Genomic DNA, 141732 nt, shown 5'->3' on the forward strand with positions numbered 1-141732 from the left:
CCCCAGAAGACCATTAGAATGAAGCAGCTTGCAGGAGAGTGAGATATCCTTTAAGTAGAATGCAGCCATCGTTAATGTTGTTGGGCTTTCCCTACTGGAACCATTCAGAATGTTTGCTTGTAAAAGGTCTATTGAAGTGTTTGATTATGAAGAGGAAATTATCGAACAAGACATCGCAAAACATCATGTTCCGTATTGAATTATCTGTGCTGCCATCTAGTGGAACTGCTTCAGAATGCTGCTTCGTTTATAAAAACATCATTATATCAGTGGACTATTCCTTACTTCTCCTTCCTCCAGTTTGGCTATTTTTAGCAAAATACACACAGGAAATATCTCTTTTTTCCCTGGGATTTAAAGAAATGTCTCCTCTCACGGTCATCTCATTAAAGTTAAGCCCAAAGCATTTGTGTAGTCCCCTGGAAGAACTAAAACAACCACCTTATTATGCCATGTTTAATCTTAATTTCCTCTAGAACAACCAATATTTTCAAAGTATTTACAATTGGAACATTCATTCACAAGATGTTGTATATATGAACTTATTCATCAAGATGTCTGGCACATTCTTTCTGTACAGCTTCAACGTGACATAACTGGATCAGAGAGGAAAAACAGCATAGAGTTCATGTCCTTAACTGGTATGTGTTAATCATCCATTTTAGTTGTCTTGGGTTCACATTCAAGATATAGCTTTTTTATTAACTAATTACATATGGTAATGGATACATTATATACACAATATACATGGTAGGTTATACAACAAAACCTGTAAAAAAATAAAAAAAACTGGTTAATATCGCCAGAATGCTACATGATTAAAAAATGTCATGTTCTTGTACAATAACTGCATCAATGCTAAGCTAAAGTGTAAGAAAAAGACAGTAAAGGTATAACCTCAATGCAAAAAACAAGTGAGCAACACGGCTCCAAATGGTTTAGAATTACCTGCTCAAGTAAGAAACTAAATTTTTAAGAGTGTAAGGAAGCGTAGGCTATTCAAAAGCTATTCAAAATGGACAAGTATGTACTTCTAATGTGGAACGCTGTGGATTGTGTTGTTTCAGTCAGTGGCTGCTTGGGCAGTGAGAAGAACATTACATAAAGTCAGCCCATGCAGACTGAGTCCAAAAGGAAAACAATTGCTCACTAAATAGTTCAAAACTGAAACATTGCCACAGGACATAAAAACAAACTTAAGTAATAATTTCATTTCCAGATGGCACCAATGAGGGCAAGTTTTGAATTTCTTACTATAGCCCTGATCCCAAACACACTTTGACAATCTATCTAAGGTTACGGAGACTCAAAACAAGCTGTGTTTAATGTGTAATTAAGGTTATGCTGCAACAAAAAACCATGTGCACATTCTCTCACTTTGAATACCAGTCAAGTTTGACAGCCAGTGGGAGAAAATATTCAACTGAAAATCTGAAAGGTTAAGATTTATCTAAAAGGATATGAATAGCAGAGTATCCTCTCATGTTGTGCCAGATTTGTGCCAGACAGATCTGTCATCTAAAAGCAGAATGAAACTTAACTCACTTTTGTTGCAATCAGATCTTAAAAATGATAAAAACCACTGATTATTTTTTTCATTTGTCAAACATTCGATTTGGCTTTATCCCTCATAGGCATGGCTGAAAATAGATAAATCAATAGGATTTCTCTTCCTTTAGTGTTTCTCAGGCGAATGTTTTGTCTTTTTACACAGAAAACTAAGACAAAACACTATGACTTCCAAGGAGCTGCATAGCTGTGAAAACATGTTTGTAAACCTATTCATTAAGCTGAGTAAAAATGTCCTGCATTTCCTATCAGCCAATCCATCCATCATCTCTACCAGCCTCATCCTCTGGGAGGGTCACAGGGTTATCGGAGCCAATCCCAGCTGACATTTGGAAAGAGACGGGGTATAACCCTGGATAGATCACAAGTCCTTCACGGGAATTACGCAAAGGGACACATAATCTATCTATCTATCTATCTATCTATCTATCTATCTATCTATCTATCTATCTCTCTCTCTCTCTCTCTCTCTCTCTCTCTCTCTCTCTCTCTCTCTCTCTCTCTCTCTCTCAAACAAACACACACATAATTTTTTATTCAGATTCAAATTAAGCTCTCTTTGGATTGCTGATGATAATGTGATGCAGATTTTTTCTCTCTGGCCAGCAGTGAGAAACATGTGCGAGCTCACCGATGAGAGTCTGGTGCCGTGCAAAACAAATATTTGATTTAAGAGCTGGCCAGATGTGAGCGTTTCTTTGTCACTGGCCAATCAACAGCTAATAATCAGTCATGAATGTCGTCATGTTGTGATATTAAAGGTCTGACGAGTGAAAGACGGACGACACATTGATTACAGCTAATCAAAGCTTCTCGGTCTATTTCAGGTTTTGTATTAAATGAAAAACTGCAGCGATAAACCATTTAGACATGATGCTTGACACATAGCTGAGTCTGCTGCAGGGGCTTGACTGTTCACCAAAACTTGTAAAGTATTACAAGCTGGCACTGTTTGATTGAGTGCTTCCAAATCTGCTGTTGTGAATGAGTCATTAGACTTATTTCATAATTCTGATAGTTTCAGGCTGTATTAATGCGGGCTTTGCTCTAATTCACTGAGGACAGAAGTAAACATCATATGACGGAAACCACTAATTGTTTACTGGAAGACCCCGCTGACTCTTGCACAGGCATTTTCCTTTTCTCTGTCTGATTAGACTTGTTTTTTGAATGTGCAGCAAAGTACAGACAATAGCTGATTAGTTAACTAGACACATGGGGGGGGACTTTGTGGGCTTGCAGGGTTTTTACATGAGGAAAATACTGTATTTTCTAAACAGAATTGCTCATTTGCGAAACGTCTTAATGCTTAATGCTCATTTGTGAAACGTCTTAATATAAATGTTTTAAATTAACTATGTTTTTTTAATGCTTGTCTAACCTGGATACTGAAGCACCAGTTTAATGGCCTCCTTACCTTTGACCAACAACATAATTAGTGCTTTCTAAATACTTATAAAAACCCAAAACCCATCCAAGGCTAATCTCAAGCAACAAAGCAAAGAAAAAACTTGCCAAAGATTATACATATGTACAAAAATGTTGTTATTGGAGACCCACAGACGGATGAAACAGATTCTTATGCCCAACTCTTCACAGACTGACACTCGGTCAAGAGCCCTTTGAGTTAGGTTTGAATGCAACAGCTGCAAATTGTCAAATATTCTTTTGCAGCAATAACAAAATCAACAAATACCACTTAAAGGTTGAAGTTGAAACTGTGTCACTGATTAGTTTCCAGAGCTATTCCTACTTTGTTGCAACAGTTTCGATGAACACTGCAGCAAGTCCAACATGACTAAACTGCTGGTACAAACAGGGTGGATTCACACTTGTGCTTTTCAGGCGTCAGTGGTCTCACTTCTCATTTACTTTGAATGAGTTGACGTCTTGCATAGCCAAACTTACTGCTGGGTCAGATGCTTTACTTTGCTAGCGTAGCTTGTGGTGGAAAGTTTAGAAGAGCTTACCTATTTCAAGCGACAGTGAAGGTGCCAGCCAATCAAACTGTCTGACTAATCATCCTGATCTCATAACTGATTGCTGCTACAATTCCAAAAGTCAGGCCAGCCCACTGTCAAGCGTCACATCCACATTAATCCTTCCTTATGGTGCTATCTGATGTCACAGTTTGCTCATGCAAACATTAGTGCATTCAGCATAATCACTGAGGGGAAAGAGGGGTGGTTACCCCACTCAAACCATGGCACTGCTGGTTATTACTTTTTTATTATTATTCGTTTAATCTTTGTTTTTGTTTCCTTTTCCTATCCTCTACTGTACTACTTTGCTTTGTAGGAGTTGACTTAGTTAAGATTACGAAGCATCATAGATAGAAGTTAAAATACACAATGAAACACATTTGATTGAGGGACAACAGTTTCTATGTTGCCATGGCAATGCTTCAGTGGAACCCTTTCCATTCAAACCAAAGCAGCAGGCTCCTGACAAAAGCCTCGTTTCCACTGTCAGTATGGTTCGGGTCACTTCGTATCGGTACGGGTCGGGTCGCTTTGGGGTCAGCTTTGCGTTCCCACTGTACAAAGGGGACCCTAAGGGGTGGGCGGAGTGCGTGCCAAAGCAAACCTGCTTATCCTCCCCAAGGGAACCGGTCCTGTGTGCTAGGTACCGCAAGCAGAAGGGTTACAAAAATGGTAACGGGTACCATGGGACCGGTACGCTTTCGTGGTAGTGGAAACACTGAAATAAGCGAGCCGTTCTGAACCGACCCGTACCGGACTGCATAGTGGAAACGGGGCTCAAGTGTCCAAATGTGGAACCATCCAAGCTTTCCAGCCATCCATGTTGCTGACAACATGAACAATATGAAGCGTGTGTGCCACTGTTTTTGTGGTTAACAGTTTTGTGACCCAGCATGTAACATCTCGGCTCTTTCCTTTCAGTATGGGTCTGTAATAAAAGCAACATCCCAACATCTGACATCATCACACAGATTTCCTCCTCTTGCCAAACACATTGTTGATCAGTTTGGCCATGGATTTGGAGCCACTGTAGCGTCTCCGGTCGGCACGGTACTTCAGGTGCTCCATCACCTGCCGAATGAGCTGTGTGAAGAGGTTGGCGATGTCCTGGTAGCTCTCAGCTGCTGAGACCTCCTGGAAGTGACAGCGGTTCTCCTGCGCCAGGCAGCGGCCTTCGTCCTCTCGCACCTGCCGGGCGTGGCACAGGTCTTGCTTGTTACCCACCAGGCACACGGGGACATCTATCTCCCTGAAACAGGAATTCGAGTTAGTGACTGGCAATGTTGCAGGCTAAATTACGCCTCTGCTGCAGAGTCATTAATATCCTGCTGCATGGATCATTGTGCTGTTTTACTCTTTTTTTCTTTTTTTCATTTTCAAAATATTTCGATTAGTTCTGCGTTACCATATCACCAAATCCAGTATCATCCAGGACAGACTCGTCCCACCCTTTCTACTTTGAAACATTTGGTCTTCTTATCTCCGCCATGGGTAACTGATCTTCATTTACTCCCAAATACCATGCAACACATCTCTTCCCTCCACATTACCAGTATGCCTTAGCACAGGCCAGACAGCCTGATAGATGTGAATGGCCCTTTTTTCCGCACATCAAATTCAGTTGGGTTGTTGTGAGCCCCTTATTCAACATCATGAATCATTGATGAGAGTGTGCAATGCGCAGTAAGGACTCCCAGCATTCCTCAAACTCAATCCTGCACGAACATCCCTGCGCAGCTTCAAAGGAACTGGGGCAGCTTTGTTTTGTTCTGTTTCGCTGCAGTGTTCGCAGTATGCCTGGGTTATACCACGGTGTGACTCATGCTTAGCATTGTGTTGTTTTTGTTTTATATTGTTCTCAAAGCATCATTTGGGGAATCTTGAAACCTATATTGATGTTTTGGTTTGTTTGGGGGTTTTTTTCCGTTTTTTGGCAGTCTACATTGAGCATTTAAGGAGAAGCATTTTTATCCATTTAGAGTCCCGCTTGAAGGTGCTCATTTGTAAGGTGGCAATGAGGTGTGAAAAATAAAGGTGCAACAAGAAATTTGGGACAAAAGACATTTCAGAAAAACACAACAGATAATGAAACACTTTTGAAAGACTATGTTTTGTGAAATGTTGCATTTTGTTGTTGACTTTTCTAATGTTATCTGTCTTTGTATTTTATGAAACTGATGTGTTTTGGTTTGTAATTTTGTTTTTTGTTTTTTGATTTTGCTGTCGAGTTTTTCTAAAATGTGCTTTGTGAAATGCTGTCTTAAAATTCATGACTTGTGAGATGCTTTTTATCAAATCAAATCAAATCAAAATCAAATCAAATTTATTTGTATAGCACATTTCATGTACAAACAGTTCAAAGTGCTTTTAGAAAGTCATTTTCTTTTGCCTGATGTGGTTGTACTGTCTACCTCTGGGACACCGTATATGGAGACATCACGCCTGGAAATCATTTTAAATCCACAGGCTAATCTCAAAATGCCATAAAAGTCCAGGTTGTGCCTATTCGTTCCTACTGCAGTCGGCATCAGGTGTAGTTTATTTATACATGGCTTTTAACAAAGATCTGTTTAATCTGACAATGACAGAAAAATCTGTAAATTTAGGGAGCAAATTCAAGAGTGATCTTGCCCCCGTATCATAGAGTTGTTATGCCTCTCCAATGTTAGAGCACCTCAAAAGTTAGTTGAAACAAATATTTTAGGCTGATTCACAATTATTTATCTCGACTTGCTACGATTTGTTGCCTCTGACCCTTTGCAGTTGTCCATGCGTGCCTCTCGTATCTGCCGCAAGATGTCATTGGCGTTGATGAAGGAAGTGCGGTCGTTGATGTTGTACACCACCACAAAGCCATCTGCCCAGTCCACTGGCTCCTCCATTATGCACCTGACCTCTGAGTTCTGCCAACAGGAACAACAATTTTCACTTTGGACTCACAGTGACCAAATGTCATTCAGATTCCACATCACATGTTCTATGGACTGTCTTTACAGTCAGAGGAATTTGTTGTTAGTTAGTACTATAAGTTACTCACAGTTTGGTGTTTGAATAACTACTTATATTCAACTTAGCCTCCCCTGATGGTAAAGTATTAAGTCATTTCCATCACTGACTCTCAGGAGATATTGCTACAAAACAAAATGTATCAATTACAGTTATTTGAAAATACCCCAGATGTACAACGAGACATGGCACATTGCACTATTTCACTATCTGTTTAAGAAAGAAAAAGAAATTACAGTTTTGCCTAAATTGAGAAGCTTAAGTGGTAGCCAGGTGCTGCTAATCAAATGTACTTGATTAATTGATCATCGGCAAGTGTGAGCACCTCTATGATAACAGAAGTTTGCTGGTCAGGAGCATTCAGGTGTTAACACAATGCCAGAAAGGAAAGACATCAGCAATGATCTTAGAGAAGCAACTGCTACTGCCCATCAATCTGGGAAGGGTTATAAGGTTATAAGGCCATTTCTAAACTATTTGTTGTCCGTCATTCTACAGTGAGAAAGATTAGTCGAATGTTTTAGTGGAAAACATTCACGACAGCTGCCAATCTTTCAAGGAGTGGACATCCCAACAAGTTTATTCCAAGGTGAGACCGTGGGTAGAGAAAAACTCAAGAGCTGCATCTCAGACTCTACAGGTATTAGTTAGCATCTTAAATTCTAAAGTTCATGATGTTACTATCAGAAATAGACTGAACATGTATGGCTTGTTTTGAATGGTTGCAGGAGAAAGCCTCTTCTCTCTAAAGAGAACACATCAGCGTAGGTTTGCAAAATTGCATCTGGAACACGAGACACCTGGAACAATGTGTGACAGACGAGAGCAAAGTGGAGATGTTTGGCCATAATGTACAGCACCACGTTTGGAGGAAGCCAAACACAGCATATTAGCACAAACACCTCATACCAACTGTGAAGCAGGGGGGTGGAGTGGTGATGATTTGGGTTTGTCAAAGTATACCAAAGTATTCTAAAGTCAAATATGAGGTCATCTGTCTGACAGCTGAAGCTTGGCTGATAGTGGGTCAAGTAACAGAACAGTAATACCAAGCAAATCTTCAACAGGATGGCTGTAAAAGAAAAAAATTCAAGGTGTTGCAATGGTCCAGTCAGACTCCAGACCTTAACCGAATTAAATACTATGGTGGGACCTTAAGAGGGGATCCACATTTTGGCTTAGTTTCTGGTTCATAAAGAAAAGGTGCAATATGTAAAGCGTTCTTAATCTGTTCTTATCATTTTTTATTAAGTCTTGATTCATCAGACTACACATCCACCTCTGCGGCAGCTTCCACCACCAGGCATCCTGAGCACAGCTGCATATCACACATCTGTGGCAGCTTCCACCACCAGGCATCCTGAGCACAGCTGCACCTTCACATCTGTGGCAGCTACCACCTCCAGGCCTCCAGGAGGTTGGAGCTAAGCTCAGCAGACTTAAATGAGGGAGGGCTTCAGGCCCAGATGGAGTTTGTCCAAGGCTTCTGAGGGACTGTGCTGGTCAACTAATAGTCCCTCTTCGGGGGCTCTTCAATATGAGCCTTCAGATGGAAAAAGTCCCGGTGCTGTGGAAAACTTCTTGTCTCATACCCGTGGAGGTGAATGACTACAGACCGGTGGCTTTGACATCTCATATCATGAAGACCTTGGAGAGACTCTTTGTTTGTCGCATGAGCCTGCAGGTTGCTCAGCTCTTGATCCCCTCCAGTTTGCCTACCAGAAACACATAGGAGTGGAAGACGCGATTCTGTACAGAATCATGTTCTTTGACTTCTCCAGTAACTTCAACACCATATGGCCTCCCATACTGAAAGACAAGCTTCTAGGTATGGGTGTGCCCCCCTCCCTGACATCATGGACTATAGACTGTTTGTCTGCCAGACCACAGTATGTCAGGATGGGGAGATGTTTCTGGAACACTGGAAAGCAGTACTGGGGCTCCGCAGGGTACTGTTTTGGCTACTTTTCTTTTCACCCTGTACACATCGGACTTCAGGTACAACTCAGAGTCCTGCCACATACAGAAGTATTCTGATGAACAGGAGAAGGAGTACAGGGACCTTGTGTAGTCCTTCTATGGCTGGACCAAAAATAATTATTTTCTCCTGAACAACACCAAGACCAAAGAGCTGGTGGTGGACTTCAGGAGATCTAAAACTCCATACCAGTCAGTCTACATTGATGAAGGGGAGATAGAGACTGTTCAGACCTGCAAATGCCTGGGGGTGGTGCTGGATAATAAACTGGAGTGGTCTGCCAACATAGAAGCAGAGTACAGGAGTCTCTTCTTCCTGAGATGGCTCAGGTCCTTCAATATCTGTAGTGTTATGATGTGCATGTTTCATCACACTATCATTGAGAGTGCACTGTTCTATGCTGTTGTCTGCTGGGGGAGTTGCACTACAGACAAAAAGGCGCCTGGACAAACTGGTGAAAAAGGCTGGTTCTGTTGTAGGCAGAAGGCTGGACCCTCTCAGTGCTGTGGTGGAGCAACGGATGAGGAGGAAATTATATTCTGTTTTGGAGAACAATAAACATCCTCTCCACAGCATCCTGGCAGGACAGAGGAGCAGCTGCAGTGAGAGGCTAATCTCTCTGTGCTGCAGGACTGAGAGGTTCAGAAGGTCCTTTGTTCCCACAGCCATAAGGCTTTATAACAGTGACTCCTGAGTTCTTCTCATATTTATTTATTTATTTATCTAGTCTATTAGTAGTAGTAGTAGTAGTAGTAGTAGTAATATTATTATTATTGATATCTAATATACAATCATTGTAAATATTTATAATTGTTTGAGCTACTTTACTAATTTGAATGAATCAAGTATTTTTCTATTCTATTCTACATAGAATTAAAAGCGGTTACACTTTCTGTTTCACATGACTGTATGATATCAGGAATATCGCACATGATGACATATGCAACAAGTTCCCCACATTTTGTACAACAAGAGGAATTTACAGCAGCCCGTTTGACCCTGTGTGAAGAACAAATGGACTGACCGTGTTCTCTGGCATATTAGGAGAAAAAGGGGCCTTAGACACCACCAAAGATAAGCAGAGATGGACTAAGACTGCACACAGCGTGACCCTAAGGACACATGCGCAGAATAAAACCATACAAGGCATGAACATGCCTGAGCACTGTAAATACCTCTTTTAAACCACATTCTCTTTATTAACTCCATCGTTTCATTACGCTGTCCAGGTCAGAAATGCAGGATATGAACTCATTGTTCCTCATAAGAGTGTGGCGTTACAGTGAGTCCAACTGGCAAAGACAATGACCGGTTCTTGTTCTGCGGAGCCTGGGGGCATTCCAGTGAAATACTAAGTCTGAGGTAATAGGCCTCTCCCTCTTGCTGAAAGAGTAGTGAGCAGTTTATGTGGCTTCTTTCTTCAAAGAAACAGCAGTCAGCACACATCTCCTCAGGATACTCTCGTAAAACCCTCTGGATTCCCAGAATAAGTGCAGTGGAGAATGAACATGTGTAGGTAAATAAATGACCACAGCTCACTAAAGGTCAAGGACATGTGCAGCTTCCCCTGCAGCCTGAAAACCAGCCAGTGTTTTATAGTTGTTATGTTCCACTCTTTTGTAGACTTTTTTTGGTAACAATGACAAAAAAAATAAATAAATATAAATAATTGTAAGTTATGTTCTGGTATTTACCCAATCTCCCTGAATAGCTAAAGAGAATGAATGTGGTTTTAGTGTCTTTTCACAAAAAGACGTCAGTCTCATGTGTCTCATATTCTCAGGGGCTTAACTTGCTTCTGGTTGCAGGCCACGCATGCATTAAGCATGGGACAAGAAAACATGAGGAATAGATTTTCAATCTGCATGATGAAATGAGGAAATAGTAGAATTCAAAACAGGAACTCCTCCTGCAGCAGCTCCACTTTTATAATATAGTACTGTTAGTTCTGAAAACAAGGAACAATGTTAGCCTTACTGGGTGAGATATACTGTACCTGAGAGCAGGGGTCAAAAACTTCCAGATTCAGCTGCCTGCCGTCGATTGACAGTCTTTTATTGTATAGTGAGTCTGTGATTAAGATTCAAAACACACAAAAATGATTAATGGATTGATTGATGTCAAAATAATTGTTTTTTTTTGTTTACTTTATATGTGCTGTAATTTTGTATCATCTTGAATTTTGACAATATTTCAGCAGCTAAAATATCAAATTTAAAAACCAAATCACAAATATATCTATCTTTTCAAAGTTGACAACAATTAGGAGATGGTTAGCTTAGCATTAATTCTGTAAACGGGGGTAAAACAGCCAACACGACCCAATCATCAATCATCTCATTAAACCTACAAAAAAAGCCCAAAAATGACAAACTGCACCTTTAAGCTGATGACAAGGCTACTTAGGTGAAAACTTCAAATCTCCAAGTGCCTGTGGGGCTGCATGGTGTCTGTGCATAAAGGCTTCTCTAGAGCCCAATTCAAATCCTCATCAAAGTATCATTTTTGCCAAATCTGGAAACACTTACTGGCATTGGAGGCATATTCACCGATGAAGCGTCTGGTCAGGAACCGCACAAGGACAGCTGGAAGAAACAGATGAAATGAGAAAAAACATTATCAATCATGGCATCATTACACTCTCATTCCTCACAGGTGGCAGCAGTGGGGAGAAAAAAAAAGACCCTTATTCACCCCCGCAGGCACAGCACAGTGCCAACAGTATTTAGGACCAGAGTGGTGAAACTTTAGCCTCACATGAAAGAGGCTGAACGGCTTTGCTGGAAGGACTGTGTGCATATTTGGCAAATGGAATGGTTATATTCGTCCCCCTTCTACACTACAAGTTACATATAAAACTGACTGGCTGGGCTAATTTAGGTCCCAGAGACAATCAGTCTCAATTGTGAGCTAGAGTTTCAAGTGCTGAGCTTTGCTTATGGTGGGCCTCTACAGGGGTTGAAAAGAGATTCAACTTCAGCGACGAGGGCACGCAAATATGGATACTGCGTGTACATAAATGTACTCATGCATGCATTTTGGAAAAGACAAAGACTTTCAGTACCACTTTGTTTCAATTGGAATTCTTGTGGCGCCATCTCTCACACAAAGGTCGCTACATTCAAAGAGCAAAACAACAAAACATGCACTGAAAGCAACAAGCAGAGCAGAAATCGTACTAAAAGGACGCAAGCATGCACAAATAGTTCCAGAGGCTACAGAATCTGCAAAACAGCTCCACTTCATTACTAGGCAGCGAGGATCAAGACATCCCATGGTTTTATGAAGCGAGAATGCAGTAAAGTCGGTCTAAAACATGTGCAACAAGAATCTCAAGTAGCGTCAAGAGTCCTATAACTCCTGCCCCCGCAGCTTAGACAGTGCTGAAAAAACTCAAACTAAATATTCAATGTTTGACCCAGAAAATTCAAGTTATCGCACAAATTATATACAAATGATTTTCTTTTGAGAATAAATCTATCTATCTACCTATCTATCTTTCTATGTCACAATTTCCAACTTTTGAGCCTTTATGATTAAAACTGCTTTGCTCTGGGGACAAAGCAATTACACATTCTGGTGTTAGACGTTCCAGCAACACAGCAAAGTCAGTGAAAAGATTCATTTACAACAGCAAAACAGCAGGTAAAGCATTAAGTAGAATAACTGATCATGCATCGGTGTTGTCCTTTTTCCAACTTCCACCCAGTGCTAGTGCACAGCTCAAAGATCCCACTGTTTGATCGCCGTTCAGTCCCGTGTTAAATGACTATGCAGTAGACACGGGTTTTAATTGGCTTCAGCTTAGCTCGGGCATCAATGGGAACACAACACATGGGTGTAAATGCAAAATTTTCACAGCGGTTGCCGCCGTTGCCAACAGAGATGGGAAAAGGCTCACATTTTCTTTACTGACTATAATGTCTCATGGAGGCTCTGAACCTAACAAGCAACAACTCTCAAACGTAAGGAAATGAGACTGAGTTTCTTTTTTAAATGTCTTTATTTCTTTTTAATTAGGTGGGGTTTAGGTATGATGTCCAGTCAAACTTAGTACAAGCCTGATTCAGGATCATGATTATCAGAAACACAGTCTGCACAATCCAGTGTAATACCATCCTTTCATGTTGTCATAGTGACATGTCTGGTTTAAGAACGGTATATATTTAAAGGATCAGTTTTATCCTTCAGCTTCTCAAAATGATGGTTTCAACGATGAGACTTGAAAGGAACATTTTTCAGCTGACTTAATATGTCACAAAAGAAAAAGGGTTTTCACTCAGTGACAGTATGGTTCAGCTCTGTGGTAAATGTATTAGTTTTTAAATTTTTCTCTTATTTAGGGGACAAGTTACAGTTTACATGGTCAAAAATCAACTTTCATGGTGCTTGGACAAGCAACTTCATTTAGCTAGTTTTCAAATTAGCCAGCACAAACCCTGCTGTTTGACATGTTTTAATCTAAAGATGAAACTCAGCTTTCTTTTCTGACAATGGCATGAGAAAAAGGACACATGTCTGATATCAAGTGGACGACATTATGAGGGCTGAAATTTATGATTTATTCTAAACATGGCCTCCTGAGTCAAATAGTGCCTTTTGGATAGTTCTCTGATTACATGCAAGTCTTCTGCCCATCAATTAATTGTTATGGATCTCCATGATCTCTGACATTTGGGGGAAACTTCTCCTTCTCCTTCTGTTTTTTTTTTTTTTTTTCTCAGTCTACAATTTGTATCAAGTCTTTTGAAGAATTATAACATTGCAGTGAGTTTTGGACTGACCATGTGTCAGCAAGTTGAAAAACAAATTAGAACAGAGATCCCCGTCATACATTATCAGTGGAAAGGTTCAAAGGCAAATTCATCCAAATAGTATTATATTGAGGGGCCACTGAGAAGTACAGAGGGTGTGCATAGCTGTCTTTTAGCAACAGATTTCATAAAACTGCCAAAAGACCTGGCAAGTGGACATCCTCATTTATTTCTCCGCTTGCATCATTGCTCCTGTTTTTGTCGCAGTAATATTCCATGCGTATATGCCATTAAAACTAAAAGGAGAAAAGCTGACTAAAGTACCAGCTTTCCAATGGTTAAAGTGAAGCTCCGTCGGTGAGAAAATGCATATTTCTTTACATTGAAAAAAAGTCCTTGTATCCGCAGATGCAGACAAAAGACTAAACTGTTTGGAAACAAGTTGTTAATTCTCTTGTGTTCTGGTTCAATCTGACACATTTTAGTTTAGAATTGTTCGTTGTATCTATTTTTTTTAGAAAACACTGTAACATTCACTAGAAACCCAGAGCCGGGGAGCATACATCAGGACCCTGGGATCAAAGGAATGACTTGTCAACAGAAATTTGATGTGACGGCTTCAAGAAAAAGAAAATATTTCAGTCAAATCTTACAATTTTTATGTTACACAGTATTATAAATTTAGATCGGGACACATGTGGAATCATCTCTCAAAAACATTCATGCAGTTTGTAGTTCAGCAGACTTACAGAGGAAGTTTTAAACAGACTAAAGCCTTTCAAATTCTATAGACCAAAATCCTTCTGTATGCAAACAGACGTCTGGATTAAACTGTATGTAAGTTATGTCATTTTATGCATGAGCGAGTTCACTGCAACAAATTATTATTAAAATACTGAGTGCACAGACCGGCAGACCTTAAAATCTGTATTGTTTATTTGAAGGTCTTCGGGGTTTGCACTGAAATAGTCATGTCAGGTGACCAGGATAATTTCTTAATTTGATAACTGATTGATGGAATATTCATCATCAGTGTTTTTCATAATGATCATACTGTCAGAGGGATTTTTAGATAAAAATGCCAACATTCTCTGGCTCCTGTTTCTCCAGCGTTGGCGACTTGCACCTTTCCTCTCATTACACATTATTGTAAAGTGAAAATTCTTGAGTTTTGACTGTTGGTCGAACAAAACAACAACTCAGCACACCTTCAATTTAAATTTAGAATTGCCTCTTTTTTTACATACATATATATATACTTTTGAGCTGAGGATAACTGAAGTGACCGCCTTATCAGAATACCTCGAAGGAAAACATGCAGGTTAGCTTTGCGTGATGCCATCCAGCTTCGGTCTTTTTCTACAGATGTCTGTAATACAATCCCCTTTCCATTGCTCACCTGATTTCCCAGCCCCCTGGCTTCCCAGAAGGGCCAGCTTGATGCCGTTCATGCCTGTGTCCTGTCAGGTCCTCAGCTGCCTGTTCGGCTGAAGCGCTGCCTTGTGTCTGGTATTTGGTTTTGCCTCGGCGCACAACATACTCCTTATAGTCCAGGCAGGGTGGCTGAGGTACAGGACTGCCCCCAACCCCTCACTGCCCCCTTCCTCTTCAAAGAGCTGTTTCACTTTTAAAAGCCAGAGAGAGGGGAGAGTGAGGTAAACAGGCACCCCCCTTTCTGTCTCTGTCTGTGTGCCTGGAGCTCTTTCTCTCTCTCTCTCTCTCGCACCTCTCTTGTGTCTGTTTTCTCTCTTTTCTGTAGCCCTTCTCTTTCTCCCACCCCTCTCTACCCCTCACTCTGTTTTCCTTTTTTCCTTTCTTTCTCTTTTTCTTTCCTCTCTTTGCGCCTATATATCTCTTCCCCGTCTCTGCCCCCTCCTACATAGAGGTCACTCGATGGTCAAGACTGACTGAACCTATTGTGCTAATCCTACTCTTAACACTGTAACTGTAGTCTTTCTGCCATCTGTGAACATTTGTGTCATTCCTCAAAGACCAATGATACAGCAGCTCTTTCCTTCCTTCCTCGAAAAGAACAGAGAACAAGTTTTAAGTTAAAGTCTCTCCTTTGTTCAAGAATTTATGTGTACCTCTGATTTGTTCCAGTTTTTTTTTTACAGAAATGGTATGACACTGGTTGTTATAATTGAGTTTTTTAAAGATAAATAGTCAAATCTAAACCAAACAAAGTGTTTAGTTTTTTATATTTTTTCATTTATCTTATCAAATTAAGTGTGATTATCATTTACCATTGTATTCTTTTAAATTAGATGTTTAAAACATATATTTTACCATTTTATTGCCAGGAATGTTTTCCTACAAATCACATTTACTTACAACGAATGTGCTGCTTGAGAGCCGCATCAACCCCTGTGAGTTTTCTTCAGCAAAAGGAAAATATTAACTCGGGACAATTATCTAATATTACATATCGGAGAGGTATAAATGTGTACCGTAGCTCTGAGGCAAAACAGCTTAAACTTTGGGATGTTGATGGATTTCCTCACATAACCTACTTGTTTTAAGATTTCTGTTGGATGAAGGTCAGGATTTTGTCCTGGCCACTTTTCCTCTTCCTTGTCCATAATATGATCGAGCGTTATGCATGCTTTGTGTCATTGTCTTGCTAGATGACTCTTTCTTTTAGGTTTCAGTTCTGAAACATCAATAAAGACGGACCATCCTGGCTGCAATGCAGCCAAATAAATCCAAAGTAACCATGATGCGACCACTAAAATGTTTCGTGTGAGATGCAGTTCTCACAGTGGGCTGGAATGCAGCGTTCATGAAAGAATAGTGTTTCTCAGTTATTAAGGTCTTCATAGCCCTCAGAGTAATATTGTATTGATAGGTTTGTGAATTCAAAAACAGACACAATAATTGATTGCAGGCTAGAGTCTGTTCATTACAGTGGGAGCTGACAGAACGGCTGAAGCTGAGTTGGGATCCGGGCTGACCGGTGTGCTGCAGGCTCCAGTAGCAGATGAGCAGAGAGGAATCTAAGTGAGCAGTTAAGAGCAGGGAGGTCTGAAGGGTAAACTGTCAGAAAATGAACTGTACAGCACCTAATCATTTTAAGTTTGACTTTAAGTGCAGCGTGTTCAGTGTGTCGAGTGTTCAGTCTGGCAGTGTGAAAGAAGCAGGGCAGAAAGTTTGGAGAGATCTTGATTAGAAAACAGGTTGCAGCTGGTGGGGCTCAGCTTCAACATGAGCACGGCTGGCTCCCCTCCTGCACAGTAATCAGGTGCATGGACACGCAAACAGGAGAGTCCGTCCCTTTTCCCAGTTTGTACGTCCTTGATTTCCTCTCCTTATTTAGAAATAACAGGCATTTATCAAAATGAGGCATCTCTGCCTCAGAGCCATCATTTTTAAACTAACCAAATATGATGTGTGGCAAAGCTGCATCGTGTAGTTTTGTTACAGCCAACCATCAGGGTTTCTGTCTCCAACCCCATGGGTTCTGTCATATGAATATAAAAAGCGTCATGACAACAATTAAATTTACTTTAAATTCAACTCACAACCCCAATTCCAAAAAAAAAGTGGGAATGAATGAATCATCTCATAAACCTATCAAAAGTGATTTACACTCTCAACATTTTACAATTTCATAAAAAATATGAACCTGCCTTGAATATGATGTCAGTAATACACATGCAAATCTCCGCACTCTGTACTTATTCACATTTTACAAAGCGTCCCAACTTTTTCGGAACAGGGGTTGTACAATGTGTCTTTAGACATCACCGATTCCAAAAAAACTTCCCAAAAAGGATACACCCGAGCATCACTGCATGTAACTCCTCCAGCAAGCCTCGTCTCTCCTCCCAGGTGAGATTTAAGAACTGAAACATCTTTGAAGGTGTTCAAAGGCAGGAGGACGGAGGAGAGAGGAGATGATGAGGCACATGTTAGAGAAATGAGATGAGCTTACAAGCTTAGCTGTTAAAGGTTTTTTAGAAGATTTCAGAATTGTGTCAGAAGATGTAACAGTGACTGCAGACTGGTGGCGGTTTCCTTTTGGTGACATACACATCACTGTTCAGTATTCTCCTGAACAGTCCTGCTGTTAAATCCCTCTAGCCTTTAGTTTTTTTTCATTTTTTTTTTTCAAGATCTGGAGTTGTTCTGTCCACATTGTGACAAGTTCAAAGAACCTATAACCGAGTCCCGCGTTAAAAGGCAGGCAGTGATGCCATAGGGGAAATGTTTGATGGCTTTGGCCAAATAATCCTTCAAACGCTCAGTCGTATCTCAGCAGACTGAAGCGGTATGGAAACGTCAAAGCTCTGAGGTAAGAACCATGAGAACACAAGCAATAAAGCAACCCTGCTTGCAGCATCAGTCATACTCCTGACTTCAAATGGAATCGATTTAGACAAGCAAATCCATCTCCTTCATCTTCAGCCTCTTCAAAAAGTGTGGCACTTACACCCAATAAATCATACTGCTTCAGCTTTGGCTTCACAGACGGTAATGTCAGCCAAACAAAATGAATATTCTTTAGACCCAAACCACATTTTTTCCTCCCCTGACCTCCTTGTGAGTTTGTTCTGGGTATTAAGGGTCCAAATTCAAACTAACTTTATTTGATTTAGTGTCGGCTTTGCTTGCAAAGTCCAAAATTCAGCAATTTTACGTTTGACTTTAGAGCGCCCTGTCATGATTTTGTCAGTTTTCGGTTTTCATACTTAATTTTGGGGTGTTTTTCATTGTATTTCCACAGCTTTTTATTCCATTCAAGACCATTTGATTAAAGACATCAAGTTATGGGATTAATGTTATCTTTCTAAACATCAGAACCGAGACCGGGTTTTTAGATTTAAAACAGCCGCTGTTCTTCATGTCAGTTAGGGATTGTGTCAATCCAATCCAAAGTGAGAAATATCTCTACATCTCCTTTTGTAAAGAAAGAGAGCACGGTACTAAAACAGTGACATGTAAACACTCTGACCACATCGTGCAAATCCAACTCCAGTCATAATGTACGACATGCAAACTGAATGTGCTTTCAAAATGTTTACCAAATTATCCTCTTTCCATTCAGGGGTGTTTACATATCATATACCCTAAAAATCAACTTGCGTGAGGCAAAAATAATTAGATCCAGAGAACTTTCAAATGTGGACTGAGATCACAAACAAGTCAGTTTAGATCATTTTAGTCTCTCATGAGAACAAATGGAAATGTTGGAAGAAAAATGCATGTTAATATCACAGATTAGGGAAAAATGTTTGCCTAAATCACATTTAATCACAAACCATTAAAGTGAGGACTTTAAAGAGCTTTGAATGCTGAAGGTCTTTAGCTTAATGAATCAGCTGCATGCACTTTGGATCAGAAAAACAATATGCTCCACGAATGAATAGGAAAACAAACACATCTCCGTCCATGTTTTACATTGTCATTGGACATTCCTGCACTGATCGTATAGAACCTGATTCCTTTTGCTTGCTTATAAGGTGAGCATGCAGTGGAAGGCCCAGCCATCCATAGTAGCTTTTGATCGGGAAGAGAAGTTGAAGCTATTTCCCCCGAGCTAATCAACACATGGCCACAGACAGGCTTTCACGTGGGACATTTTGTGCTAACAAAACTACACACACCAAGAGGCTCAACATATCCACATTGAAAAGCACCATAGAACATCTGCACTGTCGTTACATAATATGTTTGTGCCAGGAACTTGTCTGGAAGGTCTCTGTTTATTCTCTAAAATGAGATTATCTGCCATTCCTGACACAGGAAAAGTTAGGTTGTACTTAAATTATGATCTGGCTGTCAGCCAAATGTGAGAAGACATTTGAACACTAAGCAGCCACTGAGTGTTACTGCAGTCAGGCAGCCTGATCCTGAAAAATCATCAGCTGTCGTATTTATAGTGGGATTAAATGTTTTCTTTTCTTGTTGGGTTTATCTTGACTTTTCTTTTCAGTTTAGCTCGGTTATAGTTTATCTTGTTTTAGACAAGTAACAGATGTGAATAACAATCAAAAAGGCTCAGAATAGTTTTAAAAAAGACCTTTATATATAGTCTTTTGATCAGACTGTATTTAAAGATGGCTTTCTTAACCCCCAAGCCTAAAATAGAGGCATGTAAGGAACATGAATTATTTCCGATGGTCATCAGGTGGGGGCTCGTTTGGTTACATAAAGAAGTCATTGAGAAAATGACCCTTCTTCTTGCTTGATATTCTACCTTAGTAAACATTTCCCAGTCAGTTATTAGTGTCTCTTGTACGTTTTCTATTGAGTCTTCTTCAGTACGATGCTTTTTAAACTATGGTCAAGTGATGTAATGGTGCCTGGTGGAGTGGATATACTCCTCATTTCTCCATTTTTAAACAGCCTGTCCAGCACATAATTAACACCCTGTGTTATAAGCAGTAATATGTCATGTTTCTTTGGCTGATGACAAGCTGGATAATATGGCACATTGTCAAATGGCAGTGTTAAGTGACACCAAGATACAGATGTCAAGGTGGCATCAGTGACCTAAATCTTTTTGCCCCAACCTAACCGGCCCAACCAGTAAAGGTACCAGTGAGGAGCCAAATTTTTCTGTCTTACTTTTGTGGAAGACAAAAAAAGTTTGCTGCATACAGCCAAATGTGATACACATCAGACAAGATTTGCTAGAATCTATGATGTAAGACGACTGAAAAAGAAATGAGGCTTTTCTTGGCCGACGTGACCTACAAGCCCCTTTGTAGAGTGTATATATCAGATCTGTGGTGTTGTGATTGCAATCTAGAGTATATTTAATGTACAAGACGGAAATTCTAAATAAAACAAAGTAGTCATTCAAGCAGTGCTCATGAAAACAAAAAGAGCTAACGAAGCTAGAGCTCCTTTCTGGACGCACTTTGTGCAGGTGTAGAAGAGGACCGATGCTTCATTATTTGCATGGGAAAGGTGCAATGTAAGTCTTGTTTCTAATTTGATATTTCTTCTTTCATTTCTCTTTTGATTTACCTTTCTTCTCTCACTCCAACAACTCTTGCAATTTGTGATACAACAAATGATCAACTAGCTGATCCATGGGCCTGAAGCTCCGTTTCGTGTCATTTGCTAGATTCACTCCTTCTGATTGTTATGTGAGTGGTCGTTCTGAAAATAATCCAGTAATTATCTGTTTGGTCAGAAAGAAAACATTATCTCCAACTTCACAGTCGTGTCCAAAAATGGTTATTTCTGGCTTTAAAACTATGAAGACAGTGACAGTTGAAACCCCTTAAAGCAGCACTCCACAAACCATTTGGTGACATAACAGTGGCTGCGTCCACTTCTTATGTGGTAAAAATACAACGCATGCATTTAAGGATTTCCAGCAACCGCAGATGGTGGAAGGAGTGAGTGGACGGAAAAACATGATGAGTCGATTCATCTCTTTCAGGAAAGATAAACATTAAAGTCATATAAAACAAATAAATGGCCTAAGAAGTCAGTTATCAATCATTTTGCCACACAAGCTCATTTGCAATTGTTTCAAGATATCAAGAGTGACTCTGGTGATTAAAAATAGTTCTTAAAATAGCTTTTTTGTCCCATGATATTTGGCTCAAATGCGGCCATACATTCTTACAAATTCACGTAAACATCTTTGACATGTTATTGTACTGAGCCACCATCCTAAAAGTACCAGGTACAGGCTAGAGCCAACACAGAAAAATTGTATGACATCCTTCATCTTCTTTTCCTCCTCCTCCAGCCCAAAAATTTGTTTCCCAAATTTGGGCTTCAGTGAAGTTTCCCACATTTTCACATGAGAGACATATGTCTGTCTTGAAATCCAATATATCCTTAAAAAATTATCTCCTTTCTTTGTTATGTTCCAGAGCTTTGACGCAAAGATACAGCCAAAAATAGAGTGACATATGACACAACAGAGCAGCCCCCTGCCCCAAAAACATCAGCTGGGGGCACGTCTTTTCCCAAGAGGGTGTAATAAACTATCACCTCTGCTCTCAACAGTGTCCAAAGACAACATCGTGGACTCATTCCAGTCCCATACATGATAATTCAAGAGTTTTCAAGACAATAGTTTATCAACCATCTAAGAGTGGAAATTACTCTAAATGATACATAGAGCAGCGACAAATTTTGGCTGACCAACTTTTAAAAAAAAGAAGAATACGTCTTAAAGTGATGATGCTCCTGTGAGAAAAATGAAAAATACCAAGGGTGTAATCAGAGCTAATGGATGAGTTTGGTCTAAACATCAGAGGTAGCTCTTATCTGTGCAGCTGGAGGCATGCCCGCCTTTCCCTCCTCTTTGTGTGTATTAGTGATTTAAACAGACGGAGCGAGGGGGGCTTACATAGGGGCTTTGATGTCCTTTAATGAAACATCTGCACAATACAACACAGGGCGGGAGGTAGAAAGAAAAAGTGGAGCTACAGAGGAAAAAGGAAGCCTGACATGTGACCACGGTTTAATAGACTGAGTGAAGCGGGTTAAAACTCTTAATAACATTTCATGGTCAGTTTCCGCCATTTCATCTTAACATTTGGCACAAGACTGGTGGCTGGTAAATTTTAGATGCTGGAGTTACACACAATTAAAGACATGAGGTTTAGGGGTGGACAAGAGTGGGTTTCATCAGTGGATGCAACAGATTTTGTCCCTTTTAAAAGTCTTTTATTGGGTTCACAGAGTACAAACTCTTGGGCTGCGGCTTTCGGCACTGATTACATTACATGAAGCATATGGAAAACAGAATGAAAGTATCGCTTTGCTCCGCAAATGGCACAAATTACCTGGAGAGGTCTTTCCTTTTGTGTTTGACAAATTACACTGCACTGAATCGTGCAGGAACAAAATGTACCGAAATGAAACACTCGGAGACTGATAGCAACAAAACACACAGAGCCGACCACCAAGGACAGCAGGAGGTTCTAGGAGAGAGACAGGCAGATGATTTCAAAGAGTGATTGTAATACAAACACCAAAGGTCTGTCAGTAGATCTATTTACACGTACCTCCAAGAAAAACCCAAAAGAAAAGCACGCAGCATGTCCTTCCTTAGACTTATCTTCCAGGCTGCAAATTTTGACATCTAAAGTCACACAATGTTAGAATCCAGAAGGTATCTTGAGGAAGGTAAAATATATACAGGCTATATATACAGTTTACTGTGATACAGCATATTGTTATATATTAGTAGAGGCTCATGTTTCACTTCTACATGAGCCATTCTGCTTTTAATTTTTTGTCCATAATCCTCGAAATGAGTGTTTGTTTTCCCCCCCAAGGAATATAGTTTTGTACAAGTTGCATACGCCTACCACACTAGGCACCCATAATCCCATGCTAAAACAAATAGAATCAAAACTTAACTGAGAAGATAAGATGGTTTTATGTGTTACAAGACATAGCCTAACATGAGCAAAAATCCACCAACAGTGCTCTGGGAATTTCTGCTTTAAATCTACAGAGCAGTGCCTACAGTCTCAGAAACGTGAGGTCAGACAGCCCATATGTTCCATGTAGAAAATTGGAGGAATCAATCCTGGCTATTTACCAGGTGAAGTTGTACGGCTGTTTTGCATGTGCTGTGAAGAACTGATGAAACTAAAAGTTAGCACAGGCCAGGAGGAGAATTTCACATCTGAGTGAGCGCCTGCTAGCCGCTAGCCGTAACCGCTAGCACTAAGCCCAGTTGTGCAAACAGGTAGCTGGCATTATTCACTTTGGACTATGCAAAAAGCTACTAGCATGAAGGACTCTGCAGCAGTCAAAGGGAGTGCCTGCACAAAGCAGGGGCTTTGTCCCATGCAGGGATAGATTATCATATTTATTTATCTGCATTCACTAAAAGGAAAAAAAAAATATGTAGTTATACTCTATGGCCATTTTAAGGCCATGAGACTTTTTTTCATGGCAAAACCTATGTACAATTTAGTGGAATATATATTATAGCAGACTAACCACTGTTACACGATCATGATTGCTCTGGTGTTTGTTTCGGTTTCTGAGCCTTAGGTGGGGTGGAGCAGGTTCCAGGAAGTCCGGGGTGGAGTCTGGTCAGCTCCTGCTACACACCTGTTCTTCATCTGCCCTCATCAAGGCTTCCTCTTAAGGACCTGCAGGAGCAGCCAGACTTGGTCAGATTGTCTCACTATCATACCGTGGTAATTCGGCCGATTCCTATGCTCCCTTTGTGAAAGGATCTCCTTAGTATTGCCTAGTACCCTGCCTTGTTGTGTCTCCAGCCATCTTCTCCGTCGTTTTCCTTGCTCTGGCTTCCGAGACATCGCATTCCACGTGGACGCCACAACTATCCACCAGCCTCACCTACCTGCTTGCTCATTCCACTGTGGACTTAAGACCTCTGTACCACAGCCAGCTATAACGCCCCCCTCTGCTCGGACACCCACCTGGATTCAATAAGAGAAACTCAAACATTATCTGGATTTAGTCTGTCACTGGAACTTTCATTAATCATCTCCCTCTCTTCTCAGAGACTCCTGTGTTCCTGGATCATCCCTCTAGCTTCCCACATCACTTCCTATTTAATAAACCTCACTTACCTCAGCCTCTATTGTTGCAGCGTCTGCTCTTGGGTCCTTTTGTCAGTCGGCTAAGCATCAACCGTAACACAATGCTGCTAACTACAATGCTGTTTTCTCACTTATTCAAGTAGCAAGCCAGCCTCTACGTATGTATGAATATGGTAACAAGTGTCTTAATTTTTGCAACAAGTACATGACAGAGAAAATCGGCTGAAAATGAATCCGACCTTTGTGAATACCCCTGTGTTGTTGTTGTTTTTTTTGTTATCCATCATTGATATGGATCACAGGGATATAGTGTTGACTTCTGGTGATTTACTGATGATGGAAACATTATGATATTTTCCTTTAGTACAAGGAGCAATGCCAAGCTATATTGTATTTTCGGTTCAAATTAAAGTTTTTGTATTTGGGATTTTAAAACTGGGCTGCTACATAAACCTAAATTCTAAAAGTAAAAGTACACATTATGTCCAAAGCCCCCATGGAGTTGCTTCATTATATTATTGGTTTGCTGTTATTACTGCCTCGGTGATCAATCAGCATTTCAGTGGTTTAGCTGGCTATGTTGTATATCATCAAGAGACAAATTGTTGAATTGTTAAACAAGCTATATATTCATGAATATTAATCAGATAAACTGTAACTTTAATCTAAAGAGTAATAACTGCAGTTGGGAAAAAAAAGAGTTAAATGTGCGATAAGCAGTGTTTGGAAAAACCAAATTGATTCGGTAGTTTGTGGGACTACCCTTAGCAGCAACTTGAACTAATTGTTTTTCGTATGACGTTATCAGTCTTGCTTTGTTCTGGAGGAATTCTGATTGACTCATTAACAGCAAGGTGCACAGATCCCGTGGCCGCAAAATAAGCTCAAAATATCGTCTCTCCACTGCCATACTTGACAGTCGGTATGAGGTGTTTGTGGTAGTATGGTATAGAGGTAGCCTCAAATCAAGAATCAAGTGCATTTAATTAACAGCACCTGGCTGCTACTTGAATCAGTTTAAAAAGTTTCAGTCAGGATTCAGAGTGCATCATAGCACAGAAACAGCACTGGTGAAAGTCACCAATGATCTCCTCTTAGCCTCTGATAGCGGACTTGTGTCTGTGCTTGTCCTGTTGGATCTCAGTGCTGCATTTGATACAGTCGATTACATCATTCTATTACAAAGGCTTCAACATGTTATTGGGATTCAGCATTGGGCTGGTTTAAGTCATATTTATCTGATAGATACCAGTTTGTTCTTGTAAACGAAGAATCTTCCTCACAAACCAGAGTAAGTCATGGAGTTCCTCAGGGTTCTGTGCTTGGACCAATTCTTTTCACTTTATTCATGCATCCATTAGGTAACATCATTAGACAGCATGGGATAAATTTCCATTGATATGCTGATGATACTCAGCTGTACTTATCTATGAAACCAGATGAAACCAATCAGTTGGTCAGACTACAAGCATGTCTTAAAGACATAAAGACCTGGATGACTCAGAATTTTCTGCTCCTAAATTCAGACAAAACTGAAGTTGTTGCCTTTGAACCTGAGTGCTTCAAGGAGAAACTGTCTAGCTATTTAGTTACTCGGTATTTCCTTGGTTTCTGGTTCTACAGTGAGGAACCTTGAAGTTATTTTTGACCAGAATTTATCATTTGACGCACATATAAAACAGGTTTCTCCACCTTTGTAATATTGTTAAAATCAGGAACATCCTCTCTCAGAGTGATGCAGAAAAACTAGTCCATACATTTGTTACTGTAAGACTGGACTACTGTAATTCTTTATTATTGGGCTGTCCCACATATTCTCTGAATAGCCTTCAGCTGATCCAAAATACTGCAGCCAGACTTCTGATGAGAACTAACAGCAGAGATCATATTTCTCCCATTTTCAGAATGGAATTTAAGATTCTTCTCCTCACATATAAAGCTCTTAATGACCAAGCTCCATCATATCTTAAAGATGTCATTGTTAGATATTTTCCTAACAGAGCACTTTGCTCTCAAACTGCAGGTTTACTTGTGGTTTCCAGAGTTTCTAAAAGTAGAATGGGAGGCAGAGCCTTCAGTTATCAGGCCCCTCTCTTGTGGAATAAGCTGCCAGTGAATGTCCGGGAAGCAGACACCCTCCCTAACTTTAAGATTAGTTTTAAAAATTTCCTTTTTGATAAAGCTTATGTGTTCATATTCTGTATTTTACTAAATAATCTATGTTCCTAGTTTGTACTTTTCCACTCTGCTCATACAAACGCAATGTATGTCCAAGACTTTAAGATGACATAGCGGGACAAAATAACTGGGTCAGATAAATCGTCTCTATTAGGTCAGACAGGTCTGGTACATTAGATACACTCCTAAAACAACCCTCACACACACGTTGTTTATCTCATCCGAAGAACATGACGAAGACGGTGGATGGCCTGCTCATGTCACTGTCCAATTTTACTCTGTCGAGTGTAAGTACAACCTCTATGAGATAAAGCTGAACATGAATATAAAATGTTTCCGGATATCAGGGCTCGGGCTGACGGATTTCCTGCGGGAGCTCTGTCACTCCGAGTCCAGCGCTGCCGTGCTTTACATGTGACCAATAATAAATACTTTGTTTAGTTTAAGATTTCTCCAGCTTATTCTTGGGCTTCCAATGAAAGAATCGGGCTAACAAGCTTGTAGTTAGGGATGGCTCAGGTGACCCTGAAACATCCCATGGTTATACTGCTATAGGCCTAGACTGATGGGGGGCCTCATCTGTCACACCTTTCCTGACTTTGCTCTCTTTTTCCCCCGTTTAATTTCTCAAATGATATTATGTCCATTTGGCATTATTGTTGTCATTAACTTGTGTTTCCCTGTCTCAACAGGTATCCTTTGAACGGTGTTTGTTGTCCCTTCTTTTCTGTCATCTCAAACCCTGAGGCGGATGGCCACCCTTCCTGAGTCTGGTTCTGCCAGAGGTTTCTTCCTGTTCAAAGGGAGTCCTTCCTTTCCACAGTCGCCTCAGGCAGGCTCAGGACGGGAGATTGGACTAAAGAGAAGTCTCAGTGCAATCTGTTGGTTTTCTTGGCTCGGAAATAGTTTTTTTAATTGGCTTTGTGTGTATGAATAGGACTATTTTTTTAATTAAATTAATTGGATTTGATTGGCTCTCGCCCAATGACCGCCGGGATAGGCTCCACCCCCCCGCGACCTGACCGACGGATTAAACAGGTATAGAAAATGGATGGATGGACGGATTTGATTGGTTTTTATTACAATGAATTGGACTCAAATTGGCTTGAATTGGCCTATATCACTGAAGTGCCTTGAGATGACATTTGTTGTGATTTGGTGCTATATAAATAAATTGAATTGAATTGAATACTTGCCCTCTTAATTCATTTGGAAGCAATCAGAATGCACTTAATATTCTCGCTAACCACTTTTGCACAATGGGTGATTATTGTTGGGGAAGCACCCTACTGGGCTTGTGGGGATGATGTCTCCACACAGAGGATGATATAGTCTGTCACAATCTCAGTCATGGCATGAATGTTATTGATATTTGGGACCTCAAAGCAAAAATAAAATGTAATTTATTTTCTTTTGTCTGGAAAGAGAACTCAGACTGGTGATCTTAACGTCAGCGGCGAGAAAGATAGGTAGCAACCTCTACATAGTCCACATAGATAGGAAAAAAACTCAAACTCTTTATGTTTTAAAGATCTTATTGGATATTACATTAATTTCCACTGACAGTACCTTTCATTCACAAAACAAGTAGATGCAGCATGAAGAGTTATAAGCACGCCCCCTGGTGGGGAAATCATGGTAACAGCAGATAAACACAGGTCAGCAAATGTAGGTGTAGTTGGTGGTAGAAAATAAATGTTGATATTGGCAACGATTTATTAAAAGAGGAAAAGTCTTTTTCCTATATGACCACAGTTTCATTTGTTTTTCACACAATGACACTTTAGGCCTTGATTTAACCACAGAGGAGCTAAAGTTCAAACTCTCACATAGTACAGATCATTTGGTAAATTCACACAGTAGATGAACCTTTTCCGTTTAACAAAAGGAGAATGTTTGATGTTTATGACTGCCGTTCATCCTTATTATAAAGTCTTATATAATGACACACGAGGGATTTAATTCCAATGAAATGGTATCTGTTGCATTGTAATATGTTTACAACTGAGTTTGGGCAAAAAAATACCTTAAATGTGACATGTAATTAGTGCATAAAAAGGTAAAAGAACAAAGTTATTTCCACTAACAAAACTTCAACCACCAAAACTGTTTACATATAGCTTATAGGTAATATTTTTTGTCACGAAAAACGTGTCTTCTTTTTCTGTAGTTTTCCTTCCTCTTTCTCCGGAGCCACCGGAAGCGAGCTCTGTCCATTCTGTCCTGGGTGGCTGATGGGAATATCCGGTCGGGAAAAATCTCCTTCAGCTTACTCAAGAAAAACACCTCCACGTTTCGACCGGCGTGGGCCACCTCTGAGTCTGGCTGCATATCAAGGGGGAAAAAATGTACAAAATAAAAAACCTAGGGCAAGTTTTCCCTAAGAAGGACACTTTATTTCAATGCAATAAAATCTGACTGATGTTCTAGAATTTTTTTTGTTTTAAATGTTCACTTTTGAATACAAAAGCAAGGAGCAGATTTGGTAATATTAGAGGCACAACTTTGCTTTTGTCAGCCAACGTAAAAATGCTAAACTATGACAGCGAAGATGCATTAAATTAGCTAAACTGTTGATAATAAGAACTTGAATGAGGGCAACTGGAGTTCTCCTCTCATCCGAAAGGCTTCTTCAGTTCTGAATGATGTGGTGGGGCGTAACGACTTATAAGTAGAGAGGGTCATTACGGTCACATGTGTCACTGAAACTGACCAATAATGTGCATGTTGTTAGAGACATTATAACCTCTGAGTTGTCTACCTGCTGGGAAGGGTGAGTTGTGGTCACATGATCCAGGGTGTGAATGGTTGTGAAACTGCCCGAGGAGGAAGCTGATGCCTGAGATCACCTCCTCTGTTCAAAGATGTTTTTTTCCAGTTTAACAATAGATGGCTTCCTTGACTCCTCTCTCACACCATCTGTCTTCTCTGTCCAGAATTGTCCTCAGAAAAGTGTCCCTTTTCCTTGAGATGTAGGCGCACTGCTGAGTCTTGACCTGTAGAGGTGGCTCTTCTGTGTTGTGCCAAACCATCTTTGAACAGAGGAGGTGGTCTTGTGTATCACCTTCCCAGCACCTAAAATACAGCATTGTCTCTCCTCCCCAGGTAGTTTCACAACCATTCACACGTTGGATCTTGTGACTAATACTCACCCTTTTAGACAGGCAGACAACTCAGAGGTTATAATGTCTCCATCGACATGCACATCGGTCAGCGGGGTTCGGTGACACATGTGACTGTAACGACCCTCTCTGCTTATAAGATGATACTCCCCACTACCTCATTCAGAATTGAAGAAGCCTTTCGTACGATAGGTGAAATGTCCTCAAGATCCAAAAAGAAGTCCAGCTTCCCTTATTCAAGCTCTCATGATCACCATGACCTGGATGACTGAGGATCTTCATCAACATAGCTAAACTGTTAGAATGCTGAAGTTAGCAATTGTTATAATCTTCGAGTACTGCTGCATTTCAATCTAAATGTTCTATGTAAGGGCAAAAACAGTCGACTTGTGTTAGCCTGCAAAATCAAAGCCAATTTAAATTTAATATTTACTGCCACACAGAAACAACGCCAGTCAGGTTGTTTATAAGGATGTCGGCGTGGAAAGTAGGTCCTCTTGTTGTTAAATAAGGAATTTATCCCCACAGAATTCAGAATCCACCATCCTCATGAAAACTTACATAATTGAAAAGAGCGCAGTTCTTGAACATCAGCAGAACGTCATCGACAAACTGCTCGGCTGTGAAGTAATGGAGAGTGTTGCTCTTATCCAGTTTCCTGCGGATCACTGATAGGTCGATGGGCCTCTTGATGATCTGGTAGTAGTTTCGGGCCTGGAGCACATTCACAGTGTTTCTATTTTAACATAGGGTTTTATAATGAAAGTGAAGTAGAGCATTTTACAGACAAGCCCAGAGAGTAACCCACTCAGGTAGGTAGTGACAACAAGTACAACTGTGATGTTATGTTGTTTTTGCCCTGCAGAGTTTAAAAATCAATCAAATTTTTAGATAATTGACCCACAGCTAGGTTCTGTAATCATACTGTATACATGCGTTGTATTTCCCCACATTGTCATGCTGATATCTGTGTGTTACAATCCTGCCAAGGAGATTTATATCAGATATGATTATACAGATTGTTTTTCGATTCATCTGTTGGACTGACCAGAGGGCTGACAGGTTCATGGAACGGAGCGCTGAGTGCATGACAGTACAACAGTAGAGACAACTTCTCACACCTCTGCAGAGAACAAAACAAAGGGAAGTGAGTGAGCTGAACATGGTCAACTTCACGGCAAAACTTCTCACGAGAGGAGGTCAGAGTTAGAAAGAAGCTGGAGTTGTTATTCTCTTTAAACAGCTAAATAGAAGCACACTGCTGATTCTGCACCACAGCTCACCCTCTGGTCCTGGTTAGACAGCGTGTAAGGCACTTTGACTGCCCCACAGGAGTGCATGTTCTCACAGTCATAGCCCTCCACAGGCTCTCGATCAGTTCTGCACAGCGTACACACCCAATCACCTCTGTAACACAAACAAAACCTCTAGCGTTGTATACTCTGGATATGAGAAAAAGATAGATAGATATACTTATTTCAGATGCCTGCACCCACAATGACTTACTGTCACTGTAAAACACATTAACACATTGAAACTTGATAGAAATATGTCACTTCTGGGACAGACATTCATTGAGTTGACACACTGTTGACATCATAAAGGTGTCTGTACAGCTGCTAAAAGCACAAAGCCTACTTACAGTGGGAATCTGACCAGAGTAGGTACATGACAGGTCAGGTGGTAGACTTTAGGGCAGCGGTCACAGCAGAGCAGATCTCCTCCATTCAGACAAACAGCACAAAAATCCTCACTCTCCATGTTCTCAGTCTCTGCTCCAGCTTCAGGCTGCTGCTCCAGTGAGCAGCAAAGATCCGATCTTTGATCTTCACTGTGGTTCATTTGAAGAACATCGCCTTCACATTTAGCGCCAGAGTCGTCCTCCAGCTGCAGGCATCGATCCTGCTCTGCTTCTGCTTCTGCTTCTGCTTCTGCTTCTGCTTCTGCTTCTGCTTCTGCTTCTGCTTCTGCTTCTGCTTCTGCTTCTGCCTCTGCCTCTGCCTCTGCCTCTGCCTCTGCCTCTGCCTCTGCCTCTGCCTCTGCCTCTGGATCTGCTTCTGCTTCTGTCTCTGCTTCTGCTTCTGCTTCTGCTTCTGCTTCTGCTTCTGCTTCTGCTTCTGCTTCTGCCTCTGCCTCTGCCTCTGCTTCTGCTTCTGCTTCTGCTTCTGCTTCTGCTTCTGCTTCTGCTTCTGCTTCTGCTTCTGCTTCTGCTTCTGCTTCTGCTTCTGCTTCTGCCTCTGGATCTGATTCGATCACCACGGCCTGCTCTGGATCTGGATCCAAATAAAATGTTCCTGAATCGCTTTTCCCATCATCAGATCCAGAGTCACACAGGATAAATGGCTGATCTGGGTTAGATTCACAGTCAAAGCCTGAGTCCTGCTCTGGTTCTCCATGCGAGGAGCTGTCAGGACAGTAGGGTTCAGTCCAGGACGTTGGTGTTGTTTCTGTTTGATCAGCCCAATCTGCTGGCTCAGACTTGATAGATTCTTCTCTTATCTCTAAAATATCTTCCTCGTTTTGACTGAATCCATTCTGCAGGTGAAGAGAAGAGTAAAACAGTCACTAAAAAGCAGCTCAAGCTTTTCTTTGTCTCACACGACAGAATCCTGGCCTTCGTATCTGTACCTGTTGAGGACAACTTAGAGACGCATGGTGGAGCTCAGCTTCTGCTTGGCATGGCAGTCGTACCAGAGAGACTACAGGCTGCAGAGATGATAAGGACACAGACTGGAAGTTCAGACGCTCCAGGCTCACTATAGCTATGCAGGAATTACCCAGAATCCTCTGGGCCTCTGGGTGAATCCTGCAGAAATGAAACAAGGCTACATGGTCTTCCTGTCGGCTCTGCAGATCAACGGTGAGTTATGTAAAGATCAAATATTAGCACCATTTCTGATAAGTGGAAAATAGCTCAGGTTAGATACAAAATTTTAAAAAATTCACACAATGTCTAAAGATTCTAAAGGGATATTTCTGTGTTTTTTTAATTGGGGTTGTGTGGAGTACCTATGAGTGTCGAACCTGCAGTGGAAAGCAGTCAGAGCTCCAACTGTGTGGAGAATCTGAAGGTTTTTCTGAAGGGGTGAGCCAAACTAGTCTGTCTCGCCCATCAGGATTTGTTCCTGACCATCCAAACTGAGGCCACTTCCAAAACACCCCACTTAAAAAATATATATATATAGCCCTTTAAGTGATTTCAGACGAGGTAGAGCTAGCTGAAACAGGGAAAAGTGAGTCTGAAAGTTAAAAAATACACAGATATACAACAAATTTGGGGATTTTAAGCCACAGATGTGATGGAAATATAGGCACTCTGCTGCCATCTGTTGTCCATAGTTCACCCTTTTTTTTATCCTCTGTTACTGCAATGAACAGCTTGTCCAGCTCAAAAAGTGCCACAATCTGCAATTTATTGTGCAAAAAAAAGTATCTAAATATTCTGCCTTAATTAGTGACTGAAGCGAGTCGTCTCCTACAGCTTCTTGTGATTTCTAAGCTGAGCCAATCACCTTCTTGCTCCACATAACATGAACAGACATGACTGTGTACTCTTCTCATTTAACTCACAGCAGTAAAGAAAATACGCACATTTTCCAAAGTGTCAAAATGTTCCTTTACAAATGACGTCTTGTTATCAGAACAACTCACCAGTGTTGCTCCATATTTTACCTGATTCTCTTCAGAAGAGCTTTCACACTTCTGTCAGTGTGCCTTTCCCACTTCTGAGGGGGAGAGTCAGTTCGGGTTTTCCCGTCGCAAGACCAGTTTGCCTCCTTTTCCATCTTACAGAATTCAGGACTGCTGAGCTGGGGTTTCTAAAAATGAGATTTAGAACTGTTACTATCACTCCAGTCTACAGATTGTTTAGCACTAACTCGTCTCTCATTTTTTAGCTGTTGTGATAACCCTTCCTTTGACCAACAATGCTTTCTTCAACGCTGTACATGTGTATTACGTGTTCTGCTGGGGAAGTTGACTCCTCTGTTGTGGATGCCAGACTTGGACGAGTCTCAGGTGACATGGCCTCCAGTGCCAGCCGCACTCTACACTTGACTCCCAGTGGCAACAGGGTGGCTCGCCTTTGTGGAAAGTTGCCATGGTGTCTGTGAGTCAAGTCTGCCATCTCCAGGAGATTGGCCTCTTGGGATGACAAAACAAGAGAAAAAACACAGAAGATGCGGGTTTGAGATCCCCAATGTTCACTTTGTACTTTATGGTAAAATGGCTAAATCAAGACAAACAGAAAACCACCAGACACAGGAAGACTTAGTCCAATTCACATTTAAAAGCACATTTTCACCCAGAAACCTCAAATGAATGAAGATAAAACACATAGCTTGAAGGACAATTATCATCTAAACATTATGTTCTTTTAAGAATCTGATTAATCACCTGAGTGTGAACCAAACCAGTCGAAAACCAAGGTGTCAGCTTCAGAAGTCCTGTTGAACGTGTCCTCAGGTGGATGCGAGCTGAGGAGGAGAGGAACAGAAGTGCTGCATGTGTCCAGTATCAAGGGGGACACAAATGATTTGATTGGTGGAGAGCTGATTCAGCCTTCGCCCCTTGACATTTCACTGCTGTTCACTGAGTCACAACAAGCAAATGCTTGCATCTAACATGTTTCAAACATGATGCTTTACATATCAGTGGTGGAAGATTGTACTGGATAATCTAGCCGGACTTTTTAGCATTTTTTTTTAAAGTGGTCTTCAACAGTAGTTCTCCAGGCTTCCTGGTGGTCTTTCTTTGGACTTTGGCTGCTTTTTCACTAATATTCAGTCCCGTTTTTGGGCCTGACCATTTCCATCTTGTTCAGCCTCTTAACACTGACCTATGAAAGAGTCAAGGGATGAACTAGTGTAATAACTACACAGACAAATTAGCAAAGAAGCAGTTTTCAATTGTTACTAGCAGCCTGTTACAAAGGCACATAATTTGTTCCCGTTTCTTTAGTTGCATTTACATCAATTCCAAAGGTTGATAATATAAAGCTTTTTGCAGGGACAGGGGGACTCCCTAAGAGCTACTACCAGTAACTGAAAACGTCTCCTCAACAGTTTCACAAAACACCGTGATCAGATCGCATGGCGTTGTTACGGCTCAGACCCCAGGGGGTTAAGAAATGGAGAAAAAGATACAGTAAAGACCTGACACAGGACCTGAAAGATGCATCTGGCCCTTCAGTTGACCCATCTACTGTTCGCTGAAGCCTCATCAGAAATGGTCTCCATGGAAGGGTGGCTGTCAAGAAGCCGTTCTTAAGGAAGGGGAAACAAGGAGAAAAGGTTGAGGTATCCCAAATGACTCAAGAAATGGACTGAGAAGCACTGGCAACAGGTCTTATGGAGGGATTAATCCTCCCCAGAACCCAGACCTCAACATTACTGAAGCAGTGTGGGATCATCTATACAGAGAACAGAACAAATGGCAACCGACATCCAAAGAAGAGCTTCAAGAAGCCTGGAGAACCTTTCCTGGATACTACTTAAAGTAATGACAAGGAAGCTTGTTCAGGCTCATTAGAATTGCACAAATTCTGTTTTTTCCTCTACATACTAGATTTCCATTTATATTTCAGTACATTGCTGCACCTATACATATAGGGGTGCCTTGAGACTTGCTATGTTTTAATTATATCTGACTCGAGCTACTATTTTATTAACATTTTGTTAGTTACCCCAGAATTAATAAGGCTCAGTGACCTTTGCGATATCGGGAGAAAAACATTGTCTTATCTTTTTAAGTGTCTAACAATAATTGCACTCAACCCATCTGAGATGGAGGGGAAACGTCTCTTTGACAGATCAAGTTGTGAACCTCCGAAGCCTGACAAAGGCCCAATCTACACACAACTTTTTGAAAGAGACCAAAAGCCAAAAATCTGTGTGACAGCTGGTTTAATCTGTAACAATGCACCGCATTTAATCAGTGACTGAGAGAGAACTCTGATCTTCTACATAAAAGTAACAAAATAACACTTTAATACACTCTTACTAGGACAAGTCCTTTATTTAAAAGTACTTTAAAATGTGGCTGTTATACCCTGATACCATGTGGCTATATTTTTATTAACAGTACTTAAGCAGCATTTTGTTGTTGTGGCTGACTTTCCCCTCTAACATCAATAGTGTAACATTATTGACAGGTTATATTCACAAAACTGTGTCAAAATTTTAGGTTCATTGCGTTTCCTTCTTAATAAATCTTGAGGTACCAAGTAGTTTTAGCTCATAAACAAGCAAAATAAAAAAAGTTAAATGTCTAGAATTGTGGAAAAACAGGTAAACTATCATGAAATGAACATACCATAATTACCACAATCTTAAACATAAAAAATAATGTCCAAAATCCATGAGCGATGAATTTGAAAAGAAGTTTCCTTTACAAGTCTGATGCTGTTGAACACCAGTGAAGCTGCAACAACCTGCTGCTGATGTGGCAGTTGGAGGATGAAGAAGATTTGGGACAAAAAAAGTTCCCTCTCTTTAATCCCGACCAATCACAAGTTACACCCTGTAAATTCACTCTAACTTTGAATAACAGACCTACCTTATGTAAATGAACTCCTGCTGAAGTGCTATCGGAGCAGGCTGATAGTCTGACATATAAAACTACAGTGTAAACTAACCATAAAGTCTATGGACATGGATTAAACATCACTGTGTTTATGCTCACGTTTCATCTACAGCGTGGGAATGAAATGTTGATATTTTGCTGAAGGACTTTAGTGGGGGTTTTTTCGTCTGCCATCTCTAAAACACAGTGTAGTATTCCAATGTATTCAGCGATTTACTGCACAGAAATCGATGACGGGCTTCATGAAATAACTAAGTTTCAGGAAATCTTCACTGCTGCACCTACTCAGTGTGAAAGTGGAAATCTAAACAAACAATAAAAAAGATAGTATGCATCCTGATCACTGTAAACATGTTAAAACTGACGTGAATGGCTGGGAAAAAACGCTAAGCAATGATATGATGCAGAAAAGATATCATTTTCAAATGATTTTAACCACAGATGACCGGGTTTCTATTGTCAAATCTTGTGTGGCGGTGCGGTTGCCGTGTTTTTTATATCAAGCAGGCTGTTGATCATTTCAGTATAAATTATTGAATGAAAATTGCATTATTGTTTTAAGTTGTTCCATATTGTTCTATGCTGATAAAGCAGTAAGGATTATAGAAGACAATAAAGTAAAAAAAAAAAAAAAAAAAAAAAAAGAGTTAAGTAATCCAGCATGGGAACTAACACAAGAGTGTAACAGGTATACGATTATGAAATCATTTTATAAAGGTGCCTTTACAGCAAAAAGAAAAGAAAAGTCAGGTTTTGTGAGTTAAAGGCTAAACCATGACAGTTCAAATGTAGAAAAACTTGTTGATCCAGGTTAAACATCAAGACTGTTTAACTCTAAATAAGTTATAACCAATTGTAACATTTGTACAGTCAGAGAGATATTTGATTTTTTTTTTTTTTTTCAAACCCGTCAGTCACTAACGTAGAAATAGCCTTGATATGTCTGCCATTTTGATGTAAACGTGCAGGTAGCTGTTCAGTGTAAAATTCACTTTCTATCAATTTCCGTCATCTATCAGCAGGGGGCGCTGTGGGCATTTAGGCACATTGTAGTGAACCCAAATCTCGCACATAACCGCGTTGTTTCCAAGTCCCGTTCCTCTTTCAACTCGCCTCCAAGATGGTAAGTGACAATCGAATACCGGGGTATAAAAATCTACTCCCATCCTACTCTGTTGTGACCAAATGAATACTTATATCCTAGTATATTATTGCAGAGTGATCAATTACGAGCTATTGTAGAGTGTTATTGCCACGATTTATTTAAAATATGGATATTTCAAGCGGTTGACTTTGTGCTAGCTGGTTGTGTTGGACCTCGGCTGTAGTCGTGAACCAGAAGCTTGTCCATACTGTAGCTCATATTTGACAAAGCGAACTTCGTTTTTATTCGTCTGATTTCGGTTAGATTGAAAACTGTCCGGAACAGTCCTAATTAGAGGTGCTTTGTTAACGTTTGAAATCGCCTGCCTGGTAATGGGTTGAGTTTCCATTAGCTTCCGAAATGCTAGGTAGCGTGCAAGTATAGTGTGGTTCGGCTTAATCATAAAGACAAGTGTGTTTGTTTGTTTTTTTTTGCGTGTCCACTTTTCACCATTAGCATGGTTTACTTCTAATATTTAAACTGTTAAGCCCACTATCTTTGATAACAGATGCCATTTTGTTAGCTGGTTTCATTAGCTGTGATGGAGATGTAGAGAAAATTGTGATTAATTTGTAATCGTCACCAAACTTTTCACGACAGCCAACCAAGGGGTCAAAGACCAGGAAGCTCCGAGGGCACGTCAGCCACGGACACGGTCGTATTGGTGAGTAGAAACGCACAATGCTCCTGACCCGACGGTGGTTTTCATCAGCAGAGTTTTTAGTCGGTAAGATTATGCAGATGCCATCAATGGGAACTTGTGCACTCCACAGGCAAGCACAGAAAGCATCCTGGAGGTCGTGGTAATGCTGGTGGTCTGCATCACCACAGAATCAACTTCGACAAATAGTAAGTGCTTTGTAATAGTGCTGAGATGCTGGTGTTCTCCACACTGTAAGCCAGGGGGGGGCTTACATACTCCTGTGTTAAAGCAAGAACTGCTTATAAAGGGTATTTAGTATAGTAATGATTCTTTGATCACGTTACATTAGAAAATGCTGGTTGTCCATCTCCACTGTTATTTATGTTTAGACCAAGTACGTGTGGACATTTCTATTTGTATTGTCTTATCAACAACTAGATAATGTTGTTCCTTTTATGAGTAAATGCACAACTTTCTAACTAATGCTTGCCGTTTCTGTAGAGACTAGAGTCTCATCTTGACACGTATCATTGTCTCGGTGTGCTAGAGTCCTCTTAGAGTGAAGACTGATCCTATTCACCGACTGGTCTTGCACTGTAGTCCAGTCACCCACATGGGCAGTTACAAACTGTTTGGAAAGATGGAATCTGGGAGTCTTTGACTCTTTTTAAACGACATGTTCATTAATGTTAAAAGCTTGTGCTGATGCGTCACTTTCATTGAGTAGATTTAATTGTTCGGTCAGTTCGTTGTTGTTGTTTTTTCGCTTTCGCCCGGGTTACATTTTAATTTGGGTTTGTCCCCAGCCATCCAGGCTACTTCGGTAAGGTGGGTATGAGACATTACCACCTCAAGAAGAACACGTCCTACTGCCCCACCATCAACCTGGACAAGCTGTGGACGCTGGTGAGCGAGCAGACCCGGCTCAACTACAGCAAGAAGCCAGAAGGCCCTGCCCCCATCATCGATGCCGTGCGCGCTGTAAGTGCTAACTAATGTAGAAGTAATGTTTGCACCTTTAAAATCTTTACTACATCAGTCAGACGGAACATGATCATCACTCGATGCGTTTTTATATCCATCGTTGCGCTGAATAAGGGAACCGCTGCTTTCTTTTAAATGCATCAAGATGGACTGCTGCTGATCATTTTGCAGCAGACTTGTTATGACTTTGTAATTCACCAGCTTCAGACCCAGCACAGCTGAAAAGCTTAATATAGGGTTAGGTGTGTGATGAGATAAGACACCATTTAAGAGGTGGTAGACAAATAGTTTTATTTTTATTAATTGCTGCTCACTGATTGAGAGTAGCATCTCAGCCATCCACTTCAGTTCTCAAATAGGATTCCTACGCTCATTGACTGTAATAAATAAACCTTCACCTTAAAGTGTTTTTTTTTTTAGTTTGTTTTGTCTATTCAAATTGCACGTTTTAACGATCCCCTGCTAACTAGGTTGAACAAATTTTGATCTGCACGTGCTGCGTTGCTACGATAAATGTTAAAGTTTGGCACTATTTCTCAAGTATTTATTAGTGTGAAATGACATGAGGTCTGCACAGTTTGTCATGATTTGAGCTGGAGTGCTGCTGTGTAATAACTGAACTGGCATGGAGGCATGTGAATTCCTCATGTGGTCTATATGAAGCATTCCTAACAAATGTAGCCAGACTCAATGGGAGTGTTAACGAGCTGATTTACTTATTGGTTTGTAAATTGATCATGAAGTAACCTCTGTGCTAGATGAAATTTACTCCATGTGTTGTATTCAAACCTGTTATTTCCCATATTAATCCAAATAGTTATGAATTGTGATCACTTCTTTGATTTGATAAATAGTTCTTTGAATTTTTATTAGAGGAGTTCAACCATTTCAGTTCCACGCCCAGTTATTTCTGAGTTTCCTATTTTCAGTTCAGCAGCGTCGTTGCTTCAGCTGTTTTAATATTTCCTTTGATGTTTATGCATTGAAGGATTGAGTGTAGGTGTCCAGATTAATTCATACTCTCTTACCTTTTCCTGTGCAGGGCTACTACAAAGTCCTGGGCAAAGGAAAGCTGCCCAAGCAGCCTGTGATCGTCAAGGCCAAGTTCTTCAGCCGGCAGGCCGAGGAGAAGATCAAGGCAGCGGGAGGAGCCTGTGTGCTGATGGCATAACGTTCCTGTCAGTGTTTTTGAAAAAAATAAACTGTATAAATGGGAACTACACTTGTCGTGTCTGATTTTAGGCAACGCACCAATCGAGCTGTGCTGCCCATTAAACAGCTCCTGCTGCATAAGCTTGTTTCAGTTTGTTTAATGAGGCCACTTCCTTAAGATTAAGGTGACTTCACAGCTGATTCCAAGCAGAGGATGGGGTGTACTTAAATATGAATAAGGATATTCCAATGTTTGAGTGCAAGAGGACAAAGAAAGCGGTGTGTGAGGGCCTGAAGGTTTGCGTGGAACCTCGGTGCTCTATGGTAGACGGTATCTAGAGCTTGTAAGCATTGCAAAGGAGCATGCATAGAAATGACATCACCATACGCAAGTAAAGGCATAAAAGTAGCAGCAACAAGTTGCATTGACAGAAAAACAGTTTTAACTCCAAGGTATTTGTATTAGCATACAGATTGAATCTCATGGCCCTGAATGATGAGAATAGGAGGAAAGTTTAGGAGCTTTGATTTTATAATGGAATTTGGCATTTAATGATCAAGATTATCAATATATAGAATAAACAGGAGAGGTCCCAGGACCAGCCCCTAAGGAACACCCCTGTTTACGCTGAGGTAGCTAGAATTAACACCTTCAAATTTTACACACCGAGATCTTTGACTGCTCATTTTCCAGCCAACCCACAGAATGTTGAGACAATCCCACACTTAACTTTTTTTTTTAATATTACACAATCAAAAGCCTGAGATAGATCAATGAAAAGGGCAGCACAGTGCTGGTTGTTATCTACAGTTTCAATAAAATCTTTTGTTACTTTTAAAGTTGCTGTGGTTTTGCCGTGTCCTTTTCTAAAAACCACATTGATACTCTGATAAGATGTTTCTTGTAGAAAGTAACTCTGTCAATAGGTCACTTGCAAGAGTTTCGAGAAGCTTTCCAAGGATAGAGATGGGCCTATAGTTGCTTAGGTCTGAGGGGTCACGTCCTTTAAGCAAGGGAATAACTAAAGGAGATTTCCATACACAGGGGATTTCGTTTGTGAGCAACGAGAGATTAAAAAACTGTGTCAGAGGTAGAGCGAAAACAATTAGCTGCTAGCTTTAAAAAGTATGGCTCCAGATTATCCGGACCTGCTGATTTCTTAATATCTATGAAAAGAATAACTCACAGAAGAAACATCTGAGCAAGTTCTAGAGGAGTCAAACAAGGAGCCAGATGCAATAAAATGTTAATTGAAACGACGGGCACCTGAAGTTTATCTGAGATTCTTTGTGGTTCCTTTAAAATGTATGGCGGTAGCTAAGAACATATTGGTTTTCCAAAATTTATGGGGATTATCAGGATTGTTTGAAGTTTCAGTAAGAAAACAATCAGCTTTGACATTTCTAAAAGCAACAGTGCATTTAGTCCATAGATGTCTAAAAAACAGCCAATCAGAATCATTTATTTTCCTTGCTTTTGCCCACGCCAAATTTTGCCCATGAAATATACTGGATAAATGAAAATGGGACCTGGGATTATCTCTGCCTTTAACTCTGCATTTTTTGAAGGGAGCATGTTTGTCAATAATTTTGATGAATAAGATAAATCTTTTCCCAGTCAAAGTGAAAAAGTGTTTCTTAAAAACAGAGGCTTAGTTTTAGGGACTTTTGTGTCCCTTACTATTGCAATGACATAGTGGCCACTGATATCATCAGCAAAAACAGATGCAATTGTGTATTTATGAGGAGTATTAGTTATGATTATATCGATCTGCGATGACTTTCTTGAGCACCTAACCCTAACCTGAAAAAGATTTAAGGAGTTACAATAATCTTTAAAATGGTCAGATACTGGCTGTAACCAGTTCAAATTTAGGTTTCCAACTAGAACAGTTTCTTTCAAAGGCTCTCTGGTAGCCAAAGGAGTCCTGCAGCAACCAACAACGGTTACATGGAGAGTTCTGGACACTTCCAGATCAAGAGCTAAAGGGTTGAATTGCTTAACCACTAATGTAGCTAAAATCACATTAATCTTGTTTTTTTTTTAAAATATTTTTTGGGGCTTTTTATGCCTTTATTATATAGGACAGTGAAGAGAGACAGGAAGCAAGGGGATTAATCTTGTTTTTTTTATATAAATGTCAACAGAATAATGAAACAAATGCAGCTTCACCTTTTAGAATATTTTGATGCATATTAGGTCTAAACTGTTTGACCAAAGAAACCCACATGATCCTGAATGATGAATGATCAGTCGGAACGTCTTGCGACTTGTAAACATTCCCTTCATAAAGAAGATAACTGGTAATGAATGTAAAACATTTATGAAATGACTTGGATCTTAATTCTCACAGGAAATATTCTTGTCATAGGATACTTTATATTTGACACCTCATACACATTCAATGATAAATCTTAGAGTAGTTTTACCAGCAGGGCAGCATGTTGCAGCGGTGACACTTCGGGCTCTGCGTACTTCCTGACCTGCAGGGGGCGGAGTTTCACCAGCAGGATTTCCTGCCATGTTCGAAAAACTGCTAAACGCCGAGCTCGCTTAATTAGAAATGAACATGTGAGCATCCGGTCGTCAAAGGTAACTAAAGAAGAACAGTTTTTTTTTTCTAAAGATGTGCATCTGTCAAACGGTGTCCACGCTGCGCTGACCAGCGGTCCTTAACGCGTTGAACAGGTAAACGAGTAAATCTCCTTACTGGAGATTTGGTGATTAGAACCACCAGTAAAGTTGTTGTGACGACCCTGTAATAGAATGTAGCGCGTGCGGCTTTAATTGTTCGTCAACATGGTGTTTGGTGGGAGCTTGTAGGGGTTTATAAAAGAGAAAGTGTGTCGCTGATAATGAAAGTAACGAACCAGCTGATGCTTTATGTGGTTACACGCACTGCGCATGCGCCGTTTCAATAGCGTTTATACGCTAGCGTTTTAGTGACCTACCAGGCCACCGTGTAATTAGTAAAAACCCTTCTGCTGACTTGTTGCAGGTTTTTATGTATCGGTCAAACTTTGTTTGATTTTCTAAGCCGTGCATTGATACTGTCCTTCATTTCAGATTTAGTTTTATATGTACACCCTCTCATGGGTGTCACAGTAACTAACTATCACCATTTAATCTGCTCGTTATTTCCTCATGTCACTTGCTCTGTAAAATGTAAGGCCATAAAAGTACTGGAACATTTTATAGCCAACATGCTATGATGGTTTTTCAGGTTGCAGTCAACCTGTGTTTTGACTCCAAACTGTTCATGGCAAGTCAAGCCTGGTTGGAGTCCTCCCTGCGGCGCTCAGCCAGTCTGGGTTTGGAGGTGCTGGACCGGGCCTCCAGGCGCACTGTAGACTGGACAAGCACCAGTACATCCCAGACCCCCACTGCGTCAGATGAAGATGCTCGTACAACCGTCAAGGTGCACGCATGTATTTGTGTCAAAGATCGAACATCTTCTCATCTTGTATTTTCTTAAATCCATTGCCTGTGTTGCTTATTCAGAGAACTCCCTCAGAGCTCAGGGATGCTTTTGCAACCATCGCAGAGTTGATGGCGCAGACGACCCGTCACTGCAAGGTGGGTGAAAATGTCATTCACATTTCGCGCGTTCATCTTTCCACCTGTGAGTGCTTCTAGCAACAGACAGAAATGTGGGTTTTGTCTTTGGTGCAGAGCTTTTACGAGTCCGGCTGCTGCACTGAGCCCAGTGACACAGAAAGGACCCACGTGTCCAGGTTCCACTCATGCCCAGGAGCTGAGAGGACAAGATCGTCCCTTACAACCAGAAAATACATAAAAAACCAAGTAATAATATTTTGACTACTTTCTTTTTTTCAAAAGTCACAAATTTTGCAAACGTGGAGGTTTTCAGCTTTAATTTCAGGCTTCTACATCAGATACTTTTTAACTTCAGCTCTGAGGTTGACGTGACTTAAACACGGAGCTGTTTGGACTTGGAAGAGAAAAAAAAACCCAAACATAAAGCCAAAAGCTCCACAAACATTGGTTTGACTTTTCAGTGGGGATGTCAGTGATTACTTGTCAACCTTTCTGTTTAAGGGACCCCCTCTGTTTCAGTGTTAATCCAAGATTGTGTATAATGAACCTGTAAATGTTTTTTGCTTGTATTGAAATGGGGGTGACACGATTCATTGGAAGAACTGGATCCCATTTAGACCAATCTAAAAAGAGAAAAAAAAACCCTTCCTTGTCTTCAGGGCCGTGTCTCTGCAACGGATGAAGATTTTTACATCGAGGTTTCACCTGGAACGTACGCTGTCACTGCCAGTCTGCCGGAGTCGCATCAGCAGACTAAGCTGGTCAGCGTTAAAGCTGGTGAGAGCATCGACCTCACCTTTAACCTTTGACACCGGACTCATTTCTCCAAAGCTTTAATAACAAAACTGACCAACACTAATGCTGTTTGTGTGTTTCTTGCCTGTTTTTACTTGATTTCTGACGTTTATTTTTGCCATCTGAATGTCTTGTTTTTTGCATATAGAAAAGCCATATTGTAATTACATCTTAAGATCGTTTAGTTACGTTTGCACTTGATCATGTAATGCACTAAAGACTGTTTTTACTTGCACTAATACCACAAAAGTTTATTGAAATAAAGTGGGGTTTTTTCAAACAATTTTGTCTTTGTTTCACCAACATAAAATACGTGGGTGGTCATGTGTAAACAGACATATTACAGTGTAAATATGTTTGACCATACATACGCACACGTGTGTGTGTATACATGTATAGAAAGCAAAGTGTACTGAATAAGTGGTCTTGAGTTTGACCACTTAACACTGGCCTGTGAATAACTGAAGCATTAAAGGAGGCACCCATCGCAGGGATGAACCAGTGTTGTCTACACATAACAGACAACTTTGACCATTTTGATTTGTATTTGTATTTGTAATGCTTCTTCCAGTCCCTGCTGCAATGCTTTTATTTTGTGTAAAGCACTTTGAATTGTTTGTACATGAAATGTGCTATATAAATAAATTTGTTTTGATTTTGTAGGCACCTTCTTACTAGAAGGCCAACCCAAAGACACAATCCGTTTACCTTTTTTTTTAGTTGGATGTACAAAGAATACCAAAGATAATATAGTTATAAAATAATGTTTTTCATTCAGCAAAGACCTGAAACCGGACTTGAAAGATGCATCTGAACCTTCACCTGTTCGCTGAAACCTCATCAAAAATGGTCTCCATAGAAGGGTGGCTGTGAAGAAGGGAAACGGGGAGAAAAGGCTGAGGAGTCTAAGGAGGGATGAATCCTCCCCAGAGCCGGACCTCAACACTATTGAAGCAGTGTGGGATCATCCTGACAGAGAACGGAACAAAAGGCAGCCGACATCCAAAGAACTTTGGAATGTCCTTCAAGAAACCTGAAGAACCATTCCTATAGACCACTAAGTTTGTCTAAGAGGGTTCAGCCTGTGTTGAAGAATAAAGGTCCTCATATCAAATATATTCTCTAAGCTTGTTAGAATTAAACAGACTCTGTTTTTGTCTTATAGGCTGAATTTCCATTTACTTTGGAATGTTTTGGTAAATCATTGCATCTTTTCCTATTTTGCTGGCAACATATCTAAAGAATTGGAAGTGGTGGCTCAAGACTTTTGCGCAGTGTAAGCGGTCGTGACATTGTTGCCAGAGGAAGACCGCAGACCTGCAGGTGGTCGAGGTTTGAAGTTGGCTGTTCCAAAAACATCCCTGATGTTCGCTCTTCTTCCTTTTGTAGCAGGAAGTGACTGAAACAGGGAGCTGTGGTTTGGTGAGGCGCTGGTCTGTGGGACAGGGAAGCTGGCAGGTCGTGTGGTTCCTGTGGACAAAAATTGAAATCTAGCAAGTGTACCTATGACCTCTCGCATTTGATAGTTGGTAGGACTGACTGTATATACCATACATCGGCCTTAAAGACCAACTGCATTATTTTTGCTAAAGCGAGCAGATGGTCCTTTTTGTTTCCAATGATCTAATGACTCAAATAGGACACAGCTGTGAGCTAAGAATGGAAAAGTGATAAATACACATAAAGCTGCTTTTTGTTCGAGCTGTAAGTCCAGAATGTAAACGCTGCCCGTCTGTCTCTCACCTGGCTGCCTGTGCTGTGGTTCTGGTCCGATTCTTCTCCAGTACTTCCAGGGAGGACGCTTTTGTTTGCTTCTCAGGCCCACTGCAGGAGAAACTGACTCTGTGGTCTCATCTGTGGACACAGATGAAGTAGAGGAGGGTGTCTCCTCGGAGTCACCCTTCCTAACATTCGCTTCGACCATGTCAGACTCTCCGAGGCCGGACCTACAGCTGGGTGGAGCTGCACTGGGCTGGTGGTGTGTGACCGAACAGCAGCAAGAGGTAAACGCTGACTGGCAGCAGTCTGTGTACGACAGCCGGGGGGTGCAGGTGGGCTCGTGGGTACGAAGCCAGCTGCTGCATCGATCAGGAGCCGATGGTGGAACTCGGAGCTCTCTGACGAGTCTGTCGAAGTGAGAAGCTGAAATCGGCAAAACCAGGCTGTCAGGAACCAGAGACACACAGCCGGTCCACATCAGCACCTGGAGGTGTGTCACACCTTCAGCTGCAGGAAAAAAAGATCAAGATGTTAGGCTGAATTACAGGAGGTGGTCATGGATTGACCTCAGTGTTTTGTTGTGTGAATAACAACATTTTTATACAAATTTTTTTCCGTTTGAGATGCGTGGATTATAATCGGCAATTAATGTAAAACCATCGTCACTATAAGATTTCCAGAACTACCTCTGCGCTCCGTTGCTTCGATCACTCGACCTGGACCGTATCTCATCAGTTCTGGTTGCCAAGGTGACAAGACAACACCGCCAGGTACCAGTCGGTGGCTCTGAGCTCTGCTGTCGTTGACCATATCCAGGAAGCAAACCAGCTGACGCTGGGAGGAGGCAGTGGCCAAACTATCACTTCCTGGATGATCAAACTCAACTACCCAAACCCCTCTGCTGCCCTGAGTTTGGACATATAAGAGGAAGATGTCAGTAAATATTTGTGGCGTTGGTTTTAGTGCATTGTTTAAAAAAAAAAGAAAAGAAAAGGGAAACCGGAGATGAAAAGGTCTTAATTTGTTTCAGTTCATCATGTATTGATGCAAACACCTTTAAAGCACTGGTGGAGTGTTATTTGCTTGCAGATATTTGATGTAAAACGAGGAGCATGTGAACCAAACCCCCAGCGAAGTGCAGGATAAGTCATCGACATCTATGATGCTTCCATTTGAAATGGGAAGTCAGAATTTCAGAGTTTCCAGCAGAAAAAAAAACATCTACTGGAATTTGTTTGTTCGTGTCTCATTCAATCCTTCTCACACACACACACACACACAGTCAAACCTCTATCAATAAACAATTGCTCTGGTGTTTATAGCAACGGACAATACAGTGTAAAACTCTCATATTTGATAGTATTTAACATCGTATTTGATTTCATGAGGATTTTAGATTTGATGCTTACAGTAAATTTTATTGTTTGATTTCACATCCACTGTGCTGATTCGGCATGAAAAAGTGTTGTGTTGGTGCTCCAGTATGAATACGCGCAGCATGTTTCCACCTGTACTTGCTGTATCACAGTGCCTGGGTAGTAAAGGCCATCCCCCTCTCTCCTGGCCAACACTCTGCACCCTGGGAAGAACTCCGGACTGGCCACAGTGTGACTACACAGCACAGAGGAGGTGGCTGGACAAAGCCGATGACTCAGAATGCATCTTGGGGGACAGATCAAGAAAAAGAAAAAAAAAACATCCTGTGTGTTGTGGGAAATTTCCCCCTTCAAAATAATTTGTCCATTGTGGTAAGATTGTTTGTATTGAACCGTTCAAAAAAAAAAAAAAAAAATGATACAATAGAGTTGTACAACCAAGCAAACTGACCTGTGTGGGGTAGATGTCATGTCAGAAGAGGCCAGACAGAAACATTTGGCTTGAGAGACGGTTGGCAGTGATGACTGGCTCTCAGCAACAAACAGTGGAATAACCTACCAAAATCCATACAAACACACGTACACACACGTACACACACGTACACACGGTCATTGCTACATGTTTGGAGAGTATTCCATGTTGGGTAAACATTCTCACATACTGTTTTGTGAAGGCATAGCATCAGTGTATATTCATAATTGTCTAATCACCTGGGAAGCAACGAAAATGTGGCGCTCAAGACAATCTGTGTTCAGCATTTAAAGCCACATACTAGATGTATTTAATTATTTTTCAAAACAGTCGCACTGAACATGTTCATACCTTTTCCAGCACTCCATTCAAATCAAATGAAATCAGATAACAGCTCCCTCTTGTGGCCTGGGTCAGACACTGCAGGTAGCCTCTGGTGTTCCTCTCCAGCTGACTGCCTGAGGCCTGCAGGCAGAAAATGTTCACAGGCCTCCCGGCTGCCAGGGCCGGCAGAGCCCTTTGCACGGCCTCCGGCTGCTCGGGGAGGTTTCTGCAGAGCAGGTGAACAGTTTGACAGGCAGGGTCAGTGAGAGCCATGCTCAGGGCAGCCAGGAGGTTCCTGCCAGGGCCGCAGATGATGGAATGAACCCAGGACAGAGCTGTGAAGACTGTGTCGGAAAAACAGGAGAGCATGTGCTCGGACCAGCAGTTCACCTGCAAAGTAAAAAAAAAAAGATAGCAGTGGCTTCAAAGTCTACTTACAGGTAATAAAATACAAAAAAAAAGTAGTAGCTTATTTTTTATTCTAAACAGTCTAATTTACTGGGGTCAGCTCACTTGGTCTTGATAATGATTCCAATGAGCTTTTGACCGTGAGGTGTTTTTACATGACTGGACCAAACCATTTGCCAATACTTGGGCTATGGTGCTCCTGTGGGTCTAAGGTGAATGGAATTGAACAGTACCTCAATAATCCCCTAAAAGAAAATGATAGTATCTCAACAAAAAGTATTGAGAAAAATAAATGAATTCAACAAATAGTTTTTTTTTAAAAGTTGATCATGGAAAATTGGAATGCCCATCCGTGTTTGTAGCTTAGCAACAACTGAGCTGATGACATCCCGTGCAGAGTTGGCAAGTTACACAAGTGGACTATCTCAGTAGACATCATGGATGGAAGCTTAAAACCAACAGTTTAATATGTGAGGTGCAGAGATGCTCCTCAGAAACACGTCCAGGATTCCACCATGTGTAGTTAACAAGAACTGCAATCCTTCCTTCTTTCCTCTTGCTGCTCTGTCTGCCCGTATAGTCTGATAGCCATATAGAGAGCCATTAGTCTGGATTACCCTCCTTCAAACACCTCTTGGTGAAAAAATATAACATTTTCAAGTTGTGTCCATATCAGCTTTACACGCTCATTTTACTCACTAGTAATATCACATTCCCCATGGCAATTGAGGGAAGAAAGGCTTTAAACTTCCTCCTCCTTTCTCTCCATATTGCTCCTGCCCTACATCTTTGACATCTTCTTTTCAAATTGTCTCAATTGGTGGTCTTATTCAGGACATTGGTTAAGCTCTGGAAAGCCCAGTGAGCTGCTGCAACATAGCAGAGTGCCAGAAAATAGCAGCAAAAATCCCTGGAGCGCCACAGCATCCGAAAGAGTTTTTCAAATAATAGAAGAGAAAAAAAAAGCTCAGTGAAAAATCTCAACACACGAAGACACATTATGAGGAATTCAAGGCTTTCTGGTTACCTTGGAAACCGTCAGCAAAAATGCTTTTACATCTCAACGGAAATAATTCCTCATAAATTATCATCAAGGACCCCTGAGCTCTCCTTATATGTCAATCTCACATCAAAATTATTATTTCACTCAGAGGATATGAGTTAAAATGTCGTGAGGTGTGTTGAATATATTTTTCAACAAAGAACAAGAGAACCCTGATTCACTGATCAGTCAGCCCCCCCCCCCCCCCCCCCTCCTCACCTCACTTGAGAAGGTCACAATGTTGAAGAGAGAGTCCCTGAATGAAGCCTTGGCTAACAAGGTCTGAATCAGCAGGCCCTTCACTGACCCCAGAACAGCTCTCATGCTCTCTGAGGTGTCCAGAACATAAGTGATGTTGCATCCCGCCTTGCCCAGAAACAGCGGCATCAGTGCGGCCTCAGAGGTCTCCATCTGCCTCGATGTCATCCTTCCCAACATTGTAATCATGTAAAAGAATGGTGCACATTTAGGGTTAATATAATAGAGAGAAAGGGATGGAGCAGAAAAGAAAAATTGAAAATGGAAAGTTAAATGACTTGAGTAAAAGTACTTTTTTCAGTCAACTACTGAAACTGAGTGAGCAAAAAATTTGAACTGTAACAGCAATTAACAGGAAATACGGTTAATGTGCTTTTGCTTATTTACTCAAGCAGTGTAATAAGCAGCTACACACACGAATTGCTGTTCACTTTGAGCTCAATTCTAACGCATGCTGATCAGATAACACTGAGATAGTACATTACCCACACGTATTGTGTTGTCCAGTCAGCTGCAGACGACAGCTTCACCTCATTGTTGATGCTGGTTTCCATGGAGAAGCATTCAGCATAGACCAAGTCTTCATCATGGCCACTGGAGGGGCTGTTCACTTGTCTGTCAGCATTACTGAGCACAACTGTCATGTTACAGTTACCGAGGTAGAACCATAGAAGTGCTCTTCTAGTACCCCTCTTGTGTTTTACCTCTAATTAACAGTTTAATTAGGCCAAACTACCTTCAGCTGCACCTTGTTTCAACATGTTCTGTCATCGTGTTTGTTATGTAAGATTTGCTACATTTCTTGGGGAGAAAAAAAAGATGCAAAGACGGGAGAAGATGTCACATCTTTTATTTCATTTAATATTCAGTGCTACACTTTGGCTACAGTTGTGTGATAAAACACACCACAAGTGTCGCTATCACTTTGTAAACGTTAAAAGGCAGTGACCTCAATGCAAATACACATTTCGGACTAGAAAATACATTCACAACATCATTAGAAAACAGAGTAGATAAACACTTTATCTGTAGGCGATAGATTGTGCTACGTTCTCCATGATGGGAAAGAGTTTTTTTCTGACAGAACAATGCTTATTTGTGGGATACAAGAGCTATACAACTCTATCAGAGTCTGAAAGGCTACAGCACTACAGCTAATGCTAACTACCTGCACAGCACTTATTATTACTGTAGTGACAACTTATACAGGATACGTACTCTGGCCTTCATGAGTGCCGATGCTATGTGCTAAAATGTTATGGTGAGCAGCCGCTGTGTAAATGCCTGCCTGTATGTAGGAAACTGTGGAGTCATCTGATTCTTGATACAGCAAATAAGCAGGCAGAGATAAAGTGACAGTGTTGTCTTATGAGGCATCTAGTTGTAAGACTAAATATATCTATTGCTTTGTTCCGTGTGTGGGTGTGTGCGTGTTAAACGAAGACGATCAGTAGCCCCGGTCTCAGAAGTCAGGGGAACTGTTGTGCAAAAAGGAGAGAAGACGCAGCAGAGAGGATTACGTTAGTCTTATTTGAGGATTATGTTTTCTCCAACCTCATTAGAACCTATTCATTAAATCAAAGAAAAGCCTATCGTTTCCAAGCAGTATCAACGTATAGTGATTTCCATGATTTTGTATTTTGTGGTGTGTTGCTTTTTCTGTTTTGTATATTCGTCTGATTTAAGTAGCTACTTTTCTTAGCTGAACTTGCTCTCTGCTCCCCACAGAAATAGATTCAGCTATAAATCACAAAAGGAGCCTCGAGAGCCCCAAGCTGAAGGTTTAACCCTGTCCCTGTACCTGAAAATCATCGAAAACCAAAATCGAATGCTATTTGGAAATCATTTACACGTTCATCTATTCGTAGCAACTGTACAGATAAAATAAATAAGAGTGGAACTAAGTGTATTGAGGATGGACCTAAAAAAGAAGACAGAAATAAAACTTTAAAGTGATTCTTACCTTTCATTGAACGGCTTTTTGGTGAACTGCACCTGCTCTCTCACGGTTGTTCCGAAGACTAGCATCTGCCGCTCAGTGTCAATTACACACTGCGATAACCCAAAATCCAAACTTTACAAAGTTACATTCGTGTGACAGTAAAGCATCCCTTGTATTAGTGACTCTATGGACTTTTAGTCTGAAACTAGATGATTTACCTTGTGGGACTTTAAAGTCTTGCTGCCCAGGGACATGAGCGGCTTGGTACTTTCTGCAAATAAATGGAATCGCTGAACAATGACTTTATGAAAAGGTACGACACAATAGTCACAATAAAGTGGCTCATCATCTTTCTTACCCACGACAACAAATGAACACATTATTCTGAGTTGTCCGATGGTCAGGCTGAGCTCCTCGATGAGCCCGTCAATGCAAAGGTTACGCTGAAATGGAAAGCCATCCGTCTCCATTTTGCTCTCTTGGACCATTTCTTTCAAACTTCAAGAGGAATAATAAAAAATGAGTCAAGGGATTGCGACTGTTTGTCTGAGATAATGAACATGTGAAGTCGCCTCACCCTAATCTCTCCACAGTCCGTGAGGACATCAGGTTCAGCTTGAAGCCGGTGTCAATCAGAACTTTCACTTCCTGTCCGAAACACTGCAAGTGCACAGACAGGAAGGGAAGAGGGCGAAGATAATAAAAACACACAAACAGAAAACAGAAAGCTTTCACAGCTAATATTTTTTTTTTTTTTTGAAGGACAACAATGAATACATAAGATGCCACATATTCAGACAATATCACTAACCACAGTTTTGTTAAGTGACTGTAAATGTGTCCCACTTTTAAAAAGGAAACAGCTCAACTTCCACCCACTTTGCAGGCCACATGGATGAAGTCATCTTCATCCTTCTCATCCTCATTTGAACTCAAACGACGACAAGTTAGAAGCACTCCTCCACTGTTTGCGGAGACCCCGCACATCTTCACCCTTCCCCGGGACAGCTTGGCCTCCAGCAGCCGCTTCTGGAGGATGTTGTGTGGCTGCTGCAGCAGAGACAGAAAACAGCACAAGCGCATACCTTGGTCAGGGCTCAGCTGGGGCATAAAAACAGAAGATTATTATGTTCAGACTCCTCTTTGTGAGCTTAATGGAACTTTGTGTGTGTTGCTGTGACTCACATTTATCCCGACCGTAAAATACAAATGATTCTGTTCATTGACAGATCTATTTCAGACAGTTCATCTCTTTACAGTCACATATAGGCCATTTCACTGCATGATTACATAACCTAGCAATCAAAATAATGGAGTTGAAAAAAATATGACATTATGGCCAGTTAACCAATACGAATGGGTGTAGTTGTTTGGTTAATGTGTCAGTAATTCAAACATGCTCCATACGATGCCAGGCCTGCGCTGTGAGGCTCACCCCCTGTGTCGACGTCCCGAGTTTCTTCAGTCCGTCCAAAGGCAGCAGATCAGCCGAGTCTCTGTGGAAGAACTGGATCGCTTGTTTCAGCCTCCTGGCATCCAGAACCTCCGAGTTCTCCCGGTTTTCCCTCCGCATCCCTGTGAGCATGACGGCGGGTGTGTGAGCGGGGAGGCTGTGTGGTCAGTGCGTCTAATCCTGCTGTTCCCCACCTGAGCGCAACTGAGTCGAGGAATCCCCCCCCCCCCCCCCGATGTCTTACGGTAAGGCAGGGGAGACTCCCCCATCGTGACAGCATTGAAGATAGTCAAGTCAGACAGGTTAGAACAAGATTTCCGGTCGAAATTTTCGGGAACTGTCGGAATAAAGTATCCAAATATGTGGAATATTTGAATTATTGGGTCATTGGGTTAAGGCAAGGATGCCATGTTGATCAAAACAATATGAATTGATAAATTAACTGCATGAATAGGCTATGTTAATCACACGGATAATTATGGCTGTGGAAATAAAAGCCTTGGTGAATGAATAAAGTACCTAAATGAAAATATACAGTTATGTGATAAAAGAAAGTACAGTTTCGTTCATGTCAAAAGTTGGCCATATGAGAACATAATGAAATCTGCTCCTAAAAATGGGTAAATGTGACCTCAGATGAGCAGCAGCAAACTGAACAAAAACTACACAGAATGCAGTAAGCAGCAGTTTGCTGCTCTGCAGCATTCAGGTGTGTGTTAACACAACGCCCAGGAGGAAAGACATCTGCTATGATCCAAGAGAGGCAATTGTTGCTCATCAATATGGGAAAGATTATAAGGTCTGTTACAAACTGCTTGTTGTCCAACATTCCACAGCGAAAAAAGAGATTATAAGTGCATTGTGAACAGATATCTGTGTTGGACAGTCCCATTTTGAACATTTTGCTTTGGGTGATGTGAGTACTGTGAATGAGTTTACGTTGTATAAACTGCAAGTTGGTGTTAGTGGTCATGGAGAGGGTGATTTTTTTTTACATTTTTGCTCCCAGAAATCGGCGTTGGGAGAGAGAGCCAGGTCGTTTTCAAATTTGGGCGTTGGAAATGAAGTTCAAATATTAATATCCCATCTCATCTAAGAGGTGACTGGGGTGAGGGAGGTCTTGGGTTCTCTGTTTAGACTGTTGCCCCACGCGTCCTGGTCCTGGATAACCAGTAGAAAATGGATGGATGGATGGATGGACATCAACAATCCAAATAAGATCATTATCAACCATTCAAAAATTGATAAAAACAATTTCAATTAAAAAAAAAAGAAATCAAAATGATTTATTGGATTTATTTATTTGATGGATGGATGGATGGATGGATGGATGGATGGATGGATGGATGGATGGATGGATGGATGGATGGAGTTTCTTTTTGTACAGACTGAATGTGTTTCAGTGGTTGTTGTTATGACAAAACTGTTTCTCTGACGCACAAGAGAGTTTGGTCATCTTTTGCTCTTTAGCTCCCTGTGGAATGTAATAACAAATCTCTTTGTGAGCCCTGCTAATACACAGCCATGCGCGTGAATTTGTTGTCACGATGAAGATGTTGACAAAGACACCATGAGAGGCCACCATAAATGCCAAGACACAATGTAAGTTGATGTTACAGAACTCAACAATATTAAGATGGCATGTACACTGTGATATTTGGGGCGAGCACACACAAAATGGTTAATGTTAGTTTCATTGTAATACCATGGCATATGTGCGAAATCATTGCATGTGCAGCCTAATATTACAGTGCCAACTTTTTGAAAGGATGCAAATTTTCAAGACTTTGGCAGAGATTTGCAATTAAAGTGTCCAGCTAGTTCGGGACAAATCCATGTCCCTATAGGACATGTCGAAAAAACTCCCCCGAGCATCCTAACCAGATGCTTGAACTACCACTGACTCATGATGGAGCAGCAATTCTACTGAGTCCGTCCCAGACGACTGAGCTCCACACCCTATCTGAGGTTATACTTGATGTCTCAATTTCCTGTTAGTCTTGACCCTGAGCTCTAAAGTAAATGTCTGGAGAATATTGTTCCAGCAGATATGATAATGAACCTTTGCTTCAGCTTCTTTTGATTTACAGCCTACACCAAGCAGAGGGAGCAATGATCTTAATCTTGTCATGATTATAAAACAGCACACTGACAACGTTTTTCAACGTTAATGCCGGAATTAATAACTTTTGAAAAATATATATTTTGATAAGTTGTCTGATTTCTACATCATCTCCAACATGTCGTTGTCAGTGGAGGGGAAAAAAAATCAATAAGAATTGATTAAAAAAAGTTTCTGACTCATTGGGTTGTTTCAAGGTAACTGGTCTGAATTATTTTTCAGCTCAGGCTGATTTCATTCGTGACATGTTTTACCAGGATTAAAGAATTACTGTTTTATTTGAAAGTTTCCAGGTATTCAAACACGCTCTTTTCCGAATAAAAAACAGTTAAGCTTTGAGGATCTTTAACTCTTTAACTTTTACCTCAAGACTGATCAAGCCTTTTGTTTTTTCTTTTTCTTTTTGGCTGAAGGGTTTTTTTTTATTAGGAGAGAAAAAAATAAAGAATCAGAATGACTTCCTATAAGAATTTTTCAATTTAAAAGTTGCATCCCAAACGATTTAAAATAATAAAAATAAATAAGGAAAATGGCAAATGAAAAAAAAATGACACTGGAAAAGTAGTATATGATTGTCAGCTTTTTTTATAGTAGAAAAAAAATCAACTTAATGAACCATACCATCTCATATTTGTTAAATATTTTTCTCAGGGTTTAGTGTACGCAAGTATCCCTTCTTTTTCTGGGACATATGTATATTGATCCTTTTAGCAGACACTTTTATCCAAAGCTCTGTCAAGTAAACACATTTAGTGCAATGTGGCATTCAGCATCTTTGACATGAAGACCAGGGAAGCTGGGGATTAAACCAGCAACATTCCGTGGGGTGGCTGAATTGAAGAGTAATAGTGATTTCTTACAAGAACCTTTCAATTGAAAAGTTGTGTGCCAAACCATTTGAAAGTTTAAAGCAAACTCAAACAGTCCAAAAAAGTTGTTTGCAACAGAATTTAGTCGTGAGCTACAGTGATCAGAAAAACAAAATACATTTCCAAAGCAAAAAAACGGTTCCATGGTTTCATTCATTTGTTACGGCTCAAGGAACAATGTTTCGTAGACTATCATTGTATGTCATACAAAAATCCCAAAGTTTAGTACCTGTGATGTTTTCTTACTATCTGACAAAAAGTTATCCACGGTGTATCTTTCTCTCAGGTGTAAGTAGAATGAAATGCAAGTAATCCATTAGTCAAAATTTGATGTATTTATTTGAAAGAACATGTTCCAGTTGAGTATTTGTACTTGTCATCTTGTTTTACATTTAGGTTTTATTGTTCCACTTTTGTTTTTGTGGAACTGCCATCAGAAATGGTTTATAAGCACAATGTGTTAAAACGCTTCAAGCTCAAATAATTCTTATTCTTTATTGTTGTTAGTGGTCTGAAATAGAGCATTTTTCCGTATAATATCGCAAGTACTTCCCTATTGCACCTTTTTTGGTCTGTTATTTACGTAAATGCTGTCATTAGTCAGTCTTGCTACCTTAGATATTCATGGAAACCTCATCTACACGATCTATAAAATGTCCCAAGTTAATCAGATGTGCTTAGTGTAGTTTGAACAGGTGTTGGCTGGACATTTCATCACACCGAGCCTCTTTCACTGCATTGCCCACATTCCCCCTTTTTTCCCACACGACCTTGTTTTCAACATGGATGCCGAAAACCCTCCCCTCACATCGCTGTTTATCTTTCTGAAGAAGCAACGTGACCGTATCCCGTGGCGCACACTGGCTCAAAATACCACTGTCAGTTGACCGTGGAGTAACCAATGGCTTTAATATTTATTTTTTTAATACGGTGCGGCACTTTTGCGGTCAAAAGCCGAAAACAATACGAAAACCGACGCGGAATGGCGTCTGCAAGGGGCCCAGGCGTCTGAATAATATTATCATAGCTCGAAAAGGACACGACGGACAGAGCTCTGGACCAATAGGAGTGAGCGTTTAACTCATTAACCAATAGTATTTCATGTCAAGGGAAAAGGCGGGACAACACTGGTAGTATTGTGCTGTCATACATGTTCCTGGTGTGTGGACGTCGCTGATCATTTCCTGTACTGTTGCATGGTGGTCGAACAGGAGGAATTGTTGGAAATTTTTTCGGAGGTTAGTATATAAATTGGTTTTTACCCAGTGTGCATTATTCCCACAGCCATCTCTGTTGTGAGTGGGAGTGACAGGCGGTGGAAGGGATTCAGTTGGAGATTGGAAAGAGCTGTTTAATGAAAAAATAAAACTGACACCCACCGAGCCAAAATGCTTATGATATCATTAATTAGCTCATGGATTCCTCGTTCTTGTTTCCTTGCTGCGTTGCTAGTTAGTCTAAGTTGGCTAGGAATGGCATGGAGAGAGCTAGCTAGCTTCTAGCTGTCACTCGGAGGCGGCTAAGACACTACATAACAGTTCAAGATCGTCGAACTCTTAACCTTTATCTTCCTAAGACAGTTTGGTCTCAACCGATAAAAAGTCGTGACGGCACCACTTGGCGTATTTAGCTGTGCTGTTAGCATAACTGCTAACTAGCTTACTATGTTATGACATTGTTACCGAGGTTGTAGCGGTGTTGTGTTTGTTCAGATATGTCGTTAATTGGCTAAAAACAACAACAGTGTAAGTGTTATACTGGACTTTTTTCAACACGCTTCTAAGTGAAATCTTATTTGATAAAGAGAGTTAAAAATGTTGCAAGTCATAGTTGTGGTTTAAGGTAGGTAGCCAGCCGAAAAGGCTAGATTCAAATCAGCAAGCGCCAAAAACAGATCAGCTGTCAGAAGATGATGTTTAAACCTCTGCAAGTAATGAGCTGTAAGGGTGGCCTACAAATTGTAAATCCTCAAATATTTTTCATGTTGTAATGACAGGTAATAATAATAATAGGATACTTGTTAAATAATTAGATAAACGCTTGGCATCCCCATGACTTTAGAAGTCAAGTTAGGTGGACAGTTATTCTTTAATATATATAGTCACATGTTATGTGTCTTAATCTATACAGTGCTATGTCTTTGGGGGCCCAGATCGTTAAAAGGGGACCTTTTTGTTTAATATGATTGGAAGCAGAGACTGAAAGATTTGTCATGTGAAGATCAACAGCATTGAGCGACTATTATTTCAGGAGGAACATGAACGAAATGTGAATCCAGACCCATCTGTTGTACAATCTTGTCAATGTGGCTGCTGTAAAGTTGTATTTTTTTTTCATTATCCTACATTAATAGTCTTTGGACACATTTTTAAATGTATAAACTTCTTGTTGATATTTCTGCATTCTATCACAGTGTATGAAATGGGATGAACAGGGGTTAATATGGGTCCAGCATTTTATTTTTCAAGTAAGTTGCATGTTGGCTAGACTCTAGCAAAGTTAATTTCCAGCCACTGTGTGTGCTGACCCGTGGGTGCCAGCACAAGGTTGAATCTCCTTTTTGTGTCCCTTCAGCAGCTAAAGCATGCTCTTGGCTCAGATAAACCGGGACTCCCAGGGAATGTCAGAGTTTCACGATGCAGATGGGCAGCCTGTTACTCTCTGTCTGACGGAGGCAGTGACGGTGGCAGGTGAGCAACCAGACTTGTATTTGTCATTGACAAAACACTGTTCACTGACAGTATTTGCTGAATAATAGCAAAACATAAACTGTGCTGGACCGGAACAGCATTAGGGTGACGTTTAAGTTACCTCACTCAGAGAGGCTAAAACGGATTAATTGATTGATTAAGGAAGTGAGAAATACTTTATTTTTTCTCCAATGAAAATTAAATAAGAAACCAAGAAAGACCTAAAAAAGCATAAACCCACATGATCTGTGTGTACAATAGGAGACAAGGTTCTCAAACCATCCTAATAGTCACATTTGTATTTTCACTTCACCAGCCACAGTCGTATCGGATCTTTATTCTTTATTATTTAACTTTTTTTTTAAAAAACTGGGTAAATAAGTGATGATCCTGCGTACGCCACAACATCGTCCTTTTACCCGTCAAGCCAATAGTTTAATTGTTGTCCCTGTTGAATGGTTTTCTAGATGGTGATCAGATGGAGAGCATGGACACAGTGAGCCTGCAGGCTGTTACGCTTGCCGATGGTTCAACAGCATATATCCAACACGACTCTAAAGCTTCCTTTTCAGATGGACAGATCATGGATGGTCAGGTGATCCAGCTGGAGGACGGCTCGGCTGCCTATGTCCAGCATGTGTCCATGCCTAAAACAGGTTAGAGATAAACCGCTGCATTATAGTAGTAGCAAGAAAAAAGAAAAAAAAAAGAAGACATTTTACAATTTTCCAGCGTGTTTTTATTGTTTGAGGTTGTTTTGCTGTGTAAAGCTTTTACTTAAATGCATTTTAACTGTGCTGCAATGGGCCTGCAAGCACACGACATCGGTGAGGTGGAAGTGACTGTTTTTTAAATGTTCATTGTAGGAGGGGACAGTTTACAGCTTGAAGATGGGCAGGCTGTTCAGTTAGAAGATGGAACAACTGCATACATTCACACACCCAAAGGTAAATATTTAACAGCCCAAATGTTGTTGTTTTTGGGTTTTTTTCAGGGGATTTTAGATTTGTTATCTCTTTCCTCAACTTTCAGTGCAGAAATAGGTCTGTGCGGCATTACTGGACTATTCTGACTCTCGTTCAATTTTTAATGAAAGGAAACTTGAAAAACATGCTAAAATTTTGTATTTCACAGCAATTAGAAATACTTAAATGTGACAATCGGACTCGCATTGATGTGGAATAAAGAAAACCAGCAACCTTCTCTGACCCTGAGGTTTCTTATTGGACCCACGCCTCATCTCATCTCATTTATTTATTTACTCTAAATCCATGTCCGTGTTTCTTTGCAGATACATATGACCAGAGTGGCTTGCAGGAGGTACAGCTGGAGGATGGCAGCACCGCCTACATCCAGCACACGGTGCACATGCCTCAGTCCAACACCATCCTGGCCATCCAGGCTGATGGCACCATCGCTGACCTGCAGGCTGAGGCCACAGCCATCGACCCAGAGACCATCAGTGTGTTGGAGCAGTATAGTACAAAGGTACATGTGTTGTTTCATTTGCTTTCTTGTAGAAAATTTTCTTTATAATGTGGGATAGAATATAATGATAACATGCACTAAATTGGTATTTGTATATTGTGTAGATGGATTTTTTAATTGCTGTACTGTATTAAGATCCTACTAACATGCATATCTGTTTCTCATTGTTGGGAATTTTCAGGTTATTCCAGCTGACTATCAATAAAAAGGAAATGTCTGTCCTTTTCCCTCTTAGGTGGAGAATGTTGAAAACTCTTTGGGGTCCTTTGGCAGAGTGGAAGCAGACAATGGTGTCCAAATGCGGGTAGCGTATCTATGTATTTCCTTTTATGTATTAAGTTTTCACTTGTAGTTGAAGAACACAGACTAAATCGTGCTTCTTGTCTTTTAGATTGTGCTACAAGGTCAAGACAACAGGCCTGCAAGAGTGTCAAATGTGGGAGAAAAGTCTTTCCGCTGTGAATATGAAGGCTGTGGAAAGCTCTACACGACTGCGCACCACCTCAAGGTCAGTGTGGGTGATTTGTGAACGTGCGTGCACACAGAAAATAATCTTTTCAGTAACAACAGTGTGTTGTTGTTTTTTTTTTCTTTTCTCATGCGGCAGGTACACGAACGCTCCCACACTGGAGACAAACCGTACAACTGTGACTATCGAGGCTGTGGGAAGAAGTTTGCCACAGGTGGTTATGAAAAATGAAACTCGTCGTGCCCTCATGTCTTCTTAACTTTGATACAACAGACAGTGTCATGTTGTTGTTTTTCCCCGTTTTCACTATTTAAGCGTTGTTTAATTAGAATCCCATTATCATGGTGAAGCTATTTGTCATATTAGCTTTTGCAATTGGAATGGACTGAATAGAAATATGTGTGAGTTGTCCATTGGTAAAGACCTAACTGACTGTCAATGTTTATGTCAATATAAGGGTATGGACTGAAGAGTCACTCACGCACACACACGGGAGAGAAGCCATATAGATGTCAGGAAATGAATTGCTGCAAATCCTTTAAAACCTCTGGAGACCTTCAAAAGCACACAAGGACTCATACAGGTACACATCCACACGCTGACACTGACCTGTAATGACTTTGTTGAAAGTTACCGTGAGCTTTAAAAGTGTAAATGTGTTCTACTGATGACCAGTTTGCTGCTGCTGATAACTGAAACGTTGAAATGATGATGCCGGTGAAAACTAACGGACCAAAGTAAGAGTGTTTTGAAATGACACAAGATGTGAGGAAGCATCCGGATTGGCTGAACAACTTGAGAGGTTGCGTTAGATGAAGGGAGCTCAGGCTTTCAGCAACTGTCAAAGTGCCGGAGGGTAGGCACATGGTCATCATGAGCAGCGTGATGCTGAGTCCCCACTGTTTATATTTGAAATAAAATACAATTAACAAAATACTGTGGCCTAAAAAGACAGACACGTTTAGCATTTTATCATGTTACCACTAAGGAGAAGGATTCTTTTTCTCTCATTAGTGTGAGAATGAGAAGTTTTGATACTGTATGGAAATTTGAAATTGCTTCCTGGTTGTTTTTTTTCTTCACGTCTTTGCATGTTATGTCTTGTTGTGCAGGAGAGAAGCCCTTTAAATGCCCAGTCGACGGCTGCGGCAGATCATTTACCACCTCCAACATCCGCAAAGTTCACATCCGAACACACACTGGAGAGCGGCCATACTACTGCTCTGAGCCAAGCTGTGGACGGTCATTTGCCAGTGCCACCAATTACAAGAATCATATGAGAATTCACACCGGTGCGTCCCTTTACGTATCATTGTCTCTGATGTCCCTGATGACTTAGCCAGCCAGTTTATACTTAGTGTAGTGTCCTGTACCATGATGTACATAGTTATTCTTGAGTCCTTGTTAAATACTTAATAAACGTTTCAAAAAGCTTCTCATACTTTTAATAAATAAACAAAACTTTTTGTCCGACTGCTTTTCTACTTCTACAGGAGAGAAACCATATGTGTGCACCGTGCCTGGTTGTGAAAAGCGCTTCACAGAATACTCCAGCCTTTATAAACACCATGTTGTCCATACACCTTGCAAACCTTACAACTGCAACCATTGTGGTAAAACCTACAAGCAGATCTCAACGCTCGCCATGCACAAACGCACAGCACACAACGACACCGAGCCCATCGAGGAGGAGCAGGAGGCGTACTTTGAACCACCAGCAGGTCAGTGAATATGCAATGGAGAGAAACTCCTTTTAAGAAAAAGGTTTGTTGGTTTTTTTCCCCTTTTTATTATCGATGGTGGAGTGTGTATAAGATTAGATCCAACTCAAGTGTGGAGCTGCAAATTTGCATTCTAATCGAAAGAAAACTCAATAAGTCACTGATTGACTTTAAGTAATCTTTCAGATGCCATTGATGATCCAAATGTCAGCTATACGTCAACTGTGGTGGAGGCAGACGACTCTGGCTCAGAGCAGGTTCCAGTGGAGACCCACGAAATGGTGGGTCAGCAGCATGTTGCCTTGGTAACTCAGGAGGATGGGACACAACAACAGGTAACTTTTCTAACTGCTTGTTTCTACTTTTGAGTAATAAACCGTATGACTATGGCTTTGCACTGACACGTTCCAGCAAATAGATATTATAAAGTCTTTTAGTGACTAACCAAATTGTAAAATAAGTAAGAAAGAGCCTCGCATGTGTATACAGTACTTTGTCAAAGCTCTACCAGATAAAAGAGGCTTCTAAAAGCGAATGAGCGCTGACTACTATCATTCACAGTTTGGTTTTGTTGCTTTATTACGTTCCAGTGGAAGTTTCACAATCTGCCAGCGCACCATGTCACATGCTTCACAGTCATGAGATCACTAGCTAGTTAGTCAGGGTCACCACTAACCAAAACTGGCTTATAAGTAGTAAAAGCTTCTCAACAGAAACCGAAAACAAATTGACCAATAAGATGTTCGTTGAGCTCCACTAGCTGTCCTTGGCCTCCCGCATCAAATTCAAGTCACTGATGCTAGGCCCACAAAGGCTCCTGTCACGACTCGGTCACTCCGGTCATCAAAGGATTGTCGTCTAGCAGTGCCTACACCATGCTCAAGACAATCCAGACTCTATTTGTTCCATGATGGTGGAATGACCTTTCCAGCACTACCTGTACTTCCCTACCCCCTCTACTGAACCTTCTCTTTCTGTACTTCCCTCTATGCCGTCACCCCTGTCACCTCTGACACAGCCTGACTAGTGGTTTGTAGCTTATTGTTACCTTTTGATGTTAGCTTCATTGTTATAGTCTCCTTTGTAAGTCGCTTTGGATTAAAGCATTTGCCAAATGCATAAACATAAACGAACAAACATAGTAAAAGCAATGTGAGACCATCTTGAAGAAGAAAATAAAGAATAGTAACAGACATTCAGAATGCAGCTTATCTATCATGAAGTATATAGTTGCAGTACCAGTAAATAATTAAGTCACACCTACAGTTCTGTATATATTCAAATTCACATAATTGTTGTGCATAATGAGTAATACCACAGATTTAAGAACTGATTTACTGTGAAACTGAATATTTATCCCTTTGTACTGTGTTCCATATCAGGTCAGTATCTCTGAAGCAGACTTACAAGCTATGGGTGGCACAATCACCATGGTAACCCAAGAAGGCACAACCATAACCATCCCAGCCCATGAACTGGCAACGCAAGGCACTCACTCAGTTACCATGGTAGCAACAGACGGATCAGATGAACAGGTAAACAAGTGTCGTAACTCTGTCGTCTCTACAAAACTTTTTTTTTTTTCGTTCCCTTTCCTTCTTCTTTACGTTCAGACCAGACTTACAGTAGCCGCTTTCGGACAGACAGTTCTAAGGAAGTAGTTATCAGAACTACCCTCCTCGAATTTCGTTCTGATAACTATCCTTCCCCAGCGGAACTGTTTCAGTCTGCATTCGCACATGAGTCGGGACCTGATAGGGACTGATGCGCCGCGCGCAGCCCTCTGCTGCAGTGACGTGTTAGCCGTTAGCCGTTTAGCGCTACATTCAAACACAAAACAAAACGGTAAAAGTAAGGAGAGTAGAAAAAACACCACCAAGAAGCTAATATGGAGAGTGGGGAGGCCACCGTGTTCATGGTCTGCATGATGGTGATATTAATCATGGACAATCACATCAGGCGTCTAATATCGAGGCTGGAAGAGCCCACAGAGAGAGTCAGGAGACGATACTTTTTTATTTCATGAAGGAAGAAAGGAGAGCAGAGCGCTGCAGACAAATGAGACCAGTGTAAGTTTAACTTATTAAACACCCGCCGGTTGTGTCTGTGTCATATGAGGAGACATTTCAGCCGTGATAGCATGACATGGGGCGTAGCTACCGACCACCACACACCTCCGTTAGATTAGTTCTATAGAACTATGAAAAGACCCGACCTCGGAGAAGGAGCTAAATAGTTATAGGAACTAAGGGAGAAAGCCCCGAGTTCCTGTATGTCCAAACACGGGAGAAAACGGCCCCGCGGATTAAAAGGTTATTAGAACTGCCAAAGGTTCCTACAGTCCGAAAGCGGCTAGTGTCACCATGCAGAGAAATAACCAAACTGCAACAGCGCCTGCAAGTGGTTGTCTTTTTCTGAGTGGTTCACTCTTCGTAGTCCACAGTCTGTTGTCTGGTAAACCTCCATGATTGCACCAGATGTGGCTCCTGCTTGAACTGTGACCCAACTCTGACACCCTTACTTGAGCTGGATTGTATTTTATAAAGGCCAGGGGTACATTAAAAAAAAAAAAAAAAAAAGAATGAATGAATGAATAAATAAATAAATAGAAGTCATACAGTTGCCACTGTAATGCGACATATTTACTCTCCTTTTAAAATCCCCAATTTACCATTTTGCTATTTAGAATCTCAAATAAAAGAATTAGTGGAGATTCATATGAAGAACCATGGCGACTACTCTACCTATATGACAGAGGCTGGTCAATGCAGCCTCTCCGTACAATATACCATCTTTTACTGTCTTAAACTGTACAAAAAAAACAAGTAGCCATCAACTGTCTGACTTGAAGCGGATGTGAAAGTGCCTCAAAGTACAATACCACTCATGGCTCCAAAAAACGTCTGGCTCCAATAGATGAACGACTTATCAAATACACATTCAGCGTTGATAATAATAATAATAATAATAATAATGAATTTTATTTATAAAACACTTTACATTAAAACAATCTCAAAGTGCTAAATGTAGATGTCATTATGGCATCATTAGTGTGCTGGTGGTCCTCATTTTCATCCTCAAATTTGCACAGTTTTATCCAATCAGCTTTCCAAATATCACTCTCCAGCCCCACCCGATCGTCCAAATGAACAATTTAGTTTAATAGCTGAACATTCTGGCTTTTTAAAACATTCCTCAATTATTTTGAATGAAATTGTAAGTTTTTGCAAATGTGTTTCTTTTTTCCCTTCTTTTTCCCAGATGAAGAAAAATGGAATTATGAACCCAAAAAAAGAAAAAGAAATCAGTAAATGCTTTGTTGGGTTTCCTTAGGATTTTATGACCCCTTGAATTCTTTACAGGATTGAATTAACTGAAAAAAATGTACATTCTTCTTTAGTAAGGTTCCAGCTCTAGTGTATAGGAGTTGTCGTTGTTTTTTTCCCCCAATTTTCCCCCGTGCGATCCAGACGGTTTCCTGGCCGTGTCATTTCTGAATAGAGTTTTTTTGCTCCTCGCTCTGTGGCAAGATGCGTCATCGTCCCTTTCACCAAACCTCCTTTTGATTGTTGGAGTGAGAAAATTGTCCAAAGCTTCAATTACGACCTGTACATTTACTGTTGAAGTAATAAGTAGAGTAGAGTACCATTTATTAATCCCGAAGGAAATTAAGGTGTCCAGTAGCATATACACATATAAACATATAAACAAGGCACTATACACAACATTGCACATATAACAGCCATATAACTCTCCATACATTCAGCAAAAGGCAGATCTCACACACACACACACACACACACATACACAGTATTGTCCAAAGTGAAGAGCAGTAAAAAGAGTCCTGGTGCAGAGAAATTGTTCCTGGTTATTGGGGGGGGGATTATGCCGTTCAATCACCTATGGCAGTCTCTTTCTGTGTGGTGTTGAACAGCTGGATTGCCCTGGGGACAAAGGACCTCCGTAGCCTGTCCGTCCTGCATGGAATGGCGCGGAACCTGTAGCTGAACAGGCTTCACTGGTTGGCAAACACAGAGTGCAGAGGGTGACTGTGGTTGTCCATTATCGAGAAGAGTCTGCTCAGTGTCCTCTTCTCAGCTGTGGTAGTGAGAGCCTCCAGTTCTGTGCCTACAACAGACCCAGCCTTCCTCACCAACCTGTCAAGGCGTCCAGCATCTCTCTTCCTAATGCTACCCCTCCAGCATGTCACAGCATAGGAGAGCACACTGGCCATGACAGACTGGTAGAACATCAGCAGGAGTCTGTTGCAGACATTAAAGGATCTCAGCTTCCTCAGAAATTAGAGCCTGCTCTGACCCTTCTTGTATAGTGCGTGTGAGTTTGCAGACCAGTCCAGTTTATTGTCCAGATGTACCCCTAGGTACTTGTACGTGCAGACTGTCTCCACTGTCTCCCCCTCGATAGAGACAGGCACCAGGGGCGGGGTGATTCGCCTGAAGTCAACCACCATTTCCTTTGTTTTGGTGGTGTTCAGCTGCAGCTGGTTGGTCCTGCGCCATCTCCCCTGGTCCACATCAGCAGTTATTGTGGAAATTTGCCTGTTTTTCCTGCCAATTTGATGATCTGGGGGGGATATTGAAGAATTTTTTTGTTCTAGATACGTTTAAAAGCTAAATAAACATCCTGCAAGTGTGGTGATTTTCTCTTTTTTTTTGTTTGTTTGTTTTTTGTCAGATGTTGCATTTACAGTCTTTGCCACAGTTCTTTTCAGACGCAGCATTAACGGCTTCGTCCAACTGTTAAAGACATCTCTTGTCGTCCTCAGGTGGCCATCATGACACCTGACATGGCCTCGTTTCAAACTGTGGAGGAGGCGGGCTACAGCCATGAGCAAGAAGATATTCATCCTGTCACATTATTGGCCACCTCAAATGGCACCCACATTGCTGTGCAGGTCAGTGGACTGGTGAGTTTGGCTTGTTGCTTTGTAAAGAGGATGAGCGGACACAAAATGATACATAACGGGGTAAAAATGCAGGGAATCGTCCGCCTATAAAATTACTAAGGAATACAAACTCAGCAGTACAAGATTGTCACATATGCACTATATGCACTTTGTGTTTTTGTCCTGAAGCATCATTTTTGGGTCAGTTGTTTGTTTGTTTTTATTTAAATTCTTAATATGATACTATCAGGAGTTTTAGATGATACTGGCCGTGGTTTCAGTTGAGGCTGAGGCTATTGTTTTGCTTCATAATCCCTTCCCAGGTCCCACCCACTTAAACTATTTGCCTAAATTCTTAAAAGTTTCCTGGGTGTGTGGGGTTGAAGTCAGGTGTTATAGGAAAGTGTGCTCCTGTGTCCCGCAGGTGCATTCAGTTTGGGATCATATTAAACCAAAACCTTCTAAAAAGTCATAATTTTAGTTGTCATGTAAATCCAATTCACGATGACCATCAAAACGCTGTAACGGTGCTGTAAGGATAATCGTACACAGTTGTGGTGTCATTTCTTCTTTTATTGGCAACAGCAGCAGGAAGTGAGTGGAATTTTTCCATTAAAGTTTTCCAAAGTTTCCATCCATGGTTGTACCTGATGACTTTGTGTGTGATATAAACCAAAGTTGTCTCTACATCATCTATTGCATTAAAGACACATTTACCCATTCGAAAAAAAACAATTTTGTTTAAACTAAATATTGGGCTCTTACATTAAATTGAAATTCTTGATTTGGACACGATCACCACAGGTCTGATGACCGGGCTTTGTTTTCTCTTTTTACTCAACACTGTTTGCCTTTTAAAAGGAAGGCAAAGTAAACTGATTCAATCAGAATGCTAATTAACGGTAATTATCAAAGTGTCAGTCAGTGTCTGTGTTATTCATATTGTGTTTTGTTTTTTTTCCCTCTCTTCAGCTTAGCGATCAGCCTTCGCTGGAGGAAGCCATTAGAATAGCATCAAGAATACAGCAAGGAGACACACCGGGCCTGGATGATTGATGGACTTATTAAGGACAATAATTTAGGAACAAGACCCTTTCAAATTAACTATATTAATGGGAGAAATCATGCGTCTTCCTCCTTGTTTTTTTCCACAATTGAATTTAGCTTTTATGTGTACATAGGATTTTGATAACTGGAGTTCTGCTCAGCTGTTTTGTCTGGGAAAATGGGAGAGGGGAAAAAATGCTTTGTAATGTTTATGGTGCACAATGCACAGTGCAGTGTACAGTTAATGCTATTTCTAATTAAAAAAAAAAAAAAGATTGTGCGATTATTCTTTTACTCTAAATTCTGGTTACACGTTTATCCTTCCATCTTTGCTCTGCTGTAAAGGTGAAGGGGGTTCCGGGGATATGTTGCATAACTAAATGTAACTTGATGATTCATAACTGACGAATCACAGGTGAGTAAAAGATGGCAGCATAAAAAAAACAAATTGAAAAAAAAAGAGATGACTAAGGTCTGTACAGTGCATGAGTAGTAAGGTCCACCTTTGTATAACAAAAACACCTGATTAAAGAGGACACGTATTCACTTTGTGAAACAACCTGATGACTCAGTTTGAGAGCTTTCCACCAGTCCATACTGTACAACTTTCCTTCCAGACAGTAGTTTCCAACACAAAATATTGACATCTTTTACATACATGATCTTATGAAATGATTGAAAGTATTTTGGAGTGGTATATTAGGAACCTGAAAAGACATCGTACTAAGTTTACATTTAAAATAATCCAGACACTCCTTAAAATTGTTTATTTTACTTTATTTCGAAGTTAATTATTAAAATTTTTGAAAAAAGACGGTTTATGGCAGTTTGTGTGTGAGACCCTTTTAAACGTGAATTTTTATTGTCACATATATAAGTGAACAGCATGGGCTGTATATTCAGTTCACTCTTTGATGTAGTTTTATTGCGGTTTTACTTTGATAGTGCCGTCCAAATAATGAACGCATTGTCTCGTAGTTAATGTACTTGGGTGACTTCAGTCTGGAGTTGAGAAAGGCACGCGTTCGCGCCAGATTATCGTACTGCAGTAGATGACATAACTCCTCCCGAAACCTCTCTGGAACGCCCATCTTTCAAAATTTCAAAGGGACCTCTGATTGGCTGCACTGTAACACGTGACCAACGGTCGCGGGAAGTCCTTTGCCACGCGCGTGATAGGAAGAACTCACTTCTTGACTCATTCAAACTTTTTGTAAACATTGCTAAGGTTTTATTGAGGAAAGACGTTTCGGTGACGGCGACCTTTGAAGACGACGTGACGGATACCGGTATTCAACGGAACGAAGAGCTTTTGGGATTTGCTTTAGTTTAATAACAACATAAGAAGTTGTTTTCTACCGTGAATACAAGCTAGTCCATGGCCTTTTCTCAGCGTGTTGGAATTGGGAAGCGAGTTACCTTTTTTGGTGAATTCGAGCAATAGAGAGCATTTTTTTCACGAACTTTATTTGATACCTTGACTTAAAGGTAATTAAGACTTGACTTATTATTATTATTTTTTTTTTTTAGAGGAACGCCGCTCCCCCTGCGCTGGGGGTCCAAACCGCGTGATTTTCTTTTTTCTCGTCGACGAAACCGGGGTTTAAATCCTGAAAATGTCGAGTTACAGTCGCCACCGGCACGGAACTCCGTCTCCAAAAAGTCGACTTATTCGTCAGAAATTACAGTTCACATCCAGCGACGGAGAAGATGACCCCATTGAGGATGTTAACAACAGCACAGGGGGCGAGTCGGGCTTCACAGAGATGGATTCTCCGATGGCAGTGAGACGGGACACCACCGAGAAAAGGCTGGGAGGGAGCCACAGCCCCCTGAATCAGTCCGGTGGGGACGACGACGTGGAGCTGTGGGACGAGGAGAGTTTCGGTTCTCCGACTCATCTGCGGTCACCGAGCAGTGTTATTTTAGCCAACTCTTCGCCGTCGCCGAGGAAAGGCTCACGGCTGTACGGAGGGTCGCCAGAGCGGAGCTTCATCCAGGACGACGGGGAAGGATCCAGCTCCCCGATCCCAGACTGCCCCGACACACCTCCGCACAAAACCTTCAGAAAGCTCCGACTTTTCGACACACCACACACACCAAAGGTGAGGACTCGTTGAGATGCACTGATCACAGTAGTTACAGGCTTTTAAAACCCGTTTATTTGATACCAAGTGTCTGAATTTGGTCGAATATATGAGACCACAGTCCAGCATGGGCAGCATAAAGGGCAGTTTTTCCTTTAAATGCTCTTAAAGCACTTGAACAGTCTTGCTTAATCATCGTTTTGACTGTTTTCTATCCAAAAACCGTGGCATTCCTGCCTGTAATTTTTTATTTGTGTGTTGTTTCTTTTCTTTCCTTTTAAATTCCAGTCGATATTTTTGCTGTGTCGGTTAACGTCCCAGTGACCCACTTAATCTATAACTGTACCTGTTGCATAATGCTTTCAGTGTAGTCAGAAGGCCAGATCGTTGGAGTGCTTGGGAGTTTTATGTCCAGGCATGTCTCTATAGTTGATCAGTGCAGAAATGTATGCACTCAATTATTAAAGTATGACATAATTGTAGAATTACACATGTTTTTGGTTTATTTGAAATCTGTTGTGCCCATGTAGATGGTCTTATTTATACTAAAGTAGTTGGATTTTTTTTCTGCTTCTCGCTTTAGTAATTAACAGAGCATTATACTTGTCTTTTGCAGAGTTTGCTGTCCAGAGCCAGAGGCTCCGGCCCGGGATCCTCCAGCAGGAGAGTCGCCCTGTTCAAGAATGTGGAGTCTCCAGGAAAGTCAATCACAGACAGCACCAGGAGACAGCAGATCCCTCTGGTCAACTTTAACCCCTTCACCCCAGACTCCCTCCTCATCCAGTCTGCCACACAACAAAGAAACAACAGGAAGCGAGCCCACTGGAACGAGTATGTTGCTCATGTTTTCTTTCCAAAACGTTAGGAATAGTTTGTCTTTGTTGTGTCTCAGATTGTCGCGTTACAGCCTGTTGTAGCTGAACAGATCGCACAGTGCCTCTCGTGCTTCTGTGGGAGTAGACCGGCTGCAGTCAGTGTTTTATTCAACGTTTTGCTCCTAAAGCAGTGCAAATGTGCTCATCACACATTGCAGAGCATGGTTGAACAGCTATTCCTGTCATTTTTAATGCAGACTGAAGCTTTTGTTGAGACAACCAGATACGTTAAAGCCGTTAACTAAGGTCAGGGGGGATTGGCTGGCAACCAAGACCTAATGGTTACCAGTGAACTCTGCCATGTGCTTGTGAAGTCCGCCCCCTGCTGTACAGAATGCTAACAAACAACACCCTCTGTTGTTTTTCAGCTCCTGTGGAGAAGACATGGAGGCAAGTGACGGGGAAGGAGAAGATGAAGTCCTCCCACCATCTAAGGTAAATTGCATCGACTACATATAAATATACACTTACACACAGGAAAATGGAGGCCCTCAAACTTGTCTTAATTTGATTTGTAGTATCTTACAAAATGTTTCATCTTAAGCTGTATGTCAGAGGAAAGCAGCTAAATCTCAGAGGATGTCCACAACATTTGGCTGTTTGATATGCTTAATTAATTTTGATTTAGGAGGTTTGATGTAAATTTATCATAAAGGCACATATAGCGACTTAATTGACAGAAATGTGGCCTTGTGTTCAGCTGACATATTGCACAAGAAGTACCAGAAGTAGTTGTGAGTTCAAAGTAAAAAAAAAAAAGTGAATGGCTGCTGAGTGTCAATTTATGTGCAAATTGCCTGAAACTGATTGTTTGGGAAACTGGTTTGCTTTGATGTGATGCTAAAAGCTTCTTGAAAACAAGTTTGTGCTGGTTGAAATGTTAATGTTCCACTTGTTGTACCTCTGTCTGCCCTCAGAGGGTCACTATGATGGAGAGCAACATGATGTCCCGATATGCTTCAGAGTTTCTCGAGCTGGAGAAAATAGGTTGCGGGGAGTTTGGTGCCGTGTTCAAGTGTGTGAAAAGACTGGATGGCTGCATCTACGCCATTAAGAGGTCAAAGAAGCCTCTGGCAGGATCAGTGGACGAGTAAGTAGATTATTTCTGTTGGGAATTTTGGGAAATATGTGATTTATTTATTTTTTTGTGAATATAAGTAATTCAATGAACAATTAAAAATTACTAGGAGTGCTCGATGTTATTATTTTTGTAATGAGGGTCAGACACTTCCATTTTTGTACATGCTAACTAATAATTGGGGTTGATATTATCATTTATGCACCCGGTGGTATTCATGTGCTCCTTTGCATGTCTGAACAGTGTTTCTGCTTTAGCAACTCATTAACCAGAAAGCCTTGAGGCGGCCTATTATCCCCCCCTTTGAACAGCATAACCAGTTTCAGATGTTTCCAATTAAAACGCCATGTCCCCTCTCCTGCACAGGCAAAATGCTTTACGGGAGGTGTATGCACACGCCGTGCTGGGCCAACATCCACACGTTGTACGATACTACTCGGCCTGGGCTGAGGACGACCACATGCTCATCCAGAACGAGTACTGCAACGGCGGCACGCTGTCCGATGTCATAACAGAGAACTACAGGCGGCTTAGCTACTTGTCGGAGCTGAAACTGAAAGATCTGCTGCTTCAAGTCACACGAGGGCTCAAGTACATCCACTCGACTTCTCTGGTGCACATGGACATTAAGCCCAGTGAGTACTCGTGGATAAAATGAGTGGTTTGTTTTGGGTTAGTTTTAATGATTCCTGGTCATAAATTAATCATTTCAACACTTTTGTTCAAGGCAACATCTTCATTTCACTGAAATCTGTAGCAAGCTGTGATGAATGTGATGAAGAGGATGGACTAATGACGAGTGTCATCTACAAAATCGGTAAGTGACAATGCCCTGCGTTGTTTTGTTTTTTTTATAAGCAGTGATGCTGTTTTTGTTGTTTTTTTTTTCTGTAAGATTGCATTTCACAAACTCAGAATCTTGACTTTCCTTTTCTCAGGTGATCTTGGTCATGTGACTACAGCGAACAATCCACAAGTTGAGGAGGGTGACAGTAGATTTTTAGCCAATGAAGTTTTACAAGAGGTTTGTAATCTTACTTCTAAACCTGAACAGTTTACCCCTTGGAATCAGAACGGCTTCAGATGCGGTCTTTAATCCTGTTGTTCTGTCCTTCTTTTAGGATTATAGTAACCTGACAAAGGCAGACATCTTTGCTTTGGCTCTGACCGTCGTCAGCGCCTCAGGGGTTGAACCTCTACCCACCAATGGAGAAAAGTGGCATGAAATCAGACGGGGCAAACTGCCCGCCATCCCACAAGTGCTTTCCCCCGAGTTCCTCGGTCTGCTCAAGGTAACAGTCAACCGCCTTCATCCCGTTTTCCTCTTTAGTGTTTGTGAGACTGGAAGTCGTTGTCACGGCTTTGCTGTGTTTCCTGTTGGAACCTGGCTGCAAGCAAGTCCATTCTTTCAGGTCGTGTGCTAATATGTGTTTTCTTCAGCTTGGTCTTTTTAACTCACATTTTTTCTTGCAACGTTACTACCCCAACAACTGATCTAGAAAATAAAATGCGGATTAATCGGTACATAAGAATGTTTATTATTATTCTTCTCATTTCTATCCAGAGATGGCTGATTGCTCCTTTACTTTCACATCCCAGTATTTACTTTAGTCTGATTTGATCTTTAAAAATGATTTTTTTTTTTTTTTCCCTTGTTTTTCCAGCTGATGATCCACCCTGACCATACCAGACGGCCATCAGCCTCTGACCTCATCAAACACCCGGTGCTTCTGACGGCTGCCAGAATGAGCGCAGACCAACTTCGAGTTGAGCTCAACGCAGAGAAGTTCAAGAATGCCCTGCTTCAAAAGTGAGCACGGCACACACTTTGTTATTAGGTTTTCAATAGTGAGCTTGGATTAGACAGTTCTCAGATAGCCTGTGAAGCTGCAAGTAGTTTTCTTGATGCTGTATTTGTTGTGGCAATGCAAAGGAACTCTTCGACTGGCCATTGAGATATTTTGTTGACCTTTTGGTGTTTGGGAAAAAAAGGTACCAAACACCAAAGGTGACGGTGCATGTTTTTTTGTTGTTGTTTTTTTGTCTGAGTGCTTTGATGTCAGAGATGACAAAGACAAAACAGTGAAGTTTTTGCAAACTGAAATGTTTGAATTTGAGAATCATTCAAAAATGACCCAAATGATTGTTTGTCAGGACAGAAGCAGGAAAAGTTTCTGCCAAAGTTTTGCAGTTTGTGTTCTGCACTTGTGAACTTAACAGATTCCTTGTGTTTCTTTCCACTAATCCTCAGAGAGCTGAAGAAAGCTCAGCTGGCCAGAGCTGCAGCGGAGGAGAAGGTTTTGTCCACAGACAGGATCCTGACCCGCTCCACAGTCCAGTCCAACCCCAGAACCTCCAGACTCATTGGAAAGAAAATGAATCGGTCGGTCAGCCTTACAATCTACTGAGACTTTACTCCTCTTGGGCAGGAAGTTGAACACAAAGGCTCGCGGACCTTTTAAGCAGATCTGTTAACTTGAAACGGTCTCTCGTCTTTCTTTTGGAGGAGAACCCTGTCATTCAAGTAGTTGGGATCTTCTGCCCAGCTGAAGCTGTAGACTGTTGCTACACTGAACTGGAAGTTCTTCCAATAGACCCTTGTTGCCTTGTTCAGCCCTTTTACTGATGGGCTTTTTCCTTTGGAATATTCTCATTTCTCAAAGGTAGTTGCTTTACCTTCTACACTCAGTCATTCCTTAAGTTTCCATAGACATCAGGCTCTCTCCCCGATTCTATCCGTGCACTTCCCTTGACAAAGCTGAAGCCCGATGGCAGAGGATCAAAGCTGCAGTGAAGCCCTCTTCAGTGTGAATGTACTTGCCTTAGCCGTGTGCACCTTACTGCCTGTCAAATGCCTGATGCTGGGTACCAGAGGGTTGTGAGAACTGACCGTGTCTGTGTCTGTGTTTGTAATGGAGCACTTTGGAGGCAACATGTGGAACTAACCACAGTGTTTTATGAGAAAAATAAAGGAAACTTGCTGCTATTGATGTTTTGTGTGTATCAGGGCTTGGTCAATGTAGATTGGATCATTCTAGAGGTCATTGGCTCTAACTTTCAAGTAGCAGAAGTCCATTCCTTCCACTTAATATTTGCCTTATTTTTATTTTTTGTTGGATGGAAAATGGATCATGCAATTTGCTGGGGGGAAAAATGAAAAATGAAAATTGAATGATCAAACCAGTGAGCCAACTCATTATCTGTGAGGTTAGAATTGATCCAGTCTTTGATTCTTCTGTTGATCAGTGCTGCCAACCCTGCCTGTAGCATTAGAGCAATCATCGTCCTGTTCTTTGAATTCTCATGTGTTCTGTTTTTTCCATTTTCACAAAGCTCATCCTCCATTACTGTTTTGAAACGCATTCTTCATCCATTTGTTCTTGTAACCCCTAACACAAAAAGCTTTGTAACTTGTATATATGTTCTTTTAATAAATTCTCTGTATTAATTGCTTCTAAAATTTGTCTATATAATTGTGCAATTAAAGGGGAACTCCGGGGCATTTGAAGCGCAATCCCATTGCTAGAGGTTGTCAAATACTGACAGTAGGACACAGACCGGTGCAAATCGGCGCTCCCTGTGCGGTGATTGCGCTGTTTGCGCAGCCTGTCATGCTAGCCAAATACGTAGTGGCCAAGGGGCAATAATAACCCTTCCACGTAAAACAACAACTTGCACACTGCAGACACGTCACACCACTTTATAAACCATCCGACAATAAAGTCACAAGCCTTACCATCAAAACCATATGCATGGTTCTCACATTACTGGCATGGGGACGTTACAAAACAACTTTATAAACAGCATGTCACTTACCTCTTGTTGGTATGCTCGCGCATGTGAAAGCCCAAAAGAGTCAATGGACGATAATCCCATATACAAAACAATTATCTTCTCTAGAAAAACTGCGTTCAAGTATTTAAAACATTATAACAATACATGCCCAGTAATATTGTTGTAATGTTTTAAATACTTGAACGCAGTTTTTCTAGACACCGGTGAGTTACATGCTGTTTATAAAGTTGTTTTGTAACGTCCCCATGCCAGTAATGTGAGAACCATGCATATGGTTTTGATGGTAAGGCTTGTGACTTTTTTGTCGGGTGGGTTATAAAGTGGTGTGACGTTTCTGCAGTGTGCAAGTTGTTGTTTTACGTGGAAGGGTTAGCACTTGCCCCTTAGCCACCACGTATTTGGCTCGCATGACAGGCTGCGCAAACAGCGCAATCGCCGCACAGGGAGCGCCGATTTGCACCGGTCTGTGTCCTACTGTCAGTATTTGACAACCTCTAGCAATGGAAATGCGCTTCAAATGCCCCGGAGTTCCCCTTTAAGACGTAAGACTCCCCATCCCCAAAGTACAGAAACCCTCAAGGAGCCGGTAGTTTGATGAGGACCATTTTAATGCTGAACAGTGACCGTCTGTACAAGTCTGGAAGACGGAAACATGTTTTCCTCCTTTAGGATGACTCGGGGCTTCTTTGTAATGGAATGAACCACCGACAGATTAAAGAAGATGCTGAGAGGTCCAACCAGAGGCTAGAAAGGCTGCTCGACAAGCAGAGGCACTAATCACGGCAGCTCAAGAGCAAGAGAGGACAGGGTCTACCACACCGGACACGACCCGAGAGGCAGGCTGTGCAAAGAGACTTCTCAGACAGTCCAGCACACAGTAGCATGGTGTAAGATGCAGGCAGGTATGGCACACATGGAATACCGTAAACAAGTGATGGAAATAGGATACAGTATAGGAACGGTGGTGCCAGTGGTAATCAAAGGACCTGGGGCTGTGACCCCCAAATTAGGAGAATGTGGAGAAGTTAGGGGTTTTTTGGCTTTCGGGAGAAATTTCAGGCTGAACCTAAAATGCATTCTAACCTTTACAGGTGAACTTAACGTGACCTTCTGTAAACTGTGGAATGCACATGTCCAACTGTTTGATGTTTCCGTACTTTTTGCACAAGTTGCTTTTCTCTAACGAGGAGCTTAACGGCAAAATTCACAACAGGTGTTTGATCCATGAATCGACCAATAAATTGATTTCCTCGTTCAATTAGAATAGTTTTTTAAACAGTCGTCGTCATCACGCTGTTCACATTTTGACATCATGAGATCAAGACGACACCTAACAATTGATCAACGGTACCTCGTCATTGCGAGGCTTCAAACAGGATGCTCTCAGACGGATGTGGCCACTGAGCTTAAAGTGTCATCAGCAGGTTGCAACAGAAACTGGAAGAGTCACAGAAAGGCAAAGAAGTGGACTTCCTTTGGCCACATCCCACACTGATGACCGCTTCATTGTGAACAGACACCCAAGAGTCACGTCAGACCATTCGAAACCATTTACATCAGCGTGCTCTGCATGCTAGACGACCTGCAAGGGTACCTGACCACACCACCAGGCACAGGTGTCATCATCTTGCATGGGCCAGGAATCATTTACGCTGGACGAGGGACCAGTGGGACTCAGTGCTCTTCTCTGATGAAAGTCGATTCATGTTGAGCAGAAATGATGGCCGCCAACGATGTTGGAGAAGTCGAGCAGAGCGCTACGCATCAGTCACTGTCACCAGACGAGCCTTTGGTGGTGTAACAGTGTGTGGGCAGGTGTGTCAGTCAGTACAGAACTGCCCTAAACTTTGTGAATGGTACAGTGACGTTATAACGTGAAAAGGTTGTATCTTGAAATAACGTGATATTATCACGTATCTAACGTGATAAATATATTGTTATAACAATAAACTTTTCAAGATACTGAGCCTCTTTTTTTTTTTCGTAGAGTGGCAGCAATACGCTTCCATACATATTACGTGAATAACATAATTAATCCAGTCATTGTGCCCCTGCATGAACAACACAGGCCTAATTTAATCTTCATGGACGAAAGTGCTCCAGCTCATCGAGGTCACATCACTAGGCAACAGCTGCTGGAGACTGGGGTACCTCAAATGGAGTGGCCTGCACTTTCTCCAGACCTGAATCCCATAGAAAACCTATGGGATCAGCTGAGTCGCTGTGAAGGGGCTCATAACTCTGTACCCCAGGACCTCAATGACCTGAGGGCCGTCCTTCAAGAAGAGTGGGATGCCATGCCTCAGCAGACAATAAGTCGGCTTGTGAACAGCATGAGACGTCGATGTCAAGCTGTAATTGATGTTCAAGGGCACATGACAAGTTACTGAGACATTACATTGACATTTTTTGTTGTGGTATACCCACCACGGTTGTTGGCTTTTGTTTGACATGAAGAAATCACCAGTGCACGCTTCTACTTTCATGATATAATATCCCTGTAGCTTGAAGTTTTTATATTTTCCATAAATTTCACCCGAATATCCCTAACTTTTTGTGAGGAGTATATAATATATAAAAGAATAAAAATGTGTACAATGGGTTTCATATTATGTATAGTGTATATACACTGGCATCACGTGACACTTGGAGCCACACAGGTGCACTTCATTGAACTAATTATGTGACTTCCAAAGTAACCGACAACACCAGCTGTTCATTTTGGGCTTCAAAATGGGGTGACACCAGTTGAATGCCTTATTTTTAGTCTTTAATTGAATGTTTTATTGTTCACTTTCACGTTTTGACTGTGTTAACAGGCACTTAAACTAAGTTAAAGCTGGCAGGGGCACAGAGCAATCTGCTTTTCAGCCAGTGACTCAAACAAACTTAAAGAAGGCTTGCACTTTGCTGACAGCTGCTCTGGAGCTGATTGTGCAAAGAAGAATGCTGCAAAAGTTGCTGAACAATATTGCCCGTCCTCTACATAACACAGTGATGGGACATTCAAGTGCGCTTAGTCAGAGGCTTCTTCAGCTTTGCTGCGATAAGGAAATTCCTGCCAGCAACAATAGCCATATGCCACGGTTGCTTATGCTGAATAATTCTGAATTACGTACTAATGACTATTATTGACTACTAAGGCTACAACTTTTTTTAAAAAGATTATTCATTTCATTCGTTTAATTCACAACAGGATCAAACACCAATGGAGGGACATGTATGTGCCTTGTTGCTAACAAATTTTGCCTGAACCTTTGCACGAGTCCTCCACAAGTCCAACATTTATTTGCACAGAGGTTGTGCTGTCTGTAACCCAATAAATAAAGCTTGGCTTCAAAGTCAATGGCTCCTTGAAATGAACGCTCACAACATGAATAAAGTAATGTAACTTGCACTCTCATGCATACCCAGCCTCTGTATTGATTTATAAAGAAATCCATTCATTCAAAATTCATTATTATCATTTTGTTTTAATATGATAAATACAATAAATGGAAAAAACAGTCCATGATATGACCTGAATCGTGCATATTTCTGTAAACATAGATACGATGCTGACGTATCATCCGCTTTTTAAAAATGATTCCGAGATCATCACATATTCAGCGCTGGTCTTGAAGAAACTTCATGCATTGAAACCATGTTTGAAAAATACACGCATTATATTCAAACTTCATGCATGATTTGCTTGCATTTTATTGTATTTCAAGCTTGTACCACGTGACACGATCACCCGGTCATGTCATTGAAAGCGACCTGCATGTGTCCACATGGACACATTTCACCCGAGACAGGTTTTCGGATTTTTGATAATGTTGTCAATTTTTTTAAGTTGTTTTTTTGGACATCCACTTTGTACCCGTTACTTATAACATAAAATGTCTTTATTTTTGTTTACTTTCAGTATCACAGCAACAGTGGGCGGGGTATTCCGAACGTGGCCTAATCGCCACCAAAACTCAAATGTAAACATTCTTTTGAAACCACAGCAAGCACAGACCAAATTCCCATGTTTGTATGACCATTGTTGGAGAAGATCCGTTGAGTTGAGAGAAGACTTGCATTCTTTTGACCATAGACAGCCTTCAGAAATGGCAGCTTCGAAAAATACCACGAGAAGAGAGAAACCACTGTATACTGTACAGAAAAACGTTGTACTGACTGGAAATTCAAGTGGATACCACATTGATGATTTCCTCGGTGAGGGCGGTTTTGGAAAAGTGGCCAAGTGCACAAAGCTGGATACAGGAGAGATTGTGGCAGTGAAAATTATACGAAAAGACCTTTTCAGAGAAGGCAGAAGAGAGGCCAGAATGCTGAACAAACTCAGACAGCTTGACCCTGACAAGAACAACTTGGTGAAGTTCAGGGAGCACTTCAAATTTAAAGGTCACTTCTGTCTGGTTTTTGAAAAGCTGGATTTAAGTATTTTTGACCTAATCAAAAGCAAGAATTTCATGCCACTCCTTGTTTCTGATATCAGAGTGATTGCTCAGCAGATGCTGGCGACTTTGGATGAACTGAAAAGCATCAGCATGGTTCATGGTGACATAAAGCCAGACAATATAATGCTCGTGAACCATCAGTCTCAGTCCTACAAGGTAAAGCTGATTGATTTTGGATTGGCTACAAAGACATCCAAGCTGTGGTGGGGAGGTACCCTTCAGGCTATTGGTTACAGGGCTCCCGAGATCATCCTGGGGATTCCAATGGATGAAGGTATAGATATGTGGTCTCTTGGATGTACTTTGGCCTACATGTTTCTTGGCCAGAATCTCTATCCTACACACTGTGAGTACGAGGCTGTAAGGATAGCTGTGCAGTTGCAATGTCAACCAACAAAGGATCTCCTGAAATCAGGATTCAAAGTAAAGCACTTTTTTACTCAGGTCCAAGACTCCCCTGACCGTATGTTTAGGCTGAATACACCAGCTGAATACACAAACGCGACAGGTTTCAGTACAGAGGAGCTTCAGGGCATCTATAACAGTCTATACTCACTTGATGATCTGCCAAAGATGAACCCAGAGCCTTTGGATCCATCTGAATGTACACAAGCATTTATAAGCCTGCTCAAGCAGATGCTGACTGTGGATCAGGGTAAACGGATCACTCCCAGAGAAGCTCTTGGACACAATTTCCTCACTATGAAACTCCCAGCCTCTTCCCTCAAAGAAAAGGAACCCTCTTATCTAAACTCAGAACAAACAACTTTGAAAAGTTGTCATCGAGGGAAGACAGAGATGAAGTCAGCTGGAAAATGCTCCAAAGACGGCAGCTGGAATAGAAGAACCGTTATAAAAGTGAGGCCCCTTTATCCTATTGATAAAGAATCTGAAGACAGAGCTGAGAGTGCAACAACCGTCAGCAAAGATGAACCATCGGCAAACGTCACAACTGACGAGACCCGTGAGAAGCTCACTGCGGCAGAGAATGAATCCACTACATGCAAAGAAGTGAAAACCTCTGATCCTGTTGAAGTAAAAACCCACAAGAAACCTTTCAAAAGGATCCAAAACTTCTTCTCCAGGATATTCAACTCCATCACAAGCTGCAGAGGAAAGAAGCGAAGGAGGACCCTTTCACCAGCAATTTCCACCACACAGACAAGAGGTCCACTTTATTCCCACCGTCAACAAGATGAGACCTAAAAAAAACAGCAGTGCAACAACTGCTGAATCGTGACAAACTATTTATTGTAAATTCTTATTAAGGTGATGTAAATGAGTTGTTACAGCTGTCCTGTACAGGGTATATTTCCCTCAGACATGTACATTTTCAGACATTTCAGTAGTTTCTACAGACGCTGACTGTATTTAACCCAATATTATAGGATGATCTCTATGTATGCATACAATTGCTACTGCTTTTTTTTTTTAAATCTGTGTTTAGTAAATGCCCATTTGCTGCTCAAAGTGTATATTTTTTCTTATTTTCTAAGAGGTTTATGGTGTTACACAAAGCCACAAATCTGCTCGGATTCAGGAATCAATCTCACTGCTGCCTTAGTGAAAACGATTTTTCCAACCTGCAGAACAAGAAGTGATTAGTACAGTAAAGCAATATTTTAGAATGCGGTCTGATATCTAACTACATTAATCACTGTCTTTCTCTGAATGCAACCGTCTTCAACATTTGTTCTGCATAGAAGTGTTAAAACTGACAGCTGGATTGATCATATAGGGTCTTTGCTCATACTCTTAATTACAACGGTGTTCTCCTGTAAAGTAACATCCCTACAACTGGCATGTGGGAAGTACAACTAATATGAATGTTTCCATGTCAGAGCAGAGGTCATTCACAAGAGTTTCCTTTTAGAAGCCACAAACTCCTCACAAGGAGGAAGGAGGAGGGTTGGATGGTGATGCACAGTGCTTTCAGTCATTCATGTGTTCATAGAATAGAAATAGAATAGAATAGAAAAATACTTTATTCATCCCCCAATGGGGGAAATTCAAATTAGTCAAGTAGCTCAACATTTTTTTAAATATTTACAATGATTGTATTAACAACAACAATAATAATACCAATTCTAGTAAAAAATATTAACTAATAATAATAATAAATGACTAAATAAACAAATAAATAAAAAAATTTAAAAAAGTTCAACACTATCATATGACAAGCTGACGAGCTATTTCCACATTCAGTTAATAATACAACGTCTTACTAAAACCCTTTCGTGACGTCTTTATTGGTTTTAGGCGATAACATTATGTGGTTGGATTTGGGGAGAATGGTCATGGTTAGGGCTAAAATACGGCCGTCACCTTCATGGATATCATTTTGCTGTTTGGCTTGAATTCACGTAAACACAGAATACTGTGATTGAATCTTTGCCCACTCCTGGTTGGGCTTTGAAAATATCTTCACTTGCTCAGGGTTGAAAATCCAAACTATTTGGTTTGGGATAGTAGGCAATAATGGTCAAAACTAAGTCACAATCTTTTTACAGCACGCTTTTGGTTTTACTTTTTAGTTTTGGTTCATCACCGTTCATCGTGATGTTGAAAAAGTTGATCAAATTTAATTTTGAGGTAATAAAGGGAGAAAAAAATGAAACAACTTTTTTTAACTTGTAATTTAAGAGTAAGAACAGAAGAATGGTGGAGTACTCCAGCCTACATCCTCAGAAAACAGATTATTTACCGGGTAACTAGGGGGAAAGCTGTTGTTACAACAGCACTGTTAGTTCATCCATCCTTTTTCATTATAGTGATGACAGTATAGCATATCAGCTTAATGGCTTAATGATCAAGCTGGTGCTTTTCCAAAACAAATCATAACAAAAGACACCTCAGTAGGGACCCATTAACAATTCTGAATCATTTTAGCATGACACAAGTCTAAACTGTTGCAGTCAAATTCATGCATGCACAGGGATGCTGGCTGTAATTTGGCAAAGTTAAGAGCCAAAGTGGCTGGCTCAGCAGTGAGACTATTTCTGTGGCTTTACTCAGACCAACACTGTACCATTTCAGTAATAATTAATGATCTTTCACAAATAAGGAAAAAAACTCCTCAAGAAAATTAGCACTCTTACTTTTCAGAGTATCGGGAAGGTTGAAAAGGCCGAAAGTCTTTTCCTTAACCCGTGGAAAAGTGTGTCACTGGGAGTTGGGGTTTTTCTAGCTGTGGTTTGAGACAAAATCTGAATGAATTGGTAGTATGAGTCAAATACAATGTTGCACATAAGCTCACCATGAAGGCCACAGCTGTCACCTAGCGCTCACAGCTGGCTGACATTTGAACTTCGCATCTCTGTTCTATTCACTAAGACACTGACAGATTCAGCTGAAACTTTTTAGCAGTTTCTCCAGAAATCACATAATCCAGTTTAGCATCTGCTGTCCAAAGAAATCCAACAGCACGATGAAATGAATTTACAATAACGCTGTTCAAACTGTCCTGTGCCACAGCTTCGTTTTACCATTAAAAGATGCAGTGTCAGACTTGACCATGAAGCCAAAAGGATGAAACAAGCAAAAAACAATCTTTGGAGTTTTCGGTCAATGTTCTTGGTGAATGTGAATATCATGTTGTAAGAAGATGAACAGTGTTACACAGTCAGTCAGTCAGTGGTTTTAATCTTGTGGCTGATCGTTGTCTGTTATATCTGAAATTGGTGTAGTGGTAGAAATTTGACCTTCATCAGGTTAGTATACTCAGGTTAGTTCGTGTTTGAACTGCAGACTTGCAACACTACATCAAATTTGACAATTGCTATTTCCCAATTTAACATTGCTGTAATTGTACGTGTGACACAGTGCTTATAACTTGATATTAATGTGGTTATAACAAATAACAGTTATACTGACGGTAACTGCAAAGATGTGGAGATGCTTCTTAAAAGCAAGACATTGTGCAACTGTAGGTTCTTTACATAAAATCTCCACACATGTTCTTGTTCAGTTCCTACGGAAGAGTATTAGGGCCAGGCATAAGAAAAAATAATACTATTTTGCCTGTCGAGAATAAAGTCGAATTTTCGCGAAAAAAGTCTACTCCTCTGGTCCATCATCTAATTACTTTATTTTCGACATGTCGACTTTATTCTCGACAGGCAAAATATAAATATTTTTTCTTATGCCTGGCCTTAATACTTCTCCGTAAGTTCCTTATTTTGATGTAACACAATCAGAAAAACGCCAAAGGGCAGAGAATAGGCTACCGTCGCAAATGAGACTACATTAACTTACAGTTAATTAACCCTATTTTTTAAAAAGGTCAACCCAGAACATACTTCTAACCGTACGGCAAAAAAAAATTAGTCTATTGGCGAAAAGAAATTCTGCAACCATTTCACAAATTACCGATTTAAATCCAGCTAGCGTCGACGTCACCATTTTTGTTGTGTGTTCAGGTTCCGTTTGATTAAATAGCGTCTTTGTTGTTTTGTTTTTTTTAAGGGTATATTTTATATATTTATTTGTATTTTTTTTTTTTTAAGCTCGCTCTACATTTAGAGCCGAGTCATTTAGGACTTATGGAAGTTTTTCTGTGCCATCAGAGTTTCAAAATCAGACTTTGAATTTGAAAAACCAACAGTGTAAAAAAAAAATTCAACTTCCAAAAATTCTGTGGAAAAAAATTCAACTTCCAAAAATTCTGTGGAAAAAAATTCAACTTCCAAAAATTCAGTGAACTTCCATAAGGGAGAAGCAATCGATCCCTGTCTCAATTCATCCAACGGCAGCCAATCAAGTTACGCTACATTGGACAGATCAGCCATGTCCACCAACGCGGGTGATGGTGCTTCAGTGAGTGAGTTTAAATTTATTTGCCATTTGTGTCAATAAAATTGAGTAATAGATATTACTCCATTGAGCTGATCTGATGAATTGAGACAGGGATCGATTGCTTCTCCCTGTTGATGTTGAGTCTGGTTCTTTTTCCACTGAATTTTTTTTCCACTGAATTTTTTGAAGTTGAATTTTTTTTTTTTTTACACTGTTGGTTTTTCAAATTCAGAGTCTGATTTTGATGCTGTAAAAATTCGATATTAGAAATTCGTATTCAAACTCTGATGGCACAGAAAAACTAACTTCCATAAGGACTTCTTCATAAAGCCCTCATGAATTTCGGAGGAACAATTCCTCCTGATGTGTGTGCTCGTCTCGCTGAGCGGTGCTGCAGCTCTTCTCCGCATCATCAGCATGCACAACACGCAGCATTAACCGTCTGACAGCACGTCATGTGACTTTTCCCCTCATTGTGTCCGGCGGAGACAGCACGCACAGGCAGCAACAGGAGAGGAAGAGTCCGAGAAGCTCAGTTAAAAGAGAGAGAGAGAGAGAAAACCACATTCCAGCATTATGGCCGGGCGGGACGAACTTTTAAAGTCTATATGGCACGCGTTTACATCGCTGGACGTGGACAAAAGCGGGAAAGTCTCCAAATCTCAGCTGAAGGTAGGCTGTTCAAGTTACCCCACTTTTTCTTTTAGCTGAGCAAGGCACTGTCGACTAGTCTCAGTCACCCTTTAGAGTCTTTGAAAAGACTGCTGGTGTTCTTCCTCTTTCTTTCCTCTGAAAACAACGCTTCTCGGTTTGGCCACAGCAGAGACGCACCTGTTAATTGTTTGTGCACTGCAGAAGAATCCCGCTGTGAGGCTTTCCAGATGAAAAAAACTGCAGAAAACATCGGGAGGAACAGAACTGAGCCTATAACGGACCGGTTACGCGCATTAAAGTAGTTTCATAAACTGGTTTTACTGAAATGTTTTGATCCAAATCCAGTCGCACAGCCAGAAAAAGAAAACAAAGAAACCGGATTTATTTATTTTTTCTTTCCTGTTAATAGTTCTAACCGTCTCACACCCACATGTTGACGGCGCAGTTACAACCCAGTGTGCCAGCCAAGCATTGTGTAGCAGTTCAAATAAACAGCAGGAAAAGGTCAAGTTTAATTTCAGCCACCTGAGACTCTTTTACAGACACTACCTGAGGCTAGTTATTTTCTTCCCAAACAATATCCTCAAAGTAGCAGAATGCAATGCAGCTCAGACATGTCTGCTGAAAGAGGTGATTTATTCTGCCCTTGTTCTCTTGGTTGGACCACACTTTGTTCTCTTTTCAAATGCCCCAGTTTCCACAAGGGCTTTTGGACCACACAAACCTTCTATGGTTCCTGGAACTGTTGAAGCTAGTTCCTCCTCTTTATTTATTTTTTGTGTGTGTGTGTGTGTGTGTGTGTGTGTGTGTCCACCACAGGAACAGCGGCTGGTCGTAGGATTCTGTTTGTAGGCTCTGTGTGTGTTTAGCTGGTGCTGTTGGAGCGTGAGAGAAACTTTTCAGTTATGTCACTGTATTGTGGATGATGTAAAGTAGCAATTAAAAGTTTGAACACACTCCCTCCTTAATAATGAATGGGTGGGTGTGTCCAAACTTTCCACTGTTAAGTGTAAGTGATTGGTTGGTTGAGTAAGTGAGCAAAGCATTGAGCTTATATGCAGCAGAGGAATTAAAATTGGTTTGCCCACCACCTGCCGGCCTACTCCACCTCAGTGTTCCTGTCCGTGGCGTCTGCTGGAAGCCTTTTGAGGAGCTCCAGTCCTCACTGAGCTGTTTGGTCAGAGAGTGACCTCCATTTGAGTGCCAAAAGTTTACAGAAGATGTTCTAGAAAAAAAAAAGAACCAGCAAAAAAAATTGAATCAGGACAGAGGTTTATTTTGAGTTTAAAGGTTCAGTATATGACAATTTCTCCCAGAATCCCACCTAGAAATACATCAGAAATATTGTGATTGTTTAAAAATTCCCAAAGTTTATGCTTTTCAGCTGAAAGGCAATATGGAGTGTGAAGAAGGTCTTTACAGCTTTGCTTAGATAACAGAAGGCGCACAGACGGTAAATGTAAAATGTACTTTATTTATACAGCCCTTTACAGACAATCCTTACAGTGTACCAAAGTGCTTTACAGCAGGTAATAAATAAAGAGAAGAATAAGTAAAAACAATAAAAGAACAGTGAAAGCAATAAAATATAGCCTAACAAAATCGAATAAGATAAGTGTCATCATACTACTGGGTATTAAAAGCAATCCTAAATAAGTAGGTTTTTAGCCTAGATCTGAAGAGGCCCAGGTCAGAAATAAGACGCAGCTTGACGGGGGGCTTATTCCAGAGCCTGGGGGCAGCGACGGAAAAGGCTCGCTCACCCCAGGGTTTGTATTCTGACCTGGGCACTTCCAGCAAAAATGGATCTGTTGACCTCAGAGCTCTACCAGGACTGTTAAAAGCTCAGATAAATACGATGGGGCGAGGCCGTTAAGAGCTTTAAAAACAAACATTAAACGTTTAAAATCAGTTCTATAAAGGACAGGAAGCCAATGGAGGGAGTTAAGAACAGGAGTGATGTGCACACGTCTGTTGGTGTTGGTTAAAAGACGGGCAGCAGCGTTCTGCACAAGTTGAAGGCGACTAAGAGAAGACTGGGAGACGCCGACATAAAGTGCATTGCGATAGTGTAACCGTGAACTTATTAGGGCCTGGATGGCTTTCTCAAGGTCATGACGACTTGGAGTGACTCAGAGTTAGGTTTTACCTTTGATTTGGATCTATTTGTTTCGGACTTTGATTCAGTTCCCCTTGTGAAACAGCGAGTGGCTTTCTCAGGTCAGACACTGAACACATTTTATTTGGCAGGAGTAGGCAAATTGATCTGTTAGCTTGTGGAGTGCTTTCAGAAATGACTTTTTCTTGATATGTTCATCTCTCAGACTATTAAAGCTCCCATAGTAGCTCTGATTATGATGGGGCTGTGATTTCAGGTGCTGTCTCACAACTTATGTACAGTCTTGAGGATCCCACATGACCCGGTGGCGCTGGAAGAGCACTTTAAAGATGACGATGAGGGTCCTGTCTCCAACCAGGGATACATGCCATACCTGAACAAGTTCATCCTGGATAAGGTCAGTAACACATTTGGACACTGCCAGCCCAAGCCAACTGAACTGGTGCTTTTCCTGTATCCTTGGCCTTCTCTATGGAATCATGTTTGTGGTGTTTTCTTCTGTGGGTCACATACATGTGCAGGTAATTCTCATCTTAAAAAAGTTTAGGATCTCCTCTAACTCCATATTAGTGCCAGAAAACAGCCAAATTTCCTCTGTTGTAGAGGGGACATTAACCATCAGTGATTTGACTTTTGAGTCACAAGCCTGCGCTTCATATCCTTGAATGGAACATGATGCATTATCAGGAGCTGAAAGACACAACAAGCCAGAGTTATGAGCCAACAAGCAAGACATGAAAATGTGTCTGTAGGTCCAGGTTGGTTTTTTTCTTAAATCTGTCATTTTATTGATATTTTGTTTTGCAGTTGGAATGTGTTGCTCAGTGATCATTCACACTCTAAGTGTGTATTATTGATTTAAACATATAAATCCAGAAAATGGCAGTAATTTAATGACCCTGGAATTCTTGACTTTAATTCGCAACATTTTTCTATCAGTCACTGCATGGACAGCATCACAAAATCACTTGCTGAACACTGAGTCGCCTCATTCTGCCCTTTCTGTGCCTGTGTGATGTCGTCACACTGTGGTCTCAGCATGAATGGAACGTTTGCGATTGTTTAGCTGGGGACGCTGACAAATAAGAAGCCTTTTTCTTTTAGATGTCATAAGCAGCGCTGTGATAGGATTCCTTCTCACTGTCTGAAGTTTGTGATGCATGACGTCTTAACGATGGTGCTGAGTGGTTGTTGCCATGGCAGCAGACCATTGGTATTATTATAATGTTGACTTGCGTAAAGGAGTGACTGATATTTAAAACCCCCGCCGTCATGTTGCAGCAACAGACGACTACATGAGCTTAAAAGGGACAAACCAAACGATGTGTCTAGTGGGCCGTTTACATTTTATTTGTTTTACCACTTTAGTTTGGAGCTTGGCAGAATTCAGTTGGCCGCAGTTTGACACAAAATGAAACTGAATACAATTAAAGACGTGTAGCAACAAAGCCATATTCCACATCAGTGTCTCATTTTGGGATCGTTTTACAATTGGAGAGGCTGTGATTTAGGATTGGACCAACAGACTGTCCATTTATTAGCTTTGTCCTGCATATGTCGTGCTAATGCTAACTAGGTATATTGGGCTATTTTTGCAACTCATCTGATGTGGCAGAATAAATGAATCCATCATATCAGTGCTTGGGGATTTCCAAAGCGTAGTTTGCAATCATAAAGTGAGTTTCTGATGTAGCAAATCTAAACTATTTGATGATTAACACTTCTTCCTCCTTCCTTCTTCTTGGGTTAAAGCTAACTTGACAGAGGGATGAAAAGTAGGTAAACTTGGCCTCGATATTTGTCCATAACACCGCAGGGATTTTTCCCAAAATAAGATTTGGCTTAAAACCTAGAATCTTGGTTGCCAACGAGAACCAACTGACACCCAGATCTGCATGGGAATCATGCCAACTCTGCACAGCTCACCATTTATGCTGATGAGGAATGGCATGTGAAACCGGTGCTGTGGTTACAATGTGTCAGTTCACTTTGAAGCAGTTACTGAAAAGAATTGGTTTGCAAAAGAGAACCAAAGAACTTCCCTGTTGTCAAAAATAAATCAAGCATCTAACCTACATGGAATGATTTGGCTTTTAGAAGAATGAAACAAAGGTAACACAAAGCCGGATATACACCAAACTAAAACATGGAAAAACAAAATCAAAACCCTGAAGAACCAGAACGGACAGATTGACCAAAATAGAAACAAGGAACTAGGAGCAGCACGAGAGACGATCGCGGTGAAGAAGAGTGAAGGAAAGTTTAAATACAGAGGAGGGTGATTGGTGAATGAGTGCAGCTGAGGGTGAGTGAACACAGGTGAAGAGACTGAGGAAACGTGAGGACATGACGCAACCAGAACATGAAACGGAATGGAAAAGCAAACGTCAAAACACAACGGGTCATGACACAAAGTGTAGAAGGAAGAAAAGTATTTCCTTATGTAAGAGGCTCCTTGATTTAATGTCTCATACAGGTGTTATTATAATGGTTGTTTAATATAACAAGTCAATGGAAAACATCCATTGGAGGTTCTCTGAGTGCCGGGGTCATCGCTGCTTGACAGATACAATCTATCATTGTAACCTCCATTTCTTATTTGAGCCACATTTGGAGCTAGTGAACACTCACTGTTATCTAAGAAATGAGCTGATCAATTGCCAGACTAACAGATGATTGGATGCGCTATAGTTTTATAGTCTTTCTCCTGGTTTGTCCTGTTAAACTTTAATTGGACTTTTATGACGTCTGTGCTGGTGACTTAATAACTGCATGACCCAGTAGCACCTCTCCTTGACTGAACTTCACTGCGTACTAAGTGAGTTTAACGACAATTTTTTTTTGTTTGTCGTTTGGTGCAAGAGTGAGCAACTTGTGAGAAATTTAGAAATTTTTTCTTGTCAAAGTTGCATCATCAGTTTCTTGTTCTGCCTCTTTGGTCATCAGTTGTCTGGAAGGTAGTTGTAAAACATGTTTAACAAATATCAGCTCTGCATCAGTCCTGTCTGTATATATGTGTGTGTGTGTGAGTGATATACAGTAGGGCAAAAAAAAATTAGTTAGCCACCAATTGTGAAAGTTCTCCCACTTAAAAAGATGAGAGAGGCCTGTAATTTTCATCATAGGTACACTTCAACTATGAGACAGAATGGGGGGGGGGGGGGAATCCAGGAAATCCCATTGTAGGACTTTTAATTAATTAATTGGTAAATTCCTTGGTAAAATAAATATTTGGTCACCTACAAACAAGCAAGATTTCTGGCTCTCACAGACCTGTAACTTCTTCTTTAAGAGGCTCCTCTGTCCTCCACTCGTTACCTGTATTAATGGCACCCGTTTGAACTCGTTATCAGTATAAAAGACACCTGTCTACAACCTCAAACAGTCACACTCCAAACGCCACTATGGCCAAGACCAAAGAGCTGTCAAAGGACACCAGAAACAAAATTGTAGACCTGCACCAGGCCAGGACCAGGACGACTGGAAAGAATGAATGGGGCCATGTATCGTAAGATTTTGAGTGAAAACCTCCTTCCATCAGGAAGGGCATTGAAGATGAAACGTGGCCGGGCAACGAAGGAGTGGCTTCGTAAGAAGCGTTTCAAGGTCCTGGATTGGCCTAGCCAGTCTCCAGATCTCAACCTTATAGAAAATCTTTGGAGGGAGTTGAAAGTCCGTGTTGCCCAGCGACGGCTCTAAAACATCACTGCTCTAGAGGAGATCTGCATGGAGGAATGGGCCACAAAACCAGCAACAGTGTGTGAAAACCTTGTGAAGTCTTACAGAAAACGCTTGACCTCTGTCATTGCCAACAAAGGGTATCTAACAAAGTATTGAGATCAACTATTGTTATGGACTAAATACTTATTTTCCACCCTAATTTGCAAATAATTTCTTTAAGAATCAGACAATGTGGTTTTCTGGATTTTTTTTCTTTTTTTTTTTCTTCTCATTCTCATAGTTGAAGTGTACCTATGATGAAAATTACAGGCCTCTGTCAGCTTTTTAAGTGGGAGAACTTGCACAAATGGTGGCTGACTAAATACTTTTTTGCCCCACTGTCGCAACACACACATTAACCTTTTAAACAAGGACAAATCCTCTTCTTACACACTGTCTGACATCCAGTATGTTCCGTAAGAGCATTTTCCAGCTCCGCATGATTTGTACATGAGTGAAACTTCGAATTGAAAGGAAGTGATCTTTATGTTCTGATGCATCATTTTCTCCACGTTTCACAATCTGCACAGACATTTTCTGTAATAACTGACTCATGTTTACTCACTCAAAACTTAAACTGCTACGTTTTCTTTCTTTTCTTTCTGAAAATGTAAATTCCTGATTTAGCTTCAGGAGAAGTGACATGAAGTCATAGGCGGACATTAATAACCTTGCCCCAACATCATCAAAGTTGTACGTAATTTTCCGCACACAACCCCACCCACCCATTGACATGAAGGTGGCTGTTCTGTGGATTAGGTGGGGGGGTGTTAAAGCATTCAACTGACCTTACTGCTGAGGAAACTCCACCCGGTCTCACAAGGAAGCTGTGTGTGCGTGTTTTTGTGTGTGTAAACCCGAAACTCAAAAAGCAGGACAACAAGAATCCTGTTTTACAAATGAATGGCTTGGCTTGTCAGGAAAATGTGTGTGTGTGTGTGTGTGTGTGTGTGTGTATTTGTACTATAGATGGGAAGTAGAGCTGGATGGAGACCGTGCACCATCCCCACTGACGCACTCTGTTTTTATGGAAGAAAGCAGCAGAAAATAAAATGCAGGAGACCTCTGAAACATGAACTTATCTGAGGACAAAGAAGACAACTTTTGTGTAGAGCGCTGCCACCGACACGTTGATTTGACTGTGACGATAAATCGTACGACTCCACGTTTAGTGGTTTGCTGAAGAGGTGTTTGTGTGTGAAGCCACTACACAGAACAATATACTTACAGCACCCATATGTTGTGAGTCCTCTTTGTTTTGTTGGAAGGAATTCTGGGCCAAAATAAAAGTCTGAGCTAAAGCTAAACCAAGGTTTAAAGGGTGTGAGTTAGATTTATCAGGCGGTATTTTGGGACAGCGTTTCCCTGCTGAGATGCTGCAGACTGTTCCTAAGAAGGACTGAAGATTCCTTAAATAATTTCTTGACCAGGGTTTTTTTTTTTTTTTTGGCACATCACAGCGTGCAAGGTCTGTTTAAAGACTTTGAAACTTGTGAACGGATCTCTAACCATTGGATTGCTGTGGTTGCATCATGTCACTCTTTGTCATTGTCAGGAGATAATTGATGCCTAAAAAAAAAAAAAACCTTGTTCCGTGGCTGTCCTACTGAGTTTAACTTTAGAGAACTATGACGTGCAAAATAACCTCGACTCCACCCGACCCTGACGGAGCAGAGTTTTGAAGAATAGAAAAAAGGTATCCGAAGTTGAGACAGCTCTCTTATTAGTTGCCACACTTCATGGTTCTCTGCTGACAGGCTCTTCAGTAGTTTCAGTTGAATCTTCAGTTTACTAGAGCGTGGCCTTTTGGAAATATGGTTTTAGAAGCCAGATGTATCTTTGATCAACACCTGCAGATTTTTGCAGTTTTGTGTTCTGGACCATTTCAAAGCTCTACTGAATTCCCCTTTTAAGTTACTTTCTCTTCTCTTCTTTCTCCTCATCTTAACTGGGATTAATTCTTCTGTTTCAGCAAAACCTCTGAATGGAAAAAAAAAAAACTTGTTTGATCCAAACGTTTGCATCGAGCCATGGTTATGGTTCAACTTACTTTTTAGCAGGACCACCGTCCTTGTCCATGTCCCAGTACTGTACACGCACACGGGAGGGGAACAAAATTATTGACCGAAGTATGTCAGATGCTTTGGATGGTGTGAGGAAAATATACAAGACTATTTTTAACAAAAGATTAAAAAAGATAGAACTTTGGATGTGCGGAACGTCATCCATGCAGGAGGGATTTGAGCCCATATTATCTCTGTATTATTCCAGTTTTGAAAAGCTCGATTTTTCTACGACTTAAGCTGAACTAACATGCCAACATCCTGTTTTGGTAGGCCTGACACAATAATTTGTGCATCGAGGGCCGTGTAAACATATTTATTATCATGCCGTGTATCTCAGTCTGACTGCACTTCTAGCAGCTCTGCAGCTGTCAGCATGAGAGCTGTAAAAGCTACTGCGAGAGATGAAGCTCGAGTTTGGACCCAGAATCTTAACAAACATGTTTGGGGGGGGGGCAGTGCTCACAAGCATCTCACTGTTGAAGTGTAGAGACTGAGAGAGACCTAGAAAAGGACGAGGAGAGAAGCAGTGAGCGCCGAGCAGAAAGACGAGCGTGACACAAAGATGGTGTACAAAGAGGTGCTCTTTCACAACAAATCCCTCTTTCACAACTTGTGTTCCCTTCTCGTCTGTTTTGCTGTAATCAGACTTTGCTGACTGACTTAAAAGCACACAGATGAAATAGAGAAGTTCCTCCTCTCTAAATACCTGAACACAGCCATCCTCACATGAGATTCACACTGAATAACAACAGGATTGATTTGCGTCTTTGGTTTGAAATGGAATATATAAAAAAAAAAGTTTAAACTGGGAAAAGCCGTTTCCTTGCATGCTTTTTTTTTCTTAAGCACAGCTCCACCCAAGATCTATTGTTAGGGCATTAAAGGGTATCTGGGGGCTTTAGAGTTGGTTTCCTTAGAGCTTTCTAGTTTCAGGTTTTTTCAAAACATTGCAGCTGTGTTGAAATTAATTTATGTCAGCAACAGCAGACCCAGAAGTGGAATGCAGCCCTCGGTAACAGACCTGAGAGTAGCTAGCCTGGCTCTCACGCAGACCCTTCGTGCTTCGTGCATCTTCGTGAGCTCGCACGAGGGTCTGGGCGCGCCTTGTTGAGCCCGAAGTCTTCGGTTACCCCATAAACGGGCCCGCCTCTATGCCTAGATCCAATCACAATCGTGGGGCGGGGTGTTAACAGGTATGACGTAGCATCCGGCGCGACAACGAACACATTCAAACACAGTACGACAACAACAAGCTCCTGCTTTGCTCGCTGCTGTTGTGTTTTGTTTATTTTCCACCACAGACCGAGAGACTGGTCGCGCTCCAACGCGTCACGTCCACTTTCGATATGATTGGTCAAAGTAGTATGTGACACACACATTGAATTCTCCAATCAGGTTCGAGAGGTTTTTGAATACAACCCCCGCCTACTCACAGCAGAGAACAGCTAGGCAACCGACAAAATTCCAGATGGATGAGAAACATCCATCTGCGTGAAAACCAGGTTAGAGTAGCACCATTCAGTGAAATATTTGTTTATATAGCCCAAGTGAGATTATCATCCAAAAATTCAACAACGGCACGTTGCACGTGCTCTTGATCAAAATAAACATAGCTGTTTCATTAAAGAAACGAAGAATTTGAGAAAATTTTTTGCTCTTTAGTTCCTCTGTGGGAACTAAAGTGTGAGCCATGCAAATGTATGGCAGATTATTTTTTTTTGTCATGTCAAGAGGCCACAAAAAGCCAAAAAGTCAGGTGATTGTAAAGCAAAACAGTGGGCTGAAAACTCAGCCGCATCATGCATAAGAAAAGTGACCATACGTCAAAAATGAGTCAAAGCACAAACCTTAGTGTTGGTCACCTTCTCTAGCGTTGCTTTAAAACAACCACTGAGCAGTATCCAATCTGCAGTAAAGCTGAATCTGTTCAAACTATAATGATACAGTAATTTTCAGTTGGCAGGAATCCGTCCATGCTCACCCTGTGATGACCAGCATGTAGCTGTGAGGCTAAACGCAGTACAGCAGGTAGGTCCCCCGTTAGCTGAACTGCTGTGGTCACACAGGATTAAATAAATGTAATTTTTTTTGGATATTTCAGATTAGCCACTCTAACTAGGGCTACCTCATGACCTCAAAACAATTTTTTTCAGTCTTTCCTTCATTTGCATATTGTTGGTCAGCTCGGCACGGCTCCTCCAAGCTTAATTTTTCACCACGGATGGCGTAACCTTGATGTGGTTGAGAACAGCTGCTTATCATTCCAGTTTCGATGGGAAAACTGCGGCGACACATAAAGGAGACACTAACCATTCCTCGTGCGTTTTATCATCGATTCAGCGATGCTTTTATCCAAAGTGACAAACAAGGGCCGATTATCCAGATGTCTTCAAAGTGAATGAATTTGCAACAGGCTTTTTAAGTTAGTTTTTTTTTTTAATCCACAGAAAAGGGAAAAAACGAACAACCAACACATGCACACAACAACTTAATGCGTTGGTATGTGTGTGGTATCTGTGTTTGAAAATAAATTTTTATAAGGGTTTCCTTATTTTCCTCAAAGTCATGTTTTCAATCGTCATGCACACAAATTAGATGTCAGTAATGTGTGTGGGAATTTAAAACCATTTCATGAAATGAGGAAGTGCATGCGTGTGTGTGTGTGTGTGTGTGCGCGTGTAAAGCTTTGGCTTAGGTCATTTGAATCTTTGGCTGAGGCAGTACTAAAAATCAGTACCAGATCAGTTATGTGGTACTTCATATCATGGAAAACAAACACAAAACAAGCGAGTTGTACTGCACCGTGTAATAGAGGAATCGGTAAATATTGATTCACTTTTGCAAACAGAACAGGAACAACGGTATCCATCAGCATGATATTTAGTAAGAGTGGAGCTTGATTAGAATGTTTTTATGCCAAAGTAGTCGATTTAAAATGTTACTTTTCTGGACAGCACCCTTTCATTTGCACCCCATATTCAAAACGTCACCCGGACTGCATTCTTCCACCTCCGTAACATCTCCAGACTCAGGCCCATCACTGACCCAATCCAACACCTGAAATCCTGGTCCATCGACTACTCCAATGCCCTCCTCACCAAACTCATCAACAGGCAAATCATTCAGACCTCGGCCGCCCGGATCATCACCTGTACCAAATCTTTGGACCACATCACCCCTGTTCTCATCCATCTTCACTGGCTCCCTGTTCAACACCACATCGACTACAAAAACCTTCTCCTCACCAAAAAAGCTCTCCACAATCTAACCCCCCCATACCTCTGCCACTTCCTTCACGAATACTCTCCGTCCCGCACCCTCCGCTCAACTTCTTCTGGACTGCTAACCACCCCCACGTCACGCCTCAGTACCATGGGTGCGCGAGCCTTCAGCTGCTCTGGAACTCCCTCCCCCCGCACATAAGACAGTCAGACTCCATCACATCATTCAACTCTCAACTCAAAACTCACCTGTTCAAACTGGACACTGTGCACTTCACTTGTTTTTATGTTGATGTTTCTATCTTTCATGCTTTTATTTTTTGTAAGGTGACCTTGTGTGAGTTGAAAGGCACCTCCAAATAAAATGTTGTATTATTAATATTATCATTATTAGTACTTCTTCCCCTTCATTAGTAGGTGGGGGCCGCAGGTCAGTGGTGTTCAAACCACCCACACATGTGAGTGACTTGAGTGAGGTCAGCTTCAGAAGGTGGTTAGAGCGCACAGATCGGATGCCGGATTCATCTGAATCCACTGAACTGTTATTTTGTGCAGTATTTGTTTTCTTTGTGAGCACAGGTGCATGTGAGGGCACAACTGTCTGGGAACCGTCCCACGCCATGGCTTAAACATGTCAACTTTGACCATCTGGTTGCTCCATGTCCACACACGGAACATTTGCTCCTAAAGTGCCTCTCAGGAAACTCATGTCAACGTCAGTGATCACATTAAACTTTAGAGACTGTTTTTTTTTTTTCTTCTTTGTGGGTAGAAGGGTGTTGAAATGTGTTGGTGTTCATAACAAGTAGTCGGTTTAAACATTATATGTACTGTACATCGTAACAAATAAGAAATTCAAATTGACCGCAGTTGATTTGAAATGAAAAACACATTTTCGAGCTGGAAGGATGAATGATTCAGAGATATTGGGTGGGGTGACACTTCAGCGCCCCCCCACAGGTTTCCAAACAGGCACTCAACCTCAACCAGCACAATAGTGAATTACATCAGACCCTGTGTGGCTTTAGAAAACACAGCTCAGTGTACTCATTTACTTGGGCTGAATGTTGTTCTCTCACAAACAGAAAATGAAAAGAATTGAACAACTTTGGGAAAGTTCAGGATTGAATTAGCAGGGCACAGATAAAGCAGCATTGTTACGCAAATTACACATTTAAATGTTGGAATGATTCACTTCATCAGCCTTCTGCTCATTTCGAATGGAAAAGCTTTTGATTGTATCTTCAAAGAAAGACTGACAAGTTAATGGAATACAGAAGTAACGCAGTTCTGCAGGATTAACAATCAGCAGATTAGATGGTGACAGGTGAGGGTGTCGGGATCAGGTCTAAGAGGACCCACCACCAAAGGCTTAAAAGCTGATTCACAATTTCATCCTCCACATGCGGGAGACTTGCGTTAAAGACGATTTCATTATCTACACCAGTCTGCTAGGGTTTGCTGGGTCCCTCTGCTGCCGACCGCAGGCAGCACAAAGATTTCTGACCGTTGACAGAGCGCACCTGCTACACATGTGCCTGGGGAAAAAAACCTTAATCATCCCTGGAGGCCTGTGGTTATTCCAGCAGGACAAACTTCATTCTGCATGACTTCCAGCAGCACTGTATGTGCTCGTTTGGCCCGCCTGCAGTTCAGATCTGTCTCCTACTGAAAATACACGGAGCATCATGAAGAGGAGAATCAATTCAATTCAGTTTATTTATATAGCGCCACATTACAGCAAATGTCATCTCAAGGCACTTAAGTAATATAGTCCAATTCAAGCCAATTGGAGTTCAATTCATTGTAAGGCTAATCAGATGTCAGCCACAGACTGCTGAGCAGCTGAAATCTTTTATTCAGTTCTCAGGTCTGTTAACTAAAGGTTGAAATGAATGACCAAATTACAGCCGTGTTTTTGTCGCATTATAGAAAAGATTTCTGGAAATGGAGTTTGGATGCTGATAGGTCACAGTTCAGACTTTTAGGGCTTAGGAAACTGACTATAGGAGGAAGGAAAGTTTGTTTAATTGTACACTAAGACACAAGAGCAAATTTCAGCTTCTAAACATGAATCAAGTCGGGATTGCGTGACAAAAAAATCCGGAATGATCTGCTTCACAGCTGTATCCAGGTCTTTCAGGCCTGCAGATGGATTCATTAACGTGTGATCTGAGCGTCTGTTGTATCATGCACTGAACTTCCAATCGGCTCTGTTTTGGCTAAGACATTACAGGAAGGTCAGTTTTTCTTAAATAAACCTTGGAAATTTGAAAAGACGATCCTGTTGAAAGATCCATGAAAATCTTATTTTTTTAAATGTTTAAATTTTAAGAAAGATTTCAAACAATCTGTCTTATGACTATCCGGAAGGACCCAAATCAAATGTAAGTGTATGTTCATGGTGTGTCGTTAAGTTTTAAATGCCAACTCATTTTTTATCAGGAAAAGTTTGACTTGTCTGAGACTGTTTGGCTCTTATCTTTGTGTCAGTGCATGACAACATTATCGCGTTAGAAACCATGCCACGTGTCACTTCCTGCTCAGACCACGAAACGGCACCATTTGTGCCGATGATGATTTCATGTTGACAAGTTTGGCTGGATGGGTTCAGCTGCAGGGTGCAGCTGGGCTTTAACTGCAGCGGACGTTGGGAGTTAATGTGGTTGCTTGCTCGACGAAGCAAAAGACGGGCTTCTGATTCACACAACTGCACAGTCAGCCGGCCAGCCGTCTCCATGGAGACGCTGCTGTTCACCGGCTCGGACAAAACATTTCCCTCCACAGCACCAATTGTACCTTTTCAAGGGCTTGCCTCCCATTTCGCTCTGGAATTTGAACACGACATGTTTTTTTTCTTTTTCGTCCAGTTTTTCTTTCTTCTCACATTTCTTTTGAGAGTTGAACACTGACAGAATCTCCACCATCATGAGCTATTCCCAGAGTGTGTCGTGAATGTGAAGTGCTTCAGTGCTTACTTATATCTCTTTAAAAATTGCGCCTACTCAGTCAAAGTTCTGATCTCATTTAAAGGGCTATTGATAAGTTTTGTGTATTTTCAACTCTGAAAATCCTGTACATGTCGTAGAATAAAATCCATTTTTGATTCGATCAGCAAGTATTGCTTCTGTATGTAAAGCTGGATTGTTACTGTCCAAAAGCTAAACCTCCAAATCAAAAGCAGAGGGATCATTTAGACTAGAGAGAAGTCGATGTTCATTTATTCTAAGCTTTAGACATTTTAATGTAACATATCGGTTGAAGAAATACGTTCTATTTGAAGGATAACTGGCGACAAAAGTTAGGGAAACACAAAGGGAACACAACAAGGCCAGACATAGAGCGGAAAACCTGAGTCCGCTCATGTTTTTATCCTGGAAATGTCAGCAGGGTGAATTTTTGCCAGCTCAGAGGGTTTTATCCGCGCCTTCTGCTGCTGCTCGACCTCCCTACAAACTGTTCTTCCTGGAAAAAAGCCAGCTGTTATTCCTGGCCGTCGAACACGAGCCCGTGACTCACCACAGATGTTGTGCTCTGCTCTCACAGGTGACGGGTAACTTCGACCGTCAGGACTTTGACAAAATGTGCTGGACATTGTGCTCGAGGAAGAACCTGGACCAAAATCAGCTGTTCATCTCCAACGACGACGCCTTCAAGATCTGGTGCATCTTCAACTTCCTGTCTGAGGACAGATACCCGCTGATTATGGTCACTGAAGAGGTGAGTTCTCTCCACAGGTTCACTCCTGTCTTCATCGTTGGGACAAACTGTAAAATCTAGCTAGTAAACCCGCGAATGGTGACAAATCATGGGAACATGATTTGTCACCAAATGCAGGACTGAGCACCTGTCGCCGCTGAAAATAGTTTATTATAGGAGTCACTGCAATGATTGTCAGTATTTATATGACCACAACTTCCTTTTTTTTTTTAATTTTCCAACACATTGTGTATTTCCCATGTGTTCAATCACTGAACATTGACTGATCATCATGTGCGAGAATTACTGAAGGGACTGTACTGCACTGTAGTACTCAAAACATCACATTGTTTTATCAGTTTTCTGATTCAGACTGAAATGTCTAATCAAACCAAAGATGAAGCGCTTTAATGTTTACTTTAAAGGAGCTGAATTTCATCAGTGGCTGATATTAGAGATGCACTGCAACCAACTGCACTGAAGAAAAGAAATGCCATGTTTCCCTTTTTGCTCACTGCTGATTTTATGAGTGTACTATTTACAAATGACTGATCAACTTTCACTGTTTACTACTGTTCTACTGTAACCTCTAAGGTTTCAAGCTACGGGCAAATGAATCTGTTTAGATTTACAGTTTATATTTAGCAGTAAACTGCAAATGTCTGCACTGTAGGAGCACAAAGGGTAAGTCCATAATTTACATGTGTTAAAGGAGCAAAAATTTCCCACTTCATCCACACGTTGTCTGAACAGACTTTTTATTATTTAAATCATCGACAATTCAACTCCGCACGGGGGACTTTTGCAGCAGTGTGTGTTGTACACGTGCGGCTTCACCATCTCATCAAGCGGCCATTAGAAAATAACAGATTCAGAGCAGAAAGTATCAGAACGGGAAGTTTCCAGCTTCCTGTTCTTTTACAAATGCTGGAAGATTTATTGTTGAGTGTAACAGACATCAGAGCTGAATCACAGGAAGATTGTTTGCAAAAGAAATGTAAATATATGTGCACCAGTCAGCTCGACAAGATGAATAGTGGGAAAAATGCAAAGTAGGAGCAGTTCCGAACAAAGAGCTTTATGTTTTGATGTTGCCTTTGTTGTGTTATTAGTGTGTTTTTGTTATTAACCATGCGCATTATGTGCCTCCATGCTCAGATTGAGTACTTCCTGCGTAAGCTAACAGAGGCGATGGGAGGGAGCTGGGTGGAGGAGCGTTTTGAGGACTACAAGATGCAGCTGAACTCAAAACAGCAGCGTCTGAATGCCTGGGAGCTCATCATCCTGGTGGGCTCGGGTCACTTCAGTAAGGGCATGGACCGCCAGACTCTCTCCATGGGCATCAGCGAGGTCTACCAGGAGCTCATCCTGGATGTGCTCAAACAGGTGGGCGACACCTCTGCACAGACAGTCTCACTGACTAAACTCCACTGTTTTCCTGCCTGTTCTTACACTGACTGAGTGCAGTTTCAGTATTAACTGTTTAATAAATGAGACATCAAAAAGGAAATTGTGGCTTCCACAAAGTATGTGATTCAAGTCTCTGATTTTACACTGAGAGCTCTTTTTGCCAACCACAAAGAGAGATTAAATGTGCGTTGATCAGCAGATATACACCATTTACTTCTTTCTGAGTAGAACTGCTGACAAATACAGCTGTTTGTCACAGACCTGGAAGACTCCCCTAAAATGTCAAACCTTGACTATACTGACTTGTATCTGTTGAACTAAAAAAGGTAATAAACACATGCTAGTGGTGGATTTTTATTGAACAATAGATTCGTCTTAGTCCACAGGCTTACCAGTCACCACTCAACTGTATCTGTCCACATGAAAGCAAAAAAAGCCTGAGGAAAAAAAATGAAATGGACAGTTTAAGGAGATAAATAAATAGTCAAGTAATCCTGATTCATATCCCCTTGCTGTCTACAGGGTTATATGATGAAAAAAGGCCACAAGAGGAAAAACTGGACAGAGCGCTGGTTCATGCTGAAGCCCAACGCCATCTCCTACTATGTTGGAGAAGATCTAGCTGAAAAGAAAGGAGACATCCTGTTGGATGGAAGCTGCATGGCGGAGGCAAGAACCTGCTGTTTTCACTTGTCTGTCAGGTCCCCGATAATCAATGCCAGGAAGCTTAGAAACCTGTGGAGAATATTGTAAAATGCAAGCACCACATTAGCGGGCTCATTCACACCCTTCATGTCGTTATGAGTTCATTTTAAAAAAGAAAAATCAAGAAGTTAGTTTGTAAGTTTTTTCTGTGTAAACGCTGCATTTTGATACCTATTACTGTGGGGCTCTCTTCATATTTGCACATATGTGTGTGTTATCAGCCAGTAAAATGCATAAGTGTTGTTTTCCACTGCAGCCTTTGCAAGATAAAGAGGGAAAGAAGTGCCTCTTCCTCATCAAGTCATCACTAAAAAGCTTTGAAATCAGTGCGTCAGACAAGAAGAAGAAGCAGGAGTGGATTCATGGTGAGTTGTGAGAAGACTTTATTGAAAAATAGGAATCACAGGAACTGTTCCTCTAATTGCTTGTCAGCAAATACTTCCATATTGCATCCCCTGCAAACCTTTTGTTTACATCCATTTTTCAAAGAGTGGCCAAAAGTCAGAGCTTGGAAAAAAATGACAAAGTAATTTTTGTGCCACTTTCCTGTTTCCTCACAGCTATTCAGACCTGCGTGAATCTGTTGCGCCAGGGCCGACCGGCGCCACACCGCGAGGCCCGACAGAAGCGCCGGGATCTGAGGCTCAAGCAGCAGGCTGAGCAGGAGGAGCTGGAGCTGACGCTGAAGGAGCTGCAGACGGCCAACGAGGCCAAACAGCTGGAAATGGAGAACATGAAGACGGTGAGATTAAAACACACCTCCAGCGTGGTCAGGAAACGCTTGGCTTGTTCGCATTTTTTTTCTTTTGCAGGATCTTAAGTTTCAACTACAGAGATGGAAATGAACGGAACACTTGTTAAAACTACCCCAAGAAATAAACAGACAGAAATGGATTGTCGGTAGAATAAATCTAAATTAAAACAACAACTGGCTTAAGACATATTGCAAAATGAGGAAGTGATGAACTGTGGTGATGTGCGGCAGGGCTATTTATCTTTATGGTAACAATGGTGTGAAAGTGGGTTATTTACAGGTGAGAGAAACAGAAAAACAGCATGTGAATGCTGCATGCCCAGAACATGCTAACAGACTGTACATATTAGCTGAGTCTAGTCTGAAAAGCCCCACATAGATATGTTGCTCACAAAACATCCCACACAAAGACAAAGACCCACAAAACAGACAAACAATCTGTCAAAGCAATAACCATATGAAAAAAAGTAATCCATCCAGGAAGTAACTAGCTGGATTGTACCACGTGTATAAAATGTGAGGGGATTTCCCCAGGGCAAGTTTCTGAACCTGAGAGACACTATTAAAAAGTAAAGCCAAAACAAAGCTGCCAGAACTGGTCAGACAGGGTAAATTATTCTTCCAGGATCTCGCATCAAGTTTGCTGGCTGACACGTTCTTTTGTTTTAAGGCAGTACATTCTGCACATTTGGAGTCTGACAAGGTCTTTGTGTTTCTGGGTTTGTGGGTATTTATAATGCTAATGAAAAATGTTTTTCCAATGAAACCTATTTTTAGCTCCAGTCGTGAGTTTCTTCACGACTTTTGCAGTCAGCACGTTTACACGGTGCAAATCGTTTTGTTAGTCTCACCAAAAGCGGCCTTTTGAAGTGGATTTGAACAGGATTGTTCAAACCGTGCAAAATCAAGCTTTTCAAAACTGGACTAACACAAGATCTCCTTTATGTGTACATTATCGAAGCCCACATGCTCCTAAGTTTTATCGTTTTGTAACTTTTTGTAAAAACAATCAAGTGTAAATGTGTGTTAATGAAGCCAAATTCCCAATAAGGACGCTCTCATTCACATATTTTTCAGTTTCTTTTGCTAAATGGCTGAAAAACTGAGTTTGACCAAAAATCAGCCCAATAAAACTGTCAATTTGCAGTCTCTTAAAGATTTTCCAGACTGAAGCTCTGCTCTAATAAAATCCTGAATTTTGTCACCATCATCTGACAGAAATCCACATTAAAATGAAAGAGTCTCAGTAAATAACACAGTCAACCTGTGACACAGTCAAAACATTCTCATGGGAGAACAGGCAGCTGACATCAGGAACACCCAGATGGACAAAGCTGAAGCAAATGGAAATTGAAAAACAAAATCAGTGAGCAAAAAGGAGGAACAGAGAATCATAAAAAAATGTTTTTAAATGAGAAGGGATGAAGAAAAAATCTTCTAAAATCCTGCCTGTGGTAGCTACGATATGTGAAAGGCGGTGTTAAATCAGTTGAGGTAAACAAACATCTGGTCCTGCTGCTTGGTGTAAATAAGTGCCTCAGTCTACAGTTTTTAACAAGCAAATTAAAGCGAGAATGATGCTAAATCCAAATCTGTTATCAGAGGAAACTTTGATAATCATGACCAGCGGAAAGAGGAAGTGTGAAATAAACCAAGAAGCATGGATGACACGCACAGACGTCTGCACTGAATCTTAATTATTTTCAGTTCTGCTTCAGCACGACGCCGCTCTTTGTCCACCGATTTCTGTCTTTTCCCCCAGCAGAGCAACAGGCCCTATTTCAGATTGTTCTGTATATCTTTACGCTCATTACAAAGGGCAGCTTCATTAAAGTTATAACAGGTAGATATACATCTGCAAAATGTATGTATGAATGTAGAACCAAATTCGGAGCCAGGACTCGGAGCCAGGACTCGGAGCCAGGACTCGGAGCCAAAAGTCTCAGCAGCTCCATATGAACGTTTGGTGCCTCAGAGAGCAGCACCGGGGCACCAGTCCAATCATTCGGGGTGGAAGGTGGGTCTAAGGGCGGAGCAGTGAGGAGGGAAGGCTTCGGAACCGAGGGGAGAAGAAGCAGCCTCCTTGTTCCGTTGCATGAACAAGTACCGCTACCTGAAAACCAGCTCAGCTTCCACACTGCAGTACAAAGCACAGAGTACAGAGTCATGCCGCAAGGTGACAGATAGGCTTCCCGAAAAGGTAAAATTCGCATTACAGCTAGATGATAGAGTGAGATGAATGCTTTATCTGTAACATAAACACTTTAACAAGATAAAATCAATGAAAACATAACGTTCTCTGTGTGCTCGGCTGTTAAACTATTGGCTCACACTTGCTTAGATCATACGTTTCCTGTTGAGTAGTGTATGTAGTACTGTTAATACTTTGCAGCTTTTTGATTCTGTGTCTTCCCTGGAAATGTTTTCCTTGTCAGTTATATAATTAGTTGCATATATTCCAGCTGCAGTCAGCTAAACAAAGACTCAAAGTGATTCAGCAGCATTCCTCAGAGGTTCCATCACAGCGTAAAATAGCAAACAAGCGTTATCTGTAGTGCTCTTACAACCGACAGTGTCCTTGCTTTGTGATGCACTATTAGTTTCCCTGTTCACGCATTTTAGAGTAGGTCACCTAAAAGCTCTGTAGGTCTCCTCTGAAACTCGCTGCCAGCTCATGAATACCAACAATAGGTCAGCCTCACCCTGCATCCTGAGGCGCATGACCAGTCTTATCACTCGTTTAAAAAAAAAAACGGATGTGGATAGAATGGGGAGCATTAAACATGTTTTTCCAGTTAATCTTCCTAAACCTGACTCACCTTCCAGTCAGCGGACAGTGTTGACCAGCAGTGGTAAAACTCACTATGTGGATTCCCCAAATACCACTGATGTCTGCCTGCTCCTTTAAATTAAGTACGAAACTGTGAGGTGAACAGGAAGTGTCAACTTCATGAAAGGGGGTGATGTCATCCATTTGGCTGAAGGACAATTACACTTTTGACTGCTTACAGTTATCTGTATGTTTTAGCGTTACAGTGTTGGTTAATAATATAATCACCGCTTTAGTCTATACCTTTTTTGGGGGTTAAAAAAAAAATTCACAATAGGGAATAAAACTGAGGACAAAATAACACTGAAATAAAAACTGCAGTCACTCCCTTTCATAAAAGAGAGCGTGGACCTGGTCTGAGGTACAACTCGTGTGTGAACAACAGCCACATATTCTACTTTTATTAAAGTAGAATACATATTCTACTTTTATTAAACTAGAATATGTGTCGGTAGAAGAACATCCCCCACATTTATATTTAGTTATGAGGTGAGGATGCATGTTTCTGCCTTTTTTCCCACCACTGTGCCTGCAGCTACAATGGATAAACATTTAATGTATAAGAACCCTAAGAACGCATTTGAAGTTTTTACACCAAAAAACATACAGTTGTTGTTAATAAGCACAAGACTGAGTGAAGAACAAAGATAAAAAAGGGCCTATTTGATCTAAACGCTTTGTGTCATTCATTCACAAAGTCAAAATAAATGGTGAGGATCAAATCATTGACCTGAAGTCACCGAGTTAATCAGAAATGATTTGTCCTATTTTCAGCTTAGTGCAGCGGCCCAGAGCACGTGGTGCACATTGTGACAGACCGAGATGCAGCAACAGTCAGACTGACGTAGTTCACATTACAGTTGTGGAAAGCACAGAGCACAAGAAGACAACTTGGTCTTTGTGTGACAACAATCTCAGAATGCACAACAATCTACCATTGAGGTGCTAAAGTCCATCTCGCATAGTTGGCTGCATGAATGCACAATGAGCACACATACAGTATATGACAACCAACACACACACACACACACACACACACACACACACACACACACACACATTACTTCCTCTGACAGTGTGCTGTTATTAGAGGTTTACTGTCTTGGTCTGCAGGCAGTTCACAGCTGGGTGACGTGAGTCAACAGGTTACAGTTTAACAACCTGCATGACTTGGTTTACCTCAAGATTTATTTCACCTTTATGTTTAAAAAAAAAAAAAGTATGTTTTAAGTTTTTTTTTTTACCTCTAAGCTCCAGAAGCAGAAACTTCAAAGAAAGAGTTTATGATTGAAGCAGAGTTGTTACACAAGCATTTCTACTTTAAATTGAATATAAGTAAAGGAAAAGGCAAATGGTAGAGTGGAGAGTAAGTGGAACAGTTTTTGTAAGTAAAAGAGTGGTGGCATGAACGAAGGAGAGGGACAGGACTTGTTAGTGGTGGATGAGCAGAGATGGAGGTGGCAAAAATCTGACGAGGTGCAGATGGGTAGAAGGCAGGTTGAGCGAATGTCCCCCTAATTTGAGAATGACGGAGCAAGAGTTCTAAAGAACGGGGAATCAGACCAGTTGGCTCAAAATATAACGAGCAAGGAGACGACTGGGGCAGATTAGTGAAGAGAGACTGTTAATGAGGTCAATTTGACAGCGTGGGAAAACAGAAGTGACCAAGCAAAGCAAACGGCAGAGAATGAGGGCAGATGAGCGAGAACAGATTTTCCTCATTAGGTTTCACACAGCTCAGGCTTGGATCCACAACTGCTGACGAACAATGGAAACTTCAATTTTCATCTCATAACACTCCTAATGTTGATTATAGTGCTAATAAAAAGGATTTCTGAATTTCAGTAAGGCTTGTGCTCAGTTTGTCTCTGATTCTGTAGCTTATCTGTCAAAGGTGTAAAGAAAAGTTTCCATTTAAATGTCTATTCATATTTACAACAGTTTGCCTTCAGGTCTCATACAGAAATCCCACCTGATTGAGTGATGGTCTTCATCTAAACCTGCCCATCTTCTTTTCTAGTTTTTACTGAATTATTTTATGGCTGCTGTTTGTGTTTTTTTTGTTTTTTGTTTTTTTTTGTGGCCAGGCTTTGGAGGAGGCAGCGGGCAAAGCAGCAGAAGAAGAAAAAAGACGTCTTCAGACTCAAACTGAACTCCAGGACCGCTACAAGATGGACCTGGAGAGGGAGAAAATGGTACGTTGCTCTGTGCTGTCTTTGAATGAATCGTTGCATCAGAGGAAACAAAGTGAGAACAACTCTAATGCGGTTTCCTCTTTAGGTTAACGGCATTCATTTGTTTTCAGGTCTGAAGCTTCAACCTGTGTCATCACTGCATAATTCTTAATAGAATGTGCGGTAAAGCAGTTGGGCTGAAGTAATGCCGGCAGGCATCGCAGTCAGATTGAAACACATAGTTGTGTCTCTAAATGTAACAACCAGAGAAGCGTCACTGCCTCTCATAACATCGACATGTTTGGTCCACAGCATGGATGTGGTCTAACAGCATAAAGATATTTATCTGTGGATTTCCAGATGTGCCTCTCAGTTTTTCCAAACGTGTCATCGTGTTACTTCTTTAATGATTAAAAATAACTCAAGCCAGGTATAAATGAGTATATCAGACAGACATATTATATGTTATTATATGTTAAACAGGAATCACAGTACATGCACTGTTCAGAACATGAACTTTATAGCAATCTCACTCTGCAAACCAAACCTACTCCATCAGGACCACTTAAATAAAACAGTTTTCTGAAGTATTGATACCGACTTCCTTTGCTTTCCTTTGAACAGGTACGACAGCAGATGGAGGAGCAGGTGGCCCAGAAGTCCACGGAACTGGAACAGTACCTGCAGAGGGTCCGCGAGCTGGAGGACATGTATCACCAGCTGGAGGACGCTTTGGAGGACGAGAGGCGCGCCAGACAGGATGAGGAAACCGTTCGTAAGCTGCAAGCACGGTCAGTCACAATGTGGAGGAGGGAGAAATGTCAACCCGTCCACTCATATTGCAGCTTTCTGTTACAGTCAGCTTGGCAGAAGAGAGGGAGCTGCGAAGGCAGCTATAACGAAACAACTCGTCAATATAGAGCAAGGCACACACGAGGCAGAAAGTACAGTAAAAATAAATTTTTTCAACATTCACACCCTGCTGGTGCGGGTGTTTGACCCCCCCCCCTTGCCTTCAGGGGAACTTAAAGTTGATTTAACCAGATGTTTAAAATATTCCTCAGAGAACACAACGAATCAGAAAGTCTTTCCCTGAAGGCAGAAGACACAGAGCACAGCCATATATTAACTGTCTGATTTCTTATTTGAGCATGTTGCATCTTAACTTTGTCGTAAATGTACTCGCATTCAACAGAAATCCTCTTTCGTAGTTCCTTACTGTCATATCAGATACAGATGGTACCAAATGTTAATCTAGTGTGGCAGTTGTCGACTACAAACTCACCAATTTAGTCAAAAGAGCCTCATGGGCTGAGTCTGTTTTTCCCAGGAGTCTTAAAAAACAGCCATGCGCTCAACTTCTACTCAGCACAGTCCACAGTTCCTTCCTCGTCCATCCTTCCTCTTTGCTGACATGAACTTTTCTCCTCATGCTTGACTAACCAGTATAAAGTGTGTCTTTATGCGTCCTTAAATGAAATCAAATCTCTGTATGAAAGATGGCCGTCAGTGCTTCAGGCCATTCAGGGAATGTTCTCATCCAAGTGATCCACTCTAATTTTAATCTTCCACCACATTTAATTATTCTTCATGTAACGTTTAGAATCAAATGAAAAGCAGATTTGAATATTTGAGATTAATCTTGAGTTGAACTTTGTAGTTTGCTGCTAGAACTAGAGAATTAGTTTATCACTGATGGTTTAATTCAACCGAATTACACAAATGAATGAATAAAAACCAACACAGTTGATTAGATATTCCAAACTTTTCACAAATATAAAGCAGGTTTGCAACCTTTGTTTTTGTCTGTGTCACCACTGGAGTTTCTATTGGACTTGGCCGAGGACTTTGAACCATTAAGTTAGACTTCGGTGGTTAAAAACAGCCCATAATGACACCATAGCACCACCTGCTGACATACTGACAGGCCACTCCCACCTCTGTGTGTTTCTGATTTCCACTGAACATTACTGGCTTCATTTCATTGCTTGAACTGAACTCAACTGTTTCACAGTTTTTGGATTTGTTATTTAAAATACAGAAACGCTGGTTTATACAAGCCGCTCATGGTGTCCCATAAGTTGAAAAGAAGGAAATGTGTGTATGTATGCAGCTGTAAATGAGAAGTCTGCCTGTGGTAAACAGCTTATTGTCTGTTGCATTATGGGCTTAATTCATCTCCCTCTGTGTGTGCATCAGCTTGCTTGAAGAAGAGGCCACGAAGAGAGCAGAGTTGGAGCAGATCCACCTGAGGCAGCAGCGGGCCATCTCTGAAACGGAGGCTGAGAAAAAGGAGCTGGAGAAGGAGCGTCTGGCAAAGGAGAGCGCCCTGCAGGATGCAATGAAACAACTGGACGAGCTGGAGCAGGAGAGGCAGGGGGCCCTGCAGCAGTACCAGGTCAGCTGACAGCAAGAGATTATTATTTATGTATCAACTTGAACTTTTTCCACAGGGTAAAAGGGCTTTCAACATGCTGAGCAGGGGCTGCTGTCCCCTCTCTGTGGTCCAGTTCGTCCTAAATGATTACAGTCTCTCTGTTTAATTGGTCAAATCTCCTTTAAAGAGTCCGGGGGTGTGTTTTGTCTTGTGGCCTTCTCCTGTTCAAATGAAGGTCCCACTTATATCACACCAGGTGGGAATGTAGCGTGTCACTGTGGCATGTTATGGTGGCCTAGCAGGGTCATGTTGCTTTAACTTTTCAGCACACTCACAGCTACTAACATCTCGTGAAGACAGTGTTTTAACCAGATGTCTCAGATTTTGATCGTTAGTTAGTTTAGTTTTCTAAGTGAGATTGAAATGCTTCTCCCACATGAACTCTGGGAATGATCTGAAGTCTGTTAATTGTTGATTTGAGGCTGATTAGATCCAATAAACCAGAGAGAACAGAACAGTCGATCTTCTTTTACAGTTTTATTCCAGCAGCCTCTCACACTTTATAAAGATCCCAAACCAAAACAAGTATTTGTATTTGTTTCAAGTATTTCATTCAAGTATTTGTTTGTGGAAGCCCCTTTTGGCAGCCGTTGCGGCCTGAACTCTAAGTCTGTGGGCTTTGTGAAACAGAATCTGGGCACTTCATTCTTTTCTTGGGGACCGATCCAAGTGAAAGGATTTCCAGGTCGGGCTCCATCGGATTAGACGAGGAGCATTTTTAAACTGCCATCTTCAAATGTCTCCACAGATGTTCTTTGCTCTTTGGTTGGGTCTCGGAGTTGTCTTCGTTTCTTCTTGACTATTCGTTTCCAGCTTTGTAACAAAGGAATGAACTGAACGTAACGAGGTCGCTGCGCTCTGAAGCAGGTTTTCCTGAAAGCCTGACTGCATTTGGACGCTTGTGTTCCTCGGTTCTGATGTGCCACTGAGAAGTAACCCCATTGCACGATTCCACCGAGTTTCACTGCAGGGGCCGGTTGCTGGTTAGTTGGTGATCAGTGCGCCTGTTCAATAGATATTTCCATTTTTAAGTCCTGTTCTAAGAGGGTTTTGTTTCTTGTTATCAGACTGCTTGGAAAGTATTTTAGCAAACACCTGCTGGGCAGTCATTTGCCTTTTATCCGGGCCTCCATCATGCTGCACTTCCATGAAAGCCAGATTGATGGAGCGCTGCCTCGATGGTCGTCTTTTTAATATCTTCTCCCATGTCTGCTGGGGACTCCAGCAGCCCAGTTAGATTGGTGAATGTTAGGTTTCTAGTTGCCTCCCTGACCCAGACTGTTTGCTTCAGACTTCTTCATTTTACACCATTTCACTGTGTATCAGAGAACACTCACAGCTTTGGAGATGGTTTTCTACCTTATTTCCTCATCTAGTCCTTTTTTTCCTTTAGTCCTGACGTACGGTGTAAACTGAAAAGCCTTATGTACACAGGGGGGTGTCTCTAAATGATGTTATGTTAGTCTCAGGTGTGTAAAGCCGCCATCCAGTCAAACATTGGCGACACAGAAGAATCAGAAATATAAACAGGATTTCCCTGTTTTCTTTCTCACTACATAATACCATTTGTGTTACTGCATAGTTTTGACATATATCAAGTCTTCCTCGACACTGTTCTAGAAAATGGTAAGAACTCTTGAGTAGATATAAACTGATAACATGTATTTTCTTTTCTACTTTTATGGATAAAATCTGTTACAGTGATTCAAAATCACTATTATTAGCATCTGTATTGGTTGTCGTACCCTTCTTTACCACATGGTGTCACAGTTTACTCTGCAGCATGTGAAGCTTTTATTTACACATAATCCTGGAGATGATATCTGATTTTCTGATACATTTAAGCAATGTTCTCAAGTCTGGAAAGAGGTTTCTAAAGTTTTGTCTGAAATAAAATAATCTCTTTCTGATTTACTCCCTTAAAAACGGAGCTGAGTGTTCTAACTCAGTTTTTCCATGTGCGCCTCAGACGGTGGTGAAGAAACTGGAAGACGCAACCAACAATACTAAGACCTGGAAGCACAAAGTGGATCAACACGAGGGGATGTTACGACTCATTCAACCAGGTAACGACCCACCACCGTCTGTCTGTGAGGACAGACAGTCTGCGGTTTGAGGATTAAAACAGAGTTGGAAATAGTTGCATCTGCTCATGTGTAACAGCTTCTTCAGCCATAGGCCAGTGAGCAGTTTGGTGAGAGTTGAAAGATGAACTCGTTAATCAGAGTAAAACAGAAGTTTAAAAGAAATATGACACATGATTTGAACATGCCCACTGGCTGCAGACTCAACAAACAGCAGTTGTTAAAGGGGACGTAATTAACTTCCTGATTTGATGTCCATGCCCTTTGTGTGTTTTAATTCACGTCAGGATCAAGCTCATCCGTGCCAATGTTTGATTAAATGCAACAAAAACAAGTTTAAGCCTTTAAGCAGAGAAACCGTGACATTGGTGTGAGGTTGAGTGTGAACTCTGATGCCGAAAAGTTACTTTTCAGCTTGATACAATGACTTTTTAAACCTAAACTGCCGAAGTTGTGGATGAATAAATGTGAAACTTGTCTTTGCCAGGTTCGAAGGGGCAGCAGAAAATGACAAATTGGGGCCCGGCAGCATTTTCTGAAAGCGAGCTGATTCTGAGGGAGAAGAAATGGCAGGAGATGAAGAACCAAGCAGCACAGGCCCAGTAGAGCTGCTGCCAGACACTTAACCTGAAACATGTCACTAATTCAGAGGAGATGAAGGGATGTGCTGTCTGCAGCAGCACTGACTGGAAGGAATCCTGGAGACTGGATTTTTTCTTTCACTTGAATCCAAATAAGATATTTGCCTGGATGAAAACATATATTCTATTAGTGGGGCATTAACTAATTGATAACATTTGAGTCTTAAGTGTTTTCCTCTAGGAATCAGCACTAAAATAACTACTTTTAATTCTGTAACTGTACAGCACCATGGGTTAAAGGAGCTGTTAAGGGACTTAAGTCTGGATGAAGTTCACAAATTTATCAGGAAAATTGTGGAACAGTAAAAGCTTTGCCATTTTTCTTTGAATAGTTTTTTGTTGCTAGATGTATTAAGCAGTCATCATGGGCTCTTGTACAATTATGCAGCAAAAAAAGGAGTTGGAAAGGCAGTGTAGCACATTTGCTAATGGAGGCATCAATATTGATCTTTACTTCCAGCCACCTCCACAGTTTCAGGATATATTACAGTCATGAGCCACAGAGCAGGATAGTTACTTGAAATACAGTATTTTCCCTCTTATTTAAAAAAAAAAAAATCAGATATATTATTATTATTGATGCAACATTTAACCTTAAGACTTAACCCAGTAAGACCCGAGGCATCCCTACAACACGGGCCGATACTCATGTTGCATCAGGCCTCCGTGGTTCACACAGCATTCCAAACATGACAGCAGAATGAAACGGAAGGCAAGTAGGCAAGTTGTTAAATATGCTTTTTTTTTTTTTTTACTATCGACTATTTACGATCTCTCTGCTTTATAGAATGTTATGAGTTAGTTTAGTTTGTTACTACATGATGGAATCAAGTCTGTAAGAGGTGATCAAAACTAAAATCCTACCAATCTAACATAACACAAGTCTGTTGATTTTAAAGCGGGCAGCTTATTTGTAGTTGGTTTCAGTCTGCCATCAGGTTTCCCAGATGGAGAGGTTAAAAATGAACTTTTGAAATGATTGATGTCAAAATCCCATTTCTTTGTTATGAGTGGAGGAATGTGCACATTTTTAGCTAATTTGCCTTGGCTCAAATGTATGTTTAGAAAAAGGAAGGGGGAAAAAAAGCACTATTCTAACCTGTATGTGACCAGTTGCATAAAAACTAACCTGAGAATGTTTGTTGAGAGCGAGGTGTCCTGTGTCACTGTATTCATTTTTACATGAACATTTTTGTACATATTTTATCTGCACTTAACCATTGTGCTAGTTTCTTTATTCCCTTAACAAAGTTGTCTTCCAAAAAAACATACATTGGGGAAAAAAAAAATGTACTGTTCACTAAATAGTTTATAATTATCCAAGAACTGTTGCTCTGGTTGAATCTAGATTTAGTTCTGCATCAATAAGTGGAACTTTAACATTTTAAACGGTCCCATAAGCATCGGTTTCTTTAACACCGCCATGTGTGAAATTAGGGTTGTTTTCTTAAAAAAAAAAAAAAAATGTATATGTCTGTAAAAAGCTGAAAACTGAACTATGTAATAAAACATCTTGAATATCTTGACGACTTCCTCGCTGCTTATCGACATAAAAAGCTGTCCTAAAAAAATAAATGTAGAATACAGTCGGAACGGATAACAGATACTGCACAAAGCCAAAATCCACATGTTGCGAGTTTTGGCGTAGCTTAGTTCTTCTAGTTCTAGAAGTGCATTAGGCACAGTAGGAGTCGACTTTTTCCACGAACATGGCATGTTCTTTTGACAACGATCCCGTGGATGAAGGTGTACCAGTACTTCGCAGAGAATTAAATATTTGTCGGGAGATGAATCAGAATCAGCTTTATTGGCCAGGTTTGAGTAAACAAACAAGGAATTTGATTCCAGTTAAACTTCACTCTCAAAGTACCACACTCAACAATAACATTAAAGAATAAAATTAGAAATACAGAACAGTAAGAATAGAATTTGAGTACGGGTGGTAAAAAAGGCTGTGTATGAGAATAAATACAGTATGTACATTTGCAATAAATAGATGCTATTTGGGTGCTATTCCTGGGTGCTCAACAGAGTGACTGCTTGGGGGAAGAAGCTGTCTTTGTGTTGTCTGACCGTGCATAGATGTTTTAGCATTTACAGACAGTTATCTTTTTGAGCCATCAGAATTTTGTTGGGACAAAAGAAAAACAGACAAATATTTGTATGAATGCTTAAAAAAGATATATATAGGCCTATTATATTTTATAAAGGCACTTGTGTCTTGGGGGGTGGACTCACTCCAGGGATTCCCTGAGGTGGCGGTGCTGGGCCACCACCCGTTTTACAGGCATCTGCCTTCTTTCTGTTGGCTCAGTAGAAGTCTGTGTTAGTGTAAATAGGCTCAATTCAGTTCAACAGAACATGATATAGATGAGAAGACATTTATGTGTGTGAAAACAGCATTATGTTGGGGATAAAACAACTGCACAGTCGAATAGCCACTTCAAAATGAGGTACCTCCATGCTGAGGTCTCACCTGTTTGAACAATGTTTTTATATTTCATCTTAAACTGATGCCAAGTGCGCTTGTCCCCCACGGGATTGCATCTAAATTAAATAAATAAACAGGCTACCATTCAAGTAGTTTTCACCAGTAATATTATTGTGATTGCAAAGGACTACATTTAAACTTACGCACTGACCCGAGCAGCAATCTTCGCCCACGCCGTCTCTCTCGATTTTGCAGCTGCAGCGGTGTTGCACTTCTTTCTAAAACCGTTGTATGAGCGCATTAAGATTTCCATTTCGAGGTCAGTGAAAAACGTAGCCCTCCTCTTCCACGTTGTCATGGTGACTCGCCTAATCGGGGCTCCATTGATGGTGGCTTTTTATAGTTGTGGCGCACGCGCTTAACTCAAGGTGAAACTACTCAGAGTTGACTAAACTAACTCAAATCAGCTGTTCTGGGACCGGAAACTACTACTTTCTATCTCAGAGTAGATTAAGTCAGAGTTCAGGATTAGACTCAGAGTTTGTTGAACATGCTTTGTGAAACGGACCCCTGGTGTGACGATGTGTGTTTTTATCTGCCAACAAATGTCTGAACCTTGAGTGTTCACCAGAGGGCGCTACAGCTTCATAAACCTCATCCCCGAAAACGGATGCACACCAACATACCATCCTCACTCACTGTCGGACAGCGGTTACGGGTTAACTGTTGATCATCTGACAAAACCTTTCATTTCTGTGATCTCACGGTCTAAACTTCGTTTCGGGAGATAACAAATAGCATTATCATGTAATTATGCATGTAATTAGCCCCTGTACTCGCTATAGTTTGACTAGATTTTTCATTTCCAGGCAAAATCTTTGCAATAATTCTGCATTACTAAAATTTGACTATTAATTGACTGGCATTGTGACTGATACGAGTATTATTTGAACGGTTCATACTGTGAAGGTGCTGAAACTATCACTTGTGAAAAAACGTACTTTCTTCAAATTCCTTAAAGAAGTGTAAAACTGAAATTTAAATCGCTTATTCTTGCAAAAAAGCTCCAGTTTCTTTTATTCTCCAAATTTTTACCCTGAACAAAAAAAGTCCAAGTCGGAGAGGAGAATAGCTGAACAAGTTATCATCTTGTTCGACAGTTCATCATTTAAAGAAACTCAATTCCCTGAATGGAAAATAAAGTTTATGAAGGTATTTACTGAGACCATACGCAACAAAATGCTGCTAAAGTGTCAGATAAGACACAGTTGAGACATGTATCGAGGTTTCTTTGTGGACCCTTGCAGTCTTACCCAACAGGCTGATGCGGAGTTTAGTAATTTGCAGATGTGAAGCATGAAATCGAGTTCAAATTTCCAAGGATTTCTACACATCTAGTATTTCCAGTTTATTCTAAATGCAGCTTACTGTATTTCCACAAGGTAACATTCAAACCATGTTGGTCCAGTTTTGAAATCTGAGTTACAGGCGACACTTGAATCATATATCAGTGTTTTAAGGTGTCCACCCATTTTTATTTCCCTGTGATGAATTCCAGTAAAATATTTCAGCATATTTGGAATACATTGACCTGAAATAACAGTGTTTATTTGATTGTAAACTCAAATACCTCACACAAACCCACTTAAAAATAAAACGAAATCCACTTAAAACTTCTGATTTACTTTGGAGCAGATATAACAAAACACTACTATCAACTCTTGAGAAATTGTAATGGGCATGTTCTCTGTTTTTTTTTTAGACGTATAATCAGTAAAGATATTGGTGAAACTATTCTATAAAAGTGATTAAACAAACGGTACGGCCATGTAAACACACCTCAAGCTGGTTTGTCACTGCTCAGATAGACTGTCGCTCGACTTTAGGTCCACGTTCAATCTGCCGGACCCTGAAATTCCGTCTGCTCAGTGACTGACACTGAAAACACGAGAAAAGATACAGAGAAAACGGTATCTAAACATTAGGCAGATGAAACTACCTTGTAAAATCTCCACGTTTGGCTTGGCTCCCCAACTAAGCTAATTCACTCCATCCCCTCTCTGTATCGTGCAACAGTCGTTAATTTGAGTGAGAGGGGACAGACCAAACAAACACAAAAAAAAATGCGTTCCCAAAAATCTGTGATCCAGATGCGCTCGGCACATACCACAGCTGCACTAACACGGCTTTATACAACAAGTTGGCCTGTCATTAATGTCAAGTATAGTGCCGGACGCGCTCTGTTTATCCATCACTCTCAGCTCTCCCCATAACCCCCAGCAGCGTCTGTATCCCATCATCATGCTCTCTTTATACGTCCTCACGATCATCGGGCTGAGGTTACGAGGCTTGTGGCACGCGTGCCGCATTCCTGGGAGGTGATGCGAAACAGAAATGCATTAAATTCTCGATCTGGAATCCATCGCAGGGGGTGTATGTGTGTATGTGTGTGTGTGTGTAGAGAGGGCAGCTGGGGGTAGGTTAAATCGTCGTAAGCAGGACACACTGCCCCCCTGAGTATTACTATCTGAGATACAAAGTGTTTGAAGACATCTGAGGAATTCAAAATATATAGGCTTAGAAAGTTTTAGGAATTCTGGGTATTTACGGTAAATGGGGTTCTTGTGACGCCCCCCCCCCAGGGTCTGGGGGCGCTTTAAGGAGCAAAGGGGTACTTTTGGAATAGTAACATGAAGCACCTGCAGAACATTTACCTTCCTTCACAGCATCACATATGACAATTCATGGACCCCTGGGGTGTGATATGGGAGTATAAGGAATTTGAGAAAGCATGTGAGGAGAGAGGAGACAAAAATAGCATCATCGCATTATAGATCTCTATGGAAGATTGAGAGGTCCCTGCAGAATTCCTGTAAGGGTCAATGATGCAAACAGATGTCCTCCTCTGCCTCACAAAAATGAAAAACTTTGACACTGGGACCAGAGAGTGAGGAATTATCAGCAGCACTCTGCTTTGCAGTTACTACAATGACCTGTACTGTAAAGACTCCCTTTGCCTCTCTGCTGGAATGTCACCTTCAACCTCGCTTCACCTGCGTGTCATCCTTTCTTGACCGCCAGCACATGTTTCTCCTCTACGCCCCCACTCCCGACATTTCACAACATCGTATTAGAGTCGGAGTTGTCTAATGTGGGACTCACACCAACGACCAAAGGATTTAGTTTAGAGATTTCGTGAGGGTTGAAGGGTGCAAGGAGACGGAATTCAGCACAAAGGATCTGGCTCCAATCAGTGCATCTGACTGAGGTTGACTCTGCACCCACAGGAAGGCCAAGTCCGAGGCCAGAGCGGGGAAATCAAACCCATCTTTCTCAATTGTTCTATCCAGATATAAATATCTTTTGACAATGCAAAAGCCAAGCTAAAGGAGAGCAGTGTGCCACTTTGACTTCCCAATCCTGTCATTATCTGCACAGGTCATTGCGGACACATGAAAAAAAACACACACACAAAAAAAAGACTGAGCTACATGCGCACGTGGAGGCAAACTGTCCACACCAGGATGCACACACGTGCAGAAAACACAAATTCCTACATTCACTCATGCACCAGAAACACAAAAATGCAGCTACTGACTCACACAAACAGAGAGATGTAAACGATATTTCAATGTTTTAGAGACAGGTGACTCAATGTTTATGAAGTCTGTGAGGAATGCTTTACGTGACAAGACAGAAAGATTAAAAAAAAAAAAAGAAAAGAAAAAGAAAAATCAGCGTCTCATCCTCTTCCTCCCCCATGAACACAAAAGAATGTGTGGTAAGGCGTAAATATAAAACACAAGTGTTTCTCTGAAGAAGATGAAAAAGAAAAAAAACACACAACCCCCATGGACCGCTGCACTCCTGCCAGCGCATGAAGTTATTCCCTTTTCAGTTGAAACAGTCTGGCTTAGAATTTCCCTGCCAAGTTTGGAGCTGGCCCCCTACCAGAGCATTGTTTACCAGCTTCCTACTTAATTGCCCAGAGTACATGCAATCGTGCTAAAAATAACCGCGCACAGGAGGTTTGAATCAAGCAAGTCAGCAGAGCTCCTCTTCACCAGGTGAAAGGTCATGTGCTCGATGAAGTGGGGCCCAGAGCAGGGCTATCTGCACACACCTGTGTGATCATCCCTTCGCTGAAAAAGACACACCTTTTCTCCTCCTCCAGGATGAGTGCGTCATCAGGTAAAAACTGCAGCTGCAATTTATGACACGCGACGAGCCAAGCCTGCAGGGTTCTCCCTTTCAAAAAAACACCTGACTCAAACACGGGAGTAGATCTTAATCTTAACTGTCACCTCTCCACCTTCACACGAAATGTTTCCTTCTATCACAGTCAGGGTCATTTCAGCAGGTTACAGTCATGTGAAAAATAAATGGAGTTTCCTGGCCTGGAGCATTCAGGTGTGTGTCAATGCAATGCCAAGGAGGAAAGACATCAGGGGTGGACGTCCCAACAAGTTCACCCAAAGGCCAGACTGCGCAGCGCTCAGAGAAACTGCAAAAAACCCAAGAGCTACATCTCAGATGCTACAGGCCTCAGTTGGCACGTTAAATGTTAGAGTTCATGACAGCACAATCTGAGAACGACCGAACAAGTATGACTTGTTTGATGGGGTTGCCAGTACAAAGCCTCTTCTCTTTAAAAATAATCCATCAGCACAGCTTAGGTTTGCAAAGATGCATTTGAATAAACTACAAGACTCCTGGAACCATGTTCTTCTGGACAGACCAGACCAAAGTGGGATGTTTGACAGCAAAGCACCGCAACATGTTTGGTCGAAACCAAACACAGCATATCAGCACAAACAACACCTCATACCGACTGTCAGGCACGTGGTGGTGGAGTGATGATCTGGGCTTGTTTTGCAGCCACAGGACCATCATGTCCACCATGAACTCCTCTGTATACCAAAGTATTCCAGAGTCAACAACCAAAACAAATTGTCCGACAACCAAATTTAGTCATGCAACGGGACAATGATCCCATGCACAGCAGCAAATCTGCAGCAGAATGTCTGAAAAAGAAAAAAAAAAAAAATCAAGGTGCTGCAATGACCCAAAGTCCAAAACTCAACCTGTCTGAAATGCTGAACTTAAGCAACGTCAAAGAAGAGTGGGCAAAATCTGCTCCCTGAGAGAGTGATAACATCAGAAAATGATTTCTTCAAGTTGTTGCTGCCAAAGGTGGTTCGACAAGCTACCGAATCATGGGGTGTACTTAGTTTTTGCTCAATAAATAATGGCACGGTTGTAATATGTCCTCTGTTTTTGGTTTTCTGAGCTTGTATTAGTTTATATGAAGTCCTGGAAAAGACTGATTTTATACATGCATTTTATACATAAAATCGAAGGACGGAATCAGTGTAACCTCTCAAATACATCTCATCACTTTGCTTTGTTTTTGATATTTGAAAGATAGCAACTCAACTCAATCCAGTTCAATATTTTGTATTAGGTTTGTGCATTTTAGCAGGTTCTAAGTAAATAACAGAAGGCAGCAGAATGTATATGTATGTATTATGCATTGTAATGTAACATGTATTATGGTATTTACTGTGGGAGGCAGGGGTGCGATGGCATTGAGACTTATCTTCTGCTTAAAGGACGCCATTAGGAACATTTAAGCAACTGACACTGATAAATTCAGCGGAGAATACAAATTCTATAGATTCTTTGCCTGAAAAAGACTTAACAAACCCCCCCAGAAACACTGAAAGTGCTATTAGAAAGAGCACGCTTATAAAAAAAAAGTTACATGGAATTGACAAGTTACACAATCTGTCTCTCCTTAGAACTTGAAAATAATGAAACATGACTAAACCATGAAGTTCTAATGAAGACAATGTGAATGTGAGTCTTTGGTTCCAAAGCTAAAGATAAATTCCCCCACTTCTGATGAAGTGTTATATAATCATTAAGCTCACTGGAGGGCAAGTGTCACATTTCAGAGGCCCTGACTCACTGTGTAGAGAAACCGGGGTGAGTGATGGCCAGAGATACTAGCCAGATTTATTGTTTCGATCCACTATGACCGCAACGTTGGGTAGAGATTGTGGCCTTTCAGCACGCAATGCTGCTGTGACGGCACATGACTCTTGATGGTAGAATGTGATGGAGCAGGAAACATCACATGTAATTGCAGCATTAACTTCAGAGGGCTAACAATAGTAAACATGCTATTTTCGAAACACATTTATGAGCCACTTGGGGGACATCCATCTCTTGGAATTAGAAAAGACCATGTGGAATGAGGCATCTTGGAAATGTGATCTAGATTGGCTCTGCCTGTTGCCTTAGTGCAAAAATAAAAAGGATAAACAACTGCAGTGACCAGTATACACAGATGTGACCACTCATGGATGGAGTGAATAATATTGATTATATCACAACAACTGTGCATGTCATGGCCTTGGAAGTTTTCGTTCCAGTAGTCAGTGCGAGGGGGGTGAATGAAACGGGCAGGTGTAAAGACTGAACTGATTCGAAAAGGCCCAAACTGAGGATTTCAAATCACAGCTTCGCAAGAGTGTGTTGGGAAAACATGCTAATCTGTGTTGGCTCAAAGTCTGGTCCCTGAAGCCACTGGGCTCCTTCAGCGGACTTCCAGGCCTCAGTGGGTCAGAGCTGTGGGCAGCGCAAAAAGGAGAATTTAGAAAGTAGTCATGTTTAAACTCACCAATGTACATTCAAATTATGTTGGGTATCAAATTTTGAATGTGCAGTATTTGGTTATTACAGCAAGAGTATTAATTAGTTCAAACTAAATGCAAATTCATACAAAAGGAAGTTACAAATAAAAGTTTAAATTCAAAGTCATCAGAAATTTGGGGATATACACGATAAGGTGAAAGGGTAGTTACTGGGAGCAGATTTCTGTAATAAAAACAAGGCATTCGTGGAAAAAAGCAATTACCTGAACAAAATGTCCAAAACTTTTCACATAATTGATCCAGTCTGCTTTACAAGCACGCGTTGCATGTCGTTGTTTGCAAGCGTGACTGATAAAGAAGTGTTTCTGAAACCAGTCAAAGCGCTGCACCCTCAATACAAACATGCCGCAGTTGGAGATTTCTATAAATATTTAAAAGACTGAGAAGTTAGATATCTGTTGGCCAATAATAAAAGATGAACTATATATCTACGGGTGGTTGACAATGCTATTGATCAATATCAGAGACCTCTCTAACAGGTGCTGAAATTTTTGGCTTTCGAAATCCACTTTCCATCCTGCACCCCAGCCGCTGGAATCTTAACTCTCCAAATTGATCCCTGACGTATTTGCACTTTCAACACAGCAATGAAGACGAGCCAGCAACCGATATCAGCAGACATATGAGCTGTAAAACACCAATATACATTTAATCATGCAGCAATAGAAGTACATTCCTGATCCCTTAGCTAATTTAGTTTATATAAGGACCAAATCCGGCCGTCCCCGTTTTACTAGCTGAAATTCCCAGCTTAATTCTGTTGTTAGACTTATCAAGGTCCCATCAGTGTATACTGGTAAGTCAGACATGTTGAACCATAAGAGGAAAGGCTTTTGCTTTCTTGCCATCACAAAAAAAAAAATCTGCCAGATATCACGATAACACGAGCGTTCTTTATTGCAACGATTCCAGTTTTCGTACAGACAGCTGGAAGAATTCTAAGAATTTTTGTGATCCGAATTTTGCTCTGTAGCCACATTGAGATTTTCTACAAAAAGATTTATCTTCAGAAAGGGATATTCCGCTTTTAAAGGAGGGCTATGTTAAGTAATTATGAATAGTTAGTGAATTACGTGCATTAGTCAGAAACCAATGCTGACAGGCAGGGCACACTCAAAGCTATCCAAAAGGTGGCCACAGGAGATGAACCATTTGGACTCAAGTCCTTGAAATTTTTTGTAGTAGTTTGAGTCAACACTTCATAGTGGATTTTCACACCCCAGCACATCTGCACCAAACAGATGTTAACTTTGCCGCTACGCTTTCTCAACCTCAGAATGTGCATGTAGCGACACGGTCCGTTCCAAAAGCTCCAAGGTTGCAAAACCTTGTGGCAACAACATGAACCATGTTCAGACAATCTATCCATGTGACTGCTATGATGGCAAGTTACGCTGTGTGAAAAAAAGTGTTTGCTTAAACCGCTATGGTATTTTTGAGCTTTGAGTTGTTCTTCTGGAGACCGCACTATGTTTAGCTGTTAGCTGTAAGGTAACTATCAGTTTGGAACAATCTGATTCTCCAAACTATGAGCACTGGCTGCTGCTGGTAAGACCGTGAGTACTCATTAATAATTACTCATTAATTAACCCAACCACAAAACAAAAATAAAATATCTCTGTAAAACCTTCTGGTTGTGTAGGTCACCCCTTGTTTCATAAAAACAACTCAGACTTGTTGGGGCATGAGCACAGAACCGCTTCCAGTTTGTGGGGGTCAGGATTGTTCTGGAGCATCCGTTGTTGCTGGACTGAAGTGGTCTCTAGAGAGTTTTTTTTTTTTCTTCGTTTCACCTGTTGGTGGCTTTAACGTTGCCGCTGATCTGTGCATCTAAAGGTGGACATCTCGGTGTGTGATGTCACCCGCAACAATCTTACAATTTTCAGTTCAGAATCCCACAAAGATGTTTCCTCCCATCCTTGGAGATTTGAATCTTATAAATAGAGCATTCCAAAGTCACCACCAGATGCTTGAAGAATTTAGTGACTGAGACCATAATGATTCATTGAAAAACAACAACAACAAAAAAAAAACGCTGACTTTGTGTTTCTTCAAATTCATGCACTTTGAATGGGAGTGAGCTGGAGCCTGGGATGCTTCTGGAGCGAATATATAGCAGTCATCCGTGACATCGCATGGTGAGATAATTCCTCACTGGTTTAAGGCTCCAGACGTGGCAGCTGTTGCTGGATTATTACATTTTTTTTCAAGTGTCATCCGGGTCGGTGAAGTCTTCGCAAACTAGGCAAGCTAGAGCTCCCCTGAGAAGAGCTCAGCGAGGTAGTTGTGTGTTGGCAAAGAGTTGGGCCAAATCAATCAGTTAGTCCTCAAAGTTCAGGTAAACAAAAAAAACTTTTTTTTTTTTTTTAGTGGCTCATTTTTGTCTTAATGGGCAGTTGAGAAACTGCGAGGCTGTAAATTCCAACCTTTAGCCTTAGTGCTGAACAGAATTACATCTTTTACAATTTTACCAGAATAAGGAGTAAAATGTGCAGCTCGCCAAAAAAAATAAAAATAAGTAAAGACGGTTCTGAGCCGCCAGCACTGATTTTGCTCATTTGTCATTGACAGCATACAACAGATTTTTTTTCTAATTTAGCTTTGAATTGGAAAATACAACTCTGTTCATCATTAAACAGTTTCTATAAACAACTTTTACATTTCATCCAAACTGCAGCAGGTTACAGGCTATCTCCTCCGTTTGTCACTCAAAATATACACGAAAAGGAAGTCCTGCCGGCTACAGCACTGAAGTATTTATGTGCAAATAAAAAAAAATCCACCCCTTTATACACTGGATTAAAACCTTTTTTCGTCTTACAATTTTTTTCAAGGATATAAAATTGGACCAGACAACAGGGCAATTTTTTTTAATTTTTTTTTTATATACGAGCCCTCAGCATGAGATGAATTGCATTTTCCTTCATATTTGGAAAAGAACTCAGAAGTAAAAAAAGAAAAATTAAAGGAAAAAAAATTCTGATCTACACTGAGTCCCAAACTGGCAGCTGGTTCCACAGAAAGGGGCCCGATAACTGAAGGCTCTGCCTCCCAAACTGGAACATAATCCCAGAGCTTAATGATATGTATATTCATAAAAAAAACGGAAACAAAAAACAAACAAACAAACTACCCGCTCGTCCTTGTTGTGGGCAACATCGCCACTTTCAAGTTCAGGTCCTCTACCAGAGGCCTGGGAGTTTCAGGGTTCAACGCAGTATCTTAGCCAATTTCTAGAACTGCGCTCTTCAGGACTGCGATCTCCGATTTCGCTCCTGGAATCAGTTGGATCCTCTCTCCTAGTTTGGGGGTCACGACCCCAGGAGCTGTGATTACCACTGTGGCACTTCCAACATCTTTTCAGCTTCCTCCTTCAGCCCTTGGTATTTTTCGAGCTTCTCGTGTTCCTTCTTCTGGATGTTGCTGTCACATCTATCCCTACTGCCTTCTTCTGTAGTTTGTCAACCACCACATTGTTCGGTTGGTTAGCCATAACCAAGTGGTGGAAATAGTGCACAGGAATATCTGTGCAGAGTAGTGGAGATATGATGGCCACACCTGCAGCCACAAACACCAACACTATTTCATTCTGAGTTTACATATACAGTGAACCCTCGCTATAACGCGGTTCACCTTTCACGGTCTAGCTGCTTCGCGGATTTGCATCGTGTTCTGCATTCTGATTGGCTAAACAGTCTCTTCGATTCTTCTCTACCTGTGTGTCAATAACGTTGCGGTTTAATATGTACACGTACGTAAAACAGCTTGCCAAATTTAAGTTTGCAAATTCTCTTGCAATTTCAAGTTTCTCTAAAACCCATAATGTCGACAAAACGTTTTTTTTTCCATAATCATTTTTCATTTTCTCCCGTTCTAATCCAATGACTCGGGTCGCGGTGGGGCGGTGCTGATCTCCGCAATTTGAAGCCTTCAGTTCGTATTGATGATTAAAATGATTATTTCACAGTACAGTAGTTATTTGTAAAAAAAACAAAATGTTTATACAGTACTTTTATTTGTTAAACAAATGCTTGGGCCTATTTTGTTCTTTGGTTTCAATGTATTATGGAGTATTTCATTGTATAATAATTGTAAAAAAAATAAAGGTTACTACTTCACGGATTTCGCCTATCACGGGTTCTTTTTGGAACCCCCGCGAAAAACCAGGGTTCACTGTACACGTTTACTGTAGCACAAATATATGGGTTGTTTATTTTCATTCGATAATATTGAAATACATTAGTTCTAATTGTAGCGCGCACATTTAGTTAGCTTTTGTATGTTTAATTTAGTCAAATACTTAATTTGTTGTGCTTTTTTTGCTGGTGCTGTACCTTGGACTGGGCTGAAGCAAAGGACTCTGGCCAGCACACTCCAATCCCAAATTGACTGGCTGATTGGGTGATACCATCTGGAGTTTCATGGGGGAAGACTATGGAGTCTTCATTCTAATTTTTGTATCAGTTCTCTTTGCTTTTGTGATTTGCTTATTTTGTTAACTTTGTTTAGTTATTGGTCATTTAAGTTGATTCTTAAGCCAACTGTGTTTAGTTAAATTTGTGTAGATGTTTCCCTTCCCTCTTGCTCAGTGTGTCAATATGGTCTGATCAGCCAGTATTTAAGTCCCCTTTGTTTGTTGCGTGTCAGGTCAGTTTTGTTTGTTTTTGAGCCGTTAGTTTGAGGTTATGTTATGTTAAAACCTTGATTTTTGGCTTTGAGTTTAGTTTCTTCATTTTGACTTCTTTTTAAGGGCCCTGCAACTATTGTTTGAAGTTTTTTTGGGGGGAATAAACCCATTTTTCTTGAAAATTATTTCTGTGTCCTCATGCTTGACCGGCTCGGTCCCTCACAATATCGCTGACAATTGAATAAAATATTTAATCGCGATTAATCACGATTGTCCATAGTTAGCTCATGATTAATCAGATGAATCACACTTTTAATATATATATATATATATGTATATATATATCCATATCCAAATGCACCTTAAAGGGATATGAACCCAACAACAAGCAACAATAATCATATATACAAAGCTAATTCAAGATGTTCCAATTCCTGACTCCTACTTTACTGTTTTCACGGATTCCAAATACTGTTGGATGTGCATTAACATGCGAGCATTCAATCAAAAAGTAACATCTTTGACACCTGTAACGTGATTCTACCCGCTGATCTTCTCCAGAAATACATGAGAAACAGAACGTTTTTTTTTTTGCTTTTTGTTAACCATTCTGATAACGACCAAGAATGACCCAAATCGTTTCCTGGGTGCAATGCGTTTTCGCGCTCCTCTTTGTCATGAAGCAGCAATCGCATCAAGACAAACTTTACACCCCCAACAAAAAAAACTTGTCATCTAATTCATCTGATATTGCTCTAACTTCAGTCAGTCTTCATACATGAGCTATTTTCTTCCTGACTGGGCTGTTACACAGACTTTCTTACTGAATTTTAATGGAATATTTGGGCCTATGTGAAAACAGGTGATACAAAACCGCCTTAGCTTAACAAATGGCAAACAGCGATAGTACAGATTATTACTTCTCTCGCTATGTTCACTTAACACGTGAAACAAAGTTTCCCCACGGGCAAGTTGATATTTTCCACCTGGAAAAATTCGACCTCCCCCCAAAAACCATTCTGTGATTTTCCGTTGTTTGAGAGAAACCAAGAGGAATGTTTTGGCCGGTCATTTAGAAAAATGCATTTCCAGGGAGTATTCTCTCCCTGTGAAGAAAGCACTATGCAATCACATGCCAGAGCAGCTGAGTTAATAAAATCCCAACACTTCCTGCCCATCTTTCTCGGTAGTGATAAAAACTAATACATTGAGCTATAAATAGACACTGAGCAACTAATAATATCACATGCTGCTGGGTCTTTGCCAATGTTGAGCTCACATTCTGTTCTACTGACCCCTTAGTGTGGAAATCAATCACAGCCTCATCTGCCCCTTGACCGCCCCACCATATTGTCTTCATTTCTTGTATATTTACAGTAAAAGCTGGTCATGAAGCAATATTTCAAGATAAAAGACTAGTTTACATGTAAACACAATTTAACCATCAGTTTTGAGTGTTTTTAGAAAGATGAAATTCGGCAGCACGTCATCAGTGTACAAAACAGATAAGGTGCGACTCTTTTTCAAATATCTGGAAGGAATCATGTTAAAACACAGATTGCTGAGTCATCTTCTGGCACATGATAGATGGTGCGTGGACTGCCGTTGCTATGACATTAATTTGTTATTGTGCAAAAATCCATTACTCATGCACTTCTGTAGACTTAACAAAATGGCTATTTGGGTCGATAAAGTCATTTCAAAACAGACCTGACAGCTGGTACAAAGTGCTTACAGGAACGCAGCCTGCGGACATGATGAAGATGATGACTACAGTGGTGGTTGCAACAGTAATGAGGGCTCGGATTGCATCAGTTTGCATGCAGGTACATGCAAGTCAGAGGCAAAACAATATGAACAAAGTGGCAACAAACTATATTCAGTTTCCCAATGTAGGCATCAAGTTGAAAGCTAATGTCCCCCGTTTCTAATGATGCAGAGTGCAGTCAATACAAATAATATACACATTTCTGACATTTAGGGGAGTATAGGCAGACATTTCTTTCTTCCTCAGAGCCGATTTGCACTTTGCGGAAAATACTCTCCTACAACAGCGGAGCTGGAGTGGAGCAGCTGCAGTCCAGTGAAGACAGAGACAGGGAGGAGTTTGCATATTTACTAATCTGTTCACGCTCAATGAGACAAAGATCCACTGTGACATATAAACCATATGAAGGCATGAAAGGAATTGCTTTCATGAAGAAAACCTCAAAATACATCCTTCTAATTAATAGAGATGTGTTAGGTGTTTAAATCGATGTTAGTATAACAAAAAGGATCAATGTGACATAAAACTGGCTGTTTTATGCTTCATAACTTTGAGTCGCTTGTTAGAAACGGTCAAAAAGACTAGAATAATAGAATAATCCAAAGACTATCATACTGCTACACATCATGAAGCACTTTTATAAATGACTCATAAGATCAAGTGACAACATTGCTTCATAAGGTTAGAAATGTTTTCCCGCACCAATCGTGGCCTCTCCTTCTGACGAAGCCTTGCCTTACATTCCTGCAGTCAATTTCCTGCATTCACACATTAGTCTCAACCTCTAATGCTGCCAGCTGAGCATTTCCACGAGAGCAACTGGCCATTAAAACCCAACTTCCGAGACAGATTTTGGGAGTTTTATTGTTGCGTTTTACTTTCACACAAAAAATATTCACAAATTCTTTCTTGAATTCATAAAGCATGCCTCTGTTTCTTTGTTCCATTCAATGTAAAACTGAAAAACTCCAAACATATGAAACACACAGAAGAGATTCGGGGTGTGTATTGGACAGGTTTTTTGTACTTTTTATTCAACATTGTGGGCTGCTCTGAAGTTGGTGATGATCCTGAACTGCTCACAAACCCAATAACTGATAACTAAATTTGGTGAATTTCTCTTTGTTGTATTTCCGTAAACTTGACATCTAATTATTCATTTTCATGAACAGCACTGTCATTCTATTCCCTTTAAATTTCAATTCCTCTCGGTTCCTGAAATCTTTGTGAAAATCCCTTCTGATTGGTGAGCATTTAAATGAACGGTTAATCTTTACACCTGTACTTATTTTGACTGCTCATGGCCGAGTATCACCGAGTGTGCGGTGCACCTGGAAAGGTTAAATGGTTCGTGTGGAGTCGCACGAGTTTGGTATAAAGCACATGTTACCGTTTTGAATGTTTGCAGTGCGTGTAGTTGCCATAACAACACAGTGCTAATTTAAACAAAGCTGGCCTCTTGCAGCTATTTAAAATCACTGATGGCTGACTCAGACTGAAACAGAGCCTTCTACCCATATCTAGATTTATAATTGACACTTATTGCCTTAATGCATGCATGGCCACTATGGTGTGTCCTCGTAGCCCCAGAGAAAATCAGTTTCTACACATTTACTTTAAAAATAAATAAATAAATAAATAAATAAATCAAATCAAATAAGTATGCACAAAGCAAAACTTTAAGAAAGGAGAAATATTACTTCATTTGTTTAATTTGCAAAAGCACTGAATGCACAAACCAGTAATTTCAGCACTTTTTTTTAAGAGAAAGAAAAAAAGTGTCATAAACAATTCTAATCAAACTAGGATTTGCACAAACAAATCATTCATGTCGTTTGTGGACTGCTGACTCTTGTCTCTTATGTGCATACTTTTGGGATGACTATCTCCATGAGGGGTGGATAAGATTGACATGAACTGTCCCTCAGTCCCTCCCACTGGGTCTGGCATTCAGGTACAGCTCCCTCCCTTCTTCTATAAAGACCCAAGTTAGCAGTGTAATCTCCAGACTTCAACTCATGGCAAAGTCTTTTCTGCATTGGGAATTTAAAAAAACAAACAAATAAACAAACAAAAAACAACAACAAAAAAAAACTTTTCTGCTGTGCACAACAAACTCGGATGCGCACCTCATCTTCTGCATATCACGTCAAAAGCAAGAGCCTGGGGTAGGTGACTTTCTACATAATTCTGAATTTATGTTTTAAGATTGTTTTTAGGACTTCTGGCATCAACAATGTAAATGCACATGTTTGTCAACCTTTGGAAAATAGTTTGAAGAACTCAGAGTAAAAACATGCATTGCTTTATGATGGTACCACTGTATAGATATCTTTTGTGCAGCTACAGAAACGATTAACCTACTGGTTTAATGTTGTCCTAATCTAACCAATCAGCAAATGTTGGAATAAAGCTGACCTAACCAACTAAATACCATTTCTATATCTTCTATCAGCTTCAAGCCAAAATGAGACTGTCCCTGAGCACCGTCATCTGCTGCTGTGTTTTTACCACAGTCCTGCCACCAGTGAGTGGTACAACAGCAGAGCCCAACACCAGCAAGGAAAACAGGTGAGCTGCCCAACAGACAAGCACTGTGGGAACAGTTTGTTCACCTGTTCATAAAAAGCTCCTTATTCTCTTTTGTTTTAGCACCCAGATAAGAGGGTCACTGATGATTAATCAAGAAAATGTCATGTAAAAGTTGTGTCTGTAAAGCTGACGAGAGTATCAAAGCCAGGGAGTTGGTTGCCTGTGGGTTATTGATGCCGATGTTGATACTTGACGGTTTCACAACCTCATGCCTAACATATAAAAAACACGATAAGCGTTGCTAAGTTGGTTGTGATCCTGATCCAATCTGTCATGGACAAGATATTTTATGATTGGGAAATTCGTCAGTTGCTTGACTACCTGTGCAACAAAAACAAACTGACCCTAAATGACAGAAAACATGTTCTGTACTTGTTCATTCACAAGATACAAGTGATGGCGCAGAAGAAGTGATCAAAGATTCTATGACTGATCCAAAAATTAAATAATATTCTTTTAGAAAAATCCTACGGATGATGCCATTCCAATAAATAATCAGAGTTAATGTTGATGGTGAATTGGTGTTGCCATCTCGCTCATCACACCCTTACTTTGTTCTGTGGTGCAGGTTAAAAGAATTGGTGCAGAGCTACTTAAGGAGAAGGCTGAACAACAGCTCGGTGACAGCTGATCAGAACATCCTTGTAGAACCATTGCAACAGGGATGTCACAGTATGGAGATGCTACAGGATGGGGATGCAGAATCCCCCCCCCTGTTATCAAGGTACGGTAACAGGAAAATGCACATGTTTAACCGCATAATGTGATAGCTGATAGTGCTGTATTATCAAAGCACATAAAGGCACTCCTGGTGCAGATTGATAAAAGAGGTCAAAAATGAATTACTAAAAGAAAATTCTTTTCTTTTTCCAGTTCTGGGCAGAATGTAAGAACCAAAAGATCATCTCGCTGCTTCCTTGTCACGTGTGCATACCACGACTTGGTCTTCAGACTGCATGAAAGTTGGGACCAGCCAAAAAAGACCTGTGTCCCTCTGGAAAAGCTTTCAGAGACTGGCTATGGACGCCGCCGCCGCCGCCGCCGCCGCTCTCTCCCATGGGCCACTCGACTTGACCTCCAGACTGGGAAACAAAGAAGGAGCAATGAAGCTGGTCAGCGAGTCGGCAGACATAAAACACATGCATAATGGCCTGAGAGAGGCAAAGCAAAGGCAAAGGAGAGTGTGTTGTTGGGCTTATGTGCTCAAAAAAGAGGAAGATAAGACCCCCCCACCCCCAGAAGTTTTATTCCTCAGATTTTCAACAAAATCCAGTAAAAGAGCAGAGGGAGCTCAGGTCCCTCTGAATGAATGAATGAATGAATGAATGAATGAATGCAGGGTTCAGATAACACATTCTGAGAAGATTATATACACATGCATAGGTGCAGGTTTCAGAGTGTCTGAGCATGAGTGTGATTTAGTGTTGAATTCAAGTCAGACCTGTGGGACTTGACAAGAATGTCTGTCTCTTCTTCAGCTTTCAAAGTGAACTTGGCAGCTGAGACAGAGGACAGCTCCTGGGGGTCTGTAATGCCCATGAACTGATGAGGGACCAGTACTGCAACAGGGGGTCACTCCTCCTCAGGAAACTGGCACTCATGGGCCCCAAACTGCCAAGCACACAACTGAAGAAAATGTGGTGACGGCTCGTTATGGGCAATTTACACAATATGTACTAAACCTATACAGACTGTAGCCAGTAATATGTTATTGTTAATCCTGTATTTTTAAATCCATAAGAATGGCTCATATTTAAACATACAATTTAGCTAGAATTTTATACAAGAGCAATACAAGATAGTTTCTATCTTAACTTCAGTGAAGAATATGATGTATTTCAAACATGTAACAATTGTTTTCCTGTTTCCTGCATTTCCATGTACACCAGTTGCTCACTGACCATACTTTACTGGAACCTGACCATCTTAGAGTTGTGTAACAGCCATGTGTTCGGATGGAGAAAGTGTTGCAGAGGATTACAGTGTTGTGCTGCCATCTAGCTTTGCATTAGGCGTCTTACAAAAAGCAGGCTGAGCTGTCTGAACATCAAAGCGTGTACTTTGGTCCCATTAAATGTTTCATCTTGATAGTCTTAACGGCATTAATCTGTGTCTTTTTGAATGTGAACCATTCTCAACTACCACTCACCATTCAGCTGAAATGGCTTGAAAGGTGATTCGTGGCTTGTGGACACTGCCTGTGATTGTGATCACTTGTTCAAATCCTGGAATGAAACAAATAAAATCAACTTTGTAAAAGAAACCTTTGTAATCTCTTCAGTGTGGTCGTGTCAGCAGGGCTCATTGGCAGCACAGTGTTTGTGCCTTTGTCATTGTGCAGCGTATGTGCGGTTTGATATGATTGAATTACGAGTTACGCCCAAATTGTGTGAACTAATGGTCGACATTCCATTCTAAAAATAATACGCTTATCAGCTGCTTGTCTCAAAGAAAACACTTCTACTACAATTAGATTTCTCTCGGGGAGACGCGATTCTAGCGTTGTGTAATTCTTCTCTCTTTACTCAAAATGAGTTACGTTTTGGCAAAGGCAATCCACGGTCCGCTTCATGGGGAGAAAGGAGCCGCGTGCTTCTTTCTGAGGTAATCAGTGTGGAATCTGACCTACGCTTATTGTATGCAGGGACACGGTGTCCTGAAACGATAAGCACATTAGCCAGAAATCTGGGAATTTTTCATTAAAACATCCAACTGATTCAGATACAAGTACATAAAACCAATAATGTGCAATCAAAATCCGAATTAAAAGATAGATTGCCCCTCATTTCAATTTAAAAATGTTGCATTAGATGTCAAAAGAATAAGATAATAATAACAATTTTCTGGGGAAACTAAGAAACATCTTAGGACAGGTTTTTATTACGTATCAAGTATGTTCTGGAAACGTCAAACAGATATTTGTGGTTATCTTGGCTCCCTTGCAAAGTGTGTCCGGATGGTGGTGCCTCAATCCCACAATCTCAGATCCAGCCGATGTCGTACACAAATAAACTGGTCTCAGGGATGTTGATAAGCATTTATTACAACCCCTTTTGTAATAATGATCCAATTCTTTTGCATCCCTCGGAATGAGGAACTTTATCATAGCATTGTTTGTGTTATGAGGAAGTTGACAATGAAGAAATTTTATTGTCCGAACACCGAAGCATCATGAATGCATTGTTTGGGTTGTGAACAACAGATGGGCGTATTTTTTTTAAAAAGCAACTTAATCGACAGCAATAGTAAATCTGTTGTCTCTCCCGGCAGCCGGGCACCAATATGTGGGACCAGAACACGAAAAAAAGAAAATGGAGCATAATTTCTTGTTTCATTAATACAGTATGACCGAAAAGATCAGATTTTTGCAACAGTCAAAGTAGATAAAGAGAACCAAATCAAACAAATAGCACACAGATATTATACATGTACTTGGTGATTTAGGTGTTGTGGAAAAAGATGCATTATCCAAACTGATCAGTCCTCTTGACAGATGGAAGGCAAGGCAATTTTATTTATAGAGCACAATTCGTACACAAGGTAATTCAAAGTGTAAGAGAGCTTCCTCATATAAACCACTCAATTTGGCTCATTTCTTTTGGACCAAGCAGGTCAAGACCTTAAACTGGCCATCCCAAAACATCTCCTTTGTGTTTCTTTGACCCACGGGACGGGACTCATGAACATCAGCATTAGCCGATATGAGAGAGGCCTTCAGTTCCTTATCTGTGACTATTCCTCGCCTTGCTCTCGAAGGGATCTTCCTTTGTTGACCGTTCAATTTCCACTCTTTCCACTCTCTGACTCTGACTGCGGATTAGAAGTGGCCTTTGTAACCTTTCATGTATAATGATCATCTACTTCTCTTCCTCCATTTCGTTCAGGGGATTTCCCTCCCTTGAATCACTATACACTTCCACAAACGTGCTGTGAAGATTAAACTTTCATAAAGTCTTGAAATAAAATAAAGTGACATGGTATTATTTAATTACCATCTATTGAAAACCGACTCAAATTTCAACTTCAATTTTAGAAGCTAATTCCAGAGGTTCACATACTTTAGCCTCCCAAAGAGACCATATGTTGGATCATTATTGTGGATAACCTTTTTTAAAAAGTATAATGTATTTGTCACATTTGTTTATCGTGTTTTTTCTTTCAAACTTGGATTCAAATCTTATATTTAAGGTTATATAGAGACAGTTCGCAAAAATCATGGGGTGTTTGAACAGACATGAGACATGACATCAGTGATGTCATTAATAAGAGTGTCGTCATCGATCTTTATCGGCCATGTTCGCCCTGAGTAATTTGATTGGTGGACAGTAAAACCCATCAACTGACGCTTTTTTGTGTTCTTCTTCTAATGAACGCTTGAGCTTCACCGTCTCAAGCAAAAGCTGGCCGTTAAAAGGGCGAAGCGACTGCTCAGAACTGGAGTTAAGTTAAGTTACTATTTCCAAATCCAGGTACGATCAAACACACGCACACACACACACACACACAACCTCTCAAGTAAATAATATGAACAAAAAACCTTGCTCACCTGAAAATGTCAGCACCACAAGCAGCAGGCTGATGTCGGTGGCAAAGACGACTTCAGCTGAGAATATTTGAGTTCTTTTGTTTTCCAAAAGTTCCGAAAAACGTTTCCAAACCACTAAAAGTATTCAAGGAGCGATGGACAAACGTGGAGCCTTTGTCCGACTGTCAGTCTGGATCTTGAGACAGAAAGTGAAGTGACTAGCACGTGGCTAATCAGCATATTCAGGCGACGCCATTTCTCAGCTGCCGGTGTTCAGTCGATTTCTCCTACTTGTCGAGAATTGCTACTTTGTGGGTTTGCGCATGCGTGCGCATGCGCAGAGCCGATTTTCTAAGTTTTCGTTTTCACGCCCATGTTTTGCTACCCTGCGTCTGATTATTTTCTCTTTTGGAAGACATGCAAAGTAATAAAAAAATTTATCGTATTAACAAGCAGTTAGCTTAACATGCACAAATGGGGTGTCATTCACCATTTGATTTTTGTATTTGGGACACTTCTGTCTTTATTTAGGTGACTCTGCTCCATTGTCGTGAATGCATTGAGAAGGGGGAGCATTATTTGACAGGGTGTTATTGCACTATCAAAATATACTACCCTCTTAAATAAATCAATTTCATTACACTTTTTTTATAAGTACACACATGAGAGACAAAAACACTTACTATATGACTTTATTTGATATACAGAGGTAGAAAACCATAAAGTTGCATTTTTTGATAGGGTAGCTTGAATCGATAGACACGCCTATCGGTTTTTGCGGCTGTAGCATTTCTCGACGACGTAGCACAAATTACTGTATTTAGTTATGATTCATAATAAACACACAGCACTTATTTTTCTCGAATGAATTAAAGAGTTGTAATGCTACAGTTGGACACGGAATAACTAAATAATAGTGGACAGCGACACAGTAGAATGTTCTAGTGAAACCACTAATATATAATATATATAACAGTCAATGCACAAACAATGCTGCGTTCATAGCAGAACAATCACCGTTTGATATTGTATGTTCATTTTAAGGTGTTTTTGTTTGTTTGTCTGGGTTAACCCGACCACATCCGGTGGTTGGGGACTCCTGGCCTACACAAAAATAAAATTTAACCAAACAAAATGTGTAACCTACAGGGAAATGCTTTGATTTTATTGCCTCGGGACAGAGTTTCGTTAACTTAGTGTTTTGTTCTCATTTAATGTCCTTTTTGTGTTCCGTAAAACGTGAACTAAACTGATTTTCTTCTTCTTTATTTTCAGAGGAGCAAGAACAGGCTGTTGTGGTTTAAAAGAGTGACATGATGGACATGTTGCTGTCAAATCATGATACCTTGTCATCCCTTAATTTAATGCTACTTGTCATAAACCTGCTTCCAGCAATCGGTGACTGGAACACCTTGACTTGGTATCAGATACCAATGTCATGATGTTACGGAGGAGTGAATTTAAACTCGCTTTAAAACCTTTCTGCTGTAAATCCTTACCCTAACCCTAAAACTGTTGACATGTTGTTTGTTCCATCAGAATCCAACTAGAAGGACATTGTGAAACACAGCCATCCCAGTAAACAATGAACCGCCCATGTTGAATAAGCAAAGATGGGTGTGGTCTATAAATAGATTATGTTCTCTTGAAAGGGTAACAGTGAAATACTGGTTTGAACACAAGCTTCCTCCGTCACTTCCTCCACTGCACTGAGCGAGATAAAGGCTGGTCACTTCCTGAAACTCCAGTGTTGAAACTGCATGCATTTTAAACTGCGCACTGCGTATCCACCCCAGACTGGCAGTGAAAGAGTAAACCATCTGCAAGAGGCTGCACTGACAAGCTTGCACCTATTAAGGGCTCCCGAAGGTCCCAAGAGATCTTAACACAACCCTGCAGGAAGTACACACAACAGTAAGTAGACTGCCGTCACTGATTCTTTATGCATGAGATTTGTTAACTTTAAGTTTCGCTTTATATAAGCTCTCCATATTTTTCTCATCACTTCCTGTGACTTGCTTGACTTTGGGGGTGTGTGAAGGTGCTCTGTTCTGTTTACAGTTTACAGTCCACCTCGAGGTGATTGAAATAGAAGAATTCCAGCCTTTTAGGTTATAGTTCCAAAGCGACTGTAGTCACAAACTTGAATCTTAGGAGTAACACTTGTTGTACTGTGGTTAACACAGCTGCCTGGAAAGAAAAACTTTTGGGGGGTTTTTTATCCCGAGGCTCAGCTCTTTCTGTTGAGTCTGTACATTTTTCTCTATGCAAGTGTGTGTGTGTTCTTGCCCTAGTTTTCACATACTCCAAAGGCAAGTCTGGTCAGGTACACCAGACCTGCAGCCTCCTGTAGGTATGAATGCATTTGTATGCCATGACAACATTCATGTTATTCTCACTCGTTCGTGACATTAAAGAGATTGTACTTTATTTATCCCACAACGGGGAAATTCACTTGTCACAGCAGCAACAACAGACATGAAACAAGAAATTAAAAAAGATAAACATTTTTTTTAAAAGAGAAAAAGCAAGTACTAAAAAGTAAGAAAAAAAACCCGCTGGCTAAACCGCTGGCTAACTCATACACACTTGCTCCAGTAAGCTTATGATTCAGCGGATGCTACGGTTAAAACAGGTATGTTTTACTGGCTGATATCTTTGGATGTGATACAGATCTATACAAATAAAAGTGACACGTCAGGACACTCCCTGCATGTCTGAACAGTTTGTACACTTTTGGTGCCACAAGTGAACCAGCAGCAATTATTTCATGAAAATGTGACGGTTACAGTGCAGTGACCAAGTAGGATTCTATAAGCTGTCAAAGAGATTGCATTTATCTGGTATGCAGGTACTTACATTCAACAATTAATCAAGTCTATCCAAACAGGAAGTCATCAAACACAGTAAGATTCATCATCCAGGGGCTCTGTGTCAGCTAAAAAATATAATTTAGTCTGCCTTGTAGATAGTAAGGTGTTTACAGTACAAACTCTCCTCTGGTTTCAATGTGTATTTATACCAATAAGCACGGCTGTCCCTCCAGCAGTTATCGACAGACTTCAATAAAAATTCACAAATAATTCCTTTTAAAATGTTATTCTTAGTGTGGCAAACTGGTATAAAATAAGCTGATGTGCCATTTGCAAAATGAGAGAAGCTGGACAAACTGTCAGCTGAATGTTTCCTGTTGGGGATTAGAATATACAGTAGAGGTAAATGAAAAATACAGGAACAGGAAGCCATAATCCGTGTTGTTCTTCAGACGATCTGAGGTCATTCAGCAAGTCTTATGTCGCATCAGAACCCCTGTTTTACCCCCATTAGCTGGAGAAGCGAACACCTGGTTGTGCTGCCGCTGCTTGTGCTCTGTACACATTGAAATGTTGATGTGCCGCGCACAATTACACAATGACTGACAGTAAGTATCTACTTTTGTCTGACTTGCTTAAGTAAGTAGGAGGAAGCAGCTTTGTGTGGCTTTGAAAGGCTTTGGGGGAAAAAAAGTTATCCTGCTGGATTGAGTGCACGATAACCTGACTGAGGTCTGATCATTATTAGAACCTGAACACCTCCAAATATGGTCAGCTGAACAGAGTGCATTCCAGTCCCAATGTGAGTACACGTGTGCCTCATGCTGTTTTGAACATTTATGGGGGTAATGTTTACACGTCTGTGGTATTCTGTAGTCGACATTCGTAGATTCAGAGAATAACAACATCAAACTCCCCATTCTGTTTGAGCTGGCACTATTGTATTGAAGGCGGTGCATACATTTTTTAATGTATAGTCAGGCCTGATCCCATTGGCGTTATGTGTACGTGTTGAATACCAGCCTTCAGATATGTAAGTATGCAAGTGTGACTTAGTGTTGCAATGCTTCTGTGCTTTTACATGGGGCTTCTGTCAGAGAAAATAACTTAAAACATGAAATTCCAAAACCAAGCTTTCAAAGGGAAACTTTCTCAATCGCCTCCATTTTCTCCTTCTTTTGCTTCTGCCAGCTTTGGTCAGATGACAGCAGCAACTGTCCAACCACAAATGCATTACCTTGAAAAGTGTGACTCAAAAAGAGAGGGGGAAAAAGAAAAAGAGCTAAAATCTCCCAGCAGAAAAACCTGACTGGACTTACCAAATTCTTTACAAGTACTTGAACAGCACTTTTAGCCTTTTACGGGGTGAAAAAAAAACAACAACAATATTTCCATTTCACAGAGTGGAGACAATTAGTCCCTCTGGTTTTGCTCCGTTCCTTAAATAAAAGAACTCCAGATAAATGCTGAGACTGATTTTAGTTTTGATCATTCGCAGGACAAACCAAAAAGTCTTAAAAATGAATAAATCCCTCAAACTTACAGTTAGGATGAATTACTTGATAAATGACGTCGCTGCATGTCATGAATGAATTGATGACTGAGAGCGGTGTGTGTGCTGAACAGAGTTCAACTCCACTGGCCCTCCAGCTGGACGGCTGTCCACCAGAGTCCTGCGTAAAGCCTGCAACACTCAACAGTTTTCCCGAGCACTTGTTTCCCTACACAGACTTTACTTTCAGACGCATCGTTGCAATCTGCTCCATCTTTATACTTGAATTCTTCCTCGGTTTGTGTCCTGTTGTGCTCTCCCCCCAGATGCTCACACGTGACGGAGAATATTGTCGGCTGCGCAAGACCGACTCATCCGGTATTAACCAACGTTTTTTTTCTCTCCTAGGTCAATCAAAATGAGGAGAAGGGACACACCCCTTTATAAGCAGCAGTCTACACCATGTATGGGAAAGGGTGAGTCCATACTCGCATTCAGGACAAACGAGTTGTAGTGACACGGTTATACAGAACAATAGGCTCTTCAGAGAACTCACACTTGAAATGCAGCGTTAGAACAGCCTATGAAACATCTGTTGAAGCATAAATCCACCTCTGTCAGCGGTGCTGGACGGGGACTTAATCGCACAGCTCATCTCTTGGCAGCACACTGTTATGAGCTGTGAAAGTTGGACAGTTTTTATGAAAGTAATGATAGTAAAATGATGCTCTGGTGTAATTTAGAGGTACATTATTTAGTCTGTTTTCCCACCGCTCTTTCTGAAAACAGAAAGTTTGGTTTGAATGCATCACTTCATCTTTTCTTTTCCTTCATCTCGTCAGCTAATCTTTTATTTTGTTCTTACTTGGAGCAAACCAAATAGGCAGGTAAGCCGTTGTTGTGCTGAGTAGGTGATGG

General features: G+C 40.9%; 10 protein-coding genes and 1 non-coding gene across 16 annotated transcripts in view; 7 read left to right on the top strand and 4 right to left on the bottom strand.

The window, feature by feature from the left end:
* Window positions 1-454: 454 nt before the first annotated feature.
* On the bottom strand, window positions 455-14920 carry rerglb (RERG/RAS-like b). The gene is made up of 5 exons (XM_075470473.1): window positions 14689-14920; window positions 11064-11120; window positions 10532-10605; window positions 6306-6454; window positions 455-4800 (listed from the first exon to the last, which is right to left on the bottom strand). The coding sequence occupies exons 1-5, from the start codon at window positions 14738-14740 to the stop codon at window positions 4515-4517; spliced, it is 618 nt and encodes a 205-aa protein (XP_075326588.1). The 5' UTR covers window positions 14741-14920; the 3' UTR covers window positions 455-4514.
* Window positions 14921-27512: 12592 nt separating this feature from the next.
* On the bottom strand, window positions 27513-33616 carry LOC142384768 (uncharacterized). Its single transcript, XM_075471074.1, has 9 exons — window positions 33487-33616; window positions 33050-33234; window positions 32764-32909; window positions 31720-31897; window positions 30734-31626; window positions 30375-30498; window positions 30140-30214; window positions 29653-29805; window positions 27513-28294 (listed from the first exon to the last, which is right to left on the bottom strand). Exons 2-9 carry the CDS (start codon window positions 33215-33217, stop codon window positions 28091-28093), a joined length of 1941 nt encoding a protein of 646 aa, XP_075327189.1. The 5' UTR covers window positions 33218-33234; window positions 33487-33616; the 3' UTR covers window positions 27513-28090.
* Window positions 33617-36756: 3140 nt separating this feature from the next.
* On the top strand, window positions 36757-39661 carry rpl27a (ribosomal protein L27a). The gene is made up of 5 exons (XM_075470481.1): window positions 36757-36796; window positions 37418-37481; window positions 37591-37666; window positions 38267-38441; window positions 39487-39661. Exons 1-5 carry the CDS (start codon window positions 36794-36796, stop codon window positions 39613-39615), a joined length of 447 nt encoding a protein of 148 aa, XP_075326596.1. The 5' UTR covers window positions 36757-36793; the 3' UTR covers window positions 39616-39661.
* Window positions 37958-38089, top strand: LOC142384948 (small nucleolar RNA SNORA3/SNORA45 family). Its single transcript, XR_012770136.1, has one exon. It is a non-coding gene; the product is annotated as a small nucleolar RNA SNORA3/SNORA45 family (small nucleolar RNA).
* Window positions 39662-42083: 2422 nt separating the features above from the next.
* Window positions 42084-44649, top strand: akip1 (A kinase (PRKA) interacting protein 1). 2 transcript variants are annotated; one of them, XM_075471075.1, is made up of 5 exons: window positions 42084-42285; window positions 42821-43015; window positions 43099-43173; window positions 43270-43401; window positions 43815-44649. In XM_075471075.1, exons 2-5 carry the CDS (start codon window positions 42857-42859, stop codon window positions 43962-43964), a joined length of 516 nt encoding a protein of 171 aa, XP_075327190.1. In that variant the 5' UTR covers window positions 42084-42285; window positions 42821-42856; the 3' UTR covers window positions 43965-44649. The 2 variants fall into 2 exon arrangements, with proteins under 2 accessions (XP_075327190.1, XP_075327191.1); XM_075471076.1 differs by having other exon boundaries at window positions 42092-42189.
* A 410-nt stretch (window positions 44650-45059) lies between these two features.
* On the bottom strand, window positions 45060-46572 carry c7h11orf16 (chromosome 7 C11orf16 homolog). Its single transcript, XM_075471077.1, has 3 exons — window positions 46356-46572; window positions 45694-46176; window positions 45060-45420 (listed from the first exon to the last, which is right to left on the bottom strand). Exons 1-3 carry the CDS (start codon window positions 46477-46479, stop codon window positions 45209-45211), a joined length of 819 nt encoding a protein of 272 aa, XP_075327192.1. The 5' UTR covers window positions 46480-46572; the 3' UTR covers window positions 45060-45208.
* Window positions 46573-51488: 4916 nt separating this feature from the next.
* On the bottom strand, window positions 51489-53154 carry LOC142384771 (nuclear receptor-interacting protein 3-like). Its single transcript, XM_075471078.1, has 6 exons — window positions 52927-53154; window positions 52371-52541; window positions 52069-52151; window positions 51850-51989; window positions 51710-51762; window positions 51489-51601 (listed from the first exon to the last, which is right to left on the bottom strand). Exons 1-6 carry the CDS (start codon window positions 53074-53076, stop codon window positions 51509-51511), a joined length of 690 nt encoding a protein of 229 aa, XP_075327193.1. The 5' UTR covers window positions 53077-53154; the 3' UTR covers window positions 51489-51508.
* Window positions 53155-57079: 3925 nt separating this feature from the next.
* On the top strand, window positions 57080-68888 carry znf143b (zinc finger protein 143b). 5 transcript variants are annotated; one of them, XM_075470476.1, is made up of 16 exons: window positions 57687-58249; window positions 58349-58402; window positions 58510-58625; window positions 59093-59281; window positions 59492-59572; window positions 59917-60113; window positions 60349-60417; window positions 60505-60621; window positions 60721-60796; window positions 61040-61165; window positions 61695-61874; window positions 62076-62303; window positions 62490-62638; window positions 63686-63838; window positions 67090-67230; window positions 68182-68888. In XM_075470476.1, exons 3-16 carry the CDS (start codon window positions 58520-58522, stop codon window positions 68263-68265), a joined length of 1896 nt encoding a protein of 631 aa, XP_075326591.1. In that variant the 5' UTR covers window positions 57687-58249; window positions 58349-58402; window positions 58510-58519; the 3' UTR covers window positions 68266-68888. The 5 variants fall into 5 exon arrangements, with proteins under 5 accessions (XP_075326589.1, XP_075326594.1, XP_075326592.1 ...); XM_075470474.1 differs by lacking the exons at window positions 57687-58249; window positions 58349-58402 and adding an exon at window positions 57080-57173 and having other exon boundaries at window positions 68182-68887; XM_075470479.1 differs by lacking the exons at window positions 57687-58249; window positions 58349-58402 and adding an exon at window positions 57080-57173 and having other exon boundaries at window positions 67090-67218; window positions 68182-68886.
* A 519-nt stretch (window positions 68889-69407) lies between these two features.
* wee1 (WEE1 G2 checkpoint kinase) lies at window positions 69408-75707 on the top strand. The gene is made up of 10 exons (XM_075471079.1): window positions 69408-70361; window positions 70960-71174; window positions 71587-71653; window positions 72136-72308; window positions 72663-72931; window positions 73024-73113; window positions 73235-73320; window positions 73418-73588; window positions 73961-74106; window positions 74548-75707. Exons 1-10 carry the CDS (start codon window positions 69873-69875, stop codon window positions 74702-74704), a joined length of 1863 nt encoding a protein of 620 aa, XP_075327194.1. The 5' UTR covers window positions 69408-69872; the 3' UTR covers window positions 74705-75707.
* Window positions 75708-85780: 10073 nt separating this feature from the next.
* swap70b (switching B cell complex subunit SWAP70b) lies at window positions 85781-115369 on the top strand. The gene is made up of 12 exons (XM_075470480.1): window positions 85781-86005; window positions 88363-88503; window positions 100660-100833; window positions 101971-102198; window positions 102745-102891; window positions 103184-103292; window positions 103488-103669; window positions 108599-108706; window positions 109310-109476; window positions 110885-111083; window positions 113092-113188; window positions 113694-115369. Exons 1-12 carry the CDS (start codon window positions 85910-85912, stop codon window positions 113810-113812), a joined length of 1767 nt encoding a protein of 588 aa, XP_075326595.1. The 5' UTR covers window positions 85781-85909; the 3' UTR covers window positions 113813-115369.
* A 22843-nt stretch (window positions 115370-138212) lies between these two features.
* Window positions 138213-141732, top strand: part of ampd3b (adenosine monophosphate deaminase 3b) — a 14441-nt gene continuing 10921 nt past the window's right edge. The window contains exons 1-2 of the mRNA XM_075470482.1: window positions 138213-138423; window positions 141223-141290. Of these exons, the coding sequence (XP_075326597.1) occupies window positions 141233-141290 (58 nt within the window). The 5' untranslated portion in view covers window positions 138213-138423; window positions 141223-141232. The remainder of the gene's footprint in view (window positions 138424-141222; window positions 141291-141732) is intronic.

This window comes from Odontesthes bonariensis, chromosome 7 (assembly GCF_027942865.1).
Source record: "Odontesthes bonariensis isolate fOdoBon6 chromosome 7, fOdoBon6.hap1, whole genome shotgun sequence".
NCBI lineage: Eukaryota > Metazoa > Chordata > Actinopteri > Atheriniformes > Atherinopsidae > Odontesthes > Odontesthes bonariensis.

Excerpts from the sequence above, each read along its gene's own strand:
- LOC142384768 (XM_075471074.1), bottom strand. The coding sequence starts at position 33,217 with ATGGCAGACTTGACTCACAGACACCATGGCAACTTTCCACAAAGGCGA. Across the intron at positions 31,898-32,763 it reads GCTCTTCTGAAGAGAATCAG|GATTCACCCAGAGGCCCAGA; the intron begins GTAAAATATGGA and ends TCATTTCTGCAG. Across the intron at positions 30,499-30,733 it reads ACTCTGGTCAGATTCCCACT|AGGTGATTGGGTGTGTACGC; the intron begins GTAAGTAGGCTT and ends TTTGTGTTACAG.
- LOC142384771 (XM_075471078.1), bottom strand. The coding sequence starts at position 53,076 with ATGCTCACAGGGATGCGGAGGGAAAACCGGGAGAACTCGGAGGTTCTG. Across the intron at positions 52,152-52,370 it reads TCATCCATGTGGCCTGCAAA|TGTTTCGGACAGGAAGTGAA; the intron begins GTGGGTGGAAGT and ends GTGCACTTGCAG. Across the intron at positions 51,763-51,849 it reads GTGTTCATTTGTTGTCGTGG|AAAGTACCAAGCCGCTCATG; the intron begins GTAAGAAAGATG and ends ATTTATTTGCAG.
- rpl27a (XM_075470481.1), top strand. Across the intron at positions 37,482-37,590 it reads CCACGGACACGGTCGTATTG|GCAAGCACAGAAAGCATCCT; the intron begins GTGAGTAGAAAC and ends TGCACTCCACAG. Across the intron at positions 37,667-38,266 it reads AGAATCAACTTCGACAAATA|CCATCCAGGCTACTTCGGTA; the intron begins GTAAGTGCTTTG and ends GTTTGTCCCCAG.
- c7h11orf16 (XM_075471077.1), bottom strand. The coding sequence starts at position 46,479 with ATGGTCAACGACAGCAGAGCTCAGAGCCACCGACTGGTACCTGGCGGT. Across the intron at positions 46,177-46,355 it reads CGAAGCAACGGAGCGCAGAG|CTGAAGGTGTGACACACCTC; the intron begins GTAGTTCTGGAA and ends TTTTTCCTGCAG. Across the intron at positions 45,421-45,693 it reads ACCACAGCACAGGCAGCCAG|GAACCACACGACCTGCCAGC; the intron begins GTGAGAGACAGA and ends TTTTGTCCACAG.
- znf143b (XM_075470474.1), top strand. The coding sequence starts at position 58,520 with ATGCTCTTGGCTCAGATAAACCGGGACTCCCAGGGAATGTCAGAGTTT. Across the intron at positions 59,573-59,916 it reads ATACATTCACACACCCAAAG|ATACATATGACCAGAGTGGC; the intron begins GTAAATATTTAA and ends GTTTCTTTGCAG. Across the intron at positions 63,839-67,089 it reads CAGACGGATCAGATGAACAG|GTGGCCATCATGACACCTGA; the intron begins GTAAACAAGTGT and ends TGTCGTCCTCAG.
- wee1 (XM_075471079.1), top strand. The coding sequence starts at position 69,873 with ATGTCGAGTTACAGTCGCCACCGGCACGGAACTCCGTCTCCAAAAAGT. Across the intron at positions 73,321-73,417 it reads CCAATGAAGTTTTACAAGAG|GATTATAGTAACCTGACAAA; the intron begins GTTTGTAATCTT and ends TCCTTCTTTTAG. Across the intron at positions 74,107-74,547 it reads AAGAATGCCCTGCTTCAAAA|AGAGCTGAAGAAAGCTCAGC; the intron begins GTGAGCACGGCA and ends ACTAATCCTCAG.
- akip1 (XM_075471075.1), top strand. The coding sequence starts at position 42,857 with ATGGCAAGTCAAGCCTGGTTGGAGTCCTCCCTGCGGCGCTCAGCCAGT. Across the intron at positions 43,174-43,269 it reads AGACGACCCGTCACTGCAAG|AGCTTTTACGAGTCCGGCTG; the intron begins GTGGGTGAAAAT and ends TCTTTGGTGCAG. Across the intron at positions 43,402-43,814 it reads GAAAATACATAAAAAACCAA|GGCCGTGTCTCTGCAACGGA; the intron begins GTAATAATATTT and ends CCTTGTCTTCAG.
- rerglb (XM_075470473.1), bottom strand. The coding sequence starts at position 14,740 with ATGAACGGCATCAAGCTGGCCCTTCTGGGAAGCCAGGGGGCTGGGAAA. Across the intron at positions 11,121-14,688 it reads CCAGGGGGCTGGGAAATCAG|CTGTCCTTGTGCGGTTCCTG; the intron begins GTGAGCAATGGA and ends TGTTTCTTCCAG. Across the intron at positions 4,801-6,305 it reads CGCATGGACAACTGCAAAGG|GGAGATAGATGTCCCCGTGT; the intron begins GTCAGAGGCAAC and ends TTCCTGTTTCAG.
- swap70b (XM_075470480.1), top strand. The coding sequence starts at position 85,910 with ATGGCCGGGCGGGACGAACTTTTAAAGTCTATATGGCACGCGTTTACA. Across the intron at positions 103,293-103,487 it reads GAAGCAGGAGTGGATTCATG|CTATTCAGACCTGCGTGAAT; the intron begins GTGAGTTGTGAG and ends GTTTCCTCACAG. Across the intron at positions 111,084-113,091 it reads GGGCCCTGCAGCAGTACCAG|ACGGTGGTGAAGAAACTGGA; the intron begins GTCAGCTGACAG and ends TGTGCGCCTCAG.